This window comes from Equus asinus, chromosome 4, assembly GCF_041296235.1.
Source record: "Equus asinus isolate D_3611 breed Donkey chromosome 4, EquAss-T2T_v2, whole genome shotgun sequence".
NCBI classification, from domain to species: domain Eukaryota; kingdom Metazoa; phylum Chordata; class Mammalia; order Perissodactyla; family Equidae; genus Equus; species Equus asinus.
Genome location: NC_091793.1, coordinates 126,811,592 through 126,955,770, shown reverse-complemented (window position 1 = coordinate 126,955,770; position 144,179 = coordinate 126,811,592). Strand labels below are relative to the sequence as shown.

The following is a 144,179-nucleotide window of genomic DNA, read 5'->3' as shown; positions in this document are numbered from 1 at the left end:
AGATCATACACCATGATCAAGTGGGATTTATACCAGGGATGCAGGGATGGTTCAACACCCACAAATCAATCAACGTGACACACCACATTAACAAGATGAAGAATAAAAAATCACATGACCATCTCAACAGATGCAGAGAAAGCATTTGACAAGATACAGCATCCATTTATGATAAAAGCTCTGAACAAAATGGGTATAGAAGGAAAGCAACTCAACATAATAAAAGCCATATATGACAAACCCACAGCTAATATCATTCCCAATGGAGAGAAACTGAAAGCCATCACCCTAAGAACAGGGACCAGACAAGGATGCCCACTTTCACCACTCTTATTTAACATAGTATTGGAAGCCCTAGCCAGAACAATCAGGCAAGAAAAAGAAATAAAAGGGATCCAGATTGCAAATGAAGAAGTTAAATTGTCACTATTTGCAGATGACATGATTTTGCATATAGAAAACCCTAAAGAATCCACCAAAACACTTTTAGAAATAGTAAATGAACATGGTAAAGTTACAGGATACAAAATAAACATACAAAAATCAGTTGTGTTTCTATACAGTAACAACGAAGTAGCAGAAAAAGAAATTAAGAATACAATCCCATTTACAATTGCAACAAAAAGAATAAAATATCTAGGAGTAAACTTAACCAAAGAGGTGAAATGTCTGTACACTGAAAACTATAAAACATTGTTGAAGGAAATAGAAGAAGACACTAAGAAATGGAAAGATATTCCATGCTCTTGGATTGGAAGAATTAACATAATGTCCATACTTCCTAAAGCAATCTACAGATTCAATACAATCCCTATCAAAGTTCTAACAACATTTTTCACAGAAATAGAAGAAAGAACCCTAAAATTTATATGGAACAACAAATGACCCCGAATAGCCAAAGGAATCCTGAGAAAAAAGAACAAAGCTGGAGGTATCACACTCCCTGATTTCAAAATATACTACAAAGCCATAGTAACCAAAACAGCATGGTATGGCACAAAAAGAGACACACAGATCAATGGAACAGAATCAAGAGCCCAGAAATATACCCACACATCTACGGACAGCTAATTTTCAACAAAGGAGCCAAGAACGTACAGTGGAGAAAGGCAAGTCTCTTCAATAAATGGTGTTGGGAAAACTGGACAACCACATGCACAAAAATCACCTCAAAATGGATTAAAGACTTGAATGTAAGACCTGAAACCATGAAACTTCTAGAAGAAAACATAGGCAGCACTCTCTTTGACATCGGTCTTAGCAGCATATTTTCAAGTACCATGTCTGACCAGGTAAGGGAAACAAAAGAAAAAATAAACAAATGGGACTACATCAAACTAAAAACCTTCTGCACAGCAAAGGAAACCATCAACAAAACGAAAAGACAGCCTAACAATTGGGAGAAGATATTTGCAAACCATATATCTGATAAGGGGTTAATATCCAAAATATATAAAGAACTCATACATCTCAACAACAAAAATACTAACAACCCAATTAAAAAATAGGCAAAAGATCTGAACAGACATTTCTCCAAGGAAGATATGCAGATGGCCAACTGGCACATGAAAAGATGTTCAACACCACTATTGGGGAAATGCAAATCAAAACTACAATGAGATATCATCTCTCTCCTGTCAGCATGGCTATAATTAACAAGACAGGAAACAAGAAGTGTTGGAGAGGATGTGGAGAGAAGGGAACCCTCATACACTGCTGGTGGGAATGCAAACTGGTGCAGCCACTATGGAAAGCAATATGGAGATTCCTCAAAAAATTAAGAATAGAACTACCACAGAATCCTACTATTCCACTGCTGGGCATTTATCCCAAAAACATGAAAATACAAATGTGTAAAGAGACAGGCACCCCTATGTTCATTGCAGCATGATTTACAGTAGCCAAGACTTGGAAGCCCATCAAGGGACGAATGGATGAAGAAGGTGTGACATATATACACAATGGACTACTACTCAGCCATAAAAACGATGAAATCTGGTGATTTGTGACAACATGGATGGACCTTGAGGGTATATTGCTAAGTGAAATAAGTCAGAGGGAGAAAGTCAAATAACATATGATCTCACTCATAAATAGGAGAAAAACAACAACAAACAAACGCGTAGAGACAGAGATTGGATTGGTTGCTACCAGAAGGGAAGGCAGGAGGGAGGAGGGCAAAGCGTGTGATTAGGCACACGTGCGTGGTGATGGATTGTAATTAGTCTTTGGGTGGGAACATGATGTGATCTACACAGAAATCGAAATATAATGATGTACACTTGAAGTTTATATAATGTTATAAACCAATGTTTCCTCAATAAAAAAACCAAAAAATAAAAAACCATAATGATCACTGGAAAGATTATTCTTTTCCCCCTCTAAGCTATTATTGTGCTTTGGCTGCTGAGCAGTGAGATTTGAATATGTCCACCTGTGTGAAGGAGAGAAGGTGAGCAGGTAGATTTGTGGGAGCGAAAGAGAGGGTGGGTAGTGGGCGCCAGGTCACCGCTCGCATGTGTGGGAGGAGGCGCGGCCTGTGAGTCACCAAGGAGCAGGAGGCCAGGTAGGTGTGGGTGATGAGTGGGCAAGGGGAGAAAACAGTACAAAGCCATTTTGCAAATGTGAACGTCTTAAGAAAGTATCCAAAGGACCATACGAAAGAGCATTAGAAAACAATTAGCAATTCTAATTTTAAATAGCAAAGCTTTTGCTGATAATGACATTTTACAGATAGTCGTTTTGAATTTGTAAAATTATGTTTTTCAAAATTATATATGGGTTATTTAGTCTAATAATTGGTGATGAAACTGCCAATGTCATTGACAAAGAATGCTTCCACTTATATGAAGTTTTAAGAGTCATCTCGTAAAAGAGAGTGGCCCAAGCAGAGCAGGGGAACAAGTTGAAGGCTCATGGTTGAGGTGAGCTTAAATTTTCCATTAAAAATAAGCCTTGAAACCTTAGGAAGGAAGGGGGTACTCTTCTTTCCCTGTTTGTTAGTCAAAGGCGTTTATGTTAAGTTTCTTTTGTAAGTATAAATGGGACTTTTAAAAAATCTGAATTAAAGTCTGAAACTGTAGCATAGATTCATATAACGTTAGGTGGAAGAGGGATCATAGAGATCATCTGGATGAGCAACCACATTTACAGGACAAATTAAACAGACTCAGGGAGCTGAAAAGGACCTGGCCAAGGAGAGGGATGAGGAGTCTGTAAAGTTCGATGGATCAACCACTCGGCAAACGTGGATGGGACGCAGGGGCACTGGCCCCGCCCACCGCAGCCTCTCGGAAATAAACGTAAAGTGGGAAACTCAGAGGCAGAAGCTGGGAAGTGTTCATGACTCCATAGAGAGGTGACAGGCAGTGAGGCACCGGACCGGCCCAGCGGATGCGGAATAGAAAGAGCCCCACACTAGTGCTACAGTGTGTATCTTTGGGCAGCTGGGAGGGGACTGGGGACACCTAGTCCACTATGCAGCAGTGTGAGCTTCCTGGCCAGGAAGTGGCCTTCTCAGACAAGAGCTTAGCTGAGGAGTTCATCAGATCCCATTTCTACTCGTCTTAGCCTGTGTTTTCGCTTTGAGCTAACTCAGATCCACTGGGCTAGCTTCTTGCTGAACTTCCCAAAGAGGGGAAGGACTGTCTGGATTCTCTCTCTTCAGTCAGCCCGGTGAATCCAAAATGAAAGATTTCTTCTCTTTCTCTTCTCTTTCACTGAACTCTTTTAATTACCCTTGTAAAACTAGCTTTTCACACAAAAGTTTTCTGTGTTGAGGACATCCAGTCAAGGGCAGGATGAAACAGTTGGGCAGCAGTAACTACATAGTAAAATAAAAGCCAAGATCCTCTATTTTTAAAAGATAAAGTTGGCAGCCTCCAAGACTCTTCCAAGGGCCACTAAATAGCAAATCTATCCACGATACAATTGAGTAACTGAACTCATCATAAGAACAGCTATGTTATTATTTGTAATACTGATATTTTGGTATTTATTTCGAAGAATGTATAAATGCCTGTATTTGATTTTTAAGAAATAGATGTATATGTTGTTATGGGCTTAGCTGTGTTCTCCAGAACTGTGAGAAGATAAATTTCTTTGTTTAAGCCACCCGGTCTGTGGCACTTTGTTATGGCAGCCCTACCAGGCTCATACATGTGGTCTTCCTTAGGGGCTACACTTTGCCTCAAGGTGTTCTCTATCTGAGAGAGGGTTAAGGTCCAAGACAGAGATTACCCTCTCCCACTTCTTAAGTCTTCTCAAGTAGGATGATTAGAGAAGGTCCTGTTTGAAACAGGTTAACCTAGGAGGGAAGCGGCAGGCTGCCAGAGGATGATTAGCACTGAGGGGAGCAGAGAGCATCTGGCTGCAGGGAGAGGGGTGTGCAGGCTCCTGGGAAAATGGTGGTAACGGGTCTGGGAACCTCCCTGCCCAATAATAATATCTCCTATCCCTCCTGGATTTTCATACTTCTGAATGAGTACAACTCTGTTTCATTTGAAATATTAATGTAATGTATAAATTCTCTGGATATCTCTCACATAAATGATTCAGATGTCTGCTTTTTTTAAAATACTAAACTAGTGATATTGTACCAACATAAATACAGTATTTTAGTACTTAAAAATAGCCTGGAAGGGGCCGACCCAGAAGCATAGCGGTTAAGTTCACTCACTCTGCTTCGGTGGCCCAGGGTTCACCAGTTTGGATCCTGGCAAGGACCTACACACCACTTGGCAAGCCATGCCATAGCAGGCATCCCACATATGAAATAGAGGAAGATGGGCACAGATGTTACCTCAGGACCAATCTTCCTCAGCAAAAAGAGGAGGATTGGTGGTGGATGTTAGTTCAGGTCTAATCTTCCTCAAGAAAAAGAAAATAGCCTGGAATATGAAAACTGATATTTGAATTTCTAATTCTACCCAGAAGTCAGCCCATTAAGCTTACAGTTGACAGGATTAAGTCAAAGTGGTTATACCTCCTACTCACCTTGAGGATTAGCTATGTGAATGAGCTGAATTCACAGTAAATCCATGACACTGTTAAACAACCATCTTTTTTTTTGTCAGAAGTTAATAGATGTAAACTCCTTGCCCAGAGCAGGCTCTCAATAAACATTTGTTGAATTAAGGAGAAGATATCCACCTAAAACCAAGATATCACCAACAAATGGCATATCTGTCCAGAAGTTCAAAGATTTAATCCAGATATCCAGTTTGTTTTTTTCTTTCTTTCTTTCTTTCTTTTTTTTTTTGGTGAGGAAGATTGGCCCTAAGCTAACATCTGTGCAAATCTCCCTCTACTTTATATGTGGGATGCCCCCAGAGCATGGCTTGATGAGTGGTATGTAGGTCCACCCCCAGGATCCAAACCTGCGAACCTCAGGCCACTGAAGCAGAGCGCACAAACTTAACCACTACGCCACCTGGCTGGTCCCTCCAGCTTGTTTTTAAAAGAAAGTGTTCCTTAATGATTAGAGCAAATGTCATATTTTCTTTATTTTGGATTATGTATACTTTTATGTATACTTAATTTTCAAAAAGATAAAATGACTAACGTGCAAATAATAAATGAATACATAGAAAGATTTTATTCAAAACATTAAAAATCAGAGAACAGTAAGATGTTAAAACACGTTCAGTGAGCCTGTGAGGAGCTAGGTGTTTATAGGCAGTTGAATAAAAGAAGGGAGAAGTGTGATCCGGCAGTGGCCACTAGCCTCAGCCACTGCTTTCACTGTTTGCCTCTGCCCACTGCTCTCCACCCTCTGGAGCATTCCTCCCCAGCAGCAGGAACTGCCTGACTCCTTCCTGCAGGCTCACACCTAACTCAGTACCCCTTCCAGGCTGGAGAAGCAGAAGCAGTTCCTGCCTGAACACTCTCGGACTCAGCAGTTAAGTCCCCTAGCTTCTCATTTTGCCCTGAACCTTCTGCCCCAGGTCCTGAGTCTGGCCCACACAGTGTACCCACACGGTGAACCCCAGAGTTGGTAGCTGCCTTCATCCCTGTGCCTCAGTTACAGTCTTGAAGAACTGTCACTCCCTTAGGATCCAGCTCCTGCCTCAGTCTCACCATCCTCCATTTTAGGAACTGGTGACTTGCCCCTGAATCCCAGAACAAAGACAATTCTGCAACTCGATGACAGCTCTCCCGCGTGTCAACTACCTCCCTGGAGCAGCCAAACCTCACCTACTCCTGGCCCCTCAGTCAGGGGCCAGGGTACTCCTCTCCACTCATCTCTCAGGACATCCCTGTCGTTTTTTATGACCCTTCCCCCTGACCACTTGCCTAAACCACTCCCCCCTTTTGTTACTATCTCTCAAGATATAACGTCCTCCTAATTGTTGAACCTTATCTTACCAGACCTTCCCCCAGCAGTGGACATGCTGACTACTCCCTCCTTGAAAATTCTCTTCCTTTGGCTTATGTGACACTCTGCTTTCCTGGTTTGCTTCTCAGTTTCTGTTGCAAGTCTTCTGTTTCTGCTCTCCACTTAAATGAGTGTGCTCTTTGGAGTTTCGTCCTTGGCCCTCTTCTCATTTGACTCTTTCCATTCATCTTGGCAATCTTATCCCTATTCCTTTGGCTTCAATTAGGACCTATACAGTTAAGAGTACCAAATCTTTCTCTTCTGCTCGCGTCTCCTTCCTAAGCTCCAACTGACCTACCCAGCTACCTAGTAAATGTCTTGCACATAATTCAAAATTGCTTCCAGGGGCTGGCTCCATGGCTGAGTGGTTAAGTTCACGTGCTCCGCTGTGGTGGCCCAGGGTTTGGATACTGGGCACGGACATGGCACTGCTCGTCAGGCCATGTTGAGGCGGCGTCCCACATCCCACAACTAGAAGGACCTGCAACTAATGATATACAACTATGTATGGGGGGGGGGGGGGGGTTGGGGAGATAAAGCAGAAAAAAAAAAAAGATTGGCAACAGTTGTTAGCTCAGGTGCCAATCTTTAAAAAAAAATTGCTTCCAAATGGCCTTAGTTATTTTTGTTTCTAAACTTTTATTTTTTCATTTTCCTAGTCTCAGTATATAGAATGGACAGTCACTCAAGCCAGAAACCCAAAATCACTTTCATGGGTAATTGGTAACCAATTCCTGTGGATTCTAGCTCTATCCCCACTGCCACTGCTTGCTCTATATCCTAATTCTTTTGACACATCTGCACTTTGAATGGTGTTGCTGTCTCCCTTCCATCAACCACTGCCTCCATACTACCACCAAAATTTAAAAAAAAGAAAATGTGATTTGCAATCCAATTTAGTGGATTGCATTGTTTTTTCTAGATGAAATAGACTAGAATAGAAAATATAAGGGTACATAAAGTTTCATCAAATGTTTGTGTCATATATATACTTACATACTTTCACATATATATACATATGCATATATTTCTATATTATATATATAATCTGTGTATGAATTGCTATGTAAAATGTATTTCTTACTATAGATGATAATCAAAGAAGTTCAAAGCCATTCCTCTAAAACAGAAGATTGATCAGATCGCTTATTTTCTTGAAATGCTTCATTGGCTCCTCAGTGTCTACAGAATAAAGTCCAAATATTTAGCAAAATCTTCAAACTCCCATGATGGAGCTGCAGCCTGCTTCTTTCCCCTTCCTCTTGCTACAGCGCAAAGTCGGGGTTTCTTGCCTGATGCTCATGAAAAGCCAATTATTATGGCATCAGCTTTTGAGAAAAGAAAAGACTTTATTGCAAGATCGATCTGCAAGGAGACAGGAGGCATAAGCTCTCAGATGTCTCCAAGACACAGGATTTGGGGCAAAATTTAAGAGATTAGGGAGAGTGGGCTGGTACGTGGAAACCCTGGCAGGGCAGGTTTTGATTGGAGGGCTTTAAACATTTATGGTAAGGTTTTAATCATTTACGGTAAGGTTCTAATCATTTATGGTAAGGTTTTAATCATTTACGGTAAGGTGTGGAAGGGGCTTTAACACAGGATCTTCCTAGACAACAGACCCTTTGCCTCTGATGAAAGTCCGACTTTCAAGTTCCAGTCACATCCCTGTCCTTTGGTTCCATGGGGGGCAGAATCTTTGGTTCTGGGGTCATTTCAGGTCAAGATTTTCTTCTCTTCATGTGCTCTGGCTATGTGACTTGCAAATTTTTGACTTGCCCCTGAAGAACCTTCCGTTGATAAGATGGGGTCAGTTTGGGTTTGGTTGAAACCCAAGGTTACACTCTTGTGGTTTCAAACTGGGGAACACTTTAGGAGTACATGGTAATATGCTAGGAGGTACTAAGAGGCACTGGAGAAATACTCTAGGTCTCCTTATAACAGCAATTTTACTTGCTGGAAAACACTCTTTTTGCATTCAAATAGCACAGATACATTGCGAAGTAGAATTTAGAAGTGGTATGAATTTTAAGGTAAAATGTTATAACGTAATGGAAGACTCCCTGAAGGTATAGGACAGGGGTCTCCCCTCTGCTGCTCGGAATTCTTGGGAGCAACCATTTGAGAAGTGTTGCCACAAGCACCAGTAATGCTCTGACACTGTCCTTGCACACCTACCATGAATCAAAGCTACTCATGTCCAGCAACACGCAGGTAGAGCAATGCCACGTGGACTTACTCAGTGTGCTGCAGGTCACACAAAGCTCACTGTGAAGCTGATGTTAGCCAGCAGGAAAAGGGAGACCACAGGATCTAGAGTCCGAAAACCTGGGTTCAAATGCCACTCTGACACATAAAGCCTCTAAGGTACTAGACGAGGCTCTTAACCAGACTGTGAGAGAGCTCTGCCTGCAGCACCTGTCACCCCATGGGTCCTCAAGAAATATGTGACTGGCAGAGCTTGCTAGGCAGGTTCCACTTCCTCCCATGTGCTGTGCAGGAATCTCTCCAAAGCTGAGCCCTCTGTGGAAGAATAAGGTGGAAGAGGAAACCCTTTACGCACAGAGGCGGTAAGATTCCTCCCACTAAAATCTTTAAATCAGGTCATTTGAGTCTTCTAAGCTCAATTTCTTTTTCTGAATAGTGGAACTCATAATAGCAATAACTCCCTAAGAGGGTTATTTTGAGGATGAAATGGGATAATAAATGTGAAAACCCTGTGTAAACACATCTCCTCTTTTACAACAATAAGAATTATTATTTTTATAATATTCAACTTCTAACCTGCTTCATATCGAAGTTTTATATAAAGTTTGTTTCCATTAATACTTGGAACACCTCCTTTTTTTAACTGGTTCAAGGACACAGAAATTTTCTCTAAGTGTACCAGAAGTAGACTGAAAAATACACTGCTCTTAGAGGATATTATTGCATTGAGAATACATTCCCTAAACCCTGCTGAAGTTATAAAAAACTTATCAAACCTTAGGAAGTTATTAGCAATTTATTATTTCCAATTCTTGTGAAAATGTGGATTCTTCTTAAAGAAGAGAATACGTTAAAGCTATTTGGCAGGTTCTGAGAGGATGACTATGCCAGCAGTGTAATTTTGGATCCAAATCTCAACATAAAAATACACAGAGCAAAAACAGCAAAATCAAAAATTCATAGACAGTGTTTACATGACACTAGGTGACAAGACTTCCCACAAACGTTAACATACATGTGAGTGAGGACAAATCAGCAAGAGCCACAAGACCTGAAGAGTATCAGCATCTGAGCAGGAAAAGATGAGAGAAGCACAAAGCTTGCCAGACTTTGACAGGCTTCAGAAGGGGAGAAAATCAGAGCAGCACTAACTCTTTACTGGAAAGCATGTGGGTAGGTTGTGCCCCATCCGGCAGGTGGTGAGTGCAAGGGTCTGTTATATAGACTGAAGGGGCGTGAGCAGAATAGGCCCTAGGAACTCTCTCTGGAGACTGACCCACCAGTCCTTCCTTCCAGGAGAGAGTGCCACCTGGAAGAGAAATGCTGAGAGGTGTAGGGGACGAAGACATTTCCTCTACCCACTCTGGGTCCTCCTGGCTGGACAACAAATTAAATTCACATGAGACAGAATAATAGGAGAAAATTAAACAAAGCTTTATAACACGTATACATGGGAGAGACCCAGGACAACTGAGCAACTCACCAATATGGCAGAAGTTCTCATTTTAAATACCATCCTCAGCTAAAGACAAAGGAGGATGTTGGGGTTGGGGGAGTCACTCATGGGAGATTACCAGAAAATCACACTAAACAAGAGTAAGGTTATTATGCAGATTTAAGTCCTTGCCTTCCACATTGATAAAAGTTTCTAGAGATAAGGTCATCCCCCCTTCTTCCTGGTACAGAGAGGGAGACACCTTTACAGATGGAGATTTCCTTTACAAATGTAAATATATCTTAACAAAGGGTAACTTCTACTTTTCAGAGTTTCTCTCATGTCTGCAGCTTTTAAAAGTAACCAGCCCAAAATAATCCTCATGCCAAAGAGACATATCTTGGGGTGGCCAATTCCAGTCCCCCACAGAGGGGAAGCAAAAGGGAGCTGGACCAAGACAGCAGAACAATGCATAGAGGAGGCCCTGAGAGAAGTGGGGGAAGAGAACAGACCGGGAGCTCACATAAGCAAGCTAACCCTTCTTAACACCACATGAAAGCAGCAGAGGAGGGAGCTTGTGACGTTAGAAAAGCTACCCAAAACACATGTCCTACTAAAAGCTCTGGAAGACCATTTTCACATACAAATGAGAAACAGAAGAGTATTGAGGCCAAATCCATTGCAAAGTTACATCTAAAAGAAATAACGAGCAGAATAGCATCCATACACCAGAAAGACATGCTCACAGTACAAATCAAAACTATAAGCTTCTATCTCAAAAGATGCTGAAACATACTAATAAAATGGTACAAGACATGAAATGAAAACAATCAAAATTTTAAAAACTCAGAAAGTTTAAAAAACTCTCCCACTGAGGTGGCAGAACTCAGGAGACAATTGGAAATAAAAGGAAAATCATCTCAGAAGTGACACTAAACTAAGAGCACAAGAGGCAATAGAATAAAACAGATGTGCCAGAAGAGCAATCAAAGATAAAAGGAGGGAGTGTTTTTAAAGAAAAAATAAAGAAAAAGATAAAAATTTGAGAGAATGTGACAAAGACAGTGAAAGAAGATTCCACCACAAATACCTGGACTCCTTGAAGAAGAAATGCAAAACAGGGGACAAAACAGATACTAGAAACTCTAATTAAAGAAAGCTTTCCTTAAATAAAAACAATATGAAACTACATACTGAAAAAGTTCACTATGTGGCTGAGAATATAGACCCAGAATAAGCGACATCAAGACTTGTTTCTACTAAAATGAATGAACTCTAAAGAAAAACAAAATATTCCATTGAGCAGCCAGTCAAAACCAGCAAGTGACTCGTCAGGCATTTTTGTTTGACAGCTATGCTTTAAGTCAGAAGAAAATGGAATAATACATTTAAGAGGCGCAAGGAATAAAATGTGAGCCAAGGACTTTATATCCTGCAACACTTACTTTCAACTACAAAAGGCACATAACATTTATCGATATACAAGAACTCACAGAATATTGTTTTTGTTAGCTCTTCCAGAAAAATCTTGCAGAGGATGAGTTTTTGACTATCAAACTGGTTAGAGAGACATCAATGTAAGGACTGGTGGTATACATTAAAACATAGTTATCTGAAGAACAAATATTAAATGAGGATTAAAAGAGAGCAGAATATGTAAAGACTATATTCTCACATAATGTGGATGTGGCACAACTATAAAAAACAAGGGGAGAGTAGGGACAACCTGGGAAAAAATATTTTAAGCTGTTCTTTGTAATTATATTGGTAGTGGTGACATGTGTATTGTTATTCTTTTTTTTTCAATTTTGTGTGTGTGTGTGTGTAAGAAAGATTGACCCTGAGCTAACATCCATTGTCAATCTTCCTCTTTTTGCTTGAGGAAGATTGTCACTGGGCTAACATCTGTGCCAATCTTCCTCTATTTTATGTGGGATGCCACCACAGCAGGGCCTGACAAGCAGTGCTAGGTCTGCACCTGGGATCTGAACCTGCGAACCCAGGGTCCCCAAAGCAGGGTGTGTGAACTTAACCACTATGCCATCAGGCCAGCCCCGTGTATTATTATTCTGAGCCTGTCGTGTGTATATGTGGAATAACGTAAATGAGTAATTATGAGACATTCTAATTCCAACATCTACTATATCCTTGAGGACCAGAAATCTTATTATGGAGGAAAAGAGACACAGATGTAGCAAAAGTATAAAAAGGCTAAGTAAAAACCCCTGTAGTCCTGAATTTTAATTGGAAATATCAGTGTAATCATCAGGTATTTTATCTGTAACATTATATTTATATGTACCTTATCAATGGATAGATACATTTCCCAGCTTTGCCACTGAAAAAGCCCAGCAACAATAACCAACCCAGCAGCAATAAGCATTAGCACTCAGATAGCAGTCTTGAAATCATAAAAGAAGACAGGACTTTTGGAAAAATGACTGATTCCATGTCCAGGGCAAGACGCATACAAGATGAACCCGGATATCTGATGTCAAATATCAAGGAAGTTGTCAAAAATTACTAGGGTATGTCAAAAGGGCTCAGAAGTCAACCTGAAGAGAATCTTACTGGCCAAAGATAGGACAATTTGAGCTTCAATAAAAAAGAAGTAATAATTGCTATTGGTTGAAACCTTATCAAATATGTTGACATCATGAGTTCATCATAGTATTTTTAAAAACAGAGAATTGGTCACCTTCAGAGGAGAGTAAGGAACCAATTTATTCTCTTGAAAATTTGTAAAAGAGGGAAAGAACCAAGCACTTGTCCTACCCTTTCTATATGAACGGAACCACTGCGTAATCAAATAGTAGATGAGAAGATGTGTCTCCTTATAAAAGTATTCCAACTAAGAAGTGAAAAAGAAACAATGGGATTGGAATAGCACCATTTTGCAACCCCTAGGGAATTAGTAGACATCAATAGTTAGTAACATCACAAAAAGAGAATCAACCAGACATTATTTGCCTCCTCATGAAAGAACACAACATGACTATAGTCTTGCCCAAAGGGATAAGACTCAAGTCCAGGGAAGGCTCCGAATCCAGCTGCCAGTTTGCAGGAAACACCAAGGACAGAGGAATACGCCACACTGCCCATGAGCATGAAAACGGCACATCTCAGACTGTGGGAAACTCCACAAGTCACACGGCCTGGGTTCTTGAACAGATAAATCATAAGGAAGAGAAACAGTGTAAAGGTGAACCTGTAGAATGAGAAAGGTTTAAAAGACATATCCAAAAAAAATTTTAATGCACAAAAAATATAGCATCTATGTATGTGGACTTGGGTCGTATAACTATAAAGAAACACATGGAATAATTATTATGAAAATCAGGATGGAAGGTACTTTGTAGGGGAGGAAGGTGGTTTGAAATTGGGATGAGGTACATGCAGGGCTTCTGGAATAGCTGGAAAATTCCATTCCTTGATTTGGGTGTTGACTACAAGAATTGTTTGCCTTGTAATAACTCATTAGGGTATACATTTATTTTGCACTGTTTTCTAAATCTTTTATTTTATAATAGATATAAGGATAAAAGTAATAAAAACCTATTTAACACAAAAGATAGTTATCACACAAAGGAGGAATTTCAACACGATTCTCTCATGTATATTATTCAAGATTGATAAGGTATTAAAAAGAATCTATATTATTCCCAGTGATTACTATATCAGGAAGAGTAGAAAGAGGCAAAACCAGTAAAAGGCAATAAAGAACCAGGTAAAAAGGTGAAATGGAAGGCAAGAAGAGTAACCTCTTAATCTTAAAACAAATCCAAGAAATGCTAGTGGGTTTAGAGGAGCTGTTTTCTCCACAGTGGGCTTAGGTTTGACATGGAGGAGTAAATCTCTATAAAACCCCCATCACTTGGAAGATCTGGCTCTTTGAAACTCAGAGCCTAAAAATTTCCTTGGCCTATTCTAACCTTGCTTTAGTTACTGCCGAGAGAAGTTAAAAGCCTTAAATACTTAGATGGATTATTCTAAACATTATTGTTAGGCAAGTTATCTTTAAATGAAAAAAAAGGGGTGCCAAGCTCTATGAACATGCATTTCCAGGGACACACCTGCAATGTGGTTAGGACGAATTCTAACCTGCAGAATGCATGCCTGAAAAAAGAGTCCCCTCCCTCCCCCTTTCTTTCTTTTTGCTCCAGGCTCTTCATGGAGCATCCTGCCCATCATTCCAAGTGGCCAACGACCTAGTTAGCTGAACTCCCTCCCATCAGACCGTCCAGATTAGTCACTGCTCAGTCTACTCCACCTCTCCTTTTTTTTCCTGCCTTCTTCTTTTTCTGCCATTCCTACTATCCTCTCCTTACTTTCCCCATTATAAGCCATACGCCTCTGTCTAATTTTTCTTCTCTTTCACTATTAGAATAGAAAATCTTTGCTATTTAGGAAATTGAATGCTTTAGAATAAAGATGTTATGTAAATGTACTAAACAAGATCAATAGAAGGAAAAATACATGCTTGGTATAGAAACAACTCCCATTTTGAGTTAATGTGTACATTGCAAAAAAGAAAACACATTTATCAAAGTTTAGAATAATGAATAAAACATTTATTAAGTCAGCATAAAATTTCAGACTGCCATTTTCAGGCTTTGAAGGCTTTGAGGAGCTGTCAAAAACATCACCACAGTGATTTTTTCCCCCTGTCTGTTGCTATCTAGTTTTTGTCTTCTATGAAACGCCCTCCCACCATGGAGGCTGACAATGCCAGGCGCTCACTCCACCCTATTTAGCAAGAACATGGGCTAATCACTTGCTAATGGGACCCGTGCGGAGTCTGCTGAGAGGGTGAAGGTGAGAGCGTCTAAGAATGGCTTTCCTTCCCTAGTCAAGAGACGGAAGTGGAGTTAGTGCCCCCTGCCTTTGGCCACAGGTATATGGGACTGAGTATCAGCAGCAATGGTGACCTTTTTCAGTTACAAGGAGAAAAGCTTAAGGACAAAGTCCAGCAAGTTGAGAGTGGTGGAGTAGAAGGATGAAAGCAGTCCGAGAACTTGATCGCATGCTTAAGCTGCTGAATTAACCTGCCTTTGGACTTTCATCCATGTGACGTAATAAATGTCTTCATTGTTTAAGACACTTTTAGCTGCAAAGTCTGTTATTTGTAGTTGGAAGCATCCTAACTAAAACGTACTCTGATCAACAGGTAGACTTCTTTACCCTGTCAACAAGGACAGGGCCTATAAATCACAGTAAACAAATGTAACTGAGTGGGGGGAAAATTAACTGAAATGTACTAAATAATAATTGTTCTTTTTCATCTAGTTTTACAGACTTTGCTTATGCAAGCAAAAATATATCTAATTTCAGGCAGATAGACTTTATGGGCAAAATATGATTAACATTAGCAAAAATTAAAAGTATATTAGTTGAATTATTTTATACTTTCCATAAGTTCCATTGAAACATGACTAATCTAGAAATTATGATTTTGTTATAGAAACAGTTTAGAACAGATAGACTCTCTTGTGTCAATTCTCTTTCTAAAATAAAATGCTATTTTTATTATAAAAAGGAATTATAAATTTTTTCCCAAGGGTTGCTTACACCTTCTTTCCACTCCCTTGATCAACAGTAACATCCTGGAAAAATAAGCGAGTCAAAAGACTGTATAACAACTCCATAATACACTTGGGTCTAGTCAGATACAGAATACAGAGATACCAATATTGGAAACAGAGGCTATTGAGATCTGACTTAAAAGGAGAGACAGAGAGAGAACATGCAAGCAGAAGAACAAAATCTGAGACTGTTATATTTATCTCCATCTCCCAGCCCCCACATGCACTTTTAAAAAAATATTTGAGTTCTTTCCAAAAGCACATGAAAGAAAATAGATTGAAGAATTTTCTGGATAGACTGTGACCACTGGGGACATTCTGAAGTATGTAATCAGGAAGTGAAAGCAAGAGGAGAAAATCCCTTTTTTAACTGAATTGAAGGGCTCCTGAATCATACACAAATCTTTTTTGTTGTCAACACAAGACTAATCAAGACAGTTAAAGCATTTAAACTAAAAGGATAGCTGCAGTTTATAGCTTTCCCTGAAAGAAAAAAAGACTTTCAAATATAATTATTTCACTATTAATTGTTCTAATAGAAATTACTCTAGTCGGGGGAAAAAACCCTAGATTGTAGAGAATGGCCGATTAAGTAAAACTCTTCCTAAGAGTGTGTTGGCAGCGAAGAAAATCTTGGCAGAGGTTCTTCAGAACTCAAGGGGAGCGGAGCGGCAGGACTGGACAGTGTCCAGGTAAGAGAGAAAGTAGGGTCCCAGTGCCGGGAAAATGTATTTACAGTGCCATCCTAAGCTTACTCACAGCAATTTAAATCTATTTCTCTTTTGCTCTTTTCTTTGAAAACATAACAAATAACCAGTGACCAGTTTTCTGTATCCCAATTCCTTAAATTAGCTCTTAGAAAGCTGTAACTCTTCAACCTTCTTTTTTTCTGATCAACCAAGTACATCAGTCTATTCCCATAGATACTATTTTCCAGCCATCATCAACTAATCATCAGGCACTTTTGAATTTTTTTTCCCACCACTAATTCAGTATGGTCAAAAGACTGCCTCAGAATCATGAATGTAGATTTCCAGGCCATACACTGGACCTACTGACTAAGAATCTTTGGAAATAGGACTATCCACGTTGAAATTTGAGAACCACTGCTTTGTAGAATTCCACATCTCTCAATTTGAATTGAAAGATTTGAATGGAATTTGACGAATTAATTTTTAGCAAAAGCTTTAGCAATTTAGAAAACATATTATCTATTTCTTAATAAATGATATTTATTTTAATCCTTCTCAATGTCGTTTATTCATACTGAAAAGCTATCTACCTTTTAGTTTTGACACGAATTGTTATTAAAATTACTGAACTGGTGTATGGCAAGTCAATTTCAAAGTATTTCCGAAATGAAATATGCCAAGAAAAACATGATCCGACAGGTCAACTTCTACTTTCATTCTTTTCCTTTATGGAGAAGTCTTGAACAGCCTGGTTTTTTTCTCTTGATACGTCAAATTCTAAAAACGGGAACTTTCAAAAGGAAGAAATGATGACATATAGCCTCTGTAATCTTTATGGCATTGGCAAGTTTCATTGCAGTAACAGACTAAATCCTTCTTTATGAAAGAACCCAATGTAGTAGAACTTTTCCTATTTCCTTCTAATTCACTTAATTAAATGTTCTACCTTTCTAGAAACCAAGTGAAAGCTCCTAAACAATTTCTGACATTAGCTAAATTTTACCTCTGATTCATAATGACTGATTATAACCCTGGGACAGTTACGGAAAATTAATTAGTTATGAAGAGCAAAAACTCTAGAAATAAAAATGCAGAAGCTGAAAACTGAATTGTAATCTTTTTCACATCAAGTGGAAATAGCCAAATAGAATTAAAGAACTCAGGTCACTAAAATACTTTCAAGAAGCTCTTAATTATGCATTATTTTTTTTCAATAAATATGTCATATTATGGCAATAAGAATTACGTAAATGCACACACAATATTTTAGCTGTGATTATAAACTTGCCCCAAATGCTACTTACTGTCAAGTATGAAGCTTGTAAAACTCAAAGTTTAGTCCTAATGCTTTGGGGTCTCTTGGGGTGCATATCAAGAAGGCACATTTTGGGTTCTTCCCCAGGTGGACTGGATGAATCTCTGGTGGCTATGTCCTGGGAATCCGCGTTTTCAATGCTAAACATTTACTTATCACCCACACCGCTAGCATTCTAGCTAGAGTGCCAACTTCTCTGCTATCTATGAGATCCAGATCTCTCAAACTGTAGCGCTTCATTCTGTCCTAGAGACGGACATGGGGCATTTCCCAGCAGTCCACAGTTAAGATCTGTAGGCACAACTGGGCAACTGCTTCAAAAGGCAATGCATTTTGGTCTTTTTTCAATCATCTCTTTTGCTGTAGAAATTTATGGGCTGGTATTAATATCTGGTTACAATTGTCTTACATCACCTGGGCAAGTTTAATAGCGACCTCAACTACAACTTTCTCATCTCACTGACCAACTGATGAGCAAACTTTTTCTCTACTTTTTAATGGAAAGATAGAAAGCAAGTCTGCGTAATATCCCAGGAGGCTTTGGACAGAAGATTCTGCAGGCGTCCCGTTTATAAGGGATTTTGCCTGGTTTGGTGTGTTTAGTCAGTATAGTTCATTTCCTGGAAAGAGGCACACAAATGCTAGTGTACTGGAAGAACAATAGTCTGCAATAATGACAGTTCATTAATCCCACCTGCTTCTCAGGAGAAGGAAGCAACGTTCTATGATGATGTCAAAGGATCTAAGAGTCTTCCTAAATCTGACCACACTCCAGATTCTGTCCTCCTGTATTTCTCCCTCTCATTAGTGTCTTTTTTATTTCCTCATTGCCACTGTCACCACAAAGCTTGGATGTGATGCTCATCTGTTAACACCTTTAACACTCTGGCCTAAGCACTCCAAAACTGTTTATACAGCTGAAACTTGACTTTGAAATAAGACTTCACCAAAGATTAAGTGCAGTGTTTTCTAAACTGTGTATGCGTGGGATGTTAATAGGTTTTATTTGGGAAAAAGAATTTACAGGTTTAAATTTTGGTGAAGTATTGGAGCATAAACATAAACCAAATGTCTCATCCAGAATTCCTCAATACCAAGAAAGATCATTACAGAAACAAGACAGCATCAGTCGGGTAAAAATTAAGCAATCCCTGGGTCTAAACACTGGTTAGGGAAAGTTAAAATAGCTTTATATTAGCTATCTATTGATGCATAATGAATTGCACTAAATCTTAGCAGGAAAAAATAATAAACATTTACTATATTATAGTTTTTCAGGGTCAGGAACGTAGGAAAAGCTTAACTAGGTGGTTCTGGCTCAGAGTTTCTCCAAGCACTGCAATCATCTCAAGATTCTATTGGGGAATATCTGCTCACTCACATGGGTTTCTCCACAGAACTGTTCATAACACAGTAGCTGGTTTCCTCCAGTTCGAGTGATCCCAGAGAGAGTGAGAGAGAGCATCCAAGATGGAAGCCACAGTCTTTTTAGAACCTAATCTTGGAAGTGATATCTCATCACTTCTGCCATATACTATTCCCTAGAAACAAGTCAATATTTCCAGCACACGCTCAAGGAAAGGGGATTACACAAGGGCATGAATTCCAGGAAGGGGGGATCATTGGAGACCATCCTAGAAGCTGCCAACTGCAAATTTTTAAGTATTTAATATGCTATTCATCATTGTGAACAACTAAGGGGGATAATACAGTAAGCTGTATTTTCCAAACTATTTGATCTTGTACTCCTTCCATCTGCTTTCATTCTACCAATTTATCCATGGACCCAATGTTCTAAGGACCTAATGCTCACAGTGTGGTCTGCAGAACCACCAAGGACTTTGTTAGAAATGCAGAAACCTCAGGCCCTACCCTAGACCCACTGAATTACTAGTAATAACCTTGTTCCAGAGTCTACTTTGATATTAATATAGCCACTTGATTTTATTTTGATTGGTGTTTGTGTGGCGTATCTTTTCTCATCTTTTTCTTTTTAACTTATTTATTTTTATACATCAGGTGCATTTCTAGTAGATAGCATATAAATAAGCTTTTGCTTATTTATCCAATCTGATAATGTCTGCCTTTTAATAAGGGTGTTGAGACCATTTATATTTAATGTACTTATTGACAGGATTGGATTTAAATCTACTATCTTTTTAGTTGTTTTCTATTTGTCAATTTTTCTTTCCCATATATTCTTCTCTTCTTTTGGATTATTTCATTGTTCCATTTTATCTCCACTATTGGCTTATTAGTTATACTTCTTCTAAAAGATTTTAGTGATTGCTCTAAGTTTTACAATGTACAACTTTAATTTATCACAATCTAACTTCAAATACTACTTTATCACTTCATATATAGTGAAAGAATCTTACAATAATATACTTCCATTTCTTTCCTCTCATCCTTTGTAGTATTGTTATTTGTCTAAATTCTGCATATAGGTCCCACAGGGCATTGCAACCATTTTTCCTTTAGATGATTATCTTTTAAAGTGATGAAAATAATAAAAACTTTCATTTTTATCATTTCTAGAGCTATTCATTTCTTTGTGTAGATCCAGATTTCTACCTACTATCATACTCCCTCTGCCTGAAGAACTTCTTTTGACATTTCTTGTAGGAAAGTCTGTTTGAAATAAAAAAAAAAGCTTCATTTGCCTTCATTTTTGAAAGGTATTGTAGCTGGGTATAGAATTCTGAATTGACAGTATTTTTCTTCCACTTCTTCAGAGATGTCACTCCATTATCTTCGGCTTACATGGTTTCTGGCAAGAAGTCTGCTGTAAGTTTTATCCCTTTGTTTGCAACATATTTTTCTCTGGCTGCCTTCAAGATTTTCTTTTTGCTTCTGTTTTCATTAATTTTGGAAAATTCTTAATTTTGTATCTTAAAATATTTCCCCTGCCTCATTCTTCCTCTCCCCTCATTCTGGGACTCCATTATGTTTGTTACACCACTGGATATTGTCTCAGCTTTTCAATGGTCTGTCCTTTTTTTTTTGAACTCTTCTCTTTCCTTTTGTTTCAGTTTGGATAATTTTTATAGACCTGTATCAAGTTCACTGGTTCTTTCCTCAGCTATGTTCAGTCTTCTGATAAGTCCATTGAAGGAATTCTTCAGTTGTTTTTTTTAATTGATGTATAATTGACATATAACATTATATTACTTTCAGTTGTACAACATAATGATTTGTTATTGGTATACATTGTGAAATGATCACCAAAATAAGTCTAGTTAACATCCATCACCTTATGTAGTTACAAAAAGAAATTTTTTTCTTGTGATGAGAACTTTTATCTCATAATATGTTTTTAATTTCTAGCATTTCCATTTCACATTTTTAATAGTTTCCATCTCCCTCCTGAAATTCCTGATACGTTCACACACATTGTTTACCTTTTCCACTGGATCATTCAACATATTAATCATAGCCCAACATCTGGGTCATTTCTGAATCTTGTTCTTTTGATTGCTTTAGCTCCTGATAATGGATTCTTTTCCCCTGGTTTTTTGAGTATCTTATAATTTTTGATTGAATGATGGATATCATATATAGAAGAACAGTAAAGACTGAGGTAAATAATATTTATATCCAAAAATGGGCATGCCCCTTCTTCTGTCAGGTCAATAATGTGGGTGATTGACTCAATCTAGTCAGGAGTTGAGCTGAGTTTGGGTTTTTTAGTTGTTGTCATTACCTTTGGCGTACCAGAGGCCTCAAATTCTTCTGCTATTACCTTGTGCTTAGTGTGGGGCCTGGAGTGCTGGAGAGTTTTTCTCAGTGTCCCTCAGCTTTCAGCAATCCTTGCACACTGTGTTACAGAGGAGATCTCTCCCCACACTTTTTCTCCCCCTCAGCAGAGACTAGTATTGCTTGTTACTGGTGCTTATCTTCTGGTGGGGCAAGGGGATTCTCCATACTCCAGGCTAGCCCTGCCTTAGGCAAGTGCTATGTACCTTAGAGCCTTAGAAGTGGGGCTTTCTCGGTATTTCTGTCCCCTTACCCACCGCAGCCAAATCCTGCCTTGCATCTGTGGTGTGTCTTGAGTGAGAGAGGGTTTCCCAGCAGTAGCTCACCTCTACTTTGTGTCAGTTCAGGACAATGAGCCCCAGCGTTTCCTGCTGCTCCCCTAGGGGCAGAGAGTTTGTGCTTCTCTCTCTCCCCCAGAAGCAGTGAGTCTTTGTCACGGCCCTGTTGGTGGTAGTGTTTTCTGCCCCTCCCCCAGTGGCTTAAGGTTTTCCTATGAAAGAAAGATTGAGGGAAGTGAGGTGGGGGTTTCATGATTGTCCACCAGTGACAGAGTTATCACCTTCTAATATTCTCAGTCTCTCTGGAAAAGTATTTATTGCTCTCCAGTAGAGACGAATGTGATGTTTCAATTTAGATTCTTTACAACATATTTATTAAGGATATACTATGTGAATGGCACTTTAAATGTTAATTTAGTACATTGCCCTCTGCTCTGTTATTTCTCTACCAGATACAGCTGCAGGAAAACACATTTGTCATTCAAGAATCTACCTGTTTCTTTTAGCCACTTTCCATAGTGCCATCCAAAACTCAACTAAATCAAAATGAATTTGGTTAGGAAAAAAAGCCGCTGTGCAAGAGGCAAGTGCACACCTCACACTTGGATCAGGGCCTCTGCTGTTTCTCTGGTGACAGTCTGCAGGGTCAGACAAGGTGAGAGCTCAAGTAGTAACAGTTTATTTGTAAAAATCATCCCCCTGAAGAGTCCCTTACAAGGAGATTTCTGAACTTTCTAAAAGCCATATATGGGTACGCATGTGGTGCCAGAAGTTTGAGGGCAGCTGGTTAAACCTTACTTTGAAGCCAGGGAAAGTCTAGCGAGTTCTACTCAGACCTTTGGGGAAAATGAGGCTGTGTTATTTTTAGAGGATGATTTCTGTCACAATTGGGTTCTCTGAGGTACCTCAGCAGAAAACCAGAATTAGAAAAGAAGAAATGACCTTTTGTTCTGGTAAATGTTTAGTATGAAATATTGAATCATATTAATGGGTTTCCAGAGCCTGAGGAGGGTCTGTTTTTTTTTTTTAAAAAAGTACAGTATAATATTATGAAGGCTTTAAGTTCTGTACTAATTATCACTGTTAAGGCCACTCTATTTTTCCAGTTTTATTGAGATACAATTGACTATAACATTATATTAGTTTTACGTGTACAAAATAATGATTTGATATATGTATGTATATATTGCAAAATGATCATCACAATAAGTTAATATCCACCACCTCATAGAGTTACAAAAAATATTTTCTGAGAACTTTTAAAACCTACACTCAGCAACTTTCAAACACACAAAACCGTATTGTTAACCTTAGTTACCATGCTGTACATGACATCCCCAGAATTTATTTATCTCATAACTTGAAGTTTGCACCTTTTGCCCATCTTCACCCATTTTGCCCACCCCCACCCCCTCCCTTTGGCAACCACCAATCCGTTCTCCGTATTTCTTTTTTAATGCAAGCTAATCTTAAGGGATAGTCTGTTACATTGGTGAGGGAACGTTTCAGAGCGTCTTTATACTACAATGTGCTTTGTTTATAAGCTTGGACATACAAGTCAGTGTTATTTAAGCAAGCAAATTGCCAATTTGCTATTGCTGTTACAAACAAAAAGGAAAATGAGAAACAAAGACAAAAAGTAAAATGACTTTTAGTTATAAAAGGGGAGGCTGCTTAAGGGCCTTCCGTTTTCATGGGGTGTCACTGACGGGAACTCTTGAGAACCGAGCCCTGAAACCCCGCAGGCCACGGGTCAGGAAAGTTTTAGGCAAAATTCCCAGCGGAGCGGCCCCCCAAACCCCCCTGAAGCCCCCCCAAGTCCACGCCCCGCGCCTCCCCGACCCGCCGGCGGGGGCTCAACAGCCTCCGGGGGAGGACGAGGCGCCGCGGGCGGAGGCGGAGCGTGGAGCCCGGCCTCTTCCGCCCGGGAGGCGGGGCCTCGGCCTGGCGGGCTGCCTGCCCCGCTCCGCCTCCTCCTCCCTCGCGCTGTTCCGGCCCCTCTCGGCGGCGCCCGCCCTGGGGGTGGGCTGTAGCCGGGCCGCGCGGAGCTGAGCGCGGGCGGGATGCGGCCGCCGCCTGGGCCGTGGTGGCTGCTGCTCTGGCTGCCGCCCTGGGCCGCACGGCCCGCGGCCGCGGGGCGCGGGGAGGAGGCGGCGGCGGCGCTGTCAGGTAACCGCGGGCCCCGGCGGCGGGCGCTCCCCGGCTCCCCGGGCGCCGAGGCCCGGAGGCGGGGGCGCGTCCCTGCCCCGTGCGGCTCGCCCCGCGGGTCGACCTGCCCCGGGGCGTGCCCCCTCCTTCCCGATCCCTCCCGGTCTGTCCCCGGCGCGCGGGCGCGTTAAGACGGTAGGCCCAGAAGCACCCGCCAAGTTCAAAGTCTGGCCCAGTTCCCGCGTTTTACCGGAGAAGCAGCCGAAGCTCGGAGACGTTTTGATTTGTCAAAGGTCACACAGCTAGTCACTGGGACGGCTGGCCCTAGTCACGGGGTCAACACGGGGCTTTTGTGCAGTACATCAATTTATGTGGAAAACCTTATTTCTCTGTCTAGCTGGTCCTTTGGATTTAAGACCAGAGGAGGCAGGCGCTTCGGCTTTAGAATCGGACCAAAATTCCCCTGCCCCTGACTGTGACCTGGAGCAGCTTAGGCTGCTGGCCACGTGCCAGACGGATGGTGCTGGCTCCCAGGCTCACTGATGCTTACCGTGTGCACGGCGTCTGATACATAGGACACAAGACGTGGTGGCTGCTCCGAGTGTCTGCTGAGGGCTCTCCGATCTGGCGTGAAGGGGAAGCGAAGGGGTCTAACTCTAGAACTGCTACTCATTTGCTATGGGCTTAGCATTTCTATTTCGTTTTTTCCCCATAAAATCCTTTAAAAGATTTCCTGGAGTCACTGTCTGCCAACTTCCCTTCATCTCACTGGCCACCTCTGGTTGCAAGGGAGGCAGCCAAGTGTGGTATTTTAGCTGGGCACAGTAGCCCCCGACCCCCTCCCAATAAAATCAGGGTTCTTTGTCTAAGGATGAAGGCAATTAGCAGATCCTGCCAGAGCTGCGACTCAGGGCAATCTCGCAGTGAGTTACACCTTGGGGAACGGCTCTACCCGAGTCTTCATTGAACAGACATTGGTTGAGTGTGTGCTACGTGCTAGGCAGTATATTGAAAAGTACAGTTAAAAGTGCTTTAACTGCATTATCTTATTTAATACCCATAGTAGTCCTATGGGAGTAGGTACCATTTATGTACCCATTTTACAGATGAGGAAACGAAGGCTTCGTAGTGACAAATTTACTGGTGAAAAAATAGATCACAGATCTATCTAAGAAGGGAGGTTTCTGAGCATGGCAGCGGCCAGAAAATTGTAAGTAGCCCTGGACCAACACCCAGAACCTTGAGTTCTTGTTCACCCATTACATCCAGTCACCCACTTGTAGAATTACCTTGGTCCAGGCATGTAATCTTTGTGGACCATGGTTTTCTTATTAGTAAAATGAAGATGTTCTATTGCTGAATGGTTTCCAAGGTTTTCCTCACCTTTTTCTTTGCCTCAGTGAACTCAGTGTTTTTCAAGATTTTGTGTTCCTACATTTTGTGTTAACTTTTCTATTTTGTTAATCAGAGAGACGGAAATGCTTATCAGAGCTTCCGTTCTGCCTGAGACTGGCAGGATGCCCACTGAGTTGATAAAATCCTAGCCCACAGCTAAGAAAAATGGCATCATCTGTGGTCTTATGGCGACACTTGCCATTCCAGGTAGACTTTACACGTGGACAATGAAGCATCCTACGTCCTCTGGTGTGCTAATGATGCCACACTGGAAACTCTGGACTAGACTAGATCTAAGAACCATCACTGCTCTAAAGCCTGCGGTTTTATGAGGAACTCTGAAATCAAACAGCTGGTATTTCCTTTCATAAAATAGGACCCATCTATAATGTGAGAAGGTTAGATTAGATGATGCTTCCTGTTCTAAAATTCAGTCTCGAACATACACACCCTTCCTTGGAATGGAGAACATCCAGACGGAGGCCAGCTTTCTGTCACCCTATTTGGAGGAAAGTCAGAGGCAGTTGACAGAGGAGGGGCAGGTAGTTGTCTGGCTGAGAAACTTCAAGCCAAGAGTCACTCGTAGATTGCAGCCAGTGGGTGAGGTCCCTGGCAACTGGGATGTAGTTGTGATCAAGTTTGGGCCACTGCATTGAATTCCCAGGCTGGAACAATAGCAACAGGCCGTGTGAAACCACAGCTTTCAGATTCATCTACGGAGAAGAAAAATCAGTACCTGAAATTAAAATCTGATCCAAATGTGCATTAGCACATGCTAATTTCAGTTTCATTCTCTATGTACTTCTTGGGGAAACGAAAATCAAGATTTTATTCAAGTCAGGTTAAAAAAAACTAGGGTCAATAGAGAAGTTACCTTTGTAACTCCGGTGCTGCATGCTGACTCCTTTGAAAATGTGAATTTATATAATAATATCAAAATCCAGAAAATAATACCCAGAAAAGATCTTCTGTTTGAACTCTGAAGAGTTAAGGTTTGTTGGTTTTATTTTTGTTTTTCCTATTCTTCTCCCTCCCATTATCTCAAAAGAAAGTAGTTATAGGCCAAATGGAGAAAATGGCAGTCTAATAAGTGATTTTATTATTCTGTTATAGTTTCAACCGAAGATATTTTTTCCCCATGTGAGGGCCATTGAAGGTTAAATTTTCAGAAGGAGCATTGCTGAAACATTTTTATGTTGCAGGTTGTTTAAGATCTGAGGAGTGTTTGTGCTTTTTTTTTTTTTAGCATATTCTGTACATAGGTTTAAGTACTACCTGCCCTTGTCTGAGGTTTTGACTGCATATTTTTACCTTATTTGTAACTAAACTCTTTTAACTTAAATATATATACTTATACAGTTAGGAAAACTAATAAATGGCAGCAGTACAACAAAGGAGTAACTTTAAATTTAATTTATTAGTTAAAGCAGGTGATATGCAGCTATCCCCTTTTTTTATGTGAGATATGTAGTCCTAAAATTGGATTAATTGAATATTTATAAATTGAGTGGTATTTAAAATGAACTAAGGGCTCTCATTGGTTAAGCTGACCCTGACTTGAGTCCTTTGGTAGTGTAAATAACTGTGCTTTGTCCTGGCCGCTTGGGCACAACTGAACGGAAAGGTGCTCTTCTCCAGAGGTCAGGTTTGCTGAAAGAGTAAGGGGAGCCTGCTGAGGACTGCAGGGAGTCAGGAAGGCGACAGGCATCTCATGGCTTAGAGACGCAGCCTTGCTGGGGTAGCCATGGTATGGGTGGCATTCAGGGTTGGTCCTGCAGGTATTGATAAGTGCTTGGGAGATCAGACATAGCTGGGACAGCCTGCACTTCCAGATCTTTCTTCTGATCTGAATCGGGTTTGAGGAAGTGACTAGCTAGGTTGTGGGGCACCCTCCAGGCTGGAGAAGTGTTCCAGCCTCTGGGGAAGCAGTAGCCCTCCCGAGGCAGGGATTATTCTCTTCTGACCAAGTGAACAATTATTATTACATCTTAGCGAATCCCTAGAAAGTCCCTTTTGTTTTCTGGACTGCGTTGTAAGGGGATTTTGTTGACGTGATATATTTGGATTTGCCTACATCTACCAACAGGAAGTTCCATCCTAACAGAATGAATCAGCAAAGACTAAGGCCACAAAAATAAATGACACCTGCAGACAGGCAGGCAGCCTCGCAGCCTTCCGTGTCAGGGCTTGAGCAGGCGAAAGAGTTCAGATGAGCAGTCAGGCTGGTGACATTTTGTTTCCCACCCTCCGATGGAGGTAGAGGAAGTAGAAGCTGAGCAGTGAAATGTGTCTAGAAGAAATTTGCTGAAGGGAGGAGAGGCCTAGGGAAGACACAACCTGTATGAACAATCTCGGATTTAAAGATCTGGTTCTCTTTAGGAAGGCAGTGGGCCAGCTGCGATAACAATCTTGATTGTTACAAGTCACCGGCTTGCAGCTAGTCCAACTAGCCCATGGCTTAAGGTTCCCATGAACTCACTTGGAGCTAGGCTTGTGGCTTCTTGTGGCTGTGAATTTCTAGTTCCTTAGATATTGAGGGATTCTTGTGTGGGTTGATTGAAATGTATTCACCTCAGGAGAGAGGTGATAACAATTAGGGCAGCTAGAGGACACTATGCAATGCCACCACCTTGTCTATAATTTCTCTTGTATTGTGTAAATTTGACATGACTTCACCTCAAAAGCCAGAGGCCACTCTGGAGAATTCCAGGGGAGACACTGCAACATGCTTTTAGTAGTGTGTCTGTAGGTATCAATAGTCAGGGCAACCTCCCTCCATCTGTACTTTCCTTAATCTGGTTGAAGACTGAGGTGAAATTCAGAGCAAGTTCTTGTCTTCTAACTGGGAGGTCCTTCACTGATGTACCTTCTATGAGTAAAACAAAAACAAGCTTATTGCCACCTCTTGCTTCTCCCTGCTCTCCTCTGTCTGGTAAGGAGAAGGAAGAGGGTCCCTAGCCTGGGGATATTAAGGGTTATAGCTCTCACCCTCTAGGAGAGGGTCCACTGATGACCAAGTAGATAAGGGGAAGTGTAGCGTGTGGGTTCTGTAGGTGGGGTTCCAGTGGACCCGGCTGGACATGGTGTCCTGTTACATCAGGTTGCTTCAAGGGGAGGGCCAGAGTGCACTTCCTTTTGTGGTGCTGACTGGCACTGGCCAGGCTCTTACAAAGACTGGCCAGGTTTTTACTGGCTTGGCTACACATGTCCAAATAACCCACTATTCCTCTCAAATTACAACATACCCACAAAAGATAAATATTTAAATGCTGGGGATACAGTAATGAACATGCAGTGTCCCTACCTTCATAGAGAAGGACAGAGTATAAACTAATAAATACATATGTAAGTGAAGAAAAAGCAGAGTAAGAATAAAGCAGGTGAAAGGGGTTGGAGTGGGCCATCTTAGACAGTGGGGTCAGAGGCCTTCCTGAGGAGGTGACATTTGAGCAAACAAGTTATCGGAAGGAGCAAGCTCTGCCGAGATCTGGGGAAAGCGGGTTTGCAGGTCTAGGAAAGAGCAAGTAGGAAAACTTGAGGCATCTTGAGGTCAGGAGGGTTGGGGTGGCTGGAGCAGCTGAGCAGGAGGGAAAGCAGCAGAGAGAAGGGTAGAGGGAGCAGGTCCTGGGGAGGAGGGTAGATTTTATTATTGGTGCGGTGAGCAGTCATTGGAGGGTTTTGAGCAGGTAAATGATGTGCTCTGATTGATGTTTTTAAAAGATCTGTGTCCTGATTAGAGAATAGGTTGTGGGGGGAACCATAGAGGCGATTCTGGAAGCAGGGAGACCAACTGGAAGGCCATTGCAGTAATCCAAGTGCAAGAAGACTGGCTTGGACAACAGAGAGGCATTTACTCCTAAATTCAAACTATTGCACTCTACTTAAATTGTATCATCTTGCTCTTAAGATTTTCGGATATCAAATGGTTTAGGAGACAGTCTTAGAACCAAATGGGAAAATCTTCATTTGAAGGTAGCATTTGTTTGCAAAGCTCGGGCCCCACAAAGAGGATACTCCCTCAGACCACTAACCAGAGGGTAGTTCACTGTTCTTATGGGAATCAATTCAGCCCTTGAAGAAGTGGAGCCCAGCACGAGAGGGAATGCAGGGACAGCCCTGGAGACACCCACAAGAAAAGCCCCTAGCACTGGGTGTGCCTGTGGTAGGAGGAGGAGTAACCCCGCAGAAACAGCTGGCTTGGAGTTGAGCTTCTTATGACGGTCTGGGACTGCTGGCTCTGTGGACCTTCGACCTCACGCTTCTCACCTGCCCCACCAGGATGCACTGCCTTTCCAGAGATAGGGAGGAATTCCTTTCTTTTTGAGGAACCCCACTATAAACCCCACTCAACTCTAGTACCCAGTTCAGCCCCTGTTCCTGCTCAGAGAGCCCACAGGAGGCTATGCGGAGGCAGAGCATGGGATTCCAGAAGGCCAGTCCAGAGCACTTCTAATCCCACCTGTGCTGCTCACTAGCTTTGGGCTTTTCATGTGTTTCAGTGTGTTCTTATTGCAGTTGCTCAGGCTCTTGCAGGTTTTACACTGCCTTCTTTGGCATCATCTTTCTACAGTTAACTGCCAGCCCTTGATGTCCTGGGAGCGTCCTCTCCCTTGTGCAGCCCTTGGCCAGGAGTCATTTACCCAAGTCTGTCTTAATGCTGAGGATGTTTTAGTCAGGACGGGGACCTATCTGGGCTTATTCGGTGTTATTCTCCAAATGAATGTGATCATTGACTAGTTATTACTCGTTACTCAGTCCTTCCCCAACTTTAGTGTAGCAGGCTGTTCTAGCTTCGTTTCAGGTTTTTCTGGAAGACAGCTGACCATACTTTCCTTAGAGGAGCCAGGGGCAGGGCGTAAGGCCCATTTCCCTGTGTGTCCATAAGGTTCCCTGATCCTGTTTCCTGTTGACAGATGTGATGACACCCTATCCTGGATCCAGAAAGAATTATGAGTTTCTTCTCACTTCATTTTAAATTCAAATACAGTGGCAGCCACAGAATAAAATGAACCCCATTACTTTATCCTTTTCTTGTGGCATTTACCACATTTGCCCTCTGTAATACAGCACTTGTCCCTCTATGTTATATTGTATTATGTTGTATTATATATTATATATTATTTACATATTACATATAACACAGACATATTTATACACTCATGTATGTATCTACCTCTGTCTCCAGCCAAATTTCTCCTGTGCAGCAGACCTGTCTATCTTCTCTTAGTCCCACCAACCAAAACTCACTGTGCCCGAAATCAAACTCATCCACCCTCTGCCTGCACAAGCTTATTTCGGCTCCGATGTTCCCTATCTGGGTGAGGGGCCTCACCATCTCTCCAGTCGCTGGAAAATTCCTGTCGTCTTCTTGCTTTCCCTCATCTAATGTTGATTCCGCTCCTAAGTGCTCTTTAAGCTGCTCTCTCTCCCTCCTGCGTGGTTCCTTTCTTGCTTAGATTACTTCAGGAGCCTCCTTCGTGGTTCTGCTTTCAGTCTTCTCTAAGATTTCACGTTCCTCATAGAAACCTCTGCATTCCTGTCACTTCCGTATTGACCTGGTTATTCTCTTTGTTCCTCCAGACCCATTCTCTGCCCTTCCCTCCCCTGCTCAGGGCCTAGAAGCTGACGTCTGTGGATTGCGTCTCCTGGGCTTCTTTGCCCTCTGGCCTCCCAGTGGCTTTGGCCAATGAGAGGCACTGGCAGGAGGGCAGGAGGAGAGGCTGAGGTGCCCATACCCTCACCCCACCATTCCACTGAAGTTTTAGTAGTGATTCCGTGAGACTTCTGTCCTCGGGGCTCCAGGAACACTGAGTCGCCTTTGCCGTTCCAGGCCTAGGGGTGTTAAAGGCTGCCTGCTGTTGGTGCCTGGGAACTTCACGGTGCCTTACTGTTAATGCCTTAACCCTGCCCACGTCCTCACTGAACGCTTCAGTTCAACCCTTTGGAGTGTCTGCAGTTTGCTGCGGAGACTTTGATACTCACCTAAAACCCCTGAGTGCTCTGCTTTCAGCACGAGGTCCATGCTCCTCAGTGTACTAGCGGCCCCTGCTCACCTCTCTGGGTGCAGGTGTTGGAAATCTTCCTGTATTCCCATACTCTGTCCTCAGGAATGGCTGAACCACTTCCACGGTTTCCCTCATCTCCGTGGTTTTACACACACTTGGTACCCCACCCCGACTTCTGTGCCATTGCCTCCGACTTATCCTTCAGGGCTTCGCTCATGTTTCCTCTTCGCCAGGAAGCTGCCGTGAGTTCTTGCCCTCTCTTCAAGATTGGAGTGCCTATTCCCTCTGCTCTTATAGTGCCCTCCGTATGTCATCAGAGGATTGACACTGAACTGTGATTTTTTTTTTTTTTTTTTTTTTTTAAAGATTTTATTTTTTCCTTTTTCTCCCCAAAGCCCCCCGGTACATAGTTGTGTATTCTTCGTTGTGGGTTCCTCTAGTTGTGGCATATGGGACGCTGCCTCAGCGTGGTCTGACGAGCAGTGCCATGTTCGCGCCCAGGATTCGAACCGACGAAACACTGGGCCGCCTGCAGCAGAGCGCGCGAACTTAACCACTCGGCCACGGGGCCAGCCCCCCTGAACTGTGATTTTTTTATCTTGTCTCCTGCTGGTTGGAAAGACTGAAGGACTATAATTAGTTTGTGGGAGAATTTATGGGTCAGAAAATGTAAAAATGGTTACCATTATCCCTGTGAAGAAAAAAGAAAAAAAGATCCTGGGCAATTAAATGTTTAGGAAATGTATTCCCTTTTCCATCTCTCAGCTCCAAGGTGTAAAACTCTGAAAGAAATGGATTTAATTAAAACTTCTGAACCAGACTGTTACTGCTACAATCAAAATTCCCAAATGGAATGGAAATACATATGGTCAACCGTGCAGGTAAGAGCCTACTTCTACATCATGTCTTAGGAACAGGGAATTCAAATGTACTATTTCAAGAGTAAAGAGTAGCTTTTGTGTGACGGAGAGCTGTGTATGAAAGCTCGCTTGGGGAATACGCACAGTGGCTGAAGGAGAGGCGTGTGTGGGAGGGGACATTAACTCTCCATACTTCCAATCAGCTCTTCAAACCACTCCAAATAGATATAGTGTATAAGTGCGTACAATGTGCTTGCTTTTTAGACACAGCTCAAGACAACACCCTCTTGCCTGCTTCCCAAAATAACTGCTACCCCAAGCACCTCTATATAGAAATTCTGAAGTTACCTCTGATCCCAGGTGTAGCCAAGATAGTAGTTACTCTCAATAGCCTAGTACTTTCCTTCATTCAACATTTAACAAATATTTATTGATTACCTACTAAGTGCCGAGAACTATTCAAGGCTCTTAGGGTACAGCAGTGAACAAAACAGAACCGTGCTTGTGTGATGTTTATACTCCCAGTGGTGGTGGGTAGGATGGGGTAAGCCATAAATGTAAGAGAAGAAAATTATGAAACCAGTAAGTGCTATGAAAAAAGAAAATGTGGAGTAAGATAAGAAGGGAGAGATGGGGGACAAGTTATAATATTGAAAAGAGTGGTCAGGGTAGTTCTCATTGAGAAAGTGACATTTGAGGAAGATTTCAGTGAAGTTAGTGAGTTACCAAGAGAGTACGTGGGAAGGAGTGTTTAGGCTGAGGGAATAGCCAGGGCAGCATGGCAGGAGGCACATGATGTTGATTTGTACCGTTACTGATAGTTTACACCACTTGGATCACTTGGTTAAGGTGGTATCTGTCAATTTACAAAATTTTGCCACTGTAAAATGACTATTTTCCCCTCTGTAATAAATGAGTATTTTGAGGAAATAATTGAAACTATTCCTTATCAAACTTTTCACCCCCTAGTTTTATCATCCATTGATGATGCTTGTCTGAATCAAGTATCATCATGATGTTTATCAAATGGTGGTTTTCTGACTGTGTTATTCCTTCTACATTCATTGGCATTCTTCTATAGGGAAGACATTTTCCTCCTCCAATTTATCTTTATTCACATAGTCTCATGGATTGCCAGTTCATTCAGTAGACACTTGTCCTATCATTTGAGCACTTCTTTACCTTCTGGCAAACAAGATGTTCCAGGCTTATCTTGTAATTTCTTAGACACAGCTGTGGAATAATACATTTTTCCAAGGAGCATTTAGTGTTAGTTGTGTTTATTACTACTGGTATATCATTGTCATACGTGTATATACACACTTATACACCTGCACACATATCTATTTCTCTCTATCTGTTGAAAACCATGAGTTCTGATATCTCCAGTACCACTGGGTTCATCCTAATCTCCCTCCTTTCCATGTTTGTAACTTCCTTCTCTGATAGGGAGAATCTTGGTTCCCATTATCCTCAATATATTGATTTATTTGCCTAATTCTAGAAAACACTGAAAGTAATTTCAGAATTACTAAGCAATACTATTGTAAAAAATAAACCTAGTAACAGGAGTTCAATATATGTTTACAGTATGTTTTATCTTTAGTTTGAGTGTATGTAGTCTAAAAACTGTGCTCAAAAGTTACTTGGGTTAATTCATTCCCACCCACCCCCCCTTCCGTGTTGTTATATTATTCATTTGAAATCTATTTGTTTTTATTCATTTCTGTTTCAGGATTTTCCCCCATCCTGGTTGATTTTATTATCATTATTTTTTAGTATGTACAATATTAATGTGGCTGAAAAGTCAAAACTCTACACAAAAGTATTTTCAAAGAAGTGTCACTCCCCCTCATTCCTCTACTCATTCCTACCCAACCCTTGTAGGTAGTCAGTCTTATTAGTTTTGGGTATATCCTTCCTGTGTTTCTTTTTGCAAAAGTAAGCTGTGATGCATATTTATAGATGGTGCTTAAAACCTTGTGACTAAGGAGTAAATTTAGATGGAGAAGAGAAGAGGACCAACGACTGAGCCTGGGTCAGTCTTGTAGTAAGAGGTCAGGGAGAAGGAAGGGGCGGGCAGAAGAGAGAAGAAGTAGCAAGTGAGGAAGGAGATGTCCAGGGAGCCCCGGGAAGAAAGTCTAACGAGGAGGAGGGAATAATTGGCAGTGCCAAGTGCTGTTGACGGATCCAATAGGATGACTGAGAAGGAATTTGCTCTTTGAATTAGCAACATGGAGGCCACTGGAGACCTTGTCAAGGGCAGCCTGTTGGGAATGGAAGCCTGATTGAAATGGGTTAAAGGGAGAATGGGAGGAGAGGAACTGGAGACTGCAGATATTGGCAACTTTTAAAAATAATTTTATTGCAATGGGAAGCAAGGAAATGGGGTCATAGCTGGAGGGGAAAGTGGAGTTAATAGAAGGCTTTTTGGGTTTTTTTTAGTGGGAAAAATATCAACATGTTCGTATGCTGATAGGAATAGCGTAGGAGAAAGGGAAGAAGTTACTGGGGCGATGTCCTTGAGTAGGCACAGGGGGATCAGATCCAGTGCACAAGTGAGGGGCTTGCTTTTAGAATGGAGCATGTCAGTCTCTGTGGCAGAAGGTTCCTCCCCACAGGCAGGAAGCAGAGCATATGCCAGCAGATGCTGACAGGTGGGTGAATACAACGATAGGAGCTGGTCGACATTCCCTTCCGATTTCTTCCATTTTCAGTGACGTAAGAAGATCATCAGCAAGGAGTGAGGAGTGAGGAGGGAGGAAGTGTTGGGTGTTGAGGAAAGAGAAGTTGTGAAATCGTTGTTGAAGAAAAACTAGATAGGAATGTGTGGTATGATTGCCTGCAGCTTCAGGTCCCTCTTCAGGTCTCCAGTCATGGGTTTGAAGTGAGAGCACTGTGTGTTTCTCCGGCGCATTTGGTGGTGCAAATGCAAGATTGGAATAGGTGGAGGGTTGGATTTTGCTGGTGGGTGTGACAAAGCAAGAGGGGTGCACAGGAGTCAAGGGATCATGCAAGAGAGTGATTTATGATTGATCATGGAATTTAGCTGGATAAGAAGGGGCTAAGGATATATCCCCTGTGAGGAGCAGGGGAAAGATGGGAAAGATGCTTGATCCGTGGTGGGGTCAAAGGCCTGCTGGGGTCAGGGTGCCAGAAGGGGCACGCTGGAAACATAGGAGGTAGTGGTCAGCCAGTGGGACACGTGAAACGCAGCCTGTAAAGGGGCTGCAGTTTGGTACTGACAAGATCCAGGGTGTGGCCATGGGAGGGATTAGCTGAGGTGGGTGGAGGACAAGGGCATACAGAGAGAGAGTTCAGGGAACCGAGAGGCCAGGGTGTTGGAAGGAGTTTGCTGTGTATGTTGAATCCCTGGAAGTGTGACAGGAAGTAGTATTGAGTGAGCAACAGTTAGCTAGGTGCTAAAGTCCAAGAGAGATGAGGGGTAGATAGACAGATGGACACATAGAGGGTGATATCACCTGCTGCCTGAGATTCAGAGGTGGTGCTCTCACTCCCCTTTCCAGGCTTGCCCTACTGGGACAAAGAAGAAGCAGAAAGGGACAAAGGCAGCAGAGAGTTGTCATACAATGATCACTGGGTTGTCACCATCTGCTTGGCACTATAGCTAGTGCTTTGTTGTGAGACTTGAATAGGACCTGAGGTTCTGGTCCTCCCTCAGGTGGCATGATGAGAGAAGCCGGAATTATGTATGCTCTGCTGATCCAGAAGAAGGAAGCGCTTTTTCTCAATTGCAGTAGAAAGTGGTAGAGATATAAACCCTCTTCTCATTATGTTCATAATCAAATAGTTTGCCACCTATTACTTTCTATCTCATTCTTGTTATATGTCCCTTGGCCACAATAACTTGCCAGAAGAGGGAGTTAGCCACAACTTGGGAAGAAACATCCACTTTCAAAAGTGTGGTCCAGCCTGTGTTTGAAATAAACACACATCTGTTGGTCCGCTCCTGGGCTCAGAACCTTATCACGTACATATGAGTGTTCTTTTCTCAGCCCATCTTGGGCTCCCTGTACTCCTCTGCTCATGATTTTAAGAAGCTTCTAAGAAGTTTTAACTGCTGTGTTTGTGAGGTTTTTTGTTCTTGTTTTGTAGATGAAAATTACCAGTTCAGGCCTGCTCAGTATTGTATACATCACAGAAAGACATAGTTGCCAGTATCCAGAAACCATTCTAGCTTTTATCAAATGTGTGATTCATAACTTTTGGACACCAACGGAGACTAACGAAATAACCCTCATCATCAATCCATATGGGAAGACCGTGTGCTTCTCTGTGAAGCCTGCCAGGAAGACGTTTGTCTATACAATAAGTGTGACTCGAAACAGTAAGTCTGTTTTTGTTATACTTCACTTTCTGGATTCAGTTTTTCTGGAGTGACGTTTCAATAAGTGGACTTTTCTCTTCTTTCACTAACACTGCATTGACACAAAATCTTCGTGTGTTTGTGTCTTTTTACTCCAGCTGTGGATTTCAAACTCTTCCTTGTGTTCTTGGCAGGCGTTTTCCTCTTCTTTTATGCAAAGACCTTGAGTAGGTAAGTATTCATTTTTACTTTCTTAACTTTGTTAATGAAAAAGAGTAAAGGACCCTATGCTAAATATTTCCACACTAGTTTGTAGATCTTGATTTACGTTTTGCAGACAATAGGTCTGAAGATACTGCTTGAAAGGCCTTTAAAACCAAGAACAGTTATTTGTATAGCGTGATATGTATATATCACACAGGGCTTTCACATACATTATTTTGTATTACATATTAATATGGTATACATTATTTTATTTGATCCTCTTAACAACTGTGTGAGCTCTGTATTATCGTTCTCATTTTATAGATGAGAAAACCAACATCCATAATCACATGACGTTCTTGCCAGGGCTGAGATTTACACTCATGGTTTCTGATGCCAGATGCCTGCTCTATTACATTTGAGCTGCCTCCAAGATTTCTGGTTCTGATATAGAAGGCTGAATTTAATAAATGTCTGATTCTCAGATAAACATATTTTCCTGGTATTTTGTTTATTATAACTTCTTGTGAAAAAAGAATCTCTGGGGGGCCGGCCCCGTGGCTGGGTGGTTAAGTGCGCACACTCTGCTTCGGTGGCCCCGGGTTTTGCCAGTTCGGATCCTGGGCGCAGACATGGCACTGCTCACAAGGCCATGTTGAGGTGGCGTCCCACATGCCACAACTAGAAGGACTCACAACTAGAATATACAACTATGTACTGGGGGGATTTGGGGAGAAAAAGCAGAAAAAAAAAAAAGAAGATTGGCAACAGTTGTTAGCTCAGGTGCCAATCTTTAAAAAAAAAAAAAACTCTATCCAATAATATTTTACTTTTTAGCTTGCTGTTCTTAACGTTGTTCATTTTCTTTGTAGTGTAATCAAGTGTTTTTAACATCATCCATGGTCTTTATAAACCGGATATTGCTTACATAGCCTGTGGAGTAGAGCCTGGACCCAGAGGAGCTGGGCTGCAAGCCTGAATCCTCCAGTTAGCAGATGTGGAAGATTGGGGAAGGAAAGTCGTTAACTTCTTGGTGCCTTAGTTTCCTCCCCTGTAGAATTTAGGCACGGATAGCTGTTTCACAGGGCTGTTGTGAATGCACAGAAAGCTGTCAGACAAGTGCTTGCTACATGATAGTGCTCAATAATTATTGTTGGATCAGATTCTGAGCATAGACTATAACTCAGACATTTTGTTTTGAGTTAGCGGCAAGCTATTTACCATAAATTTCAAGTACAGATTTCATTTTTAACAGTTTAGGATGTAATTAAAGCCACCATCTGAGTTTTTCTTCCTAGTATTCTTTATGGCTACTGTTGTCAAGTTAAACATGTTTTTAATACCGAAAGTGTGATTTGGCATTTAAATGGCTTTTATCTGCTTGTCTTGACAGAAGCCCTATTTTCTATTACTCTTCTGGGACCGTGCTAGGAGTTTTAATGACATTAGTCTTTGTCCTCCTTCTGGTGAAAAGGTTCATTCCTAAGGTAGGCATACTATGTACAAATGAATAAAAAATGGAAACCGTGATCTCATAGACATGAAACACTGATCAAAATTAAGTCACATTGATTAGGACAGTTCCTAATTCAAACCATATTTCTACATTCTAGAAACTGGTTTTAAAATACATCTTTTTCTGGAGATTCCATTTTTATTTGTTACTATACACAGGCTTAACTAATTCTTAAGTTTTGGCAATACTTTTTCTGAGACCTTTTTATTAATTCTAGGTAATATGTTTTTCTTATGAGTGACAGGGGCTGATTCTGTGCTGAGTGGAAATTTATCTTGGCAGAGCTGAGGAATATCGTGATGCTGAAGCGTCGGGGCCTTGAATGACAGCATTGCTACATCTGGGGATTTCCTCATTATTCTTAGTTCCCCAGCACACCTTCAGTAAAAGGATGCCCTGCACTTAGTTGAGAATAAGTAAATACTAGCTCATGATGATAATGTTGCAGTTGCTCTGATTAAAGCTTGCAACACCAGCAATACTTTGAGATAAATTTCTTGTTTAGAACAGTGCTGCTCCAGCTTTAATGTACATGCCAGTTACCTGGGGATGCTGTTGAAATGCAGATTCTGAGTCAGGAGTCTGCAGTGGGGCCTGACAGTCTGCATCCCAGGTGATGCTGATGCTGCTGGTTCGTGGACCACACCTTTAACAAGACTCCAGAGAGTATCTTGAATTGACTTCAGTGCAGTTTATGTAGAAGTTTCTAATACAAATGGTTTATTTGTTTATTTCTATTTTTATGAGAGTGAATGAACCAAAAACTGTGTCATTTATTTTCTTCCACACACAGTATAGCACGTTTTGGGCTCTAATGGTTGGTTGTTGGTTTGCTTCAGTTTATGTTGTGTGCCAACTGATGGAAGATCTGAAGTGGCTGTGGTATGAAAACAGAATATATATATTAGGTAGGTAAATGTTTAAGAATACAGTCTATTATTGGTAAAGCTGAAAAGTACAACTGGAGACCTTCTTTTGACATACATTTCTCTCCAGCATCTACATTTTCATTTTAAACTAAGGAGAAGTGCTGTTAAAAGTAATATTTTATTTTCTTCCCATAGTTGGTGATTTCAGTTCATTAGATTTCATTTTAGACTATTTCCCTATGATGTCTTTCTTAGTTTTCTGTACTAATCATCAAAAGAGCAAAAAAGTATTTGTCTCTCTTCACTGCATATGCTTTTGAATTGTGGTTAAGCTGTCACCACATCTAATCTGTAATGAAAAACTTTCTCTAAAATATGGCTCTTCATTTCTTTATGTATTCAGTATGAAAAGTAAGAAATCCAAAATATAAATGACTAATGAAAACTTGACTTTTCAGAAGCAGGATATTAAGAAACTGCTTGTTCTTCTTGTTTCATATTACCAAAAACAAAAAACAACTATTTAAAATTGTTTGTTTTAATTGGGAAATAATGAAGAATGGAAGAATCTAGTTTCTCCTAAACCCTTAGCACCATATTTCTCACATAAGTCCACCTACCCAAAAGAAAAACAATCAATTTTTGTTTTACTTGAAGATTTTAGTTTTTAGCTCATTTTTCTTTTTATGCTAAAGTATTTTAAAGTATATTACAGATATCATCGTATGTTGCCTTAAATACTTTACTAAGCTTTTCTAAAGAACGAGCGTTCTCCTCTATAGTTAAATAACTATTAAATATACAAAAATTAATAATTACATAAAATCATCTATTACCTAGGCCATCTATTACGCAGACCATGTTCAGAATGTCCTTGATAGTTGTTTTGTATAAGCTAGGATGTGGTCGAGAACCACAGCTTGCATCTATTATATCCAGTAAGTCTCTTTTAATCCATAACAATTCCTTTTTTATCACAGTGATATGCTGGAGAGACCAACCTAGTTGTCCTGTCACTTTCTGGATTTCTGTGATTACTCCTTTGTGGTATAATTTAACTAGTTTCTCTCTCCTCTGTATCTCCTAAACTGGAAATTAGACAGGAGGCTGCTTAGATACAAATGAAACGCTTTTGGTGGAACACATAAGAGATGTGTGGGTCGCATTGCATCACGACAGGGGACACAGAATATCTCATCGTCCCTCCATTACTGATGCTGACACTGAGCGCTGGATTAGGAGGGTCAGCCTGATCTCTCTGCTGTACAATTACATTTTCCTTTGGTGACTAGAAAGTGAAAATACAAAATAAGGTTTGTAGCTGACGGTGATATATGCTGAGGCTTTTTCCTGAGCAAAGCAACCATGATGACATTTGCCCATCTAGGACTCTGGGCTGAAAAACAGACACACTTATACATCATCATAATTTATTATATACATGCTTCATTATTAGAGAAGTCAGCCTCGTATCTCACATGGAAGTAATAACTAGCTCGACGTGCGTTTTTCAACCTGACTTCATTGGAAAACGAAAACAAAAATGAAGATTTCTTGATATGTTCTTAGCTCTAAGTCAAGGCTCTGCCAGCATTTGCACATAACTTTTCAAGTTCAGATTTATATTGTTTTGCATTCTTCTGCTTACAGGCTATGTCTTGATGGTTGGATTTCTCAGTTTTGCTGTTTGTTACAAACGTGGGCCCCTTGCTGACGAGAGGAGCATAAATCTTCTGACGTGGACTCTGCAGCTCCTTTCCCTGCTTCTCATCTATTGTGGGGTCACCGTGCCTCACTTCTCCTACGTGGTCATCACCCTCCTCCTGTGCTCCAGGGGTCTGCACTGCCCACTGAAAGCTTTCTGTTATATGAGGCGGTGCGTATCTTTTATTTTCCTTGTGAATGTGACACTTTGAGTTCTGGTTTTATTTATCATTTTGGGGGATATTTTGGACACATCATATTTAATCTCATAATTAACCACGTTTCATCTAGAGATTTCCCTCGGAGAGAGGGGGAGGCTAGAGAACTTACACATCTGATCCTATCTCCATTTCTGGTCCTCATTCGTCTTTCAGAGGTGCACTGCCAGCTCCTAGGTAATTACAGCTCACTCAGAATTCAGTAAAATCAGAGGCACAATTGCTTGGGCTCTGGGTTGCCCACAATTTCTACTTTTATTCTGCATTTCCTCTTATTATCAGGGCCCACAGCTGCCTTAGGGGTACCTGTTGTACTTATGAAATGAGTGAGGGAACAGAAATGAATCATAAATGATTGAAAGGTATTATTTATATTTAGGATTTTCTTTCCTCTTAGATTTTAACTTAAGGCTCAAGCCCTTCGAAAATACAGAAAGAAAGATGAGGTAACCTCTCTTGTCACAGCTTTATGATGTCTCCTCAGTCATTGAGTCCAAGCACCTGTTTTTGTGTCAGGTGCACAGATGAAGGAGAGGGTCCCTCCCCTTAAGTGTACTTGTTGAGTCATAGGCACACATTTCTATATCTTTGAAATGTTAAAATAGGCCTGCCCAGGGACTTTGGCATATAGAGAAAGTTCAGGAGAGGTTCTGGAGGAGCTATTACTGGACTGAATCTTAATAAATCAAAACAGTCAGATGAATAAATGTGGGAAGGACTTTCCTGACAAGGAGAAAGCCCAGTTTGGTACCATCATGAGGCAGTGAGCGAGGCGGGCATTGTCCAGGTTGTGGAGGCCTTGTAGGCCATGCTAAGGAGTCTAGTGTGATCGTGTACATGGTACAGGCAGGGAACCATTGTGCATTTTCACCAGCCCTCTCTGACTCCTGCCTAGACAAGTGTTATAAATCCAAATGCTTGGGGCCCCAGCAGGTACTGAGTGAGTCATGCCGAACAGGGGCGAGGCAGTGGGTCAATCATGAGGACTGTGGGAAATTCTACATTGGAGCCTCATTGAACAGGGTGCAATTACCGCTCAGCGTGAGCTGATTGTTGCCAGGTGAGAATATGGGCCCTGCCTTGCCAGATCTGTTGGTTTTCTAGAAAATCTGGGAATGAGGATTAGAATGTGAATTCTCATTATTTTTAAATGTTGACAAATAGTCTGAAAATAAAAATACATTCAACAAGCAAAAATCAGAGCAGAGACCATGAACCTCATTGGGTGGCAGGATGTGGGCCCTCTGGCTTCTGGCATGGAGGAGGATGGTATAAGGGGAGGCCCTGGGGCAGGAGACCAGTTATCAGACATTGTAGTGATCCAGGCAAGAGCGGATGAGGGCCTGGAGGAGGACAGTGACACCAAGACTGAAAGAGGGAGTTAATATTTACGAGGTAAACGTGGCTCTGAGGAGGGAGAGTCTGTGGTTACTGGTAGTTTATGGGTCTGGTGACTGCCTGTGTGGCAGATGTCACAGGGTTAAAAATGCACCAGTGACAGGACAGGGCCCCTATGCAGAGGACGTTGGCAAGGCTGAAAGGCCCCAGCACCAGGTCGGAGGGCTGGTGCTGGCTGGTTCTCTTTGCCCCGTCTCAGAGGCATACAGTGACTGGGATTCCCCACGGTCCCTCTGCCAGGAGGAGGCTGGCCACTCCACGTCCTCCAGGCCTCTGCTCCTTTGCCAGGTTTGTGGGTGGGGGCAGGCAGGACAGAATTCCTTTCTCTTTCCCTTTAAACATCCAGCCGCCCTGCCAAGAGCAAAGTGTATTCTGTCACCTGCATGATGGTTCTTTTATGTACTTGCTGTGCATTCTGCTAACATGAATGTAATAATCAAAATGTATTATAACTTCCTCAACTTTTCATTTTGCTGGTGAATAATTATGTGAATAACTAGGAGGTAAAACAGGAACATATGGGTTAAATAATAAGCCAGAGAAATAGTACCTTGATTTGTGAAGTACTTTCTAGTTTTGCAAACAGCTGTTTGAACATATTTTAATAATATATGCTAGCTACTCTTTTGATTCTCCTTATTGCACACATACTGTAGGCTACTCACTGAACTAAGCACTTTGCTCACAGTACCTCGTTTAATCCGTCCAGTGACCTCGTGAGGTAGATGTCGCTGCTTTCATTTGTTCATACAAGCAAAGTGAGGCTCAGAACTGCTCAGGAATTGCCCCGGTTGACACAGTGGGTAAGCCTCAAAGGCAGGACTGTGCCCGTCTTCTGTTCGGAGGCCAGGGTTCTCCTCTAGGGAGACGAGGCTGGGCATCCAGAAAAGGGGAAGGAGAGAATGTCAGCGGTTCCCTAATCCAGCTCATCAAACACCAGACAATCTTCAAACGAGAAAAGATTTTTCAGGTCCCAAACCTCAAGAAAACATATGTTTAAAAAACCTCCTGGTAACTCTGATGTTCACTCAAACTTGGGAATCTCTGGTTAAATTAAATTTAAAACCACACAATAACATTTTTAAAAACTCTGATAAATATATCATACATGTTTTAAAACCCTATCATCATTACTATTTTTACGAGATTTTCCCTTTGGGATTTCCCTGGTTGGGAAAAAATAGTGCAATCACAAGCCCCTCAGCATGTAACAAAGGAAGAATCGTTAGCAATTATTGTACAAACACAACCTTGTACAATCTTGACTCCCTTTCCCTGGGATTAGTCAGCATCACCACCACTAGGGGGAGGCGATGTCCCACAAATCTGTGCTTTTCCGTCTAGAGAGGAGGTGGCGAGTGAGCCTACTGGGTCTCCAAAAAAGGACATCTCAAAGGCCAGCTTCTGTTAGTGCCCGAGAAAGTCAGCAGGCCAGGCATAAAGAAAGCAGACTTGTAACTGTCTGACTGTGTTTAGAAATCACCAAGGAAGAAAAATACAGTTAACATCTCTATCAGAAACTGATTCTCAGATGCCTTAGGACGTTATTCAGGATGGTCCAGGAAGGGGGAAATGTCCCAGCAGGCTCGACCTGCATGTTGTGTGTACCTCAGTGACGGTAACGGCAGTAAAAAGTATCTAGTATGATATAAAGGAAGTTAAAGATTACTGTCTAAGAAATGTATTTTTACAAATCTCAAGGGTTGACTTGACCAATCACATATGACCAGGAACCTAGCAACCAAATGCCACATGTTTTAGGAAAATGAAGAACTGGTTCACATCAGAAAAGCTGGTGGTTAAGCATCTTACTGAAGACGAATACAGGGAACAAGCCGAAGCTGAAACAACCAGTGCTCTGGAGGAGCTGCGCCAAGCCTGCCGCAGGCCTGACTTCCCATCGTGGCTGGCCGTCTCCAGACTCCAGGCTCCTAAAAAGTAAGCGCTGCTCAGCTGCTTGGACCACAACCTGGGTTAGAATTATGTAAAAATAATGTGATGGTTTGGTACAGATATTGCTGACTAGAAGCAGACTACTTCCCTAGATAACAGATGGTGTAGGAGCTGCCAGAGGTTCCTGTTGTTCTTGAGTGCTCCGACTTGCCCAGAATAAATATTGAGCTGCTGCGTTTTATAGGGCCGGCCATAAAGGTAACTTCCATATGGGAAGGAGAAAGGTGGAATGGGATGTGTCACCTGCTTCTCATTCTGCTAGTGTGGAAAATAACTTTCAAAGTTTACTAAGAAAGATCTCTCTGCCCCGACATCCTTCCCTTCTTTATAGCTTTATCCCAAGAACAATGCCTTCCAACTAAATATTGAAGGTGAAAAGTATTGACACCAACATAATGAATGCATAATAAATCTAAGAAGAGCGAGAGAAGAGAAGGCATTAGAAAGCAGGAGTAGGTATGTTTGGCAGTCCGCAGTGCTTAGGGGTTCGCCTGCTTCTCTGCCCTTCCCCTGAGTGTCTCCAGAGGGGTCGCATAAGCCTTTCCCGTCTTCACTCCCAGGGTGTAAATACCGTCCTCTGTTGACGCAAAGTCAAATTTAATTAAAGGGATAAGTAGCAAGGGAACATGTTATCTTCCAAATAAACCCTTCTGTGATAACATTAACTTTATTGAAAACAAGAAAAAACTTATTAGGTTTGCAGACTTTGTTCTTGGAGGAAGCCACTTGTCACCTGAAGAGATCAGTCTTCATGAAGAACAGTACGGCCTTGGGGGTGCCTTCTTGGAAGAGCAGCTCTTTAACTTGAGGACTGACAGTCTCCCTGCGCACTGACTTCATTCCGGACAAGGAAGTGGGTAAAGGGCAGGGATCCTGTTGGTGGGCAGAACCGTTCTAGGGGACAGTGGCAAAAGCATTTGCTAGGGAGAAAAATCAAGTCATTCTGGAAAGGAAAACTGAAACTATACAATACTGAAGATAACTTATCATTCTTGGCCAGTTCTGCTACTTACTGTACCACGGGTGGCTGCCAAGATTCGTGAGAGTCATCACCACTTTCCTTGAATGCAGACTATCATTAGGAAAAAGGGAATCATGTTGTTCTTCAGGGGGCCAGTTAGCATGAATAGGTGCCTTGGCAACACCAGGGCATTAAATATTCTCTTAATCCCTAGAACCTATGTCAAAAGACTGCATTGCTCTTCCCACGTGTTATCAGTATAGGTGCTGGAAGAGACCTGAGCTGTGCTGGACCAGTGTTTTCCAAAGTACAGTCCACAGGATGCTATTGAGTGTTACTCAGTGAAGGGATTCTGAGGTCAACTAAGATTGATACAAAGTTAAACAAATGTACTGCAGGACTTCTCAGAGCCTTTAATAATGCCAGCGTGCATTGTGAATCTACTAAAGAGAAATTGTGTGCAGCAGTTTCCAACTTAATTCGACCACAGAACCCTTTTTCATGACATTAATATTCCTTGGAACATGTTTGGAAAATGCTAATGATGGAGGAATTGAGGTTTGGGGCGGTTACATAACTTGTCCATGACCACAAAGCTATTGAGAGGCAGCACTGCGACCAGAATTCCAGTCCCATTGTTTCCTATGACTCAGGTAGAAGAAGAGACCTTTTGAGGTGACCCGAGGGGCCATCTCCCTACAGCCTTGCGTCTCACAGTATTGGTGACTTTATTTTTTTACTAATGGCCAACTAGCTATTTGATAACTGTGATAAAGAGGAACATTTCCTGAGATTGTATTTTAAAGTTTTGATAAGACTTTTATAGACAAATATAAGGATTAGAAATTAGAATTACTTTCTATATATTTTTGTACATTTAAATTAAGGGCACTCTTGGGACATTTTGAGTTGACTGGTCCATTTAAAAAAATCGTCTAGGGGGCCAGCTTCATGGCTAAGTGGTTAAGCTTGCGTGCTCCACTTCAGCAGCCCAGGGTTTCTCCAGTTCGAATCCTAGGTGCACCTAGTACCACTCATCAAGCCGTGCTGAGGGGGCGCCCCACACAGCAGAGCCAGAAGGACCTATAACTAGAATATACAACTATGTACTGGGGGGCTTGGGGAGAAGAAGATAAAAAAAAAAAAGATTGGCAATAGATACTAGCTCAGGGCCAATCTTAAAAAAAAAAAATTGTCTAGTTATATGTTTGTAACAATTTCCTACGAAACAGATTTGTGATCTTTCTTACAGAGAACACTCCAGTGAAGTGAGGGACTAACCTGAGGAAAGGAGGCCAAAACATATGTCTGAGATAAGATCTGACATGGCAAAGCTCCCTCAGGGCTAAGATGTTGCTAAGTTGATTCTCTTTAAGAATCTAACTCCGGCCTTATTGGTGGGATCCTAAAGAATAGAGGCGTAAAGAATGAGGAATCTCCTTTTACTAGAAGAAGGGTTGTGGAGCACGGACATATAGATAATGTGGGCACTGCTTTCCTGAGCCAAATTTGGTAGAGTTTTTCTAAATTGTTGAAAAAGAGTGTGGCTACCCATTTGGAACTTTCTAGATTGACTTTCAAATGCTATTTTCTCTTTGAAGCAGAGTGTCAGTGTTGTACAGGTCTCTGTTTTTGCCAGACACCTTTTACTATTAGGAGCTTTGCTATTTTTGTGAAACACACTAAATTCAATCTGTGCTTTCACAGACACTTTGCTTTAAAAGAATCAAAGAAGGTGTCTTCCATTCAGATAGGTGATGATGATGTTGACTGTTTTAAAAGTGTAAACAGTTCTAGCATCATTTTGGTTATCGTTTAATCTGATTGTTTTTTATAATATTATATTTATTGATGATATATTATAAATGTATCAGATGCCTGTGCTCACCAAGTTCACCTCCAAGAGGCAGTCTGTGAACCACAGCATGTGTGTGTGGATAACACACGAACAGTCTGCTCAGTCCCAGGGGACCTTCCAGCCGGGACAGCCACTGGGCTTCACCTGAGCCAGGGTGAAACGATGCTGATGACAGGAGGAAGCAGCTCCTAGTGGGCCAACAAGCTAGGTGCAACCATCACAATAAAAACTACTAAGGAGAGAGAAAAAGAGCAACAGTCTTCCAGGATATTGTTTTTCATTTTATTTTTAGAGGAAATCATGAATTTGTCAGTTTCTGTTATATGAGTACTGTGAGAAGCTAAACAATTAAAAGCATTATTTGTGATATGGTTGGTGTGTTTCTGTTGTGTTCATTTGACTTGGGGTTTATTATAGCACTGATTACAGTTCTGATCCCCATCAAGCAATATACAGATAACTCCCCTAAGAGATCTGTTTTCTCTCTTCCTTCCTCCCTTTCTTTCTCTCTCTCTCCCCCTCCTCCCTTTCTTTATGTAAAGGCATTTAAATGGTTTAAATGACCTTTCAGTAAAATGTCTCTGCCCTTCACAGGTGGTTGGAAGTTGGATTTGTGCTTCACACTGCCATAGGTGTGCCATTATGGAGCATAACAGGACCCTTTGTTGTGGTATTGCTTACCCTGTGTGCCTCACAAAAGCTGACTGTTGTTAGCAAGTTGGACTATTTGACACCAAAATGTGTGGGTGACATGAGGCGTAGGTGGCCATGCTTAAACAATTGTATCATTCAAATGCTATTTTTAAAAGGTTTTAAAACACATTTTACGTATCACAAAAAATGCTTTGTGAATTAGTTGTATAGTTTGCCAATAATACTTAGGGCTGAGTTATTGGGGGGGGTGTCCATCTGACATTTAGGACAATATTTGAATTTATGACTTTTTTTTAAATCTAGAAATTTAAGAAGTTTTAGATTTTAACAGGTTTGGAATGGATGATAGGTTACATCAATAAGCGTGGATGAATTAAGACCTCTGAAATTATGTCAAGAAAAGATTTTATATTGTATATGATTATTCCCCAGAGTTAGAGAAGTACAGTTTTTTAAATCAGCTTTTTTTGTCCAACTGAAAGATCTTTTGCATAGGTAACATAATGGATGTGGCATTTTGAAGAAGCCTGCAGTAAGACAAGAGTATTTTTAGGTGACCCCAGGAGCAAGCTGCCTTCCGAGAGACCCCACTGAGTGGCATGACATTGATGAGTTAACCATGTGGTGTGACTCTTGGCCTTATTCAGAATCTGATTTTGGTCACTGCACTGTACATCTGTGAACCATTGTCTATGCCACACATCGCCTCAAGGCACCTGTGATTGGCATTTGCACAAGATCAGAAGATGTCCTCATCTCGAGTGATTTAGCCATGGGGCCATTTCCTTGACTAACTTTTTTTTTTTTAAGATGGCAATAAGGGGAGTAGAAAGAACGAGGGTCCTGGAAGCAGATACACTGGGGCTCAAATCCTGATTCTATCACTTGAGCCATATATGTCCTCCAGCAACCTTCTCTGAGTCTTTCCCCAGCTATAAAATCGAAATACTACTAAAACATACTAGGGTGTTGGGAGATTCAAAGGAAGAGGCATAGAAAGTGCCTCTACAGCACCCGATTGTTTCCAGTAATGCTGGTACTCCTCCTCTTTCTCTTCTTGATCACTGCCTTTTTGGAAAATGGGCCAAATCTAAAAAGCAAACAGATCCCCTAAATTACTAAAACAACAAATGAAAGCAGCTATCCCACTGAATGCATTTCCAAGATTTATCCTGGTAAATATGCAATCATCCCAAATCTCTGGTGACCTATTAAGGCAGCACACTCAGGGACCACAGCAAAAGTACACAAAGTTTTCTTAAAAAGACACTAGACTCCTAAGCCAGAGAAAGACCAAAGATTTTAACATATCTGAATAAAGAACATGCCTACTAGAAGGGCGTGCGGAGGTTGGTCAACAACAAGATTAGAAAACAGCAGTCACAGAGGAAAAGTTGGCAGGCCGCATAAAGGAAGGGGTGGTCTTTGCCAGCAGACTGGGTATCATCACATCAGCAAGGCCGGCCCTCCTGGGGGATGTTTGCGTGAGACTTTTTGGCCTGATTACTTTAACACGAGAATTATATAGCCAGCTCCCTTTGTGCTTTCCGTCCACTGAGCAGCATGCTATTACAATCTGACCCCTCGCAGATCTGTCTTCTGAGTGGATCTGCTGGCCAGTGCTTTACCCCTTGACGGCTCTGTCACAGCCAGCCCTCACCTTCTCAGTGTAAAAATTTTTGTATGTTTGTTTAGTCTCGTATTTTCAGAATAACGTAACTTTAGGGTCGGTCTAGCCCTTCATGCTGAAGATGAGGAAAAGGCCCAGAGATGTCCCACAGGTGAGCTCTTCCTCTGTACCTGCACTGTCCAGTCTGGGCACCATGAGCCACATGTGGCTATTTCAATAAAACGAGAATCCTAATTCCTCAGATGCGCTAGCCACACTGCCTGTACTTAAGAGCTGCCTGTGGCTTATGGCCACCATACCAGAGAGTGCCACTGTACAATGCCATTGCCTCGGGACGCCGAGCAGTGGGGGTGTCTGCCTGCCCTTCATGATTCCCGTGGCACTGGTCCTCAGCATCCCGGCCAACCTCGGAGTTTTCTCTGCGGGGCTGCCAAACAATCCAGGTCACCTCCAGAGTGTAAGGAGCCTGGCCTTACAACTAACAAAGCATCAGGAGTTTGTAGGTGCTGGATTTCTAGGTATTTGGGGATATCTAGAAATCCAAATGGAAATACAACCACATGCATATGTGTATCGGGTACACAGGGTAAGGGTTCAGGCCAGGGCTGCTTTCTGGCTTGTTCTACCACAACAGAAGCAAGGAGGCTTCCCCACCTCCTGGGGTGCAGTAAGGTGCTGGGTGGACCTGGGCTTTGGCATCAGGCAGGTTTGCGCTTGAATCCTGGCTTTGTTTCCTTGGTCCCATAATGTAAGCTCTGTTAGCTCTAGAATCCTATTTAAAATAGGTGAACCGGCCCTGGTGGTCTAGTGGTTAAGAGTCGGTGCTCTCACTGCCGCGGCATGGGTTCGTTTCTGGTCTTGGAACCACACCACCTGTCTGTCAGTTGTCATACTGTGGCAGCAGCTCACATAAAACTAGGATACATGGCCACGGACTGAAGCTTTAAGAAAAATAAAACAGGGACAGTGACATGTACCACACTGGGTTGTAAGGACAAAATGATAATCTCATCAGCATACAAGTACCCAGGAACTATGGATGTGGTTCCCTTTTCTGGGATTCACTGCTAATTCCAGGTTGGCTTCAAGAGATACTGCTTAAGGAATGGTCCCAGCCCCACCAGCAGCCCCCATCCCAGCCAGAGGAGGAACTGAAAATCAGAGGGCAGCGCTTAGCCAACTATCCGCTTCATGTGGCCCACGGTAGGACTAAGAAGCCAGGAAAGCGGCGTTGTTCTTCCTATGAATTCCTTAGGCTTTTCCTGTGGTTTACTGGCTGGTGGAGATAGATAATCATCTATTATTCTACTTAAGGCTTTGAGTAGTGGTTTAATAATGAGCAACGAGCCTCTGTGGATCCACACAAGCTGTGCACTCTGGAGGAACTCACTTTTTCTACAGTCACAGGGGAAAGAGTATGAAGTCAGTCACTAAGGCAGTGATTACCAGCCTGGCTTTTCACCGTGGGTCTTTCCAGGAATTACAAGCAGGGTTATAAAATTCTCAAATCAAAATTTAATTTGAATTGACTTTAATATTTTATAAATGGCATATGGCACTTTGAGGACAGGAAGAAAAAGTCACAAAGTCCACGAAACCAAGAAGCTGCCCACTTTAAAAGGCTGGAAATTACTGCATTATTGAAACAGATCTCACGGTAGATATTTCCTAACAAAGGCCTGTTGAACTTGGTCTCATTCATTACAGAGTGAAGGACTTTTATTTGTTTGGTCACATCTTTATCATTTAAGAAATATTTAAAAATGGTATTTATTTTTATTTCAACATGTCAACTGTGCATTTCCAAAACAGCAGGCTTTTCAAAGGAATAAATCAGAGCTGTAAACACAAGATACAGTGTAAGTTTTTGACTTTCTACAGTCAGTTTCACAAATCCACATACTGTACATTCATAGATGAGGTTCAGCCCGTCACCCATTTCTTTATTTCTATAATTACATAAGCATAATAAATACATCTGATTTTAAAGGTCACTTAAAATGAGTCATGATAAGTTACAGTACAGTACGTTTCAGTTCAAGTGCAAAAATAACTATTTGCGTAATTCTATTTCTTCCTGTTATTTTATTTTTAAGCTGTGTTTTGTGGTGAAGCCAAACGTCCAAGTGCAGAACTTCTTCTCCCAGATGCACTTTTGGGCAGAAGTGTGGTGTCATGGAGAAGCCCTCACTTTACAACTGATCCTGTCTAGGCAGGGTCAGAGGGTAAGGTGGGTTGCTCATTTTTAGCTCTGTTCTTCTCTTTCCTCTCGCCTTTGCTCATCCACAGCTGTTGTGCGTGCTGTCCTTGACCTCATTCAGCTAAAGCGGTGTTCCCTTTTCCAAGCCCTCCCCAAGGCTTCCTACCAACCTCAGCTTTCATTTTTAGCAGCCAGCTTTGTGTGGTTCACCCCACCATTATTCTGACTGGAGCTGTAATATTTACAGTGGCACACCCTATCTGAGCTGTCCAGTGTCTGACCGTGTCTTCAGGGGAAAGGATATACTGAGATCTGTTTCTTTACTCATTGGAAAGTATAGTTCCTTCTTATTCCTGTCCTTTCCATTCCTGGTTTCTTAATTCCCACCTTTTCCCCTCACCAAAAACAAAACAAAAACTGACCCATTATGTAATTTTAAAAAATCGTATCCCCACCCCAGGCACTTAAATCTTATACTGTTGTTTGTAAATAGTACTGCTTAATTAAGGAAACCCTTAGGAACTCATTGATTTTTTTGAATGTTTTAATCCATCAGCTAATTGGAGCCCAAATCACTATAAAATTGTAAATAGTGATAGAGGCTATTTACAGTATCAATATATTTAGTACACCCTTCTCTATCAAGCCACAGGATACTGAGTTGGTTGGTTGATTTGAAATATTCTCTCCTCTGGTCTTAAAGCCCATTTAAAACAAAAGGCATTTTAAAGCTCAGCTTAGCTTGCAGTAGTCAATGACAGCTTTTGCTGCCCAAAGAATTGACTATTTTCATTCTATACCATCCACATAGAAAAATATACTTGCTGGAGATATGCCAAGTTTCTGATGAAATATTTTCCTTTTTTTTAAACAAAAGCATATATGCTACTAACTTTTATCTGGTTAATTTTTAAACCTGTTTTATAATTTTTTAAATGGCTCTCTTCAAGAGAAACAAAATTATAGATGTATTCTGTTTCTTGTCAGTTTGCATTAAGAACCAAATAACTAGAATAAAGCATCAGAAGAGGGAAATTACATCAGCATTCACCGTGAAGCACTTCTTCCCCTCCACCTACTTAGTGTAACTGCTGGTTTCAAGTCTTACTGCCCTGGCAGAGAAGTCCTGCAGTCCTTACCCTAACCAACCAAAGAATCCATGCCCAACTCCAGCTCCCTCTGAGTCCAGCGGGTCACAGAAGTTTACCTTGTTTCTGCCAACATGTACTGTAGCTCCTGTGTGTGTGTGTTTCCATGTTAATGAGTTCAGGTATTTAGAAGCGTATGTGGTGCTATGCTCCTCAAGGCGAGGCGTGTCCTAGGTTCGGGCACCTCTCCCTCTGTCCTGGCAGAGAAGCCCAGTTCCATGCAGGGTGTGAGATGAGCAAGACCCCTCAGTGTCCTCCTGCGGCAGGCTGAGCCTGCTGGTCTTCCCTCTCCTCTGGGCGCTGGTCCACGCTAGGGTGAGCGGGGTTGCTCTGCGTCTGAGATGCTGCTGCTTGAAGGGATGGCTGGTTTCTAGATGGGTCAGAGTGAGTCTCACATGGGACAGGCTGGGCTCCAGCTGGAGAATTTTCCCGATTCTCACTGGTCCCCTGGAAGGATAAAACAGGAGATGCCCCACGGTCAGTGCTAGCAAATAAACCCAACTCTTTTATATGCTTTCAAGTAAGATACAGAAAACATGGGGCAATCATTCCTGAAGTGACCATTTCAGGGAACAAGGAAGAGAGGAGTAAGGATAGAAAATCTTACCTTTCATCTCTTTTCCTATGTGCAACTGCCAAAGCCGCATGAAAAACACAAACACTATAAGCAGACGTATCTTGTGGATAAAGGAACATTACTACCAAAATGCCTGTTACTACCAGGAAAACAATTTACATTCACAAATATTTACAGAGCTCCCACCAGCCATGTGGCAAGTCACTGGGCAAGCAGCACAAAACTGAGAGTCGAGCCACTTGCTGAGGCCATAGGATTCAAGAGCTAGAAAGCACCTTGTCCAACAGCAGTAAGGAAGGCATCCTCAGCCTCAGAGATAGGGCCGGGAGAAGAATGTCCTGATGTGTATTCGGGACTCAAAGTATACACTAAAAGTTAAATAAGACAGAACATCCATGTAAAAAAGGGAACATACACAAGCACTTCCGTAACCAACCGTAAGGCCTTGAGTGCACACTCACTCCAGCACACCCCCCAGCATGTCTTGTCAAATGCCACCTGGCCACATTCCAGGCCACATTCCTGATTTTTACCAATCAGTAAATGTATTGTTGTTTTTTTAATGAATCTTCCTCTGAATTAGCACCTATCACTTCAAATAGCTGAGCATAAAAAAAATGTTTTTATTTCTGTAACTGATCCTAAAATGTAAAAAAAAATCTTAGTATAATGACTTCTTCATAAGAATAACTAAGGCATACCAACCAGTTTTGATTAATCTTATATCAGAAAGAAAATTCAATGCTACTTAAGCCTGATAGGCCTCTGTGAAAATGAGGATGAGTACCCAAAGTCACGAAAACACTGCTCCTCAAGCAGACGACCTCCTTTCTCCCGCTTCACGTCCTTTATACACTCCTCCCACACCAATATGCTCCTTCCTGATGAGCAGAGGAGTCCTGTGAGTTTATATCCTGATAAATAAACAGGATCATGCATGGACTGGGATGCATTATGGTTACCACTGAAGAATCAGATTTGGTTTAAACGATAGAAATATTATACATTAGTCTACAAAGTCATGATAAATTTAATTAAGGTAGTTCAAATTTTCTAAAACGGACATTACCCAAATTACTCTTTAAGTCTTTCCCTTTATTTTTTTTTTTAATGTGTCCTCTGAAGCTACTCTAGCTACAGAGCTGACATGACTCATCAAGTAAAAGGGAATGATACTATAAACACAGGGAAGTGGGCTCGTTACTTTGGCCAAATCGTTCATAGAAGTCACACACTCATTTTCCAAAGGCAGTGTACACAGCTGTAGTTACAATTACCTACAGTGTTTTATCAACATGATTTGACTTTACTCAGGAGAGACCACACCTCTAGGGACAAGAAAATTCACATTTGTCATTTTTCAGGTGAAGCCATCAGCAAAACCACGCTTCCACTGAGTTAGGTGTCCTGTCAAACCTGTACAGTGGCTCAGGGTATTAATCAATACATTAACTCGTGAGATGGTTATTGAAGTCCTAATATACAAAATGTCCCCACTAGGATTTTAGAATTACAGAGATTCATATATACGGTCCCCCAAGGCAAGAACCACACTTATCCTCACTGCAACTAGAATCCATCAACATGGAAACTTTAAAGAAATATACAAAATCAGAATGGACTTATTTGTTTTTTCTTTCAAGAAGTACCGTCTTCTCTGTGAAGCGTTCCTGAACTCCGTAGGTGGAGTTTCCCCTCTGGGACCTGGTATACACCTCTCTAACACACTTGTTCCAGAATACTGAACTTATTTGTCTGCACGTCTATTTCCCCCGCCAGACCCTCCATGAATCTTGTTGAATGAATAAGGGAATAACTAACACAACCGAGTCCACTTACAGTAGCCAGCAGAGGAACCTTACCTGTAAAGGCTGTATCTCAGAAGCCCGGTTGTCTCTTGTTAGCTGCATCATCTCTTTAATTTGGTAAAGAGCGTAGACAAAGGTCACCCAGGGAGAGGAGCTGACCCCCCAGGCTGGCTTGTTCACATCCTCCTGTTCTTCCTGGTGCTTGGTTTTCTTGGGCGGAAGTCTGGGCTCAATGCGTGGCATGACATCTTCCGTCTGTTGCTGTACCAAGTCGATGGTTGCTATGGGAACGGGACTTGATGGAACAGGAATCCTTTCTGCCAACATTGTCTTGTCTGGAGAGAAAGTCATGTTAAATTATTTTTTACAGCTTTCTACATATTTAAACAAACATAAAAATAAATAAATAAGTGGACAATCCCATAAGCCCATTCGAGTGTGCTTGGCAAGGTTAACACATCGCTATGTATCAGGGCTTCTTTACTTGGTACAAGTACTGAGCAAATGAACGTGATGCTTATCTTCCAGGGTCTCCTTATAGGGCCTAATGGACATTAACTTACATTTATTTATGAAATGTGGTGTTCATTTAATTTAGATATAACATCTCTGGGGCATGGGTGATAGGGAATGTTTCCTTAAACCCAATTGCAGGATTGAGATCTTAAAGATAAGCATCGAAACAGGACAAGCCCCATGATAACTGTTTTTACTGGCCTTTTACTGAAGACATGGACCAAGGCTGTGTGAGAGAGATGATCCAGTTAGGGTTATACAACAACAAGAGTGAGAAAAAAATCAGTATTCGTCTTTCTTTTTTTTGTGTGTGTGGAAGACTGTCCCTGAGCTAACATCTGTTGCCAATCTTCTTTTATTTTTTTCCCTCAAAGCCCCAGTACATAGTTGTATATCCTAGTCATAAGTCATTCTACTTCTTCTATGTGGGATGCCACCACAGCATGGCTTGATGAGCAGTGTGTAGGTCCGTGCCAGGGACCCAAACCTGCGAACCCCAGGCTGCCAAAGCAGCGCACACGAACCTAACTACTATGCCACTGGGCCAGCCACTTGTCTTTCTTTCTGTGTAACTCATTGCCATTAAAATCTGTCTCTGGGGTTTTGGAACAAGCTAGTTTTTCTCTTAACACAAGAACTTTGGGTATTTAAGGCGAATGCTCTCAAAGGACAAGACACCAAAGAAGATGAACCTCTTCTAAGACTCAAGAGCTGAATAAGAATGTTTCCTTTCTACTGGTTGGCTGTCTTCATAAAAAAAGTTGATTCAAAAAAAAAGTTGAAAACTTGTTCTCATCTACACATTATATTTGATATAACCTTCTTTCTATATAACAGTTTTAATGAAGGCCATGCCTTGTTGAGGGAAAACTTCAAACTGAAGCTTTAGACACTTTTTTCAATGAAGGTAAAAGCACAGAGATTATTACCACTCCCTATTCCTTGTAGTAAAATTTCTGTATAGCCTTATATGTATTTGACTTAAATTTTAAATCACTTTGGAATACAAGAGAAGTTTAAAAGCAATACTTCCCCAGTCCCTTGCATCATAAAACAAAACAAAAACAAAAAAACCCCAAGCTACTTAAAATGAGCTGTATTTTATCCAACACAGTAAGTGGCCTCTCTCCAGCAATGGTACAGATGAGTTCATCAATACACCACCAAGAAAATCGGGCCAAGCGGGTCTGTCATACCCTCTGTTACCAACTCTGGGTTTCTGAGGGGTATGTGGAGAACTCCCTGTGGCTTCGACCTTTAGAATCATTAAGGAATAATGGACATATTTACCTTCTTCCTCCTCTGGCACCGCCAGCCACTGGATCAGGGCAAAGAGCAGGAGGATCACCAGGCAGGCCATGCCAATTCCCCGGAAGGTTGCAGCGGCCCCTACGAAAACAGAGTGCTCGACAGAGCAATTCCAGCAAATGCAGATCGGCCTCATCCAAAAACTGTCAATGTTCCAAAGTTTAGGACAAAGGCACCAGAGCTTGGGGTAAACTACAGAATGGTGAATGACCATTAGCTTCCTACAGTGGAAGAAACACACGGCTGGGTGGGTGTCTGGAAACCCAGGTGCTGGTATCGGATCTGTCATTGGTCAAGTTTTAAAACTGCATTTATAAAGGACTGTCTCCGAGTGTCTTTCACTGAAAAATTCATTGGTATTCTCTTCTTCATAAAGACCTTTTACCTAATGATTAGACAACCCTATTGATCTGTAGTTGGAACAGCAGAGCTCAAATAGTGCTATAAATTCAGACATCCCGGGGCCCACCTTTCATAGCTGACTGCGCAGTCAAGATCCCTGAGCAGAATAATCTCATCTCCACCCCAGCCCCAGTATTTCCAATAAGGGAGATCGGACAGGGCAGATGGACTACGTTATCACAGATGTAGTGACATTACCAAAGCCAGCACATAGTTAGATTTTTCTGATTCAAAATCTCCTGATGGAATAACAATGATGAGTTTTCTTTCCTCTAGCATTATTATCACCAGGTTTAAGGCTTTTTACTTCAAACCCAAAGCACCTGTGTATATTCACTGGCTCGGCTCCTTTGAGGCATCTGTGTAGCATCTCATTAAGCTGTCGGTCAGAGAAGTGTGCAGGGCTACAGGCTGGCTCTAATCATCTTAACAACCAAAGCACAATGCTCAATAATAATGACTACCATGAAAGCTACAAAGAGAATGTCAACACTGGAGTTCAGCTTCTGGCCATCTTTAGTAATACTTTGAGTGTCTATTGAGGTGTTGCTGAAAAATCATACATTTTCATCAGTGAAGAAAGTAAAAAAGAGAAAGCCATTCTTACCAAAATAATTGACTAACACGCCTCCGATCATGGCCCCACAGCCTCTCCCCAAACCCAGGTGAAGGCCTTGCAGGATGCCCTGTGCTGACGTCCTCAGCTCAGGGGGAACCGCGGCGCTGAGGTAAGAAATGCATGCTGCCCAGATGGCGGCGTGCGTCACTCCTGGAGAGGAAAAACAGAAGACTGTCTGGTCAGCACGCCTTACGGTACTCTTTTTGGAAATGTGACTTACTTATTTAAAAGTATATGTAAGAAAGATCTGTATGTTATTCATTTATTTGAGGTAAAATATACATAAAATTTACCATTTGAACCATTTTTAAATGTTTGGTTTAGTGGCATTAAGTACATTCACATTGTCGTGCAGCCGTCACCACCATCCAGCTCCAGGATTTTTATCATCCCAAAGCGAAACTCCCTCTAGGCCTTGGGAGCCACCACTCTACCTTCTGCCTCTATGAGTTTGACTAGCTGGGTACTTCATATACATGGAATCATACAGTATTTGTCCTTTTGTGTCTGGTTCATTTCACTTAGCATAATATCTGCAAAGTTCATCCATGTTGTAGCAAGTGTGAGAATTTCCTTCCTTTTTAAGGCTAATATTCCATTGTATGCAGATAAAACATTTTGTCTATCCATTCATCTGATGGACATTTGGGGTGTTTCCACCTTTTGGCTATTGTGAATGCTGCTGCTATGAACACTGGTGTGCAGGACCTATTTGAGTCCCTGCTGTCAATTCTTTTGGGTATATACCCAGAAATGGAATTGCTGGCTCGTATGGTAATAACATGCTTAACACTTAGGACCTGCCTGTTTTCCACAGTAGCTGCACCATTTTACGTTCCCACCAGAAATGCACAAGAGATCCAATTTCCCCACATCCTCACCAGCACTTATTTTCTGTGTTTTTTTTATGATAGCAATCCTAATGAGTATGAAGTGGCATCTCATGGTGGGTTTGATTTGCATCCCCTAATGGCTAGTGATGTTAAGCATCTTTTTATGTGTTTATTGACCATTTGGTTATCTTCTCTGGGAGAAATGTCTATTTAAGTCCTTTACTCATTTTTGAATTGGGTTTGGTTTTTTTGCTATTGAGTTGTAGGAGTTCTTTACATATTGTAGGTATTAATCTCTTTGTTGTTAATGCCGTCGAGTAGATTCCAACTCCCAGCGACCCCGTGGAGAGCAGAGCAGGACCCTGCCTGGTCTTTTTGCGCCATCCTCTCACCTTCTGGTGCTCCATCAGACAATGCTCTCCTGCTATTGATAACGTTTTTATGGCCAATTTTTTGGGGGGAAGTGGTGGCCATGTCCTTCTTCCCAGTCTGAGTTTGGAAGCTCTGCTGAAACCTGTCCACCATGGGTGACCCTTGTGGTATTTGAAATACCAGTAGCGTAGCTTTCAGCATCACAGCAACACCCAGCTGCCACAATATGACAACCCACAGACAGGTGGTGTGGGTCCCTGACCAGAAAGCAAAACCAGGCCACAGCAGTAAAAGCACTGGATCTTAACCACTAGACCACCAGGGCTAGCATTAATCCCTTATTAGGCACCTATTTTGACATTAAGATTATTACCAATTTTTTTTCCATTAGAATTAGCACAATGATTAATTCTTTTGAAGATACAGCTTTTTTACATATCTAAGATTATTTACATTGGCTATAATTCTCCAAGTGGGGTTAATAATTCAAAAGCTATAACAATTTTTATGCATTTTAATACATATTAGTTCCAATTTGTTTTCCAAAAGAGTGTAGACATCATTTACAAGGCTTCATTACCAGTTTCGTTACACTTTCACCATTTGCTGGGGGAGGCGGAGGATGAAGATAACAGGTGGAAAACTTTGGCGATTATTTTAATGTGTAACAACTGTGTATTGTCTGCATTTAAATCTTTATTAGAGCACTGCTTTAAATGTAATAAAAATATATTGTCACAACAGGTTTTATAGCTAGAAGGGATTAAGAAATCATCTGGTTCTGCCTAGATTAAGTCATGGGCTTGCTCCCTGAAAAAATAATCTCATTTGCAGATAATATCATCAGAAACTCTTAAGTTATGTTTTGGAAAATTAAACTAAAAGATTAATATTCATTTAAGATATAACCTGACATCAGTCTGCTTCTAGCCGAAACAGAGTAACAGGGACTGGATTTACCCTCCTTCCTGAAACAACTAAAAACTGGACAAAATACATGAAACAATAGTTCCCAAGATGCTGGACACAGCAACAAGGACAGTGGTCCCTGAGAGATGGGAAAGAAATGAGTAGCCCCAGCTGCCTGCCTGGTCAGAGTGTGACAGCTGCAGAGCACAGCGGGGACACACTGGGCTGAGGAGATGGCGCCGACAGGATGAGGAGACCCAGGGCAGAGCACCAGAGCAGAGAGAGCTGCATGGAGAGAAGGCTGCAGAGGGCCCCCTCCGGGATTCAGCGGAGCAATGGTCCGCAAAAGCACGTGGCGAAGGTACCCAACGCCAGGGAAAGAACCACCCAAAACATTACGGACAACAGTACTCAGAACCCAGACAGGGCCAGGAACAGGACCACTTTCAGCGGCCAGACTGGAAAAGCTCAAGATTCCTGGGACTGGTGGAGTGCTGGAAAGGCTCTGGTGTTGGTATTATGAGAGAGTCAGCCCTGGTCTAAGCGCTGCCCTGGTCCCACCTAAGTAGCCTTTAAAAGCAAGACCCAGAAGGAGCATACTATTTTCAAGTAATTTAGCTGTGTGCCAGAACAAAGCTGACGAACACTTATAGGAATACAAAAATATCCAGCCCCCAACAAGGTAAAATTCACAGTGTCTGGCATACAAGCGAATTAGCAGGGATGGTCTTAAGTAGATCCATAAAGGAATAAACACTATTTTTACTGGGTACCTTAGATTAGATGCCCTATAGTTAACAGAGAAACATCAAAATATTTTTTCTTAGGCTTATATATATTCCAGTAATCATTTCAACTAGGTTATTTTTTAACTAGATAGATGGATTAGATGATTAGAGGTAGTATGCACACAATTAATTTCCATGGAAGTCAAATACAGTATTTGCTTTATCTGGCTAAACAATTACAGTACCTCAGATAATGTCAGCTTACTCAGAACTGAATAACGCCTGGATAGAGTCTTAATTAAATTTTGACACAGTAGTGCACCATGGAAATATTTTTAAATATTTTCATTAATATTATTAAAGATGCTGCTAACTCTCTTTCTTTTCAGATATGTACAGTTTTTCATTAACACCACTGAGGAAAAAACTCAAAAATATTCCAATAAATAAAATGAATTTACTCAAAATTAATTAGATTCAACAGTAACATCCAACATAGGTTTTGGAAATCATTTCTTAAAGATGAATCAAAGAGGTGAAACCAAATCAAATGGTTGTAAATTAACTTTAATGGTGATGCCAAATCTATTGTTATGTCTAAGTCTGAGCAATCAATCGCAGGATTTACAAGTAGACAAAGATGGGCCTACGTATTTATGTGACCAAAACATTAACAAATATATTTGTCCTATAATTCTAGATCAAATATAATTCTAACAGTTATTCTCTTAAGTGTGAAGGCCCCGGGGACACAAAATCTTCCAGTAATAGAGTTTCTTTCTTTCTTTTTCTTTTTTCCCAAAATTCTAAGGGTTTTCTAAAACTTTGAGTCTTCTGAGATAATTAAAGCATTTTCCAGCAGGATGGCTTAAATCAGGATGCTTTTAAACCACTAGAATTTGTTGGATGGTATTAAGCGGCAGTTGTAAAAGTTCCCTATAGTTAGATTTCTAGACTTTCCTTATTGCTTTTTGGGACTGACTAGATAATTGGCAACTACATTCTTTAGAACAACTCAGCACATTAACTGAAAGAAAAAATAGTAAATGACACAGTAAAAAATTTTTCTCCAGGACTAAAGACAGGAGAATGAAAGCCACTCTACCTATATGCTCCAACATTTTCCAGGGCAGAAACGGAGAGAAGCCTGCAGAGGTCTGCAGAGGGCCCCCTCAGGGATTCAGCAGAGCGCTGAGCCGCAAAAGCGTGTGGAGAAGGTACCCGACACCAGGGAAAGAACCACCCAAAACATTACGGACCACAGTACTCAGAACCCAGTTTCTCTGAAATACCTTATTTCAAAATATGTAAATAGAAGAATCCATACCACTTCCTAGAAAAGAAACCAGCAAAACTAAACAAGCCACAAGAGGGGACTGGGCTGGTAACATCACCTTTGTGTACAAAAGACAGTGGTGGATTTGTGGTTCTTCTTCTTAAACTTGAATGTGCAACCTTCTAATAATCCTATTAATAATCTGAAACTCTTGCCAATGGTTTTACTACAATTGTGTTGTGGTCTACTAATGTTAAAATATTAAAAAAGCAATCTTGGGGCCAGCCCAGTGGTGTAATGGTTAAGTTCACAAGCTCCGCTTCAGTGGCCTGGGATTCATGGGTCCAGATCCCAGGCATGGACCTATACCACTCATCAAGCCATGCTGTGGTGGCATCCCACATACAAAAATAGAGGAAGATTGGCACAGATGTTAACTCAAGGCCACTCTTCCTCAAGCAAAAAGAGGAAGATTGGCAACAGATGTTAGCTCAGTGCCAATCTTCCTCACCGAAAAAAAAAAAAGCAATCTAAAAATGCTCCACCATTTTCCACATTTTAGGACAATTGTGCTACCTAAAACAACTTTCCCATAAAATTTAGGGGGTGACAGATATCATAAACTCGGGAAATAAAATGCTTCTACTTTTTTTACTCTTTATTAGAGAACTGTGAAAACGTAGTAGATAATTATTCTCTGTGATGAAATATATAAGCAAATTTATTCAGTGGCATGGTAAATATGCTTACACTAGAGCTACAATCTTTTAAACTTTTTAGTATGAGATAACTAAGTCCGTGGATCAAACAGTAAGAATAAAAAGAGGTTACTCCCCTAACTGATAATAGTAACTGAAAATACAGGCATACACATCGACTCTCCTTGCAACATGCATTAATCCTTCCTGGGCTACTTGTCACAAAACTACTCATATTTGTGAGCGGTAAGTGACTAGCAACTCAGATACAAGGTGCTTAATAAATATGTTAACTGGCAAGGAACGACTCTCAGAGACCACAGAGGTCGCACAAACTTAGCTTCTCAGTCCTTCCTTTCCTTTAGTGGGGTCCCTCAGGATCATCTTCAAGGCCTCACCGAAACACAGGTGTTTTCACACTACCTACTGCTAAGACCTCAGCGGTTTAAGAATACACCACATTTGAATAACCTAGAATCACTCGAAATATTTGTGATTAACATTCCATTTTTTCCATTATTAGTATTATTACAGCCGCTTACTCCACCAGGAATTGTGCTAAATGTTTTACAGAGATTATCTCATTTATTCCTCCCAGTAATAGGTACCATTTCTTTCTTCATTTTTCAAAAAGGAAACTAAGGCACAGAGAAACTAAAGCATCTTGTCCAAAGTCACAGGATCCGAACCCAAGGTGTCTAAGTTCAGAAATTTAGTGCTTAAATAATACACTACACATTCTCCTAATAACTATTAAAAGTATTTTACAGTAAATGTAACCATCTACTTTGAGAGGTTTTGTTGATAATATCAAACATGCCCAACGATCTACCAATTTTAAAAAAATCTATATTCTTACTACCTTCTTCCCCTCCGTCCCCAAAGATCTCACATTGTAAATATTAGCAAGTTATTCATATGCCCCAAATAACTCTTTATCTTAAAACATTCAACACGAGACTCTGATTCTGCAAAATGCATTTCACGATTGTTCAGTCTTGGCCCACAAGAACGCTTAGTGCAATAAATCGCACGTACGAGCAAGAGAAAAATCTTTTCTTCCCCAATAGACAGCTGCTCTTTGTAAAATGCTGCCTGGCTTGGGGAAATCACCTCATAATGGCTGAGGGGTGAGAAGTGACAATCAGAGTATTGGGGAAATAGGATTTTTTGTTTTGTTTTTCTTGCTTCGGCCACTGACTTGTGCTCACTGAACAAAACATAAGTACTCCCCCAACACTGGCACACTGAATTGATTGTAACACATCTTTTCGGTTGATGGACAAAAGCATACATTTCAGTTAGTTCAGTGTACCTGTAAATGCTGGGATAAAAAAAGCTTCTGAAAGATCAACCTGGTGAAAATCAGTTAAGAGACTATTCTTCCTAAGAAAAGGCCTCTGTTGGGCAGGCAATAAAAGAAGGCGTCTGGATTGGTTAAGGTAATGTTAGCTGTTGCGACACTAAACCTTGGAGTCTTGGTTTCACAGATTAGATGTTTTCTTTTCTTGCTCATATAAAGTCCAGTGGGCATGGGACAGGAAGAGGAGCAGCTCTGCTCCACATAGTCATTCAGGGACCCAGGCTGCACAGACTCTGCCGTCTTCAACACCTGTCACCCTGGGTACCAAGATCCAGCTGGCAGAGGAAGGAGGAGAGAATGGCACAGGGAAATTTTAAGGGTTGGGTTTAGAAGTGACTCACATCATTTCTGCTCACATTCCACTGGGCAGAATCAGTCATATGGTCATACCTAACTACAAGGCAGGCTGGGAGACAAAGTCTAGCTGTGTGTCCATGAAGAAAAGGAAACAGCAGGTGAACAGCAAGCCAGTATTTCTGCCAAAGTCAGGGCCACCAACAGCAAGTAATCTTCCAGAAACAGCAGAGGACCCTACAAAGAGCAACGGACCTAGCAGCAGCTGAATGAACCTTCTGTGTGTCACATGAAAGAAACTCTATATAAGTTTCGACTTATGTACTAACTTATATAACTAAAGTAACAACAACTATTGTTAAAGACCAACGCTCCTGCATCCACCAATGTATGGCACCACAAGAATCTCCTTTACGCCTTCATCTATCAGTACTTACGGAGCACCGAGACCATGCGCCAGTACCCTGCTCTGCTTTGAGAATATGATGACATACAAAACGTGTCCTTAACCACCATGGCGCTTACAGTGTGACAGGTGAAAGGCGCAGGATTTACCTGAAGGAGCAGACTGAGCTCCCTGAGGAGAATCAGCGTACCCGCACCTAGCCCAGGGCTTGACACACACGCGCAGCTGAGCACGAGAAAGCTGAACTGAAACTAAGTAGGCAGTGGTCTGCATGTTGGGATACAAGGGAGCAGCACTTGGGGATAAAAGGTGCCCTGGGTAAGGTTGGAGAGAACTTCAAATCCAATGTGTGAATAGAAATAGAGGAAATAAGCTTCTTTAAGCTGCACCTTGCAAAGTAAAAAAGACACACAAGTTACTTTAAACAAAGGACTGTAACTGATACAATAACATTTTGGGGGCCCTCGTGAATTTCATATGCAGGCATCATGCCTTCGGCGTACCTTAAAGCAGGCTTTAGGACACTGCCACCCAAAATTTTTAATGTTTAATGTCAAGACTCAGCGACACCGTACACTCCATGCTCAGTGTCCCCCATATGAAGCCACACGTTAGAACAGCTTTTATATCAAAGCCAGGAAAAGTTTCACTTCCCCAAAGATAGGTTAAGAACAGTGTGCACTGCCTAGTCTTAATGGCCAGGCTTTCATGCATAATTGAAATTTAACCTCTTAGAGTAGAATCTTCTAAATCATATTCCCCCTGGTCCTGATTTTTATTTATTTATAATTTTTTATTTTACTTTTATTATTTTTAAATTACTTAACATTTATTTAAGGCTATGTGCAGGCAAATACTTCACTAAATACGTTGCATGGGTTAGTTTAATACTCCTAGCAGCCTATTCTACAGCGCGAGTCTGAGACTTTGAGAGGTTACTCATCTTGTCCAAAGACGCAGAGCTTTTAGGCTGGGGAGCTGGAATACAAGACAGTCTAACTCAAGCCTAAGCATTTTATGGTTTCCAGAGCATTGCCTATTTTGGTAAGCTGCCTCAAATAATTTATAGAATGAGGTGAGAGCATAAGTAAGTAAATGATTAAAATACACTGATGTTTCTACAGATGTGTAATGGATGGCGAGATGGTATCCTAGGAAAAAAGCTATAATACTGAAGGTTCAGCTTTCAAATTTAGTTTTCAAATGTTCTTTATATAAGTTTTTGAGCTAGAACTTCCTATATTATTCAAGAGCTTCAAAAATTAGAAAATATCGACTATGGTACATTTTGCAGGAGTCTGTAAAACCCATCAGACAACAAGCATGTATAGTACATCTTCCTGTGTACATGTCTCTTTGGAGAATTCAAAAAGTATAAGGCATGGTCTTTGCATTTAAGAGTTAAAACTAAGTCAGGAAGTAAAACTTAATTGGGTAGGAATTAAGTGCTAAACTTGTAACATAGTCCATAAATTGGAGAACAATGCAGAAAAGGAAGAGCTAAGTGTGGGATGCGATTGCCAGAAAAGGATTCTTGGAGCAGAAGACATTTAAAATGATTTCTAAATGGTCAAAATAATGTCTATTTTGAAGGAAAGATTTTATAAGAACTTTTAGTAACTGTAAAGTGACAAAGAATAAAATTGCTCTATTACAATTTATAAGACTAATCTGATTAAAAATTAATTTTAACAGTAACACCAATGACTTTCACATGTCAACTTATCGATTGAAATGGTGAACTCAGAGCATTTGTCTATCTTACGTATTTGCGTGGCAAGCTACTTACATTTGAAGGGTTAAGCCAGACAGAAAATTTCCAATACAGATAATAACAGATTGGAATCATGTCTAGAATTTCCACTGTCAGATAAGGGCTGCACAGTAATCCTTTCATGATTTTTCCATGCTCTTCCAGAACATAAGAGGAAGGAAAACATAGTTCTTACTAGCTGAACAGGCATACTAGGTAAGAGAGCAAAGCTTCATAAATGTCAGCTCAAGCCCTCCTAGTGGTGATATTAAAAAACCATCTTTCATCAAAATCTTAACCTGGCTCCCGCTGATCCAGCATCCTGCAGAGATGGACCCTGACACAGACCTCATTTTCATCCCTCAGTGCTTGAGCCATTAATTCAAGTGCCTCAGAAGGACCTCTTCAGTTACAGCAGCCCCAGGCTGGCCTTACTCTCCTCAAACACATTTCAATAGCAGGAATAATTTTGATCACATTCATCCCAAAGTCTTGCAAGGATTCATGACCAATACCCACACAGGAAGGAACGTAACAAATTTGGGCTTGATTTTTATCACATGCGTATACTGCTGATCAAAATCATGAATGCTTTAATGCTTCTTGGACAAAACCAAAGAAGAAAATTCCTATGGGTTTTTAAAATGAGATCTTGAGAAATAAATTTGAACTATCCCGCGTCTGTCACTCCACCCAGTAATGTTTTCAGGCACTTTTAGACTCACTGTCTCTTTTTCAAATAAAATGTAGGCTCCTCGTGGGCAGGAAGTCTGTCTTCTGCTTCCTTACATGGTGCCAGCAGTTACCTACAGAACAACATGTTTGCTGCAAAGGGAGGCTGAACTGCAAAAAGGATAAGGCTGAAAGAAAATATCGGCTACTAAATGTGAAAAAGATTATGGGAAAGAAACATCCTCAAAATTCCCAACAGCGTCCAACAGTCTTAGTTTGATCCCCACATAGATACCTGCATGGCCTCCTTCCTGGGGGCCTCAAGAGGATGAAATTTGCTTCATCCCCATCCCTTCTGCTAATTCTTACCAACATGACATGAGGAGATGAATGCTGAGACAACGATCAAGAGCTCCAAGGATGAAAGATAACAAGGAGTCTTCCTCCCTTAGTTACACGCAACTTCAAGGAGGAAGAGATGGGCAGCCAGAGATATGGAATAAGCACAATCCCTTGTCTCCTCCACTTCAGTTGCCCACTAAGGTGGTACTAGTTCTCATGGAGTTTGGGGATAAGGCAAGAGGTGATAGGATGAAGAGACAGACCTCAACTCTTATTTTTTTTTTAGGAAGATTACCCCAGAGCTGACATCCACTGCCAATCCTCTTTTTTTTTTTTTCTTTTTTTGCTGAGGAAGATTGGCCCTGAGCTAACATCCATGCCCATCTTCCTCTACTTTATATGTGGGACGCCTGTCACAGCATGGCTTGATAAGCCGTGCATAGGTCCACACCTAGGATCTGAACTGGTGAACCCTGGGCCACTGCAGCAGAGCATGTGAACTTAACCACTGCGCCATCAGGCTGGCCCCTCAACTCTATTTTTTAAGAGGATCCTCTTGTGTAGCACTGGTTGGGAATCAAAGAATGAAAGTGCTGACTCTTCAGCGTCAAGATCATCAATGATGACAGCCAACATCCCACTCCCCAACCCTCCCTCTCTTAAGTCTAGGTCTTTAGTAATCATCAGGCAGCAATCCTAGTCAAGGAATTAAGGGGCATCTATCCTGACAGTGGGCTTGTCCTGGAGTTAAATCATTCAGTGTTTCGTCATCATTATTTCTTGTCTTTACTGCATTCTGAGTAGGGCTGCTTTAAGCACAGGGACTTTAAAGTCATTTGGACAACACTTGTGAAGGTGGAAGAATCCAGACTGGCAAAACAAACCTTTTCAGTCAGAAGTGTATTCCTGTGACGCAGGTCTTATTCCGCATGGGTGATCCGCTATTTTCCACAGGGTGGGCATGGGTCATACAAACGCAAGCATTTTGTTATTGTTGTGCAGCCAAAACACTAGCACTTACTTCTGCCAGGAAATGAAACCGTCTCCTCCAGTTTTAGACACAAAGAGCTCTGTGGAAGCGGTCAGAGAGCCCTTGGTTAGACAAGGAGACTCTATGTGTTTACAGCTGCCCCTTTTTACTCGCTTCACATCAGTAAGTAGGTTTCTACTGGTATCACAGAACAAAATGAATCACACGGGTATAAACCGTAGCCTGCCGCAGAAGCAGAATTCCTGTTTAGTTCAGAACATGGCCAACTCCCTCAACCCTGGGATGACTGCCCTGAGGCGTGCGTAAGTATTATAAAAATATGTCCTGGGTGGGCAGCTTGGGATGATAAAGCCACGGCATACCACTGAGGTTCCCTGAAGATGCCCTTCTTCTTTCCAGATCTGAGCTCTGGCACACGGCTCTTCTCTATGCCAAAACGCCCGCTCTCTTTAGGCCACCTGGTGGATTCCCATTCACCCTTCAAAATCCAGCTCACACGTGATTTCTTTGGGGAATCTTTCAATAATATCTTCATCCTCCCACTCCTGCTTCCCAAAGCTAATCATTCCTTTCACGGAGCTCCTTCTCTGTTCCCTGGCACATTTTTCTAATTCCATCTCACACACTGTGTAGCAATTATGTGTTGACACATCTGGCTTCCAGAACAGATGGTGAGACCTTGGGGCCTAAGTTAATACATTGTTTTTTTTATTACATTCCTAGTACCCAGCATGCTGCCTGACTTTTAGTAGCTATTGATAGATCTTTGATAAATTAACAGGAAAAAAGAGTTTTTCGATTCACAACAGCATTTGTTTTTTCCTCTCCTATAAATTTCTTCTGTTATTCCTTTAACCATTTCATTAAAAAGCTTCTCTCTTTTGTTATCTCTTCTTGAGTCACTTATGCAAACTGTCCTTTTCCATCTAATTCATATTAAATTAAAAGGAGAGAAAGGTGTATGCATATATAATTACAATATACTTTCTTCTCTGAAGGCACGCCAGTTTTTTTAATCGAGTCTGCACACTCTGGCCTACCAGTAAATAACACAGTTAAGTCAGGTGAGACTAGGATAGGAAATGGAGGTGGGACGTTCTAAGAACTGTGTTGCATATTGCACAATTCTTTCCTGTAGTTCACATTTACTGCTTTGTTATTCTTAAACGACACAATGCTGAGATACAGGCCCCACCTTAAGACTCTTCCAGAGTTCTAATTATTACAAACAATAATTTCTTGTTTTAAGACCGAATTTCCAATTTCTATATATTTATAAATAAATCTCCTTTCATGAATTACACCATTGCATCAGACCTGAGAAAAGCACCTTTAAAGTGTGTATATATTTGAATTTTATCATTTTAATGTGAATATAAATTATATCTCCTTTCAATTAGGATAGATTTTTTTTTCATTGCCACAATGGAATTTGATGAATGAGCTTGCATTTGGTACATTTTGTTTAAATGTATAATTGTGAGTCTTTCATCTTAGATATCATGATAAGAAATTAATTATATTGATTATGCTGTATTTGCATCCTCAGGGTTAGGGAAACTGATAATTGCAACCTATAAAGCTAATGAAATTGTATATAATCACAGACTGTTTAGTATATTTAATGATTTAGGAGCCTAGGCTGCCCCAGAAGACCTCAACTTCAATGATCTTGTCCCAAACCTTTACTTTAATCAAACTGCCATCCACAAAACGGTTAAACAAGTTGCTAAGAGGGGTTTACCAGATATAGTCTGGATTATATGAGCTAACCTGGGAGTGAGCTTTGAATAGAAATCCATGTTTTCACTGCTGGTGAGAATGTAAACTGGTGCAGCCACTATGGAAAACAGTATGGAAATTCCTCAAAAAACTAAAAATTGAAATACCTTATGACCCAGCTACTGGGTGTCTACCCAAACAACTTGAAATCAACAATCCAAGGTAACATATGTACCCCTATGTTCATTGCAGCACTATACACATAACATGGAAACAATCCATGTGCCCATCGACTGATGATTGGATAAAGAAGATGTGATATATATATACATATATATATATATATATATATATATATATATATATATATATACACACACAATGGAATACTACTCAGACATAAAAAAAGACAAAATCATCCCACTTGCAACAACATGGATGGACCTGGAGGGTATTATGCTAAGCAAAATAAGCCAGACTGAGAAAGACAAACACCATATGATTTCACTCATATGCGGAATATAAACAACATATGGACAAAGAAAACAGTTCAGTGGTTACCTGGGGAAGGGGGATGGGGGTTGGCACAGGCAGTGAAGGGGAGCACTGGTGTGGTAACAGACAAAAATAATGTACAACTGAAATTTCACAATGATATAAACTATTATGGATCTCATAAAAAAAAAAAGAAAGAAAGAAATCCATGTTTTCATTGCTTTTAAGAAACATGGACGAGTCTCCTAGAAATTTTTTCAAAGTTATATGTTGAAGGGGAAACAGTCCAGTAAAGAACTGGAGAAAGAGAAGAACTCAGGTCAGGGTATTTGAGCAAACATTTTAAAGGTTCAGGGTAAAACAATAGCCTGACTATAAAGCTTTAGGTATAAATCACTAGATGTGATAAAAGTAACAGAAGAAATAAAATATGACAACCTTTTTTCAATAAGTATAGTTAACCTACCAAAACGAAAACATCAAAATCTTTAAAAGAGAAATCCTCTTATATTTAAAACCACCTTTGGATGTGTATGCCTCACAACTGTACGTAAGAATTCATTCCAGAGTGCCTCTTTGTTTAATCACAAGGGTGTGGGTCAAATCCAGCTTTGTTTAGCTCAACAAACACAGAACCGCACTCAGAGTAATTGAAGAACCAGCCCCATGATGTCACCTCTTCCTTAACAACCACTTCAAAACCATATAAAACAGTAAGTCCGCCCTTCCTTGGTAGCATCAGATGCTAAAGGCCACTGAACTTTACACACCCACAGCTCAGTCAGGTAGAGAAGTACTTCTAACTCCAGCTGTTAACATACCTTGAAGAACTTCCATGGGGAGGACAGTCCAGGCATTTTCCAGGTAGGAGATATAAATATAGCGAGCCGTATTGCAGGCCAGGCCAATGTACAGAACCCTAAAAAAAGCAACAACGAAAAATAAGTTGAAGCCCCAGGATGAGATACAAAACATGCAAATACTACCTAGTTTTTCCCATGCCCAAACCATGCATCATCCAGCACAGTGTTCCAAATGTAGGAGAGGGGAAGCTAAAGGACAATTAAATTTAACCATGAACTCTTAGGAATAAGAAGATTGCTTCGAACATATCTGCCCTCAGCCTTTTCAAAACGCTTGTTAATATAAAAGCGAACATCATCCTTCCTGAAACTTAATTAGTAGCAGAGACGATGCTTTTTTAAGATAGTCTGGGCACACTGCCATCTGTAATGACATTGCTGGCTTCCTTCCAGGTGGCTGTAGGGTAAATATGCCTGGGATTGTAGCCACTTCCCTATGCTGGAGGAAGGATAGGATAAAAATGAGAACATGTGAATATGAATGTGGCCTCACTTGCAATACCCAAGACACCAAGCATTTTACAAGGAGCCTCTCAAGGTCGTCGAATACTATCATCCAATGATGAATGATAAACTATTCAGAAATCAAATGCATTTTTCCTATCAGTTCAATTAATACATGTTCGTTTTTTTTAAATCCTTGATATCACATGCTTATAAAACTGATAAATATATATCCACGTCTCACAATCACTATCATCAAAATTATAAGTAAAAAACAGACTAAACAAAGGCCTAAAGTGGTACATCCAAGCATAAGGTTACCATCTCTCTCTTTCTGAACTGGACGGGCTGATTTGGAAATGAATTGTGGCTGCCCCTCTGTACAAAACACAACCTGATGGCAGGGGTTTTTCTTTCTCGGTTGTTTTCCATTTTCTGTTAATTTTCCTAACCTTAATGCTTTTCTTGTTTTCTAAATTCAAGTGGAGGAAAACTAGAAAGTAAAAGAAATAAACCAATATAGGAAACCAGTGGTATCTTCCTAATCTTGTTCAACTATATTTTTATATTAAAATCATTCCTATAAACACTGTTCCCTTTTTCCAATATTGGATCAAGAAAAGGAAATGCTTTGAGGCATCCGGCTGGCATTAACCACAATATGGAATCGAAGGATGGGGGAAAGGGTGACGGGGTGGGGATGGAATAGGAAATGGATAGTAGAAGGGATTCAGGAGATCCCCACCATTGAAGAGGTCCGGGTTATCATATTCTGTGGACAGCATGTTCTTTGTACTTGTATGTTTTGAGGAAAAAAGCGGATGTTTCAATCCTGTTTGATAAAAAAATCTGTTGAACAAACTCGCTACAGATGGATCAACCAGGGTCCCTCTGCTAGGGGGAAAAAAAAAAGCCCACAGGAAATTTAAAATTCAAAATACACTACACAAACACACAAGTTACACAAACCTGTCTCCTTTTAAAGTTCTAAACCAGCTCTCTTGATGACCTTGACTTAACCTAACTCAGGGGTCAGCAAACATTTCCTATAAAGGGTTTTACGGTAAATAGTTTAGGCTTTGTACGTCTCTTGCAACTACTTAACTCTGCTGTTGTAACATGAAAGCAACTATGGACAAAATGTAAATGAATGAGCATGGATGGCTATGTTCCAATAAAATCTGAATTATGAACACAAATTTAAATTTTATATAATTTTCATGTATCACAAAATATTATTCTTCTTGGGATTTTTTCAACCACTTAAACTGTAGAAACCACTCAGTTCATAGGCCATACAAACACAGGCAGCAGGCCAGATCTTCCCCGTGGGCCACAGCTTGCCAACCCCTGGCCTAGCTCATTAGTTCTTTTTCTTTTTTTCTCCCCAAAGCCCCAGTACATCATTGTATATTCTAGTTGTAGGTCATTCTAGTTCTTCTAGGTGAGCTGCCGCCACAGCATGGCTGACAGACAAGTGGTGTGGTTCTGTGCCCAGGAAGCAAACCCGGGCAGCCAAAGTGAAGCACGCTCAACTTTAACCACTAGGCCATTAGAGCTGGCTCGCTCATTAGTTCTTATTCACTTTGGCTGTACATGAGATTTACTGGGGTGATTGTTAAAAACTACAGATGTCAAGCCCACAGCCCTCTTAATAAAGATCTGTAGGGTTGAAACCCAGGTACTGTGCTTTTGAAGACTTCCCAAGTTATTCAGATACTAAGCCAGGGTGAAGACCCACCGGTCTAGCTCGTTCTAAGCAGCTCGCAGTAATACTTTCCCATAATCCCAACATAAAAAAAAAATTCATAATACACCTCCCTTGTGTTCATATTGTCTATCCTGAACCTTTCTTTTCAGCCCACTTCTGAATCAGGGTTACCATGACAACCGTTATTCAATCCAGGCCATAGTCCAAAAGTCTGGCCTAAAGTAACCCAGAGTCAATTGGCCCAGTTTAACAGGTAGATTGGGCTATGCCTTCAAACATCTACCAATGTGGAATTCAGTCAGTGGAGTTCAAACTTTCCGGGACCCTTAAGTCTTGGATTGCCACCAATAAGTCCAGTGGCTATGAGCTTGACATAGCCTTCACTTCTTTCCCACATTCCTCATCTCACCACTGATAGTCCTTCAAGACCACACAGGTGCCTTAAAGGAGAAAAACTAAAATAAAAAGTATAAGGGCAAGTTACCTCATCTCTCTGAGCCTCCATTTTCTTATATATCAAGTAGGGATAATAGTATCTACTCTGTAGGCTTGTTGTGATCATTAAAATACTGTAAAGTTGCCCAGAATAAGCACTCGATAACTAGTAGCCTTGTTATTATTTTAAAAAAAGTATCCCAGTACCCTTTTGTTTATCCCAGAATCCCCAAAGAGAGAGAAGTACAAACACTCCTTCCTCAGCAACCATTCTGGGGAAGCCAGTGGCTTCAAGAAGTCAGCGAGGCTTAAATCAGGAGCAGAAAGGAAGGCGGCATTTCGATCTATGAAAAGGGAAACTAAACACATATTTATTGAATAGTCACTGAAAAGTAGTTCAGCACCCTGAAAGCCTGACAATTTCTTTAACATCTGAATGGGACATTTAAAGCGCCCTTCATTTACTGTTATGGGCTGAATTACGTCCTCCCTAAAACTCATATGTTGGAGTCCTAAATTCTAACCCGCTAGTACCTCTGTGTGACTGTATTTGGAGAGACGCCTTTAAAGAGGTGATTAAGGTGAAATGAGGTCATATGGGTGGGTCCTAATCCAATATGGCTGGTGTTCTGATACGAAGAGGAGATTAGGACAGACCAGCACAGAGGGCAGACCAGGTGAAGACACTGGCAGACGACAAGCCCAGGAGAGAGGTCCTCAGAAGAAATAAACCCTGCCAACACCCTGATCTCGGACTTTTAGCTTCCAGACTTGTGAGGAAAGAAATTTCTGGTTCTTTAAGCCATCCAGTCTGTGGTGCTTTGTTATGGCAGCCCCAGCAAATGAATACATGCACAGTCAGGAAACTAAGGATATGCTAACAGAAAGGAATGTATGCTATGTTTTATTACATCATCTTCTGGACAATAGAATTCTTTAGATGCTGAATATAGAGCACACATTTGGGATCCTACAATGTCCCTGGGCACCATGAGGTCTGAAAATACAGAAGAATAGTCTGGAAAATGCCTCTCAGCGAGATACAGATAGAGATATCGAATACCTACAATGAAAAAGCTCAGAAACGACTCGATGCTTTCCTATTTCACAATGGGAAGTCAGTAAGTACGAAAGTAGGCAAGAAATAAAGGCAATTTTAGAGCAAGCAGTGTTAAGTGAACTTAATCTATACAGAGGAACACAACTGGTAAAGAGCAAATGATTTCACAGAAAACAATGCACCATGGAAACCCCAATCACTCATCAAACACCTTGATTCTGTATTTGAGCAAAATATAAAAGCAGGAGAAAAAGTGCTTATGAGATTTCAGCTTCTTATTCAACCACAATTCACAGTATTGGCAGGGTAAGTTGGTTGGTGATTATCTCATAATGAAACTGGTACTTTTTTTTTCAGACAGACAGTATTCAAGATATAGATACAATTAATTGGGAGTCATTTGCAATTCCTACCAGAGTGTAGGTTAGTCATGATGCCCTACCATCTATAACATGGTTAAATGCCCCCTGGAACATGAACCCACAAGGAACATGAATTTCACTCAATAAACATTTATTGAGACCCCACTAGGTACCCTATACTATGCTGGACTCAAGGGGAATAAGAGTGAAGAGAAATCCTCTTTGCCTTCAAGGAACTTACAGTGTAGTGGGGAGACATATAAACAAGTAAGTTAAATAAAATACTCTAAGAGGTATGCATAAAGAGCTACGGGAGCACAAAGGAGAGGCCTTTAGCTACCCTTGGGGGCCCTGGGACACCTGGGTTAGAAAGAACTGGACAAAGAAGGCCAGAAGAACATCACAGGCAGAGGGGACAATGGGAACAAAGGCTAACCATAACAGCTCAAGCGTTTGCAGACAGAGAGGCTGCCTGAAAGATCTAAGGATCAAAGGCTACAGATTTATAAAAAGATGAGTGAACTTTTCCAGTCCAGATCCAATCCGGAAATTATTCTTTATTCCAAAGACAATACAGCATATGAGCAGCAAAAAGAGCCCTGAGCAGGATTATCCTGCAGCGCTCAGATCTGAGAGACAAAGGCCCAGCAGCACGCAGAGAACCCAGCCTCAGCCCAAGGAACGGGCAGCAAGCATTTTGCAGAGCCTCTACTGAAGAAATATGAAAGTTCCTCAAAAAGGAAGAAACACTGGATAAAAACAAAATACCCTGGACAAAGACTGTTGTTCAGAAGTGGAGTATCAGCAGAGAGAGACTGAAAATGCTCTGTAATCTGTGTTACAGCCCTCATATAAGGATGCACATGTTCCCATGTGTACAGGGGCTGCCCAAGGGCACAGTGGGAGATGAGAGACCAGCAATAAACCAAGATTCAGAAAGCATCATTTCCAACAGGTTACAGAACACTTGGACAATTTCCTCAGCTACACCTGGCTAGAGTTTCTACCAGTTCCTAAGGAGAGAGAATTGGTCGCTAATACCAGATACTTGGAGCACAGTCTAGTCCGCCTCACATACGAATCAGCTTAGGTTTTCTGGATGGTAAACAGCATATGGCCTCACCCTTAAGTTGGGTTCCATTATTCCCAATCATCCTTTTCCAGTCTATATAAACTTGTCAGTAAAAAACTCCATCAGATATTGTTACAGATGTCCTTCTAGACCAGGCAGACATCAGCTGCTAATTACAGTCAAGATTCTGGAGCTGAATGTAAGCTTTCAGTGTAAGCAGTGCCTTCCTCCCCAAGAATAAAGCTTATTTCCAACATAATCACCAGTTCATACTGTTGACCTTAGGAAGATGATGTTGCCTATAGTCGGTTAAGAAAGTAGGAAAAAATATATCCAAACTCTCTAGAAAATAATTAAAATATAAGGTTTAGGCCTTGAAAGAGTTAAATTTTAGTCTGGAAAATTTCTGTTTTCTCCTCCCAACCAACCTCCATGATGTAATGTGACTGTGGGTGAGTCCTGCCAGGATTTCTCTGCCCCTCTAGCACAACAGGGTTTTACTGTAACTGTCTGGAATCTCTTGTCCTCCCTCCCTTTCTTGTCATAGAGAACATGGCATTTCCCGCCATCCTGTGCCGCACTCCCAGGGCTGGCTGGTTAGAAAGGATCATAGGTGGCATTCCTCGGAATTCCTACCCCAAGCAAGTGGCCCAAGCTACCATAATGGTAGGCTCTTCTAATGCCACAATGGTAGCAAAAGCAGCCAGACAGAGGAGAGGAGTCTGGCCACAGAGTCAGCAACCTGAGCAACACGTGGTAGGAGCTGCCACACCTCACGCTCAGACCAAATGCTTAGCTAGAAGTGGCAGAGCTGATGACATACCACTCCCTTTTTCCAAGACACACTCCTGGCACTGGTACCTCTGACGGTGACAGTCCTATCCTGAAAGGGTTCATCTCTTCCAAGAAACCTCCCCACATGTCTCCAGGTATAATTGATGCTATCTCCCCCAGTTCCTCTGTTACTCTCTTGGTTTTCATTAGAGTTCTTGTCACAGTCTGCAGCTGTTGCACACAGAAGATTGTGACTTCCAGGGAGGCAAAGACTGTGTCTGCTTCATCTTTGTAGTCAGAAAGAGCCTGCCTTGCTCAAGGGCTCGATGAAGCTATAATAATGTAATTTAATATAATCTTACAGAAACTGATAAACCATGAGGGCAAAAAGAAGCGCTCATGAAAAGAACTCAATGAAAACTTTCTCAATGGATCACTATTATTTTGGATGGCACAGTTCTTTATTGCAGGGGACTTACCCATTCATTTTGGGATGTTTAGGACCCCTAACCCTTAGGCACTAAATGCTAGTCTCTGAAACAACTAAAAATGTCCCTATACACATTTCTAAACACTTCCTGTTGGGAAGCCCTAGATGAGTCTCTTAAAACAATGGCTTCCTGGTCACTGTTATAAAATATTGTGTGTGTGTGTGTGTGTGTGTGTCCATATTCAAGTTATATTAGCACATAAACAAATCTAGAAGAAGACAGATACCAAACCATAACCGATGGTTATCTTGGAGATTTGTGATTACAGGCTCCTCACTGTCTAAGGAGTGTTTTTCTGTAGATTTTGAGTTTATATAGTGAGTTATGTACTTTTTGATAATCATATAACAATAAAGATTCAAAAGGTGGGGGAAAAACCTGTCACACTAGGCGTGGGAAAGACAACCATAAAAAATTTGGATTAAAACCTAAAAGAATTCTGCTCTCACATTGTTTTCACAGTATCTTTAAATTCGTGTTCCACACTAAAGAAATCAAAACCGATGGAAATCATAGATTACAGGTGTGGTTTAACCCCAATCAGCAGAATTGTTTTCAAAGAAAAGATCTGGCCTTAGATCAAAAGATCAGCAAACGTTTTATATTTTTTCATGTTTTATAATGTTTAAGTTGTATGTTATGTTTTATCATTAATCTACCAACCACTAACTACTTTATGCTGTCACCTAAAGCAAGCTACAAGTCACTGCAGAACAGCGAGCACTGTATCCTAATATTCATGTCAGAAAAGGAGAGCCACATATACTCGGATGTGCTCAGTGTGAACAGAACATCTCTGGAAGGATCCACTAGAACCTCGTATCACTGATGGTCTCTAGGGAGGGGAGGTGGGGGACTGTCCCAGGGGTGGGAGAGAGACTCCACAGCATATCTTTTAGTACTCTCTGAATTTTTTCCCACGTGTATATCTACTTTCTCAAGGAATGAATAGAGATCAGTCACTGTGTTTCATGCAGCTATAAATCGGCACAATGAATGATGTATGACACTTGACCCATGGTTCTCCAACCTGAAGAGATCATTATCTGGGTTTCTGTTTTGCTTAAAAACAGTATGAAATCCTAGCTATGTTAATATTCACCATATTTCCTATCTGGTGAATCTGTTGTGAGATTGGGAGCAAGTATGTCGTATAGTTATATACATAGTTAAGAAAGGTACATGAGGGGCCAGCCCGGTGGCACAGTGTTTAAGTGCACATGTTCTGCTTCGGCGGCCCAGGGTTCGCCGGTTCAGATCCTGGGTGCGGACAGAGCACTGCTTGGCAAGCCATGCTGTGGTAGGAGTACCACATATAAGGCAGAGGAAGATGGGCACAGATGTCAGCTCAGGGTCAGTCTTCCTCAGCAAAAAGAAGAGGGTTGGCAGCAGTTAGCTCAGGGCTAATCTTCCTCAAAAAAAAAAAAGAAGAAAGAAAGGTACATGAAATTGTGCAGCACTGCCAAAGTCATATTCCTTCCAGACAAAGAAAATGGCAGTCTGTAGAGACAGACTTAAGAAAAGTGCTCATGGGCCAGCCTTGGTGGCCTTGTGGTTAAGTTTGGCATGCTCTGCTTCAGCAGCCCACGTTCGGTTCCTGGGCACAGACCTACACCACTCATCTGCCAGTGGCCATGCTGTGGTGGCAGCACATGTACAAAAAGAGGAAGATTGGCAACAGAGGTTAGCTCAGGGAAAATCTTCCTCAGCAAAAAAGAAAGAAAGAAAGAAAGAAAAGTGCTCATTTACTTCAAGAGCCACCTGGATCCCCAGAAGGTACATGTAACACAATGAGAACCTTTGAATCAAAATTGCTGACAGAAACAAGATAATGTTATGAATCATCTTTCCTTGTAGCCTATCTAGTGTGTTCTACCTAGTTCTCTGTCCTCCAGCCACATGAATGCCAAATGTACCGACTGGGCCACGGTCCCCACCCATCCCTAATTGTGTCCCAATGTCCTACTCCCCCTCAGATCTCACTCAGCTCCTTTCTATGTGATCACAGCATCACGGGCCCCTCCTCATAACTCTTATTAATCTCAGTTGTAACCACGCATGAACACCCTGACCGTGTGCTCCATGCAGAGTGAGGACTGTTTCATATTACGTTGCCTCAGCTTTATCTCCAGTGCTTGACTTGAACAGACACTCAATAAATATTCATGGACTAGAGGGAAAATATGAATACTTCAAATAGAACATCATTCAACAAATATTCATTAATTTTTTTTTTTTTTGAGGAAGATTAGCCCTGAGCTAACATCTGCTCCCAATCCTCCTCTTTTTGCTGAGGAAGACTGGCCCTGAGCTAACATCTATGCCTATCTTCCTCTACTTTATATGTGGGACGCCTGCCACAGCATGGCTTGCCAAGTGGTGCCGAGTCCACACCCAGGATCCAAACTGGTGAACCCCGGGCCACCGAAGCAGAACGTGCACACTTAACCGCTACACCACTAGGCCCACCCCCAACAAATATTTATTGAATACACTTTGTGCTAAGTGCCAGGGAGACAGTGGTGAACAAGGTGTAAATATAAACTATTCACATTTTATACTTGTAACTATATGTGCGTATGTATACATATGTGTGTGTACACATATATTTATTAAGGTACCTGAATAAGTGATGGTATGTGAAAGAATGCACTGAGACTTATGAAAGAGGCCTAGAACTAAGATGATAAAAAAACGGATGTCCATATTTGGAACCATTTTTGCTTTTTTTTTTTTTTGAGGAAGATTAGCTCTGAGCTAACATCTGCTGCAAATCCTCCTATTTTTGCTGAGGAAGACTGGCCCTGAGCTAACATCCATTGCTTGATTACTATTAATAGGTTACAGTTGAAGATAAATATTAAGTCATGTACGTGGACAAGCAATAGTTCATTGAATAGCTGACTACACTTTGCTTCCTTGGGGCATCCTGAAGCACCATGCAAGGGATCCGCAACACATGTGCACAAACAGATAACAGGGTTCTTGGGTGCCCACAGGCCTATCTCACCGGAAGGGTAAGGTTAGCATACAAACCACAAAGCTCAAAGGATCAGTGGTACTTCTATACTAAGCACAGCATAGCCAAGGGGATCACTAATGGAGACCCGAGAAGCCACCAAGCTTCTATCACCAAGCAGGTGTAGCCAGCCACTGACTCATGCTTGTAGAACAGAGTATAAGAACCACACTGTAGGTCAGAAGAGTGAATGCGGGGAAGAGAACATTCATTTAGTTGTGTATGCTCAGTGAAGCTACCAATACTTCCTTCCATTTTTTCTGCTAGAAAAAGAAAACGTAAAAGTAGAGTCTGAATCTCTGCTAGTCTTAAGTCATTCTTTATTTTGCTGCCTTCAAATCTTTCCTCTCCAAATGGCTGATAAGCTAAGAGCAGTTATGGTAACCATCAGCCGGGTCACTGTGCTGGTTCCTGGCCATGTTTACACTTCTCCATATTTCTTTTAGTTTATCTGTCTACTTTTTCTTAGATTGTGTATAACTCCAGGTAGAAAAATAAAGATGTTTAAAATAAAATAGAACCTTGATTAATGGAATGCAACCACTTGGAAGACACAATACGCTATTTGTTGACAGTTTCCCTCTAGGTAAGAGTCAAATGACCAAACACACACACACACACACACCGACTTTGTTTAAAAATTTACCATGAGATGGCCTGAGATATATATAAAGTACAAATTCTTTAATTTCCAGACAAGAATCACTGACATTTGTCTTAGCAATCAATTTGAAAAAGGCCTTAAGAGTTTTAGTTGACCCTAAACTACATTTGAGGGAACTAAACAAGTTTATCAAAATTCAGGCTGAGGGAATATCATGACCAAATCAAAAGGAGATAATAATCCTACTGTTCTTGACTTTGGCCAGGCCACAGCAGGAAGTAGGAGCAATTAGGGGATCACTGACCAAAGAAGAAAGGAGCCAGAATAAGGAGGGGAAAGATAAAACGGGAGAGTCTGGGATGAGATGTTCTGGGAACGTCCCTGAGGGAATTGGAGAAGCAAGCCTGGAGGAGAGACATTCAAATACGTCAAGGGCTTTTCTCCTTAAGAGGGAGTGGGCTCTGTTAGCCCAAAGTCAGACCTGCCGGCAGTCAGGACAATAGATATTGTTGTTTTAGTTGCTAAGCAGAAACTAAGGGAATACAGCATTCTCTCTTTTCAGCTGGACTCGATCCTGGGAACCGATGTGCCTGGACTGCCTGGGACCTCCAGGGCAGGCCTGGGAATGAAGCCTACCCAACAGGAGACAGAGCTAGTAGACGGACAGAGCCAGGTTCTGATCACATCATTTGAGACCTACACCTAAGCTACACCTAAGACCATTTGCTAGATTTTTCAGTTGGACAATACATCCCCTGTTTCGCTTAAGCCACTTTGGGTAAGGTTTTCTGCCACCTCAAGTGAGAGAGTCCTAAGTGACACAAGATCTTAGCTACCTTGTGAGGTAGCAAGTTCCACATCCCGAGAAGTGTCCAAACAAAGGCTAAGTAAGCGTCAGCCAAGGATTAGGGGCAGGGAACCTAAAGTGGGATGAAGCCAGGCCTACGACTGTAGTAGTGTGCTAGGGCTACTGTTACACTACCACACCCTGGGGGGCTTAAACAACAGAATTTACTGTCTTACAATCCTGAGGCTGGAAGTCTGAGACCAGGTGTCAGCAGGAGCAGTTTCTTCCGAGGCCTCTCTCCTTGGCTTACAGGTGACCACCTTCTCCCCGTGTCTTTGCATCGTCTTCCCTGTGTGTGTCTGTGTCCCAACCTCCTCTTCTCACAAGGACACCAGTTCCATCGGATTAGGGCCCACCCCAGTGACCTCATTTTAACTTAACCACCTCTTTAAAGACCCTGTCTCCAAAGGCAGTCACATTCTGAGGTACCGGGGCTTAGGACTTCAGCATTTAATTCAACCCACAAAAATGACCTCCAAGGTTACTTACCACTCCAACATAAAGCAAAATTTAGTAAAGAATGCCAGTGTTTTCCTTGAGAGCCATTTACTCCGCAGACCAGAAATAGAACATCTGACACTAGTGGCGGCTTCCCTGGGCCTCTGAAGTCAGAGTGAGGCTATACTCTTAGAGGAGGATTGTTAGCACTTTGCACAACCCAATCCAACTATATTTACTCATTTATGTTATCTAGCGGACTGTTATTTACTTTTCCAGTGGTTCACATAAGATGAAAAGCTTTGGCAAACAGTGCTAATTAACACGTTTTCACAATGAGCAACACAGTGGGGCATCCGCAGCACCCTGGCAGAAGTGGTGGCATCCACGGCACAGGGACACTGGGAGAGGGCTTTTCTCAAGAATGGTTGTAACTGGGGCCGGCCCCATGGCTGGGTGGTTAAGTTTCTGTGCTCCGCTTTGGCAGCCCAGGATTTCGCTGGTTCGGATCCTGGGCGCAGACCTGGCACTGTTTGTCAGGCCATGCTGAGGCGGCGTCCCACATAGCAGAACTACACGGACCTCCAACTAGAATATACAACTATGTACTGGGGGTCTTTGGGGAGAAGAAGGAAAAAAAAAGAAGATTGGCAACAAATGTTAGCTCAGATGCCAATCTTTAAAAAAAATAAATGAATAAAATAAAAAAAAATAAGAATGGTCATAACTGTCTTAGTTATACTACAGGGGTTTTGGAAAGATCAAATAAGCATGTAAAGAAAAACTGCAAAACATTGTCCAAATGTGTAAGCTACCATTAAATAAAATGCAAATATTTCAGCAAGAGCAGCTAAGCCTTTTACAAATTCTGTCCAAGCCAGTACATGGAGAAATGCCTCAAGTTTAGGGTTCTAACTTCCATTCAAGTCAACTGGCTTCGAAGGAAGAAAATTCTCTATACAGATCCCAGTGACCGCCATCATAAATCACATCCCCTATCACTGGCTAGACAGTCTGTTGTCACAGCATGGCCTGCATGAGTTTGCATGAGTGGCTTTGGGCACATTTGTGCACATTTCTAACCAATCAGCAGAAACCATTCAAAGTGTGAATCCTTGGAGGAGCAGCCAGGAAGGGGTGAGGTGTGATGTGTGGTTTTTCACATACAAACACAACCCAAGTTGAAGTTGGATCATTAAAGTGAGAACTGAAAGAAGGCACAGCATCAAGTCCAACCCACTTATTTTACAGAGACAAGGAAACAGAAGTTCAGAGAGGTAAAGTGGGGCCATAATTGGTTGGTCAGTGGAAGGTCAAGGCCCCTGCCCCCTTGCCCCACAGTGCTCTTTCAAGGGTGATAATAGTGTGCTGTGGGCCTACTCCCAGGTCCCTACATGAAGTCAAACCAAGACAAGGGCTTGAAGAACCGCCCCCGGATGGGACCAGCGGAGGCAGGGACTGGCTGCGTTAGCATAGTTACCCTTCTAGCAACAACTGTGAATTCGGATTAAGGACGCGGGATGTATGTTTGAGTTGGCTTTGGAAGACGCTTAACATTTTAAACTTTGATGAATCATTAGGAAGAATGAGGTAAGAGGAAAACAGAAAAGCAAATGCCACTTGACAGCCACCCAATATCCTGGATCACAAATGAAAAGTTTACCAAGAAGCAAAATTTTGTGTGATGAGATGAAATGGGGCCAAAAGCGCTCTTCTGCTGAGGTAGCCCCAGAAATGTCAAGTGTCAACACTGGGGCAGGACGCACAGTGAGCCAGGATTTCTGCCCCGGACCCTGTAGGCTGGACCTGGGCTACACTAAGCAGGCAGACTTTGAAATCAAATAATCAGGAGTTGAATGTATGGCTAGGGCAGGGTAAGGAGCAGAAAGTAGGGAGGGGCACCACAAAAACACACGCACACACGCATGCATGCACACACACACAGAGCTAGCAAGATTGTGAGGAGAGAGCAAAGACAAGGGCTGTCCAGGAGTCCATCCTAGATAGGTGTGACCACAGGCACAGGCTGTGTTCATCAACGCTGCAGGTCTCCAGAGCAGCCTGGGAAGTCTCTGAGACGGGCTCGCTCTACCAGGGAGTTGAAAGGAGGCTTGATCTCTTCTATTCCTGGATCTCTGCGGTGGCTCCACAGAACTCACTGTCAAGAGTCTTAACTACTCCAGCAACGCTGGTTGTGGGGTCATCTTCCTCTCTTTCTCTCTTTCTGGAACCTTCACTAGTTTTCAGACTTAATTCAATGTGATCCTAAATCACAATGCTAAACATCTTTCCTGAAGTGAAAATTAAGTTATGGATTTTTCAAGTAAGGAAAAAAATAGTGCAAATACAGTTACAATAAACTCTTGACCGAAACTTGTCAACTAGTAAACTTTTATGACTAGAAATTCTGCCCTATTTTAATAACTCTGCAACTGAATAACAGATTTTGTTCAGACGATTCCTGTTCTTTTTGTGACATTAAGGAAGAAAACAAACGTCAGCTGTCTTGAGACCTCTGCTTGCTGCAGGTCCCTCGCCATGCCCATCCCCCCATACTAACATTTCTATAACGTCCCCCAATTGTTTAGCATTTTTACCCACTTAGTATCTCATTTACTCCCGCCAATAATCATCTCAAATAGGAAAGGCAAGAGTTATCATTAATTCTGTTTTACAGTTGAAGAAATCAAGGCCCCGAAAGGTTAACTAAGTTGCCAGGTCATACAGCTAAACAAACTTTGAGGGAAATTTAAAAGGTGTTCTTTTTCACACACACACACACACAAATTAATGACCACTCTAACTTAACAATTTTGTTTCACAAAGATTTGCTATATCTGCATTTGAATCATATTAGATTTCTAACAAAATCTCATTAACAGAACTAAGAATAACTTAATTAATAGTAATGAAAGAGTAATAGTAATTAATAATAACTTGATTAAGAGTAACGAAACAGCAATGATACTAGTCTTCACCTACTTTAATGAAGATCAACATTACTGTCTTATATACTGAAAACAGCATGGGATTTATTAGCTAGAGGCCCTGGGTTGGGTCCCCACTCCACCACTAAGGAGGAAATCTGTTCCTCCCTAGGCTTGCATGGTGGATCCGCCCAACCAGCCAATGTCCATGCTACCAGGAATGCGCACACATGCAGAAAAATAAGTTTGCCACTGCTGGACTCACTCCTACACACCTCCGCACTCACTCATCCCAATGTTAGGCCACAGGTCCCAGCTCTAGTGTCCTCTGGCTCCCAGAATCTTTGGACATCCTAGCCCTCCACAGGCTCTCCTTGCTCTATCTGTTTAGACACATGTCTTAGGTCAGGCTGCCATAATAAAATACCACAGACTGGGTGGCTTAAACCACAGAAATTTATTTTCCCACAGTTCTGGAGGCGGGAAGTCTGAGATGAGGGTGCCAGTGCTGTTGGGTTCTGGTAATGATGGTCTTCCTGGCTTGCAGAGGGCAGTCACTGTGTCCTCACGTGGCTGAGAGAGGAGCCAGAGGAAGCTCTCCAGGGTCTCTTTTTATAATGGCACTAATCCCACCATGAAGGCCCCACCCGCATGACTTCATCTAACCTTAACTACCTCCCAAAGGCCCCGTATCCAAGTACCATCATACTGGGGGTTAGAGCTTCAACATATGCATTTGGGGGGACACACAATTTAGTCCAGAGCAACACGCTTCTCTAACCTTAATACCCACACTCTCGAACACAATTAGGAACCCCGGCTGCAGGTTCTCAGGTGCTCCACCCGAGACCCCCAGAGAGTCAACATGGTCTTTCCATCAAAGGAGAATATCCGGCTCTCATCAAGCCACTATAAAATATAATAAAACTTAACTATTTTGCAAGGTGTTGTATCAACAAAAATATTTACAAAAACTGTACAAACTGTAAAGCCTTCAATAATATTATTCCCATTTACTTTTACTGATGATCTTGAAATTAGATGGAAACAATGATTTTCTGACTAAGCCTAATTAGCAAACTGAGCATAAAATTGTTCTCTGTAAAAGATACACGAAGACTCTGTGGAATTAAAGTATATTCCAGCTGTGAGTAGTAGCATTCCTGAGATAAGGAAATAAAAACAATCCTACACTCAGGCACGTGTGTTAAAAAAAATAAAAATAACTGATTTGTTTGCTGGTCTAGTCTTCGTTGGTTTTCTTTCTCAGTTTACATTGCACTTACCAGATGAGACCCAGACACAGAAGATCTCACCTAAGCCACTAGGCTATTTGGGGCATCAGATTCCCCCCAGTGCTGCGTTTCTCCAGCCACACAGAAGTGCAGGGGCCACCATTCCTAAGGGTGAACGGAGGCTCCCTCTAGGCTGAAGGCCTTGAGTTATGAGTGAAGAATATCAAGGGGACATTAGCAGTATATTCATCAAGACTTCATGTTGGAGCTGAAGGACAAAATTTTCATCCACATCTTAGAAGTACTGAACGGTCCTGCTCTATGGCACCGCTTCCAGAAGGAACACTGATAGCAACACGTTGCTTGTTTGAGGTCAACGATTTCCCAAAATGGATTTACTAGATGAAGGGAAGGGAGGAGAGTAGGGGAGGAAGACGGTTACAGATAACTTCAAATCATGGGATGGAGCTAGCTAGATTTCCACCAAGTTCCATACTGCGGTATCCTCTTCCCCTACCTGGAACCGATACCACGCCCTGGACTCCCTTCCTTGGTGAGTGGCATTGCCACGCATCTGGTATCCTGTTCACAAAATAACTCTTCTCCCTGACTCTGGCTACACTAGGTCCTGCTCAGAAGAACTCTCAATTTTATTTGCTTTACTCTATTCCAGCTCCCAATGCCTTAGGCGCCTAAATTAACACTTTCGTAGCACCCAACAGTTTCTTTCTGTTGTATTGTCTTCTACTCCCTACGAGAACATGAACTCTGTGCAAGAGGGACCTTGTCCGTCTTGTTCAACACTGTATCCCTAAAACAGAACCTGGTCATTGACTAAAGGCTTCTTTAAGAAACATTGAATGAACACAATATTTAATTGTGAATTAACTCCTTCTATGTGATACACGGTCACCATTAGCAACATTCATTTTTGCCACTTATATTCAGTGTGCGTTAGTTTAATCACATTACTCTCATCCTAACACTGCTTGAGTATTGCTGGTCTGGAGGACTGAGAGTAACAGGAATAATTTGGGAGAGGGAGGCATTTTAGAGGAATGGAGATCTTACCAGGAAGACACAGGGGGGTCTTGTGACAGCTGAAAAAATTGTACCAGACACTGGTCACTCAGAGCAGAAAGGAGGAAGACTAAGACATGAGACTGGGCTGCATAGACAAAATACTCCCCAGTCTGACTCTGTGCCTACGAACCTATAAGGGGGCTGAGAACACGGGTTCTGGAGTCTGAGTAGCTTGGATTTGAATCCTGCCTCTGCTATTTACAAGCTGTCTCACCCCGTGCAACTTATTTAACCACTCTGAACTTCCCCTCTCTAAAATGGACACGCCAATGCCTAACTCTAAGGTGTTAAAAGGATTAAGGAAGGGCTTGGAGGTAAAGCATTTAGCACAGTGCCTTTGTAACCACTTTTATGTAATAAGCGCTCAAATGGTATTATAACAACTATTATTATTTTTACAATATTATCCTGTAATTACATTTTTTGTTAAGGTTGGAGATTTTTTTAATTTTCATTTTTTGTTTATCCTCTAGACTCTATGGCTATTCTGAAATTTTGAAGTTGCTAAAAAAAACCCAAAACCTTCATCCAGATTGGTGGCAGGCACCACATCAACAAAGGAAGTGCACGAATCGCCAGCTTTATGGCTCAAGAAAAAAGAACTCATAATTTCTCTGAAACTCAGAGAATGAACTAAAATGGCACCTTTCTAAAGTGGGGCAAGGTAAATGACGATAAATTCTCCACCCATGTAATTGTTTTAAAAAACATAAAAGCAGAAGTCTGTTGGTGTCACCCTTTGCTCAAACTCACCGATGGCTTCCCACTTCTCTTAGAGTAACATCCTCTCTATTAGCGTGGTCCTCCAGGCCCCGTGGGATCCCTGCCCGCCTCGCTGGCTTCCTGTTATTCCTCACCCTCTAGCCCGGCCACTTACACTTGTGGTTTCCTCTGTCCCTCAAGTCATCACTGGGTGGCTTCTTGTCAGAACTCTGCTCCAATGTCACTTCTTCAGAGAAAGCCTCCCAGCCTACCTAAGCTAAAATGGTCACCTCTCCTCAGTCACTCTGGGACCCGTCATCCTGCATTATTTTTGCCATATAGCACTTGTCATTATCAGAAATAAAATCACCTGTTTACTGCCTATTGTCTACCCCAATAGAATGTTAGTCCCATGAGGACTGACCTTTCTCTATCTTATTATGCACTCCATATACCCCCAGGGCCTAGAAAAGTGCCTGCTGCCTAGTGTGTGCCTAATAAATACTTGTTGAAGCAGTGAATTAATCATAGTAATAATACCACCTACTGTTTGTAGTTGAGCAATTATTATGTGCTCTATATTATCTCATTTAATCTTAATAAAATAACAATGCTAGGAAGTTAGGTACAGATATTCTCCGCATTTTACAAATGATGAACGTGAGGCTTAACAAAGATAAACTGCTGACTTACCCAAGGTCAGACACATTTAAATGTGGGATCTGAACCCAGGTCAACAGCACAAGCGTGCACACACACACACACACACAGACACACACACACAAGTACTCTCTATAGGTAAACTGGCCGAAAGAAGAATAAAAGGAAACAGGATAGCCACCAGGCTACCTTCCACTTCTACCAGGACTTGGGAAGATGACTGGGTCAAGGCTAGACCAATCTGCGCCCTTCTCTTTCTCATTCTCCTAAAGGGAATGAAATGCCTGGCCAGCATCCCACAGTTATAACCAAGGACCATGGCCAACACTCCATCACTGAGGATTCCTCACCATTGTCAAGAGTCAACCATAACACACAGTAGCATGGTTCAAAGATATGGTACTCAGACAAACGCAACCTAACATTGATTCTTTCTGATAATGTCTGAGCTTCAATCTACACGTTAGCTTTTTAAAGGAAAGAAAAAATTAGCAAGTTAATGTTTGTCTGCTTACAGATTACTATTCAAAGACACTGTTTTCAGTAGAGAAAAGGCAAAGAAAAGATGCTTAATACTTCAGAAATAAGAATGGAATGGTATTCCTCCTTCCAGCTGGAAAGGTTTTAAAGACAAGCTTCTAAGAAAATTTCTTTTCTTATCCACTCTTCAAAGTATCCCACAAAATTATATAATTGCAGTCTACTAAATATTTCCATGGATAAACAGAAATATAATTAGCCAGATTACTTACATTTTCGACTTGTACCAGAAAAGGCAGTAAATTGACACCATATGACTCAAGATAATTAAACAGCTGATATAAACACTCATACTTGCTTGAACTCACTGCCAGTAATAAACTTTATGATCTTTGGGACGTCACTTGGCTTTTTGGTACCTTGATTTCTTTTTTTTTAAGATTGGCCCTGAGCTAACATCTGTTGCCAATCTTCCTCTTTGTTTTCCCTCCTCAAAGTCCCAGTACATAGTTGTATATCCTGGTTGTAGGTCATTCTAGTTCTTCTACATGGAATGCTGCCACTGCATGGCCTGATGAGCCATGTATAGGTCCACGCCCAGGATCCAAACCCACGAAGCCCAGGCCACCAAAGTGGAACACACACACTTCACCACTCGGCCACAGGGCCAGCCCTCGATTTCTTTTTATATATAAAGAAGTATTATATTTACTACCCAAATCAGGGTTGTTTGGTACAGTTTGATATTAAGTCATAATGAGATACTATGAATTTGCACCTGATTTCATTTTTTAAAGACAGGGAAATAAGACCTGAGGCCACAACAATTATATAAAGTAGACTTTTAATCATTTATATTTATGCCACTTAGGGAAAAATATATGGATACATATATCAGGGGCACAAAACCTCAATGTTTACCTGATATATTTGGATACAATGTCTCTTTAAAATATACACAGCTACACACACACACATATATATACGGTTCTACAGGAGGATAATTATATTGCTCCACTATAAGTGGACTTAAGCTTCAAGCTATCTCCCAAGAGAAAATACAAAAAGAAAAACTGTACAGAATATGTACATCTATCACCAAAAATGGAAATTCTGAATATTTTGCCATATTTCCTTAAAGAAATAAAAGATTACAGGTAAAGCAGAGGTTCTCCTTGTCCTCTTTGCTCCCCATCTCAGTCCCCTTCTCTTTATATCTTGTCCAGAAAGATAGGGCTAATATGAGTTTGGAATGAATTCTTCCTCTTCAAATTTAAATATCTTTCTACACATATAGGTGTATCCATAAAAACATGTATAACTTTTTAAATGTTTTTTGCTTTTTTCCCATTCAACATCAGATTTTTGAGAGCTTTCCATGCTAACATATTGACCTAGTCCATTCCTTTTTAACTTGTGCATAATATTCCATTTTATGACTATACCATACTAAACGTAGCCATACCCTACTTGATGAATATTTAAACTGTTCCTCTTTTTCACTGTGAGAAAGCTGCAGTAAGCAAGATTCTTGTACATGTCTTTCTGAATATGTGTAAGAGTTTTTCCAGAAGGGTATATACCTTAAAACGCAACTTTCAGGCCATAGGAAATGTCCAACGTGAGCATTACCATGGACTGCTGATTTGGTCTCCACACTGGCTGTCTAGGTAATAAATTTGTAAGAGCTGTTTTTACTCTAGTCTGGTGCACACGTCCACGACCACCACCTGAGCCGATGAATTGGTGAGGGGGTTGCCTGCAACCACAAAAGCTACAGTTCATAGGGAGTTAGTACTGCTCTCTTTAAGTCAGTGAGTGCCCTGGTCAACCCAGCCACCGAAGGTGGAAGAGAAAACAAACAAAATATGACACCAACAACTGAAATCCCTGGAATTCACGTACACTACCTTGCAACAACGGCCTTTTGTTCCCAACTATGAATAACGCAATTATCAGTAATGCTGTTACTAACAAGTCAGCCTGGTAGCTATGACACAATATGGTAATATATTTCTTTGCAAAGATGTTCTTTTCAAGGGACTATGAAAACCAAATTACTTCCTTTCAACTCTTGGTCATAAATTCTACTTTTTAGACTCTACAGTTTACAGTTTAATAATAAGAATCTATACTTGAAATAGCTCTAAGAGGCTTTTCCTTTAAAAATTACTATCAACATCTTTGAAGGCAAAATGGGAAAGGAATAGAAAAATAGAAATCTACCCACGTATAACAATAATAGCTACAATTACAATCATTCTGTATGACAGCTATTACAGACATGGTAGCTTATAGTCACCAAGCCCTAAAACGTGGCACTAACGAGGACACAATCAGCCCTGTGTATCTAGAGGTTCCACATCTGGAGATTCAACCAACGGTGGACGGAAAGGCCTATGATGGTTACATCTGTACTGAACATGTACAGACTTCTTTTTCTTGTCGTTATTCCCTAAACAATACAGTATAACTACTTACATAGCATTCACATTGTATTAGGTATTATAAGTAATCCAGAGATGACAAAGTATACAGGAGCATGTGCATAGGTTATATGCAAATACTATGCCATTTTATATAAGGGACTCGAGCATCCGCGGATTTTGGTACCTGCAGGAGTCCCGGGTCCGGTCCCCTGCAGATACCAGGGATGATTGTATTAACAATGTATAGCCACCATAAATTAGGGGAGAAAACCTCAATTTGACCAAGATGTTTTTGAGGAGGAATACTAGTTATTTTGAAAAACACAAATATCTTAACTTTGCAGCTTTATTGATCTGTACACTTCTGATAACGTACTAAGTCACTGTATTTTTATCAGATTCAATGGGTCTTGTAGTTATGAGCAACATAATATATCATAAGATTGATAAAGTAATAATTTAGTAAAATCAACTGAACTTCTAAATATGCCAGTCACTGTTCTAAGCAATTGCTGTATTTTATCTCATTTAGTCTTCATTAGAAAAACTAAGAGGTGGGGCCGGCCCCATGGCTGAGTGGTTAAGTTCTCGTGCTCCGTGCCAGCAGCCCAGGATTTCGCAGGTTCGGATCTCGGGCGCAGACATGGCACCGCTCATCAGGCCATGCTGAGGCGGCGTCCCACAGGACACAATCAGAAGCACTCAAAACTAGAATATACAACCATGTACTAGGGGGCTTTGGGGAGAAGAAGGGAAAAAAAAGAAGAAGATTGGCAACAGCTGTTAGCTCAGGTGCCAATCTTTAAGAAAAACACCCAAAAGAAACTAAGAGGTAGGTACTAATAGTATTCTATTTACAGATGGCAAAACTGAGAAACAAAAAAATCACAGAACTTGTCCAAGGCCCCACAGTCCCAAATGGCAGAGCCAGGCTCTGAACCAGGCAGTCTGACTCCGAGCCCGCACGTGTAACCCTTCACGAATAAGGACAGGGAGAACCCTTCCCCCAGAGAGAGCAGCTATTTCCTTTCTCCACCTTTCTCTCTTTCCCTCTCTGTTCCTCATATGCCCTCTCCCTTGCTTACATCTAGCTCCACTTATAAATGCTCACGGAGGCTGCCTGGCTCAGGTGATGGCATTTAAGGGGTGCTCAGAAAGTCATTTCCTCCCGAAGAGAGGTGTGGATCAGGTTACAGTAAATACCATACACACAACTCCCCACAACACAAAACATTCTTAGACATGAGGATACTCTCTTTAAGCAATAAAACACAGACCAACACTTTAATGAGAGCAGAAACTTGGAGTAAAATCTTGGAGACAACCATAATTGATTTTCTCAGCCCATTCCTCTCCTTCAACCACAAGATTTCCTTGTTGATCTTATCCGTGTTCACGGTTTTATCTGTCCCAAACCTATATCCCCAATCCTAAACTTGGGGATACAGCTTAAGCTTCAGGTTTGTAATCGTTAACCGTCTGCTGGACATCCCCATCTAGATGTTCAAACTAAATGAACCCCACACTGAATTCAGAACTCCCAGGTCTGTATCTCCTTCCTGAATTTCCTACTGGATTTAGTGGAACCACCATACCAAAGCTGGAAACGTGGGGTCTCCACCCTACTTCCAACATCCAAACCATTCTGTCAACTTTACCTCCCAAATCCATTCCTTCCCCCAAATACTGTTGCTACTGCTGTTAATTCAGGGCTGTGTCACCTCTCCCTTGGACTATTTTAAGAACCTTCTCAGTGGGCTCCATGCTTCAAAGCTACCCACCACATTGCAAAAAAAAATCTGCGCCCCTCTCCTGCTTTGAACCTTGCAATGGTTCCCTAGAGCTTCCAGGAGAAAACTCGGGCTGCTCATCCCAGCATCCACCTGGCCTGCAGTCTCCCCTCTTTTCCAACCCACATCCTTTTAGTGCTCATCCCTGCACCCTATTAATTTGGGATTCTCTAGGCCTAAATATCGGTTTTATTAAATTGAATAGGCAGCATTTTGATTTTTAAATAACACAGAGTGATACTTGCTCCTTTAGAGCATATATAACATAATTTCAAATTTACTATGAAAATTGTCTTTAAAAACATTTTTTTGTTGTGGTAAAAGTCATTTTTAAAGGAGAAATAATCCTTACTTAAGAAATGAGAAAGGAGCCAGCCTGATAGCCTGGCAGTTAAAGCTCAGCGCTGACAGCTTCAGCCGCCCAGTTTCGCTTCCTGGTCGCGGAAGCACAGCACCCGTCTGTCAGTTGCCACGCGCTGGCGGCCCACATAGAAGAACTAGAACGACTTACAACTAGACTAGACAACCAGGCACTGGCGCTTTGGGGAGAAGGAAAAAAAAAAGAGGAAGACTGGCAATAGATGCTAGCTCAGGGTGAATCTTAAAAAAAAAAAAAAAAGAAAAGAAATGAGAAGGGAAAAAGTTGTTTAAGGTCTACCATCTTTCTGTATTTTAATCAAGACTTGTGATGGAAGATGGGTGATGGAAGAGCTGAGAAGCCGGAGCATGCTGAGAGAACTGCAGGCAGCCTCTACAAGGTCCAGGTTAGAAGGATGAAGGGAGAAGGCCATGTCACCAGAGCTCTGGGTCACCCCCAGCGGGTGGAGCCACAGTGAGATACAGCAGCTATCAGGGATGCTGGCTTACAGGGCACAGAGGTCTCCAGAGTTGAGGAGACAGGGCTGAGTCTGGGGAGCAGGGCGGAGGACTGGAGCAGAGAGAGCCACAAAGAGAGAAAGCTGCAGAGGGGTCCCCTGGAGTCTTCAGCTGAGTACTGATCAGCACATGCCTTATGAGGAAATCCAGGGAAAGAACCACCCGAAAGGGTTAGAGAGAACAATCTCCAAAGCTCACATAAGATGCTGCACGAGCTAAAAAGAGAGAAAGAAAGGCCCTGGAAATTTTTCCCTTCCTCCCTCCCTCTAATCCTCCACCTGTGCCGCTCATCAGCTCGGTGGTTATCAACCTTGGCTGCACATAGGAATCAACTGGGCAACTTTACAAAGTACAAATGTCTGGGCACACCCCTGGAGAGCATGATGTAATCGGTCTGGGTGCAGCCTGAGCATTAGGTGAGTTTTAAAAGCTCTCCTGGTGAGTCTAATGGTTGAGAACCACCGCAGGAGAGACCAGGTCCTGAGGGAAGCAGCCCGCAGAAATCGACGCCCTGCCACACAGGGTGAGGAGAGGGTCTGAGAGCCAGTAGATCTGGGATCAGCAACTACGGCGCAGAGGTGGGTGGAATAAGGGAGAGGATGAGAAGAAGAAGAAGAAAAGAAAAAAACATAAATGCGATCTTCTCTAAATCCTTCAGTGACCAGCTCAAATTTGGCTGCCCCCGTGAAGCCTTCCTTGATTACCCCAGCAGCAGTTGCCTCCCTCTTATAATGCTGATTGCTACTCCTCCAGTGATATTTCTCACGCACTACCTCCCATGTGTGCTCAGCTGGGAGCCCAGCGTCTTGCTCTCTCTTCTAGGTCTTCCTGCTGTGCCCTTTCCCAAACTGACTGGCTTGTTCATTTGGATACTTAGCTGCTATTAAGTAGTAATTAATGGCTAATAATGGTTAATATATTACCCCTTCCAGCTAACATTTGCATGGCAAAACTGACCTTGAGTGTGAGAATTTCAGGCAAGTCAGAATTGACTGAGTAGATTTTTGTGTGTCCCTTAAAACATAAATAAATTTAAATCAAATAACATACGTGATGGCCTAATATTGGATAGCAAAGATTTACAAATTTACAGATAATTAATTGCAATGTGTTTTTGTCACAATCCTCCTAATGGCTGTTGAAACATTCAGCAAGGTGAATGTGCCCTTAAGATAAATTCATACTTCTAGTCAAAGAAGTCTAGGGGGCCAGTCTCGTGGCTGAGTGGTTAATGTTCCACGAGTTGTGCTTGGGCGGCTGGGTTCACAGGTTCGGATCCCAGGCGTGGACCTACTCGACTCATCAGCCATGCTATGGAGCCATCCCACGGAGCCATCCCACATACAAAATAGAGGAAGACTGGCATGGATGTTAGCTCAGGGTGAATCTTCCTTACCAAAAAAATAGAAGTCTAGTTAACATCTTTACATAAATTAGCCTAGAAATATATCTGCTGTAAATTCCAAAGTCTTGAGATTTCAAATAAAAAGAAATTTACTTTTTTAGTAGAGATATTAAGCATTATTCTATTGGCCTGAGAAAGCCACTTTCCTGAGAAGGATAAAAATCTAAGGTCAAAATTAGAAATCATTTACTCTGTGCTTGTGTGGGTATAGGTGTGTGTGTGTTGTGTGTTTAGAGTGATAGAACAGATAGATCAGGTTATTCCCTGAAAAACTGGGCCCAAACTGTAGAACTGTTAAAATGCTAAGTGATTCAAAATTGGACATGCTATTTTAAAAACCTGTTTTCTGGTATGAATTTTTCTTCATTGTGAATCTATATAAAGAATTTGTGGGAAAAATCCACGTTTGATTACATTAAGATATTTCTAATTTTTATGGTAGTGTTGACTCCTAAAAATAAACTCCCGATAAGACAGTCACAAAATATTGAAAAAACATACACGCATACACAAGAGCCAGAGACAGATCCCTCCTTGCGATCTGACAAGGAAAACACGAAGACAATGAAGTCATAGGAAGATCATTCTCTTCATCGACTGTTTAACAGATGATATTCTTCCAATGAAAAGTCTACACTGTCATCGCCACACCTGCAAACCCCCAAACCTCAACCACCACCACCTGCCTGGGCTCCCAAAATTTTCATCAAAAGAAACACAGCCCTGCTACCTCAATATGTGGGCAATAATCTCACTACAGCTATCAGAACCTTTTAAAAGTAGTTAAAATAATATATTTTAATGAACAGAATTAAAATCTAAAAGAGGTGAATGACCACAAATTGATGAAATCCAATAGGCTCTTGGGAGCAACAATGTGACCACAGAGCTGCCTTCTTCATTATATCATTAAATAAGAAAAGGAAGGTGAGTTTTGTACATAAAACCAGAAAATTAAGGTTAACTGAGCTTTAGGTTTTTAAGTAACGAGTAACTAATAATACTCAGGGAAGAAAAACAAGTATAAGCTCATGTAATTACCAAAACTAGTAGTAAACCTGCGGGGATTTTACCATGAAAATATATACCTCAGACAAAAGGCAGAGACAGAAAGGAAACTTCCTTTCTTAGCATGTGAGAAGAACCTACCAATTTCTTTGAAAATAGAACCTATACGCATACCCTGTACTGAGTCAACATTCAATTAATGCTACTGAGGGATTAAATAACGAATTCTAGGAACTCCAGTCACTGGTAAGACCTAACTTGTTCCCTTCTGGGAATAAATGGCTGTGATTCTAACAGCTGAGGTGAGATCCCACTCACACAGCCAAACTGAAGAGAAGCGTCTAATTCATCACGGTTGCTCTACACAGCTCAGAGAATGTAAACATGACCTGGACAAGGTTAAAGGACATTCCATGTCCTTACTATTACAGGACTCTCTTCAGACTTGTCCCCATGAACGTGCCCTGGGGACTGTGTGGGTCTGGGAACCATCCGCACAGTGCCCGACTTTGTTTAGTGACAACAAAGGGGTCAAAGATTTGAAAAAGAGAAAGAACAGGACAAGCCTCCCAAAGCAAAACCAAAACAAGCAAGAAAAAATATTCACAATTGTTTGGGAAAAAGAATAACGCTAGGATGAAACTTTAAATTAGAGAATATTTTCTTCAGTTAGTAAAAGGGAAATTAAAGAAAGATCAATGTTTCTCAAATCTTGTCAGTGTCTCATTCTGTTTTTTAGTTTCTCATAGAAACAGCAGATTTAAAGATTACCACAAACACACAAACACACACAGTTGCTTTCTTTTAGTTACGGCAACTTCATATTTTAATGACAATGACCTCAATAAAACACATACGCACACAATTTTAATGACAGGCATGCCATACTTTCCTATGACGTAAGAATGCTTAAGTCTGGCTGGTCTACATTCCAGAGCCAATGACAAAACAGAAAGACTTATAAAGAGCAAGATACTGTTCAATGATGTTCAGACAAATATTAATGGTCAAAAACATCACACAACATGAAACACTAGGCATTTACAGATTTTTTTCGACTAAAAAGATTACACGGGAAATTTCAAGTAGAAGGAAAATTTTTAAATGTCCCATGTCTTCATGGCAGATAAAAATGCAGAGACTCATGTAATAATCAGGAAAAAAGTTATATAAGGATCTCTTCCACGTACTATCATGAATTAGGGATTATGGTGGGTCACATCTAAGCTTCATTAAACATAACGGATATCTTCATATACCATGTATTCAAGCTCTTTCTGTGACAGTTAGTGGCTGAGAATAACTGAAGGCTGAAAAAACTTAATCCTCTTTATCCACTTAAGCCTTCCTTCATAAATGCCTGGGACAGGTAGACCCTTCAAGGTCCAGAGAATAATACAGCTCCCTAAACTGGTGCTCCTATACCTGAAAATATTTACTGTAAGAGTCTCTTCTTAGTACACAAAGAGGAAGCAGCATATTTTGTTGGTTTCTTTTAGATAATCCAACTAGGTTCACTACTTCCTTCCTTTTGTTTCTATTTTAAAGAGAAAGAGCAACAGAAAGCCCATGCCCACCCCAATCCCACCCCAACATAAATTATAACACCCATAATGTCCTCAAAGGAGCTATAAACTAGGAAAAGATAAGGTTCAACTGCTGAGGGGCAGCAATAGTAAGCACATTCTTACCTGATATGGCCGATCAATTCAATAAGCTTGTGACTAAAAAAATAAGCTGTCAGCTCAGACACATGACTCAGGACTGAACAGACCCCAAAGAGCGTTGTAGTTCCATTCAGGTCTTCCAAGTGCCAGTAGAGAAAGGTGAACACGAAGCCGTATCCAAAACCCATAAACCAAGCCACGAACAACACCGAGCCATACTGCACACTGCAGAGCAGTCTGATTAAGTCCCAAAAGTTGAAGGCCTGCGAGTGACTCATGGTGGTTGGGGTCTCCTCAGAGGACTCTGTGGAGTTGTTCCTCTCCACCTGAGGGATCTCCACCTCTTTCCCTTTATTTTCATTGTTTTTGAAGTGGTTGTAGCGGAACCGGAACTGAGTAGCAACAATCAGGGCCATGGTCATGAGGACTCCAAAGACAATGAAGACGATCTGGTAGTTTCGGTACTCGGGGGGTTTACACCCCTTTCCATCGATGAGCACTTCCATGTGGGTGTAGTCAATCCCGATGCCCACGGACAGCATTGCCAGGCCCCAGCCCAGGGAGCCCCACATGCGCTGCAATCCATAGCGGTCTCTGTGTTTTCCCAGATACTGGAGTGTTACCGTGTCCACAATTGTGACAGAAGAGGCACTGAAAAATTCTCCTATTATGACAACCATCAAGATCACCAAGAATATAGCTTCGACTTCTTGTTGATCATAAACAAGAGTGACTTGGTCAGAAGGTAAAGATTTGGTGGTAGTGACAACAGTAGTGGTTATCTCCCTGGTTACACTTCCTGGGTGGGCAGGGGTTGCCGTGCTTGGGTTGGAGGTCAAGCCCATAACGTGGTCAGTAATTTCATCTGTTGGAGGCTGCAGAGTGGGTGCACTAGTCTTGTTTGCAGCTGTTGAAAAGATGACAGTTTCCGTGATATTGGGCTCTGCCTCTAACATCATTGGCCAACTGGAAGAAGGCAGGTTCCTTTTCTCACGCATTCTTGGTGACGTGGTAATGGAAGAGAGAAGGGAAGCATTCGTTGGCAGGACAGTTAACAGATGACTTGCGTTGGTGGGGCGAGCAGTGGGGGGAATCTTTGGTACACATCTCAAGGTAGCAGGTTTGACAAATCCGATGCCCAGGTTGAATAAAACCCAACACAAAAGAGAAAAGAGGAGAACAATTTTGCCTTTTTTAAAGCGATCTGCAATGACACCCCAAAAGGGGGCACTGCAGAATTCAATGAAGTATCGAATACCTACTAACAGTCCACTCTGGCTTGGTGACATGCCCAGCTGTTTATAGTACACAGGCAAAAGTGGGTAAAGAGAGCCATATGCAGAGTAAAAGAAAAAATAAAAGACCTTGGAAATCAGAAGATCGTTGTTTATTTTAACACAATGCTTCTCCATCCAGTCTATTTCCTCCTCAGGAACAGCAGCCGTTTCTGTGGAGGAGGGTGTTTCATTTGACGGGGCTTCTGGATCCCTGGAAATACCATTAAAGGGATCAGCAAGCACATATTTTCTCTTCTGTTCCTCTTCATCATCTGTTAAGATGGCAACTTTATCATCTGTCGCCATGGCTTACCACCACCATCAAAAAGTTTATGACCTTCCAGATTTTGACTGGTGATCTGTAAAGTAAAATTTAAAAGACACCTTAGTATGAAAATGGTAACATTTAAACATAGAGCTTCATCTCGCAGGAAACGGAGGAGTTCCAAACCATAGCAAAAATAATAATCGTGAGAGAGAAGTTTCACCATTTATCACTTGCAGCCACACAATACGGATAAACAAAAATTCCTTTCAAAAAATCAAATACTCTTTGTGGCCAATGACTGACTAATTATATTTTCTAACAACAGGTTTATAGCTCAGGTTCTTCAATCTTTTCATTGATTCCTAGAGAAAATGTATAAATGATAGGGATTATGTCTAAACCAAATATAAAGAATTGAAAATAAATAGTATTTATAGTTTCTAGGTTTTCCTTTTCAAACAAATCCACTGCACTATGAAGTCTACAATTTTTAGAAAATATTGGTAGCTGAAACCATTCAGTCTCTAGACAAAAACAGAAATAAGCTCTTAACCACGACCACAGTATAGTGAGAGAGCAGGAGCCAATTGCACACTTGCAACTGGAGTTGGTCACTCAGCCATGACAAAGATACCCTGGTAAGGAAGTAGTCTTTATGCTTATATTGCATACATTTCTCCAGATATGCTTTTACGGATTGCAGTTTAAGAAAATGTCAGAAAAAAATAGCAGATAGCATTTGCTGAGCACTTACTGATAGCATTTGCTGAGCGTCAGGCAACATTCATAGATTTTTATATGTATTAATTCATATTAATCACAATATCCCTACTATCTTCTCAATTTCACAGATGAGAAAAATGAGATGTGGTGAGCTTAAATAACTCATAAGTGGCAGAGTGAGGATTTGAACCCTGATATTATGGCTTCAGGACGCATGTTCTAATACACCACACTTAACTGCCAAATCTTGCATTATACATAATAAAATACTATTAAACCTTTTTATGAGACAGGGTATTTCAGATAACAGATAAGGAATATATCAATGGTATAAATTTACAGGAACTGTGCCACATTCTACCAGAATTTCCCTTTCTTTTATTCTACAAATGATCAAAGAATCAAAAGGTCTTACTTGCATCAAGATTTGTCAAGTTGCAATGAATGGATTCTGATGTAGGAAGTGTATTCACTAAACACTTATTAATTCCTTTCACCTTCTATACCAGAGAGACATAGCTTCACTTGCCACCCCATGGAACAGATCTTGCTCTCTCTTTTCCCAAAATGAATAACTTTCTGAAAATCGTCCAGAATCACACTTATAAACATTTTTAAATCTCTACATAACTCCTAGGCAGACAATAAAAACACAACTTAATGAGGCCTCTGTAATCAGTCAATTCATCTTTTACCCCCCAAAAGCCAGGTGTCTACATAGCTATAAGCTTTCAAATGTTCACGTGGATTTTTTAGATTTAAAAAGAATTTTTTACTTGAGGTAAAAATCCATATAACACAAAATTAACCATTTAAAGTAAACAACTCTGGAATTTAGAACATTCCCAACGTTGTGCAACCACCACCTCTATCTAGTTCCCAAATCGAGTTTTTCTTAATGGTGAAAAGAAAAACCTTTTTTCTCCACAAAACTTGGAGGAAAAGCAAAATCCAATCTTTTGCTGCCCAGCTGAAAGATTTTCCTCAATGTTCTATACTTATTTTTCTTTCATCATTAGTGCCATCACCAACCAGGTCAGCAGCTCCAATTCCATTTCATTTCCTGAAAAGGACAATAATTCTCCTTTGGACTTATTTTCTAAATTAATCTCCATTTCTGAGCTCAAATCTGAAAGAATTACTTGTCGTTTTTAAAATGTATAAATCTATATTACACTTCTAGGTGAAGATGGCAGACTGAGTGCATCTGGTTTTACTCCATCCCTAAACCCACTAAGATGACCACACACACTTACTTTTTTAAAGTCACAATCCAAGCTAGGAAAATTAAAGAGCACCTAATAGCAACAAAATAAAATTCTGGAAGCCAGAATGTAGTTAGATAATTGGTAATTAACTTAGGAGATCTGAGAAAACTGAAACCTGGGTTGACAGTGGGGAAAGCCAAGAGCTAACACAATTTATTACTCAGAACCCCTCAAAGGCTCATGGGTCGGCCATATTAGGTTTATCTGCAAGTAAGAGAGTGTGTGTGTGTGTGCGTGTGTGTGTGTGTGTGTGCGTGTGTGTGTGTGTTTGTGTAACTGAGCCGGAGTGTGTCAACATACAGTTGATTAAAAGTCTGAACCTCAACTCAAAATGCCCAAGCAATCCCCTTCTCCACTCCACATAGCTAGCCAAACAACTAGAGGTTCTCTCCTCTGGAGAGGATAAACAGAGGTTCCGCAGTCATGGAGCACTAGGCAGAACTGAGAGGAGGGGTACCATACTGAAAACAGGGGCAGTAAGTGAACATACGCATCCTGGATTCTGAGCCCTGGCCCTGCCCCCAGCCTCCATCCCACTTCCCTCACTAGGTTCCCAGAGGCTGGGAAGGCTTTCACCCTCCAGGCAGGAAACTAGAAGGTTCTTCTCTGGAGAATCTGATTAGTCCAAGAGGAATGACCTCCAGATCCTGATAGTGAAACCTCCTAAACTAAACAACCCAGTGGAATCACTCTCCACAGGAGTGCAGCGTCAGCAACCTCTGCAGCCCAACGTGAGCAGTCACCAAGAATTGGAAGACATTGAGGAAAGTCTCTTACACCAAAGATAGCCTCCAAACAGAAAAAAAAAATCACTATGGAAAAAACAGAAGCTTTGGGAGGAGGCAAACACTTCTTAAATATATCAACTAATAACTTCAGAAACAGGAAAAAAATGCAACTGTGAAACAAAAATAGAATAATATATATTTTTAAAGAAGGAGGAGGGGGGAACAAAAGGAATGCTTGAATCAAAAAGAGCTATGGAAATTTTTTATGGAAAACAAGAGCAATAAATGAAAAATTAAGAGATGATGTAAAAGAAAAATTTGAGGCAACTTCTTAGAAAAAAGAAGAAAAAGAACAATAATAAATAGATACCACTACCTTACATCAAACACAAAAATCAATTCCAGATGGACTGTGTATCTAAAAGTAAAAGACAAAACAACTTTTAGAAGAAAACATACAAAAATACCTTGAAGATCTTAGGATAGAAAAAGATTTATTAAATAGGACATAAAAAGTGCTAAGCAGAGGCCAGCCTGGTGGTGTAGCAGTTAAGTTTGCACCCTCCAGTTCAGCGGCCCAGGGTCCCCCGGGTCAGGTCCTGGGCGCGGACCTGCACACTGTTTATCAAGCCATGCTGTGACAGGAGTCCCACATATAAAGTAGAGGAAGATGGGCATGGATGCTAGCTCATGGCCAATCTTCCTCAACAAAAAGAGGAGGATTTGGTGGCATATGTTAGCTCAGAGCTAATCTTCCTCAAAAAAAAAAAAAAAGTGCTAAGCATTAAGGAAGAAAAAATAAATTGGACTATATTAAAATGAAGAACTTCTGTTCACAAAAAGACAACATTAAAGATTAAAATGGCAAGCCAAAGAGTAGGAGAAGGTATTCTGGTAAGGGTGAATGTTATATATATCCGACAAAAGAACGTATCCAGATATATAAAGAATTCTTCTTAAAAATCCATAGGAAAGTGTCAGGTAGCCCAATAGGAAAAATGAGCAAAAGACTTGAACAGGCACTTCACAAAAGAGCTTAAGCAAATAGTGAATAAATATACAAAAAGATGCTCAACTTGATTAAAGCGGGCAGTGAAAGCAAATTAAAACCAGAATGCAAAAATGCATTCTGCATTTGGGAATCCCCAAAATGGCTAAAAATAAATAAAACATAATACCAAGTGTTAGTGAGGATGTGGAGCAACTGGAACTCTCATAGACTGCTGGTGGGAGTGTAAATTCATACATTACTTTGATAACTATTTGGGAACAGCTATTAAACCTGAGTGTATACCCTATTAAAACTACTAGATATGTATTAAATAGTAATATATTTGCCAAAAGACATCTACAAAAAGGTTCACAGAAGAATTCTAATAGCCCAAAACTGGGACCAACCTGTCTATAGCAGAATACACAAACTGTTATATGCATACAATAAAATACTATACAGCAGTAAAATGAACAAATTAAAACTACATGCAATGACAAAGATGAATCTCACAAACACAATAAGGACTGAGTGAAACATGAAGCAGAAATGTATATACTATATGATTCCACTTACATAAAATTCAAAAGCAGGCAAAACTAATTTATGGTATGAAAAGTCAGGGTAGACTTCTGCTTCCGAGAAGATGAAGTAGACATACTTTTCCCTACTGCTCCTACTAAGTACAACTAAAAATCTTGGACATTACATATAAAATAAACACTGAAGACTCTGAAAGGGAGACAGAAGAAGGCAGCCCGGTTAGGGACCTTGGTACCCAAAGAACAACATGAGGATGAGTGAGCTGAAGAACTCAGAAATACAAGTGAGTGCAGAACCAAAAAAGAAAAAAAAAGGCCTCTTTAGCCATAGGACCAGCAAAGGGGCAGCCTACAAAAATAGAAAACTTTAGATAATAACTGCTGTACTCCAGTCAAATACCACAGAAAAAAAATTTGTGGCCCCACTTCCACCCCTGCCAGCAAAGGCCAAATGGAGAGCCTAGACTTCCACCCTCACCAGGCTACAGCAGGCACCCCAACTCCTCAGCCGAGGTGCTGTCAGGGAAGGCGAAGCAGGGGACTTGGACCTTCATCACTGTGAGGCAGTAATGAGGCCATATCGCCACAACAGTGTCAGTGGAGGCCACATGGGGAGCCTGGACTGCCAAACCCACCTGTCAGTAACAAGGTACCCCACCCTTTCCCCATTGGGGCGGTGTCAGAGGAGGGCAAGGGACAGTCAGGAGTTTTAGCACCACCCAGCAATAACAAGGTCACTCCCCCTGTCCTCACTGAGGTTTCAGTAGAGGCCACGTGAGGAGCAGTAATGAGGCACTCTTACCCCTCCTAGACAGGGAGGTATCAGAGGATGCCTAATGGTGCGCCAGAATATCCATCTTTACTTCACAGTAACAAGGAGCCCTTCACCCTCAGGTATCAACAGGGCCTGAGTGCAGAACCTGGACTTCTACCTCCATCTGGCAGTAATGAGGTAGCATCTCCCATTCCCTTACCAGAGTAGGGTCAGAAAAGTCCAGCTAAAATAGAAGGTCCAGTGTCTCATAACATAATACCCAAATGTCCAGGTTTCACTTAAAAATAATGCATCATACCAAGAACCAGGAAGACCTCATACTGAATGGAGAAAGACAGATGCCAACACTGAAATAAGACTGTGAGAATAACCTAACAATGATTTTTAAACAGCCATCAAAAAATACTTCAACAAGCAATTACAAACATCCTTGAAACAAATGAAAAAAATAGAAAGGTGAAGTACAGAAACAGAAAGACTCAGCAAAGAAATATACAAAGAAAAACAAAATGGAAATTTTAGAACTGGAAAAATACAATAATCAAAATATAAAAAAAACTCAATGGATGAACTCAACAGTAGAATGGAGGAGAGATAGGGAAGAATTAGTGAAAGATAGAATAACAGAAATTATACAATCTGAACAACAAAGACAAAATAGATTGAAAAAAACATTAACAGAGCCTCAAGGACCTGTGGGACTACAACAAAAGACTGGCCATTCATGCCAACAGAGTCCTGGGAGAAGAGGAGAAAAAGGGCAGGGCTGAAGTACTCAAAAAAAATAAAAGCTGAAAACTTCACAAATTGGCAAAAGACATAAAGCTACAGATTCAAGAAGCTGAATGAACTCCAAACAAGAGAAATCCATGCCAAGACATATCACAGTCAAACTTTGAAAACCAAAGACAAAGAAAAAAATCAAAGAAAGCAGTGAGACAGGAATCATAACAGAAGAAAAAATCAAATTACAGCAGATTTCTCATCAGAAACCATGGACAGCAGAAGGAAGTGGCACAATATTTTTTAAGTGCTGAAAGAAAAGAATTCTCAACCCAGAATCCTATATCGAGAAAAAACACAGTCCAAAAGCCAGAAAATACAGACCAATATCCCTTATAGAAACACAAAACCCCTTAGCAAAATATTAGGAAAAAAATTCAGTGATATATAAAAAGAATCGTACACTATGACCTAATAGAATCTATTCCAAGGATGCAAGTCTGGTGCAATATTTGAAAATCAATTGATGTAATCCACCATATTAAGAAGCTAAAGAAAAAAAATCATGATCTTATCAATTGATGTAGAAAAAGCATTTGACAAAATTAAATATTCATTAATGAAAAGTCTCATAAAAATAGGAATAGAGGGAAACTTCCTCAACTTGATGAAGATCACCTATAAAAACCTACAGATAACATTACACTTAATGGTGAGGGACTGAACACTTTTTCTCTAAGATAAGGAACAAGGTAGGACTGTCTTCTCACACCACTCTTATGCAACATACTGCTGAAGTTCTAGCCAGAGCAATAACGAAAGAAAAGGAAACAAAAGGCATACAGATGAAGGAAGATGTAAACTCTCCTGCTGTTGACACGACTGTCTATGTAGGAAATCTCGAGAAATCTCCCAAATCTTCTAGAACCAATAAATGACTTTAGCAAATTCACAAGATACGAGATAAACATACAGAAAATCAATTGTGTTTCTATATACTAGCAATGAACACGTGGACACTAAAATTAAAAATATAATACCACTTATAATTTCTGAAAAGAAAAGAAAGGAAATATTTAGGTATAAACTAACAAAACCTGTGCAGGATGCTGATGAAAGAAATCAAAGATCTAAGTAAGCGGAGAGACATACCATGTTCATGGACTGGAATGCTCAACACAGTAAAGTTTTCAATTCTCCTCAAATTTATATACAAGATTAATGCAATCCCTATCAAAATCTCAGCAAGATTTTTTTTGCAGATGTAGACAAGAGTATTCTAAAACTTACATTAAAAGAGAACCAAAATAGCTAAAGCAATTTTTTAAAAGATTTTTTCTATAGCTACACAGTAATAAGATTGTGTGGTACTGGCAGAAGGATAGACAATAGATCAATGAACAGAACAGAGAACTCAGGAATAAATCCACATAAAAATGCCCAAATGATTTTTGACAAAGGTGTGAAAACAATTTAATACAGAAAAGGCAACATTTTCAACAAATGGTACTAGAGCAATTAGACATCAATTTGCAAAAAATGAACATCAACCTAAGTCTTATACCTTATAGGAATATTAACTCAAAATGGATCATAGAGTTAAATGTAAAATGCCATGCTGTGGAGGCATCCCACATAGAAAATAGAGGAAGACTGGCACAGATGTTAGCTCAGGGTTAATCTTTCTCACCAAAAAAAAAAAAAAAAAAGGAATACAAGCTTTTCATTTAAAAATATACTGCTGAACATCAAAGTAATAGTCTTAAAAGCAAAAGAAAGTAGCTGCCTCTGGGAGAGGAAATGAGGAGGGATGGCATAGAATGTTTTTTCGGTTTTTGTTCTTTTTTTAAAACAAGGTTTATAAACTTGTTCATTTTTTTAAAACTTTGTAGATGCATAACTCTGATTTAAAAAATAAAAATCAAAACTAAAAAAGAAATAGGCAGGCATATGAGCTTTGTCTTCGTAAAAGACAATTAAAAGCAGCTACTAGTATCCTTCTATCACAGACTAAAAATAGTTTTCGGAATTGTACAGAATGAATTCTGACTGCATGAATTCTAATCAGGTGGCCTTTAATTACTTAACCTTCATAAATCAACAGCTGAGTCTTTATCAAGTAGGTCAGAGAAAGACACAAAGTCCTCTTAAAAAAGCATAAGTCCCTGAATTGTCCAAGTGATGATGAAGAACTGATGCCCAAATGCTAACTCAAAGACGCAAAATATCTTCCATTAGGATGTTGATTTAAACCTTGATGAGTGACTTTCTCCCAAGCCATTCTTTCTTCTGCATCTTACTCAAATGATTTTTGATTATCATAAGGTTACACAAAGGTTCTCAAGTTACATGAGTCTCAAAGTAGCAAAAAATGCAAAGTAGTTAAGGAAATGTTCCTGTAATATAACATTCAGTACCTTTTATATGAGTGTCACATTCAGTAACTTTTCTATGAATTTCAAATCTAAAAATACAAACAAAACTTTTAGTTCTAATTCAGGACATTAATATTTAGACAACATTTTCAGGTCATATTTAGATTTTGATGAAAAGGAACTGAAATAATCACATTGCAAACATAGCAAAAAAAATAAAGTGTAACTATAGTCATCTGTGTGATCACAAGATCAGGGACAATAAAACACAAATGAACCGAAATAAACTCAATATTTTAATAAAATTAAACTATGTCCCAAAGTAGGTCATGCTTTGAATGCCTTAGATACATTTAATTTGCCATAAGATTGATAGAGCAAGAATAAAGAGCAGTAAAACTATTTACATGCTGGATGAAGTACTTAATCTGAGTAGTTCACCAACGTGAACCTATTAAGCTAATATTTTGTTTTAAACATCTGAGTTTTAGAGACTTTTTTAAAGGAAAATTTAAAAAAAGAGAGAAGATGGCATTTCAAAGAATACACAGAAATAAATTTGTATACTTCTCTGGGAAATCTTTATTACAGGTTTTCAGTCAATGTTAACTGGATAAGGACTTCGTTTCTTTTTAGAAGTTTTCTCACCTAGCACTATTTAATGATAGTAATCAACACCATTAGTGTGAAAATACCACAAAGCCCTTTAAAACCTGGAAAGGCATTCTAGCAGTACCCACACTGAGTCATTCAAATAGCAGGTATTTCTGAATTACTGATGCGAGGCGGTAACATCATCCTTGTTAAAATTGATAGCTTTCTTCATTAAGTATTTAAATTAAAACTGCTCAAACATATACCAAGTTATCCACAAATATATGAGGATGGAAATGGATTCAACTTTTGAAGGAAAAAACCCTTAAAACTGAATATATTATTTGGAATAATAATTACCAAAGGTCAGATTTACAACCACTATAACATAGCATCGACATAACTATCAGTGATGGAGAAGAAACAATCCTGGATAACACGGAAAGGACACTCCTGCTGCCGCCATTGCCATCATAACTCGATATTGCCCAGGGACCAGCACGGAAGCTGCCAAGTGGGGAAATCCATTTCTTCAACCTCAGCACTAGGTCTATGCTGTCAACTGTTACTGGCCATTCTCCATGCCTGTGAGCAATGGGAGTCCCAGAGCAGGACTCTAACTACTGCTGCAGTTTATTACCAGCATAGACACAGAGAAACAACTCTAAAGGAGCCTTAGAGTCCTGGTATTCACAGGCTACACTCTTGAACATTCTGTTCAACCCTCAGAATTTTCCAGGAAGAGCTTTCCTCAGAGGCACAGCGTTCAGTGTCAAATCTAACAGATCTTTTTTCAATAAGGATCACTTTAGCATCTGGTAGACATTTAGCCAATGTCATGAAAAAGACATAGGTATAAGGTAGGTTTTATAACAGCTACACAAGCTACAAGGGCATTAAGGTGCACAACGGTGAACGACTATTTTAGAATCTTCCTCTTCCTTTTGGAGCATTTGGAAATGGCTCCTTTATGGCTAAACCAAACTGTGAAAGAGTCAAAACTTGTTCTAGTCCTGTCAGCCCAGTTTGATTCTCCAGTGTCCAGTCTGAGCCCTCCAGGCACTCAGCGCTGCCCAAAAGCTCCCCACAGCTGCTACTGACAGCATTCCACTTGGACTGAAACTCCTCCCAGACCCCGGAACCTACCATCCTTGTCATTCTTGGTGGACCTGTCCCAGGCTCACAGCAAAATGTGTCTGCTAGGTGACAGACAAATTGATCCACATAATGGTTAATGCGGCCCCTGTGGTTGCTCATCTTGACAACATATTTGTATTTCAGTAAGGGCTCTGTGGGCTCTATTATAATCACTATTATTACTAACAACAACACAACACTTAAGTAACACTTGCTATGGGTTTAACATGTATTAACTCATTTAATCTTCACCACAGTTATGTGGGTTGAGAATGACTACTTTCTCCACTTTATAAACGAGGAAACTGAAGCACAGAGAAGGTAAATAATTAGCCCAAGGTCACATAGCGAGTAAGTAGCAGACCTGGGATTCAAATCCAGGCAGCCTATGCTCTTAGCAGATACTGGGTCTTGATGCATTATGCAGCTACTAGACAGGGATGTCAAAAACTTAGTCTTGGGCCTCAAAGACTTGCTTTATAGTTGAAAAGATGAGCCCAAAACCCAAGGAAGATCTAAATGACAAGTCGGAAGAATAATAGAAGAGAATCCACATAGCACCGTATAATTAACAAAAAACGTTACAGACAATGGGGTGCTTCCGAAGTTCAGAGCAGAGAGCCCAAACTTCAGATAGGGGTTGTCAAGAGAATGAGGGACTTAACTCGAACCTTAAAAGATGTGGAGGATTTGCCTTAGGCAAAGAGGAATGGGAAAACTATTCTAGGATGTCACGATGGTAGAAAAGAAAAGACAGCAGGAGATCCTGAAAAGGTTAATACTGGGGTTGAAGGGCATATGAGGCTAGCAGACAGCATCAGATTAGAGAGGGCCTTTAATATGAAGCTGAAGGATGATAGGAGAGAACATAAAATACTACATTAGAGAGTTATATTGAAAATAAAGACTTTTTTTTTAATCCAACAAATATAAACTTGGCACCCACCGTCGGATGGGATGCGTGCTAGCTGATCAATAATTCAAATGGTGAAGAAGATGCAGGCCCTTCTATCAAGTCCAGTGGCGAGAAAAAGACCGGGAAAACACAGCCACAACATACTGTGCTCAGGGTTAAAACAGGAAAAAGCCGGGGTGACATAGGAATCTCTGGGTGGGACCTTAGGAGAGTTTTAAAGGATGAATAAGAGTAACCACAGGAGGAGCAAGCGAGGGCCAGATCAGGAAGGGCCTTCTACACACTACTGACTAGGGGATGAGTGTGGAATCCTAGCCCTGTCAGTGCGTAACTGTGGCTTTGAGAAAGCTACTGACTTCTCTAAGTCTTAGTCGCTTCATCTGCAAAATGAGGAACATAGCGATACTTTTCTGTTAGTGTAGCTGTGAGGATGAAAAAGCATAATACATGTTAAACTCTTAGCACAGTGCCTGATATATAATAAGAACCTGTAGGTATGATTTATTTTGAGCACAATGGCGAGCCACTGAAGAGAATGAAACAGGATTATACAATGGCCACATCTGTATTTTACAAAGATCAATATGGCTTCAGTGCTGGAAATAGACTGACAGGGTTTTGCCACTGCAACCCCTACTAAACATTTCCTAACATTTGACCTTTTATTTTAGGGTACTAGTCTTAACACAAATTATAAGTACAAATATCCTGTGATGGAATCATTTTAGACAGTACTTTATGAATCGTATCTAATGCAATCTTTCATAACACCTGGAAATAGACTAACCTTGTAGTATTTTCCTGACTCCACCCTCTACTTCTAGAGATTGCTCTCACTCCTCAGCTTCTGTAGGATTTATGGGTAATTTTATTGCTCTTTTTATAGATATTTCCTGTCTGCCCAACTAGGTTATAAACTCCCTGACGGAGGAATCTAGTACTTAGCATATTGCCTTTTACTCCTCTAAGCTCTTAATGAATACTGATTATTTTTGACAAGCACCTGATGGCAATATACATATAAGATTTTACTGAAGTTTAATGTGACAGAGATTAATTTTAGGAAATGTAGAGAGAAGTTCCAGTTGCTCTCCTGGCTTTGACAAATCAGTGCCTCTTTGAGCCTCCCTTTCCTCATTGTAAAATGGGGATAAAAACACAAACCCAAGTCAACTAACTCACAAAGGGGTGATTTATGTATGCTTAAATGAAATGTACGGAAAAGCATTTTTCTAACTCAAAAGTAACATATGAACATTTCTTGGTGGTGGTAGTTATGATCTTATTCTAGGGCATAATATTTCATTAAAATGCTGGGCCTTATTATGCAATTATTCCAAAAGCCTTCTTCCTAAGTGAATGTTCTAGAATTATTTTGCACCACCTCCAAACTAGGCTAGCATTTTATAAATTAATGTTCATGAATTTATGTTCACATCCATCTCCACATCCACAGCCTAATTTGGGGGGAGTACACTGGTTTCCTAGAGAAGACATTGTTGGATTATGGACTAGAATGATAATTAAGTATCTCCAGACAGAAATAACTATTCACTGAAAATACAGTCCTCTGTACTACCAGGGGAAAGGTGGGGTGGGGGGTGGACACAAAGGGTGAAGTGGTGCACCTACAACACGAATGACAAACATTAATGTACAACTGAAATTTCACAAGATTGTAACCTATCATTAACTCAATAAAAAAAAGATGATCAAAAAAAATATATATATAGTCCCCTGTAGGAACATTTTAATTATATTTGTAACATAACAAATGTGAAAGAAAGGAGCTGAAATCCTAACATATATTCCTTCAAACTGCTAAGAGGGTAAAAGGAACAAATTATTTTTACCTCTTAAGGGTGTGTGGGGGAAATAGCCTTTAACCCTAAATGTGGCTTTAGTAATAAAAACCAAGTGGATTTTCACTTTCACTTTCACTTTGTGGAAGACATAATTAAATATCAATAAAAAATTTTGTAACTTAGGTCCTTAGACCTTATCAACCATCACGGAAGCAGACTCCCATTCATTTCTTTTTAGACTTTTGATTAAATACTGTGCCAACAGCTTATAGTATAAATTTGAAGCAGGCCCTAGAATCTCATTTCCTTCTACCTCTCGAACTTCCTGTCTGAAAACAAGCCCAGTGTGAGGAACAAGTAACAGTTCATATTACAGAATGAAAAAAATATTTTTTAAAAGATATTCATATCTTTTGAGTTTCTCCAAAAACAAAAAATCCAATAAACGTTCAAAACGGGAAGTGAAATTAATCGAATATGCTGCTGCTGATACTCCGCAGTTATTTGTCCAGAAAGAAGACAATGCAGGGATTTAAGGGGGTCCCAGAACCTTTGCAGAAGTAGAACCAATGCACAGTCATCTCTCCCTAAACAAAGATCAGTAGCCAGACACAGCAATGAAATCGATTGTTTAGGATAACCAAACTAACGGACAGGCTTGGTTTCCAATATTCACTGCACTTCAAGTGCTGAAGCGTAGAAACCATTTCCCGATTGAAATAATATTTCAGATAGTGGTAGCACCCAGATTACTGAACCAAGAGTACTAAAAGTACCTAAGCGTAACAGAGCGCATAACTTTTAAATTAGGGGAATTCTGGAAGCCACCAACACATCTCCCAGGACAGGCCCACCCAGAGCTTGCCTACTCACTCCCCTCCAGCCATAAGCCCCAGCAGTGGGCATGGAATCACAGGTTGCTTGCTTCCTCCAGGGCAATGGTTCCAACCTGTGGGAGCCACAGAGTCACTGCCAGTGATCTTTGAAGGCACTAAATAAATGTGTCACACACAATGTGTTTCAAATGTGTATTGTTGCTACCACCAGACATATATTTCTCTAATAAATGCTAATGCAATTCTTATTAGCTTTCTATCATTATGCATTTTCTCAGATAGGGGACCCTACAAGCACAACTATTTTCATGTGGGAGCCTGGGAAATCTATCAATACTGAAAAGGTGTCTTCAAACTCCTTCTAGGTAACAGAACAGGTACAGGGTTAGACAGGAGAGAAAGAGGGGAGGATGGCACCTGGTCAGCACCAAGCTGCAGTGAAACTGGGAGCCACAGCAAGTCAACACTTCCCATTTGAGAACTGTCTGTATTATCAAATTATTTACTATTTTAACGAACATAAATGCAATCTTTGTTTCTTTGCCAAGAATGCAACATGGAAAATCTCAGACTTCTCTTTTCAAAGCATAAAACAAAAGATTTTTAAAAGGTTGATATTGAACACAGTTATTCGCTTAAGGTTTAAAAAAAGATTTTCCTCAATAAATCAATGCCGCCTATACCTTAGAAGCAATTTATACAGAATATATATTAGCAAAAAATTAAAAGACAAATTACAATTCTATTAAAATGTTTTTTGGTTTATTTTTAAACCTGGTTATATGAATCCCTGTTTTATACACACAGATGCATAAAATTTTTTTTCAAATCTTTTCAGAAAAGGACTGACTCAGGTAAACACAATTAGTATAGGAATATGGGTCTAAGATCTAAAAATCCTAGGAACACAGAAAAAGCAGACTGTGGAAAAATAAGAATTATAATGAGAAACAAAAACACAACTCCAGGTATTAGTAATATAACATAACAGTGGGCTCTGGTACAGGTATTATATATATAAAATAATGCTATATTTACAATGAATGCTTGATAAATGCTTATTTAATAAAAGATGTGTTATTAATCGGCTATTCTGACACTATTAGACACTGAGGAAGCTAAGAGAGTTAAAGAAAGAATAATCTATCCATAAGACAGGAATTTTAAACAGAAATTCATAAGTGCTTCTTTTTCAGACATAACTTTTATGTGTACAATTTAGATCAAAACATAGACTTCAAGGTTTAAAATACATTTTTCTATAGACAGGTAGCTACTATCAATGATTTTTGCTTATATGCCCTAAATACACTATAGTCTAAAATAATTTCTATCCTAAGCACATTCCAATCTATGTAATCTAAAACTGTTTTGTTCCTTATGCTGTTCAGACTGATAAACTGAGAGTTACCACGTACTATCCATTTCTTTCAGAAAAAGATTCATTACCCAGCTCACTAAAGAAAAAAGATACTTACTATACGAGCCATACCAATACTTTTGAAAATAAAAATACTCAATGGTGGTAAACATGAAAATTGACAGGCACTCATTCACTGAGAGTAGAAGTATAACCTTTCTAGAAGGCAAAGATTCAAGTGTAACTATGTTTCTTTTAGTAGTTTTCATAATAATCAAAACTGAAAGAAAGTAAGTAATCAGTGGAGTTGAATAAATTACAGTATAGCCATATGAGACAAAAATAGAACCTTATATCCACAGGATGGAAAAATAGAACTTAATTAATGAAACAATAAAACAATTAAATAGAATGTATGGAATACGGGGAAATGCTCGCGACCTATGCACCACATTAAGTGAAAAAAAGCAGGACACAAATCTCTACATACTGCAAGAGTTTATATCTGTGAATCTATGTACTTCATACTAAACATATGTCAGAAAAAGACTTGAAGAAAATAACATCAAAATGTTACTAGGGGTTATCTCTGAGAAGTAAAATCAAGAGTTACCTTAATTTTTTTTTCTTATATTTCACTGGCTTTTTCTTCAGTGAGCATTTATCACTTTTAAAGTACATATGAAAAAGGCATTATTTTAAATACAAGGCATTTGAGCGACAGTCAGGACCCATGATCTTGGAGTTCCTGAAAGGTCCTAGGAGTTGCTAAATAGAAGTCTGCTTTTCCTGGTTCCCAGGAGCAGCAATGAAAGGGCCTGTGATCAGGGCTCTGAGACACTCTCAAAAGATACTACACCTTCAAAATGCAGGGAGCCTCATTATATAGGAAATAAAATTAAAATGTGTGTCATTTTTATCCTTTTGAAAGGATAACAATAAAGCCTTTTATTCAAACTTCCTCATAAAGGTGAATTTGGGTTCTGAAATTATTTTGAAATAGAATTAAGAGTGCACTCCACAATAGCTACAGAAGCTTGACTGTGCCGGACCAGATCAGAGCGTTTCTTTAAAGTCACAGATGCTGTGCACGTCACTCCATAGGGTTCTGTTTCACATGTTTGGTGTGGGGGCTTTGGGCTTGGCTCTGTGGAGAGAGGCCTTGTTTACCTTGGGCTCCAATGTCTTCTACCTTAACCTTGTCCCGAACAGTGCCCACAGCAGTTATAAGAGCAGAACTGGCCACATGGCTCCTAAGGACTCCCTCCTCCCCTGTCCCAGGGCTCGGAGCTCCTCTGGAGTCCTGGGCCCTGCTGGCCACATCTTCACTCCTCACCCTGTACTGCAGCGGGGCCCCCGCTGAGGCGCTGATGAAAGTGGAGGGCTCCCGCTGTGCATGGAGGGCCCCCTACATGACCACCTGGGCAGCTAACCACCAGCCCAGGCTCCTCACTCACTTTCCCTTGGCACAGTTAACCCACAAATCAGGCTTGTTGAGACAACACCAGTTCCTCTCTCTAGTTCTCCTTTTATCCTCCGCAAAGCCACAGCAGAGCTCCCTCCAGCCACTACTGACTCACGATGTCCCGTCTCCTCCTCTTCCCTATCCCACTCTTAATTTCAGATCAAAACACTTCCTCAGAGTCATTCAAAATTGCACTTTCCTGTTTTCTACTTGCAGAATGTTCCCTGAGTTGGTCTCCCCTTCTCAAACACATGCCAGAACAAATGTCAAGAAAGGTGTCTTGGCCCTCCTTTGGTCAGTCCTCTTTCATACCTGTGGAATATGGTTTACCCAAGAGCCCAGATTTCTTCCCATCTTTGCCCCATTCTCTCCCATTCCTAAAATGCAGGAGGACCACCAGGTCACAAGGGAATACGGAGCTCTCATTGACACTTCCAAACCTGAACATCCCTTCAACACAATCATCAACACATCTACAGCTCAGCCACATTTACATTACACTGGACCAAGGCACATGGAGGCAGCTTTTTCTTTTTTCTTTTCTTTTTCTTTTTTTGGTGAGGAAGACTGGCCCTGAGCTAATACCTGTTGGCAATCCTCCTCTTTTTGCTCGAGGAAGAGTGGCCCTGAGCTAACATCTGTGCACATCTTCCTCTATTTTCCAGGTGGGACACATCACAGCATGGCTTGATGAGTGGTGAGGATCCATGCCCATGATCTGGGCCGCTGAAGCTGAACTTAACCAATACGCAACCCAGCCAGCCCAGAGGCAACTTTTAATCCATACAACACTCACGGTACTTTCTGCTAGTGCTGAGGTAGGGGTGTACTCGTGTGCTACTTAGAGTCACAAACTAGCAACCAGAGTTCTAATATCTACAGCAGACATATATTAACACATAGGCTCAAGGTTTAGGTGTTTCACATTTTTTTTATTTGCTGTGGTTTGGTTTGGCTTGGTTTTGGGCTCTGCACCAATAAATCATTGTCTTAGCAAATGACTCTGATGGTTTCCGAAAGCTGCCTGACCAACTAACTTAATTTAGACACTGCCACTTTACAAAAAAGTAAATTAGTATCTTCTAAATACAGACAACGAAAAACAGCTACAAAGCAAATGTCACTGAAATCCAACAATAAGGCTAAGTACTAGATAACCCGTCATTCAGGATTTAAGTCAACGAGTCAGCTGACACAGGCCCAGCTCACCTTCCAAAAGGCTAGTAAAGTATAGTAAATGGCCACAGACAGCTAATGTTGGATAAACAACCACACAGGAATTATACCTAAATGGAATGTTCCTGATGGAGACATTAAGATGTTTTCATTGCCCCTCACAGAATTTGCTTTAGATATATACGTTTGCTGTGCCCTGGGAAATGCCACATTTGTTTTGCTTTGAGTAAGAAGTTTTACCTAAACTGGCTTTGTGCTAGGGTAGGATTTTGCACTTGATTTCTGGATTTAAAGAGAAACCATTGAGCAACAGAGCTTCCTAAATCAAAAGACTGAGATTTCCCTTTCCCAAGACAGAATTAGAACCTGAAATGAAATGTTGGATGACACCTAAAATTGTCAGAATATCTCTTCTGCAAAATAATTTTCCAATTACCTTTTTCTCAGGATTGCCTATTGCATTTATAATGAGCCAACCTTATTCAGATTTCCTTCAAGTACAAAACACAAGAAGCATGTGTTTTCTTGATTCTGAATGTATTTGGCTCCGGATTTCTAAGTCTGAGCAGAGAAATGTATTAATTTTTAAGGGTTCTAAGCAATGCCTTTTTTAATATTACATAAAACTAAGCAGAATTGTGGGATTGTATATAATAAATATATATACGCATCAGACTAAATTAACTTAATGATAACTTGCTCCTCCTGAAATTATGTCACTAAAGATAATTGCACCTAAAGTCACGCAGAATGCCATAATCTCATGAAATGACACAGCAAGTCAATTTATTTCTCCTACTCCTACCTTCTATGTAAAGAACAGTCATGCTTCCAAAGACAGCCACGACCAGCAAGACCAGGAAGAAATTCTTATCGCCCTAGCCTGGCAGATAAATTGGGGTGCGCACCAAAGCATTCTTATTGACGAGGAAAATTGGGGGTGCTGTAGAACACGTTAGAGATACTTTTAGAAAAGGTAAAAATCAGTCATCTAAGACTCTCCATCCTTTGCTCCCATACCTGGAATTCCCAGAATATCACCTTCCTCTTTGATCTCTTGAGTCTCCTTTCACTTCCCTAATGTTAGACAGTTTAGGCACTTTCAGTTTTTTTCCTATTTTAGATTTTTATTAAGTGAATCAATTCTATTCTTTTTGTTTCCATTTTTAGTTTATATAATAAAAGAACAAATGCTTGTTGCAAAAATTTTTTTTAAAAAGCCAAAACGTACTTTATAAATAAAAAGTAAAAGCGCCCTCTTCTCTGCACCCCCTCCCACTTCCTTCAGGCAGCCTCTGGCAACAGTTGAGGGACAATGAGGTACAGCGATGCCTGTATGCAGGTTTAAGTGTATGCATACAAATCTCTTCTACAATTTCCTTTTTTCACTTACTAGATCTTGATTTTTCCCACGACAATATACCAAAGCAGCTAACAGACACGTTTACAGTTACTGCATTTCTTCCTTTCGCTAGAATAAGATGGTTAAATCGAGATTTACCGAATATCAAAAGAAGTAAAAGGCTAATACTAAACATATCTTTGGTTATATTAGTTTTTACACTTACCTTCAATCTAAAAATGGAGAGAACAAATGGGTAAATATATATGCGTTAATATACACGCACTACAAATATACAGATTATCCCACGTAGAAAATATTAACAAACATATGTACGCCGAAGCAACATTAATTTTCAAAGTTCAGAAGCACCACCCTGCGTAGGTGGTGAGGCTGAACAGGGAGGCACACCATGTGGAAATTTCCTAGGCTCTGGAGCCAGAGACACGGGGTCAAATCTAACTCCACCTCTCACTGATTATGTGGTTTGTAGAAGTTCCTTAACCCTTCCGAGCTTCCTTTCCACCATCCACAAGACGGGGGAAAAGACTTACCTTACAGCAATTTAGAAATTACATGTTTAAGATGGTGCTTACACATAGTAAGTGTTTACAAAGTGCCTTATTACTGTTAAAATTCCAGAAACTATATACAACAGACTTAGCGATCCAATACCTCAGACCACCAGCTACCTGCAAAGGTGCTGTTTTGCTTATCTTTGTGTTTCAGTTCGCCTTCACGTTTTTATATTTACCTTATTTCTACAGACACGGAAAGTGCCTCCGAAACAAATTACAGTAAACACTCTTAGCTGCTTTAATGCATTCCCGAAATATGATCCTCTCTCCTCCCACTCCCCCAGTGTTTTGCTCTGGGCACATTAGCAATCTCCCAGACTCCTCCTAAGCAATCTTAAATTTCACTTACAACTTGTGATGAACACAAGCCACCTGATTATCACTAAGTAACTGAAAATATCTTCCACGTCTGCTGATGACAGCAACTTAAAGCATCAAAAGCTGACCTCCCTATCCTCTCCTTTTACTTAACAAGGCCATCAATGATGCATACACCTTTAGCTGGCTGGTGGCCATGTCTTGGGGAAGCGATGCTCTGCAGACACCAGGCAGCTACCAAACACAGACCCGCTTTTATCACATGTTGTTGGTCAACTGTATGTCCACCCACCCTTTATGCTCATTTATATTGAAGAGCTTAGATTTCCACAAAATCCTAAACTTCTAGAACAATTAGGGGTAAGGCTGGCCACTGTACTAGCCAGTCGTCTCTTTTTACATGTGAGAAAGCTGAGACAGAGGAAGATGTGACATGCCCAAGGACATAGAACTATTTAGACACCAGTTGGGCTTAGAACCTCAACTCTTTAAGGTTCCTTCCTACTATTAATAGGCAAGATTTTATCTGTCCAGGAGCTCTGTATGGTATTTATTAAATATTTTTAGATGAAAGGAAATGTTTGTGGTTGCAAATGTGTGTGGGAGAAGCAAAATGCACCATATGCCGGCCTTAAGGCTAATGAATCCACCTGTCTGTCGACGTGGGGATGGAATAAATCACCGGGAAAGTTGCTTTTGGAATTTTTCACCAACCTGCTTGAATTTACGGGGGGCTGTGTAGGGAAGAAATAGGACCCAGAAGGACTAGCAACCGGCATCACCACCTCAAAAGGGCTCTAGGGACGTGTTAGACCAAATGGAAGTCAACAAGCACGAGGAGGGGCAATTTTTCCCAGGATGGCAGCAGGCAGAGGGAAGAGGTATTTTTTCCGTATTTATTCACCTGGGGAGGCAGACGCTGTCAATTTCTTCCTCTTGCCACACAAGTGGCCACGACCTTGTCACTGGGGCTGTCTGGCGGTTCTCGCCACCCCCTTTCTCCCGAGGACGTTTATGGCCAGGGCGCGCGCGGGGCTGGGCCGAGAAGGGCCGGACCTCGGGGCGCAGCCCTCACCCCACGCCCGGCGCTGCGGGCTCCGGGCCAGGGCTCCCCTGGGCAGCGCCTTTGTTTTCCCGACTCCAGTTACGTTTGCGGAAGTGCTGCCCGCGCCCGGCGAGCCCGGGGTGCCGGCTGCAGCTCGCCCGGCACCCCCTAAAGATGACAGCTGACCCGGAGGCCGAGCGGAGGGGGCAGCGGCGGGCGAGCAGTGCTGGGAGCGGAGACACCCCTCCCCCGCCCTCCCCGGGGCCCCTCCTCTGAAGCCCCCTCCCGACAGCAGGTGTGCGCGCCCCAGGGGGCTCCCTGCCCCGAGGCCCCGCGCGGCCCCCGCGGGGGAGGCCAGGGTGGGGCTCCCGGCCGCCCCCGCCGGGCCGACTCACCTGCTGCGGGCGGCGGCGGCGCTCAGAGGCGCGGGGCGCGCGGAGCCCTCTCCCGCGGGCGCGGGGCGGAGGCTGCCGGCGCCAGGGCGGCGGCTGTCGGGGCGGCGCGCACCATCTCGTCCTGGGGGCTGCGGCGGGTGGGGCGGGATGCGGCGGAGGGATGCGGGCCGAGCGCAGCCGGCAGCGCGACCTTGTCTCCGCTGCCGCCTCCTCCGGCCCGCGCCTCTGCCGCTCTCCGGCTGGCCCGGGTCAGGTCTGGGCGCCGAGGACCCGCCGCCAGGTGCAGCGCTCCGCCTCCTGCGGCGCGGCGGATGCGTCGGCAGCCGCTCCTCCCGGCCTCCCGCCAGCCCTGGCGGCCCCTGGGGACCGGGCGCCCAGCCCCGCTCCGGAGGCGCGCTGAAGAGGGGAAGCGACCGCGAGGCTCTATCCCCGCACCCTCCGACCCCCACCCTGGCTCGAACCCCCCACCCCCATCCCCCTACACCCTCATTCCCCGACACCCCTTCAGGCAAATGATGCAGGCCTAGCTCCGGGGGGAGGGGGCGGGGAGTAGATGGCCGCCTGGTTGAGAATAGTAATAGTAATAATAATAATAGCCATCTTTTATGGAACGCTCATCAAGTGCAGGTACAACGCTAATGCTATTGATGCGTTCTCTCAGTGTCTCTAGTCCCCGGCCTTGGCAAACTGTCCTCACTTGACCCGGGAGAGAGGAACGGGGCGGGGGACCCGAGGCAAACAGCCGGGGTCTCAGGACTCACCAGGGAAGGATTCACCGAGGCTAAAGCACCCTTTTAAATTGGGAAGGTGCTACCGAGTTATCTGGCGCCTTGCTAAAGAGGTAACCATGTTTGTCGCACTAAGAACGTAATTGAAGTTGTATTTCTGGTTAGACACGCAGAGAGGGTGGGGAGAGTGGAGTGGGTTGTAAAAGATATCATTCCTACAGTAAGTATTTTTGGGTGCCTGCAATGGGCTCTGGGGGCGCCAGATCTGTTCTCAGGGAGCTTGTGGTCTTGTTCTGGCAATAACAATAATAATAATGGCAGCCGATATTTATGAACATTTCTTATATCTGAAGCACTGAGTACCATTTAAGCCTTATCATAATCCTACAGGTATAGGTAAATGATTCCCATTTTACAACTGAGAAAACCGAGGCTGAACTTTAATGTGACCTATGCAAAATTACTAAATAGTAGAAGAGAGAGAAGTCGTCTTTTATCTCCAGGGCTTAAGCTCTTAACCAGAAATCATATGGATGAGAATTTTATGGGCCCTGAAGCTTGAGCATTTGCAGTCCCTCTTTAGGAAAAATCAAACAAAATTATAAAGACAAGGTTGCTATGCCCCAGCCCAGCCCACAGCCCCCCTCACCACCCATCGGGGCCCTAGGAACCGTCCCTGAAGCTTAAGCTGCCTTTTCCTCCTGATAAACCCACTTGCAACACTGATGCATAAAAGCAAACCAGTTAAAGGCAGTGAGTGCTAAGGTTTAAAATGAAAGAAGTTAAGGTGGTTGTTGGACTCAACAACACGGAAGACTGAATTGGGTCTCACGTGGCCTCGAGCAGCTTCCTGTTGAATTGTTTGGGACTGAACAGCTCACAAAGTACCCAGCTGATAGCTGTCACGATAGAAATACCAATCTTCTTATCTGTCCAGCTATTAAAAGGAGCAACCTTTTCAGAAAGAAAAGGAAGAAGGTCTACCATGGTTCAGGTTCTCTCCTACATGTGAAAGGAGAGGAAAGAGAGCACGAACAACTTTAGAGAAAAGAGGGTAGATCTCGACTACAGCTGCTCCAAGGCGGCCCCATGTTGAAAAGTGAAGCCAGATCATCCTGGAGATTAAAGCTGGTGTTTCTGTTTCAAACAGGACGGGGTAGCCTCAAGGGTCGGCACAGCAGAAAATGTTTTAATTGGCCTTATTAGGGCAGGAATTTTTTCCTGGAAGCCCCTTCCCTTTTCAGTAGAACTAAAGAGAAGCTGCAAACCCACATAAAGAAAGAGCGATCTGCCACTACTCCCACGTCTCCCGACCCGCTGCGAGGTAACTAGTGGGTGTGGCGTGGGAAATTAGCTTCCAAGTATACTGCCAGGCACGCTATCCCAGGAGCCATTGCACTGAAAGGCTCAAAGACAAAATGAAGATGTTGAAATCACGTGGCTGTTTGAATCGATTTAAAATGCAGAGTAAGAATCCTGGGGGAAAGAGAGAGGGTAACCTAACACACTTAGGATAAGGTACATGCAGGTGAGTATATTTTGTGAAATATGGGTAGAACCTGTACATCCCTCTCCCTCCCCCACCTTCTCCCCCTCCCCTGCCTCCTTCCCTCCCTCTCCTTTGTATTCTCCACTTGGGTTTTGTTCTAGGCCTTTCTTTCCTCTGTCTTTTCTGTGATTGCTCTCACCCACTCCCTTGGCTTCAATCACAGAATATTTGAGGATGCCTCTGAATCTTTCTCTCTGGGGTTTCTCTCCTAAGTACCAGATCCATACAGCCAATTGTCCAGTAGGCTGTTTCACAGGCACCCCAGCCTCACTAAGTCCCACATCAACGCTTCATTATCTTCTGCCCCTCCCCTACTCACTCTTAACTTCCAGATTCCCAAACCGCCCATGATCTACCCAGTTGTACGAGGCCCTATATTCCATGCTCCCTTCACCCTTACCCTCCTACCCAGTATATTCACTTCCTATTGCTACTATAACAAGTTACATCAAATTTAGCAGAGTAAAACAACACAAATTTATGATCTTACAATTCTGAAAGTCAGAAGTCCAAAATGGGTTTTCCTGGGATAAAATCGAGATGTCTGCAGCGCTGCATTCCGTCTTTATAGCTCATCGCTCTAACCTCTACTCCAGTCCTCACATTGCCTTTTCTGTCTCTGACCCTCCTGCCTCCCTCTTGACAAGAGATTTCCGCATATTGAGGTGTATGGGGTAACTATTTGGGTTCAAAACTGATTTGCGTTGAACTAAAGAAGCCTGACTTATGGCCTGTCAGACATACATTGTACATCTGCTTTAGCCATTAAAGAATGCACTCTCTTAAGATAAGAATGCATACTTCCCCTCCTATGCCCCGCCTGTAAAGACCGTGTTTGTCCTTTTCCCCACATCAGGGGCATGTTGCCCTGCTAATTTGCAACTGAATACCTCTTTGAAACTTTGATGAATATGTATTCTGGGCGTGTTTAATGTATGTTCTTTGTTCTAAAAAGTTATAAAACTACTGAAAACCATGCTTCTCCGGAACACTTTCTTCCTTTTTGAAAAAGGCCTTCCTGGGTTATAATCCTCACTTTGACTCAAGTAGAAGTCACCTTATCTCTCTTATCGACAGAATGGTTATTGGCTGTTTTGCCTCAACACTCTTATAAGGACCCTTGTGATTACACTGGGCTCACCTTGATAATCCGGGATAATCTCCTATCAAGAGCCTTAATTTTTGTAAAGTCCCTTTTGCCATGTAAAGTAACATATTCACAGGTTCCTGGGGTTATGGACATCTCTAGGAGGCAATGACTTGCCTGCCACACCCAGTCAAATGCCAAGTGTCTACTTTTCAAAATATCTCTGGAATTTGTCCTCTTCTCTCTATCCCTGTGCTGTGCCAGTCGTTGCGGCTCTCCTCCTCTGCCCCATAACAACCATTTCTCTGGCCTCTCTGCCTCAGTGTGTTCTCTCATCCAATCGGTTTTCCAAATTGCAACCAAAGTAATCTTTAAAAATGTCTGTCCATGTCACTTCTCTGCAGTCCTACAGGGTTGCACAACACCACGGGGCCTCCTGGTTGTGCCACCAGCAGACCTTACTCCTCTACTTAAAACTCATCCAAGGCCCTCTTTACTGTAACGAAGAGATTCAAAAGTCCAATAGTTAAGTAGGATTCAAATTTTTTTCTCATATAACAGTCCACAGGTAGGCAGTCCATTAACAGTCCACAGAGAGGGTGGCCCACCATCCACACAACACACGGATTCCATGTCTGGTCCAGGGTGATGGCCTCGGGTCCCACCATTCCCAGCACATGAGATGGCGAGAGTATATGCCCAATTACTCAAAGAGAAGCCCTAGTGTTTGCACACATCACATCCATTCATATCCCCTTGTCTAAAATGGTTACATGTCCACATCTGCATGCAAGGGAGGGAAACAGTCTTTAGCTGATCGCTTGTATGCCACTCTATTACTACACAAGAAAGGGTGAGTGGATTTGGGGAGTCAATTAGCAGACTTCCACAGAAAGGAAAACAAGGTGCCATGCAAGAGAAGAATGGAGGAATATAATTTAGATTGGAGGATAGGGAAGACCTCTGAGGAAGTAACAGTAAACTGAAACCTGAGGCATAAGAAAGAGATGGCCAGAAAAAGACTTCTGGAAAGACCTTTCCCCACAGAAGGAGCAGCCTTGAGGCAGCAAAGAGCTAACCTTTGGTGACTGGGGCAGAATGAGTGGTGAGCTAAGGAGAAATGTCAAGAGAAGAGCTTGGAGAAGTGGGCAGGAGCCAGGTCAGACAGAAACCTGTGCATCATGTTAAGCATTTTGCATTTTAGCTTACATTCAATGTGATCCATTGAAGGACATTTAAGAGATCTGATTTGTACCTTTAAAAAATCACAATGGCTGCTGTGTGGAGATTGGCATGGTGAGGGCAGAAGTGGAAATGAGGCTCAGTTAGACAGTGACCATCAGCTCAGTTAGACAGTGAGGAGAGAGATTAACAGTGTCTTGTACCAGAGTGGTAGCAGTGGTGATGGAGAGAAATGGATGGATTTGAGAGAGAGTTTTTGGAAGTGTATCAGCACACTTGGTGATACATTGGGTGTGGGAGGCAAGGGAAAGGAGGTGTTAAGAATGACTCACAAGTTTCTGGCTCAAGCAAGTGGTTGGATTGTGGTAACCTTTACTGAGAGGGAGAAGACTGTGGGAGGCAGGTCGGAGGGAAGAAAGGAAGAGTTCACATTTTGGCACAATAAGCTTGAGATGCCTGTGAGACTTGCAGGTGGAGCTGTGAAGTAGGCAATTAAATATCTGAGTCTGAAGCTCAGAAGAGAGGGCTGGACTTAGCAATCATCAACACTGAGGTACTATTTACAATCATGGGGGTGAAGGGGATCACCCAGAGAGAGACTATACTGAGAGAGCCTTGAGAAGGGCCAATATTTACTGGTTGGTAAAGAAGGAGGAACTAGGAAGGACCAGCCATAGAAGTAGGAGGAAACTCAGGAGGGTGTTGTCACTGAAGCCTACAGAAGAGTTTTTTCAAGCAGGAGTGAGTAGATAACACTCCACCCCTCCTTTAGATCCCAAATAAAACGTTATGTCCTCCACAGATGAGGCTTGTTGCCCTTCAATGGCTTCATGTACCATGTGCCTTCTGTCATGGCACTTATCAAATACTATGGTAATGACTTGTTTGTGTTCCATGCTGGACTGTGAGCTACTTAAAGGCAATAATACACACCTAGGCTATATGATACTAATCTTATGGGACCACCGTCATATATGTGGTCTGTCATTGACAGAAACGTCATCATGTGGTGCATGACGGTGTTTGTATCACTTTGTGTTATTTGTATTAGTTAGCATTATATAGCACATATAGTGGTTTAAACAAGATAAAAGTATATTTCTTATACTTATACTTATTTCTTATTCTTATACTGGACTTAAAAGATGTCTTAAAATGTAAATAGGAAGAAGGAAGTCTAACTTAGAAATCTTTTATTCTGATATCTTTCTGCTTAATTTTCTTGAGTTTTCCAAGTGGATGATCATAGCATCCTACAAATAATGATTCTGTGGTCTCTTTTCCAATATTTATATCTACTTTTGAAAATGTTATTACATTCACCAAACAATTATACATTCACAGTGATTGATAGTTGTCCCTTTGTCTTATTACTTTCTTTTCTGTGGGTGCCTCTCTTGTTTACTACTGTGTATGAGGCTAGCTATTGCTTTGAGATAGATGATTCTTTATTATGTTGATAAAGTATCCTCCTATATGATATTGAACCTCTTAATCTCAAATTCATATGCCTGATGCACAGTAAGCCAATCACTGAGACATAGGTGCTTGGAGATGGAGAAAGCTTTATTCAAATTGGCCAAAATGAGAAGGCAGGAGGATACGATCCCTCAAATCTGCCTTAACAAGAGAAGAAAGCAGGGGTTTTTATAGATCTAAGGGGCTTGGCAGGAGGAGTTTCAGAGAAACAAAGGCGGTAATCCATGTTTCTTTCACTCCATATAAGCCCTTGGGCAATCTGACTTGTAAGGTCAATGGCGGCTAGAGCCTGGTTTTCTGGTGATCCTAACTTCCTTGAAGTCATTCTTTTTCTTCTGTGAAACAAGAAATCCTTGTTTCATAAATCCTTGTGACCCTTGAATGACCCTACAGTTTAAACAAGAAAACAGGAATTGACAAGATTAACTTTTTTTCATCTATGTCTATGTTGGGAACAGCGTTGAAAGGTAACCATGTTCTTATTGAGTATTTACAGTAACCCTCAGGTACCTGGCTTCATATATATGATTTAATAACAGTTTTTAAAAATTAATAACAGGTGTTAATATAATTTCCTTCATGTGTTTTCTAAGATGTTTTCTTGTCCATTCCTAATCCAGTACCACATCATATGTTGTCATTGTCTTCTAATTATGGTCATCTTAAATGACAATAAATCTACTATAGTGGAACAGAGAGTTAAGCCTTGGATATATAAGGAAGTATAAAATCAAGTGCTTTCCATTAAGAGGCTTGTAATTTACTAGCAGGAAACATGGCTATAAATAGATTGATTGTAATAGAAAGTAGCATATGCTATGCACGGTACACAGATTAACTTTTCAAAAATATCACTTTCATCATGTTCCTCCCCTCTAAGGAAAAATTCATTACATCCTCATGGCCTAATACATAAAGTTCCAAATCTTTATCACCTTCAGTCAAACACTAAGTCTTGCCAATTTTATCTCCTCTGTATTTCTCTAATTTGCTCTTCTTACCCATCCCTACACACACTACTCTAAGGTCCTAATGCAACAGTCTCCATAATGGCTTCCCTGTTTCCAGCCTTGCAAATCTGTCCAGCACAAACCAAAGCACTTAATATGGATCTCAGTTACATGATTTTTAATAATACACTTATTTTTTAACTTTTAAAACTTTTTATTAGAGTATGACATACGTATTGAAAAGTGCACAAATCTTAAGGGTAAAAGTCAAGGAGTTATAATAAAAATAATAAAAACTCTGTGTAATCATCACCAATGGCAAGAAATTGAACATTACCAGTACCCTAAATGTCCATTTGTGACCCTTATAAATTATTTCCCCAAAGGTAACTCATTTTGACTTCTTACCCCATAAATTGGTTTTGCCTGTTTTGGGACTTTCCATAAATGCAATCAAAGAGTAGGTACTCTTTTATATTTGATTTCTTTTATTCAAAATTACATTCCTGTGTGTAGTTATTTCTATACCAATATACAAATATACCACACTATTTTTTTTCATTCTCCTGTTGATAGACATTTGGATTATTTACATTCTTTGGCAATTACAAATAATGCTGCTATGAACATTCTTGTACTGCCTTTTGGTGCACATATTTATGAGTTTCTATCATATAAACCTAAGAGTGTAATTGCTAAATCATAAGATATGCAGGTTTTCACCTTTATTAGCTAATACCAAATAGTTTCCCAAGGTGGTTGTAAGAATTTATACTCCTAATGGCAGTTTTTCTGGTTTTATATCCTTGCCCTCACTTGGTATTATCAGACTTCTTTTTTTTAAGTCTTTTATTTTGAAATAATTTTATACTTACAGAGAAGTTGCAAAGTTAGAACAGAGAGCTCTCACACCCCTCACCCAGCTTCCTGCGATATTAACATCCTACATAACTGTAGTTCAGTGATGAAAATGAAGAAATTGACATTGCTGTCAATACTCTAACTAAACCCTAATACAGGTCCTATTGGATCTCACCAGTGTTTCCACCAGTGCGCTTTTTCTGTTCCAGGATCTAATCCATGATTCCGTATAACATTTATGTTTCTTTAATCTCCTCCAATCTGTGACAGCTCCTGGGCCGTTTTTGGCTTTCACAACCTTGATGCTTTTAAAGGATACTGGTCAGGTAGTTTGTAGAATGACCCTCAATTTAGTTTTACTGATACTTTCTCATGGTTAGATTGAAGCCATATATTTTGGGGAATAATGTCACTGAGGTCATGGGCCCTTCTCAGACCATATCAGAGAGCACACACATCATATATCCCATTACCTGCAATGTTAATCTTGATCCCCTGAGAAAAGTGGTGTCTACAAGGTTTCTCCACTCTGCGGTCGCTATCTTCCCCTTTATAATAAACAATATTTGGGAAAAGACACATTGATACTGTGCAAATGCTCCATTTCCCCTCAAACCTTTATTCATTCAGTTTAGCATTCATTGGTTGTTGTTGCTGGCATCTGTTGTTACTGTGATGTTTTCATCAAGATTTTCCATTTTCCTTATTATTGCTACATTTGACTTAAAATTCAATATTATCATTATTTAGTTTCTTTGTCAAATTGTTCAATATTTTGCCATTAGATATTCTTTCAGGTTGACTTCTCTGTCTTTTTTAAGAGTGGAATTTGAGTATAATTTATTAATTTCAGCAGAATTCTAAATATATAAACAGGATAATTTTGCCATGAATTTTGCCAAAATATCTTCTAAAATCAGTCCTCATATTAGTTGCTTCATAAACTCATTTTTTAAAATTGTAAAAAATGCATAACAAAATTTACCATTTTAACCATTTTTAATTGTACGGTTCTGTAGCATTAAGTGCATTCACATTGTTGTGACACCATTCCCACTATTCATCTCTAGAACTATTTCATCTTCCCAAACTGAAACTATGTACACGTTAAACAATGACTCCCATCTTCCCCTCCCCTCAGCCCCTGGAAACCAACATTCTACTTTCCGTATGAATTTGACTACTCTAGGTACGTCATATAAGTAGAGTCATATGGGGTTTGTCTTGTGTCTGTCTTAGTTCACTTAGCATGATGTCCTCAAGGTTCATCCATGTTGTAGCATTTGTCAGAATTTCTTTCCTTTTTTAAGGCTGAATGATATTCCAGTGTATGTATATAGTACATTTTTGTACATTTTGTATCTTTTTGATATGCCTATTTATTTATTTATTTAGGAGCTTTGGTATCACAAGATGCTCTGAGCTCATCTTATATATTCTCTGCCCCAACATTAGAAACAACTCCTTCTCCAAGGAGCTCTGGTTGTTTTAATGGGAAGATGGTATTTAGAAACCAACTGATTGCACTCATCGTGACTGGGATATCACCACTTCCAGCCCCTAACGGTGGACAGAGTAGGAAATGTGTGTATGTATACTAATCCATTTATACATACATAATTATATTTATTTCTGTACCTAACTGTATGTATAATTTAAAACAAAACAAAACATGAGTACATACTGATACCTTCAACTCCAGTCTAGCATCATAGGATTCATTCTAGCTTTCTTCCTTTGCTTATTTATAATTCTTCTCTACCAGTGAGAAGCCTGGCTTGCATTATCTACAATGTATTTACTTATTTGTTCAAACCCAGTATACATGTCAAGTAGTTTCCGAATTCCTCACTAATATCCCTATGAGAAATAAATTTACCAACTAGAGTACAGTGTTTTGGAATTTTCTTTTAGCCTAACAATATCCAGTCAAAACACTGTTTTCCAAAGCTACTTAGGTCAGCTCCTTTCTAACCCAACCCTTCAATGTGGTCACTCATGTGTAATGCAGTAAGATTAATTTGTAATGCAATTAGTCATTTGCCAAAATTCTGCATTTCATCTTAATTCTCTCTCCCACATCCTGTCTGATTATTTTTTATTTGCATACAATAAAATTCACTGATTTTTATGTATTTTCCTGTGAGTTTAAAAAATACATGAAGTCATGTATCTATGAGCACAGTCACACAAAGTACAGTTCTATCACCTTAAAAATTCCCTTGTGCTGTGCCCCTTTGTAGTTAACACCCCAACTCCTGGCAACCACTTATCAGTTATCTGTGCCTATAGTTTGCCTTTTCCAGAATGTCATCTAAATGGAATCATATAAATTGTAGCCTCTTAGGTCTGACTTCTTTCACTTAGCAATATTTGTTTAAGATCCACTGATATTGTTGTAGGAAACAGTAGTTCATTTCTTATTATTGCTGAGTAGTATTCCATTATATAGGCATAGCAGAATTTTTTATCCATTCACTGATTGAAGGAGATCTGGTTGTTTCCAGTTATTGGTTATTATTAATAAAGCTTCTATAAACATTTATATACAGGTTTTGTGTGAACAAAAGTTTTCAATTCACTTGAGCAAATACCTAAGAGTGAGATTGCTGGGCACATGGTAAACGCATGTTTCATTTTATAAGAAACAGCCAAACTGTTTTCAGTGTGGCTGTTTGCATTCCCACCAGCAAATATATGGCAGCACTGTGCTAGCACTTGTTATTTACAGTGCTTTTTTTTGTTTTGTTTTGTTTTGTGTGAGGAAGATTTGCCCTGAGCTAACGTCTCTGCCAATCTTTCTCTATTTCTTATGTGGGCCACCTCCACAACATGGATGAGTAGAGTAGGTCTGTGCCCAGGATCTGACCCTGTGAACCTGACCACTGAGCAGGAGCGAGGGAACTTTACCACTTGGCCACAGGCTGGCCTCTATTTACAGTGTTTTGATTTTAGCCCTTCTAATAGGTGTGCAGTGGTGTGTCATTGTGGTTTTCATTTGCTTTTCCTTAATGACTAAAAATATTGATCATCTTTGCATATGCTTATCTGACATGTATCTCTTCTTTAGTAAATTGTTAAGATCTTTTTCCCATTTTTATTGTATTGTTTATATTCCTTTTTTTTTGTAAGATTGGCACCTGAGCTAACAACAGTTGCCAATCTTTTACTTTTTCTGCTTTTTCTCCCCAAATCCCCCCAGTACATAGTTGTATATTTTAGTTGTGGGTCCTTCTAGTTGTGGCATGTGGGATGTCACCTCAGCATGGCCTGATGAGTAGTGCCATATCCACGCCCAGGATCCAAACTGGCGAAACGCTGGGCCACCAAAGCAGAGTGTGCAAACTTTACCACTCGGCCATGGGGCCAACCCAGATTGTTTATGTTCTTATTGGTGAGTTTTGAGGGTTCCTTATATGTGCTGGGTGCAAGTGCTCCACCAGATATGCGATTTGCAAATGTTACCCCAAATCCATGGTTTGTCTTTTCATTCTCTTAATAGTGCCTTTTGCAGGGCAAAGTTGTTTAATTTTGATGAACTCCAACTTATCAACTTTTTTTATTTTGTGAGTTAAACTTTTTGTGTCATATCTAAAAGATCTTTGCCAAATAAGTAAAATTAAAGGCTGGTTCTTTGAAAAAGATCAATAAAATTGATAAACTTCTAGCCAGACTGAGCAGGAAATAAAGAGAGAAGATACAAATTACCAATATAAAAAAAAATGAGAGAAAGAATATCACTACCAATTCTATTAAAAGGATAATAAGAAAATATTATGAACAATTTTATACTAGTTTGTCAAGTGAAATGAAATGTACAAATTCCTTCAAAGATATAAGCTATCAAAACTACTTCAACAAGAAATAGATAACATGAATAGGCATATATCTATAAAAGAAATTGAATTTGTAGTTCAATACTTTTCCACGAAGAAAACTCTAGGCTTAGATGGCTTCATCAGTAAGTTCTGCCAAACATTTAGCTAAGCAATAACACCACTTCTATACAAACCCTTCCAGAAACTGAAGAGGAGGGAACTCTCCCAATTCAATATATAAGGCCAGCATTACCCTGATCTCTAAACCAGACAAAGATATTATAAGGAAAGAAAACAAAGGCCAATATCTCAACATAGATGCAAAAATTCTTCATGAAATTTTAGCAAGTTGAATCCAGCAATATAGTAAAAACCACAATACGCCATGACCCACTGGGGTTTATTCCAGGGATGCAAGGTTGGTTTTACTTAAAATTCAATCAATGTGATTTACCATGCTGGCAGAATAAAAGAAAACATTTGATCATCTCAATAGCTGCAGAACAAACATTTGACAAAATCCAATGTCTATTCAGTATTGTATTAGAGGTTCTATTTGGTGTGATAAGCAAGGAAAATAAATAAAAAGCATCCATATGGGAAAGAGAAAGAAGGAAAACTGTCTTTATTCACAGATAGCATGTTTTTCTATGTGGAAAACCCTAAAAAATCTATAATAAAAGCTGCTAAGACTAGTAGAACTAATAAGTGACAGTATCAAGTTAGCAGGATACAAAAATTAATTTATAAATCAATTGTATTTCCCTGTACAAGCAGTGAATAAGTAACTTAAGTTTATAAGACATTACCATTTACATGACATCAAAAATATAAAATACTTGTATTTTTGACCTGTTAAAAACTTTTAGTTGAAAAAACTTTTTAGTGTTAAAAACTACAAAACATTGCTGAGAGAAATTAAAACCTAAGTAAATAGAAGTAATCTACCATAATACTGGATTAGAAGGCTCAACATTATTAAGATGTCACTTCTCCCCTAGTCTATAGATTAAATGCAATACCAGTCAAAATCTCAGCAAGCTTTTTGGCGGAATTGACGCACCGATTCTAAAATTTACATAGAAATGCAAAGGATCTAGTATGCAGAACAACTTTGAAAAAGAACAAAGTTGGAGGATGTCCACTAGCCAATTTCAAAACTTATTATAAACCTACAGTACAGTAGTCCCCCCTTAACCACTGAGATTTCATTGCAAGACCCCCAGGGGATGCCTGAAACTATGGATAGTACCGAACCCTATTTATACTATGTTTTTTCCTATACATACTTATGATAAAGTTTAATTTATAAATTAGGCACAGTAAGAGATTAACAACAATAATTAATAATAAAATAGAACAATTATAAAAATATGCTGTAATAAAAGTTACCGTAGATCTTAGCAGCCTCAGCATAGGATGTTTTTTCTTTGCTTATCGGGTTGAGAACTTGCACCTTTTCACCTAAAGGAAGCACTTTATAGCTTCTCTTTAGCATACCTGAATCGCCAGCCTCACTACCTTTGCACTTTGGGACCATTACTAAATAAAATAAGGATTACTTGAACACAAGCACTGAGATACCCGACACTCGATCTGATGACTGAGAGGGCTACTAAGTGACTAACAGGCGGGTAGCGTACACAGCGTAGATATGCTGGACAAAGTGATGATTCACATCCTGGCCAGAATGGAGTGGGATGGCTTGAGAATTTATACGTTCCTTATCTTGACTGTGGTGATGCTTATGGGAGTGGTTTATAAAAACTTATCAAAATGCACACTTTAAATATGTGCAGTTTATTGTACGTTAATTATAACTCAGCAAAACTAGGGAGGCGGGGAGGCTGTGGCTCATGTTCTGTGTCAGTGAGTAAGTCATCCCTTCCCTCCCGGCCACTACTGACTGGACCACATCTTATTTTATAAGCCAAATGCAACTCTGCAGTTCTGGACTGCAAGGAAGTCAGTGCCTCAGAGTAGTCTTGATTTAAAACTCCGCTCAGCAGGAGTGCCCCATTTTGGATGCTGGCAAAGGACCAAGATATTGTACAGCAAATTAGGAAATTTCCTTTCCTTGCTATATAAAGTTGCTGTTTATTTTTGTAATAAACTCTCATTACTAAGAATAATCTGTCCATGTTAAAGAGACGAAAAGTACGCCTACTTCCACTCATCCTCCACACGCTTCCTGAAGCATTCTTCCAGAACTTCTAGCCAATGCAATGAGAAAATAAAAGATGGGTTAAGTTTGAAAGGAAGAAACAAGTCATATTATTTGTACTGTTTGATTGTATACCTAGAACATTTAGGAGAATCAAACCGAAGATTTATTAGAATTAATAATGGGCTTATGTAATATGGCAATTTGCAAAATTAATATACAGAATTCAGTATTTCTCAAATATCATTTAAAAAACAAACACTATAGGGGCCAGCCCGGTGGTGCAGCAGTTAAGTTCGCACGTTCAGCTTCGGCGGCCTGGGGTTCGCCGGTTCAGATCACGGGTGCAGACATAGCACTGCTTGGCAAGCCATGCTGTGGTAGGCGTCCCACATATAAAATGGAGGAAGATGGACACAGATGTTAGCTCAGGGCCAGTCTTCCTCAGCAAAAAGAGGAGGATTGGTAGCAGATGTTAGCTTGAGGCTAATCTTCCTCAAAAAAAATTAAAAAACAAACACTATAAGATGGGGGGGAAATGACATCATTCGGAGTAACAAGAAAATCTTCATTATTTTGGTCAGTTCCTCTGAACATTTTCTAGTTCTTCAGTATCCTTCTCAAAGTGTTACCCTGGGAATCAAGTGAAATGTATTTATGATCATTATGCCTTTCTAGAGAAGCTATCACAGTCATGTCCAAAGTGGCATCATTTCCTCTTCATTCAGTGTAATGCCTTGGTTTCTATTTCATCAGCAATCAGTTGAAAATAATGTTCTTCATGCCACAAGTGTTGGCATGATCCATCTTAACGTTTAGTTGTCTGGGAATTTACTAATGAGTTAATTTACTCAAAATGACCCTTTTTCATACTGGATATTTTTCTACGTGATAATAAACTCATATAATTCAGGAGAGCCTTGTAGGTAAACCATATGTTTGTAATTGTGGATTTAAATTTAAAAAAACAACAAGGAGATATTTGTGTCCTTACAGACTTGTACAAATAGAATTTAAAACTTTTGCTGTATGGCATTTTAAAATATATCTCAAAATAAAAGTATGAAACAATTAAGATGTTTTTGATTAAAGTCAAATAGTGTTTATTATCAAAAACATCTCGACTGTTCACTGTGGGACCCTGAGTCCTCAGGGGGCTGAGTTCCCTCACTGCATGCAGATTATTGAAACTTTCTAGGTGTGAGAGCCTCTTATATAAAATGAATGAACTGGGAATTCATTATCTTTAAGGTCTCTAGCTAAACATTTTTGTAATTCTCCATAATCTGTGTGTCAAGTGTTTTTATCTTCTGGCTTTTAAAATATTATACAGTAAGCAATGTTTCCCTTTAAAGCAAAAAGCCCTGTGGGGTAAACATAAGTTTTTGTGTTACTATTGTTGAAAATTTGATTGTAATATCACTATTCTTCTATGTATCCTATGTTAAAAATATTATGACATGGCACACAAAGAATGTAAAAGGAACCATAATTCTATCTATCTTCACTTAACTATATTGAAATTTGACTCTCTACTAAATTTATATTGCTAAAATAAAATTTACATCCTTAAAGACCCAAGTCATCATTTTCATCATTAATAATAAATAAGTAACAAAATATAAATAATTGAGCAATTATTTAGTTAATATTTATTAGGCATTCAAAGTCCTGGTACATTCCTTATTGAAATAAAATGATAAAGAGCACAGAAAGACCAGGTCATGATATTAAGGAGCTTGCAGTCTTAGCAGAGAAATAAATATATTTAAAGCATTTTTCAGGAATTTAGGTTATTTGAGGAAAAGTACATGCCTATATTCAAGCTATCCTCCTTAAAATATTTTTCCATGATACAGTGTGCAGTACTCCTATGGAGATAACTAGATATAGGAAACCAGCTCCAGTGTCTTAACATTCACATAAAATATTTTGGGGCATATTCATTGATTCAACCAATATTTACCAAGTGCCTACTTTGTGACTCACACTAGGCACTGGGAACATAGCCTCATATAAAAAAGGTCCTAGTCTCATCAAGCCTACGTTCTAGAGGGTATGTATTACTTGTAGCTCAAATGTTACTTTTTTGTTAAGAAATGTTGTATCAACTTTATTTCACTGTTTTCTCTAGTTATAAAAGTAATTCTTGTATATTGGAAACAAACTATAATGACACAGAAAATGAAGATTCTTTTGTATCCCTTGGTGTAGTTACCATGAACAGTTTGGTGTGTATACTTACAGACTTTTAAAAATATTTTTTAAATTTGCAAACTGGATCAATCTTTTATGATTTTTTTTTACTTAGCAATACAGTATATTATTACGGTGTACTATAAGTATGTTTTCATATCAATGCATCTAACACTTACTTTTAATTGTTTGCATGATATACCATTAAACATATATATATATCACATTTATCTTAACCAATCTTCTATTGATGATCATTGAGGTTATTTCTAGTTTTTCCACTATGATTAGTCTTTTGTTTAAGAAATCTTTGCTTAGCCCTAGATATTTTCAAATTCACGTTGTGGGACCCAGAGACAGAGAGAGCTCCAGCTTGCAGCCGTCTCACTAGAGTGGGGAGACAGAAATGGGAGTTTTAAGACTTTGGGCAGCCAGTATCTGAGAGCCTAAGATCTCAGGGAAAAGAAGAATATAGAGCAGTGAGCCTAGCGCTCTGCATGCAATTTCCCTTCAAGACTTTTCCAGTTCCTAAGTCGTTCCAGTTCCAGCTCAGGGTAAAAGGCTGAGAAACATAGCAAAAAGCAGCTAGGTGCTAAGAGTCTCAAAATCTAAGGAGAGATTTTGACAGTCTCATTTGTTTTTCTTTCCTTATTTCTTTTGTATGTCGGGGGAGAGGGGGAATGGGCAGGAAGAAGCTCTTGAATGCCAAGCTGAAGCCTAGGAGCTAGTAGAAAGTCACCAGAGGGTTTTAAGGGAAATAAGGGCCTGACCGAGAATCAGTTATACAATGCTGGCATTAGAAGGGCTCCTTGTGAGTGTCCTGCCAATGAAGAGACTGCAGCACAGGGAGTTGTGCCCCACCCGCAGTCACACATCACCCATAGCAGCAGAGCTAAGACTACAACCCCTAGTCTAAATTGTCTTAAACTACCACAGGTGTCTCAATGCCTTGTTGGCAATATGTGTACAAGGCTGTTCAGAGGCAAGGAGAGGTCTGGCCAAAAGTGGTGACTTGCAAGTTTGAAGGATGAAAGGATATTGGAGGCCAGGAAATGGGGAGAGAGCAGGGAGAAAGAGCTCAAGGATGAAGAAAAGGACCCAAGAGTCTTCTCTCAGAGAAAGATGTGGAAGAGGTGACCTAGAATCAGAAAATTAGAATGCTGGAGGAGTCTAATGAAGGAGGGAGGGGGCAGGATGGGAAAGGTGACAACTTTCGGAACTACTGAGTTTCATGGACTGGCAAGACATATGGGTCTGGAGTTGAAAAGATAGATTATGGCTTTTCCCTATTCCATTCCATGCCTTTATTTATTCCCTCCTCTTTTCTGTCTTTATAAATTTGGGAATTGCATATGTAGTTGAAGTTGCAGAAATGAATGAGATCTTTAAATGGAAAAGCGCATAAAGAAAAGAATTTTTAAAAGCTTGGTATATTAGGAGGCCAACACCATGGCCAAGTGGTTAAGTTCACACACTCCACTTCAGCAGCCCAGGGTTTCACCAATTCAGATCCTGGTGCAGATCTCATCAAGCCATGCTGAGGTGGCATCCCACAAAGCAGAGCCAGAAGGACCTGCCACTAGAATATACAACTATGTATTGGGGGTCTTTGACAAGAAGAAGAAGAAGAAGAAAGAAGATTGGCAACAGATGTTAGCTCAGGTGCCAATCTTTAAAAAAAAAAAAAAACATGATATATTAGAATTTTACAATTAAAAAAAACCCCAGGGGCCAGCCCAGTGGCATAGTGGTTAAGTTTGCATGCTCCACTTCGGCAGCCTAGGGTTCAGAGGTTTGGATCCCAGGTGCAGACCTATACACTACTCATCAAGCCATGCTGTGGCAGTGTCTCACATACAAAATAGAGGAGTATTGGCACAGATGTTAGCTTAGGGCCAATCTTCCTCACCAAACCAAACCAAACAAAAAAACCCGATATAGATAACATGACTCATCATGAAAACTAGATGTCACAGCTAGAATCACAGAAAAAGGGTCATCTAGATTTTACTTGAACCTGTGTCATGCCTGTGGGACTAACGGTAGTTAGAATGCAGTTTATTCCATGGCTAGACATCTCAAATCCTCTGAAAACTTCTTTATTGAGTTCAAACTTGCTTCTCTATAATTTTTGCTCAATGGTTCCATAATATAAATACTCAAACTTTTATTTACTTTCCAGGATAAAGTGCTACAATTCAAGGAACACAGTAGGCCTCACTAATTACTTACAATTGGCCAACTAATCATCAGTGTATAATTAGATCTGTAAAAAAGCAGCAGAATACTTAAACAACCTGATCTACATTTTTCACATATTAGATTTGAAAGATTGATGCTATCTAGCATTTTCAAGGATGTAGGAAAACATCTCATCCTCTGTTGATGAGATATCAATTGGTAAACAGCTTTTCTGGAGGAATCTTTGTCAATAGATACCCAAATTTAAAATGTCCATTTTTGATCTAGCAATTCCACTTCTAGGAATTTATCTTAATGATATAATTAAAGATGTGTCCAAATATATACATTCGTCAAGTGTATTCATTGGCTTATTTTTTTATTGTGTTTTAATTGAAATATACATATGGTAAAATATACAAGTCTTAAGTGTATAGCTCAATGAATTTTTACAAAATAAACACTCCTGCTTATCTGCCATCAAGATATAGAACATTACTGGCAACCCAGAAAGCTCTCTCTTACCCTTTTCCAGTAATTACTTTTCCAAACATACTTACTACTCTGACTTTGAAGATTAGGTTCCCAGGGAAGCAGACTCTGAGATTACAGTGCAGCTGGGACCAATACTTCTGGGAGGGAAGAGAAGAGGAGGGAAGGGGTGGAAAGAAGCATGATTGGGCAGAGGTAGAAGTTAGGCTGAATTGCAGTCTCAACAAAGTCTTCAACTAACTCTACAGGGAACTATGAAGCTGGGATGGCCCTTCACACTTATCCCAAACTGGGGTGAGGGCCTTTATACCCAGCCCCTGTGTTGTGGATAAAATCTTGGGCCGGGTAGCTCTCTTCAGCTGAGGAACATTCTGAGACCTTCATTCCTGAATGGGGATCTTGACAGTGCATTCCATTAGTTTTGCCTGGTTTTGAACATCATGTAAATGGTATCACATAGTATATACTCTTTTGTGTGTAGCTTCTTTCATTCAACATTATGTATGTGAGATTAATCCATATTGTTTCATTCTACTTCAGCATACCATAATATATTTAAACATTCTCCTGCAGTTGAGCATTTGCTTAGTTTTCAGGTGTTGGCTATTATGAATAGTGTTGTTACTGAGCCCAAACACAGTGGGGCCAATAAAGAAAAAAAATGGAAACACCAGGCTTGTGGCAAGGAAAGAGGTTTACTATCAAAAGGCAGCCAGACATGGAAATGGGAGTTAGAACTCAGATCCAGCTTCTCAAAGGGAAAAAGGTAGGGGCTTTTATCTGGGGTTTCAGGTAGGGGAGGGAGAGCCTGTGCTGGGGTTTCAGGGGTGGAAGGGAGCATGTGGCCATGCTGGTTGGTGCCTTCCCTCCAGCCTGAGTTGGGCCTTGAAGACTGAATTTCCTTTCCCTTGAGTCCAGACTTTTCTGATTAGTTTTCATCTTCAGCCTGCATTTGGCCTTGTGAGGCTGAATTTTGATGTCTGGACCTTGACTTCCTGGGAAAGACAGCTCACTCATATACTAAGGAGGGACAGAAAGACCTGGTTGGTTCTAAACAACAGTTGATTATGCTGAATATGCACAGCCGCAGTTAGCAAAGCTTATCTCAAAGTTTTTTGCTTTAGGGAAGATTTTTTAACTTCTTCATGCTCAGTTTCAATCCCCACCTCTTATGATCATTCCTCAATCTTAGGGAATGGGGGTGAAGACTGCTCTAGCTACTTCCTGCTGTGAAAGGGTGAAGATCAGGATCAGAGGAATGAAACTGTTTTACCTTTATTTTAAAATATTTTTGGGTACCAGGTGTGGAGAGCAAGATATGCTTTCATGACTAATATTTTAGTATTCCATTCAATGACTTTGGAACAACACTTAAGTTCACGTTTTATAATTACATAGATGACAATACAGATTAGCAAAATAGACAGCCTAAATTTTAGTATCCTCTCCATAATGGACTTCAATCCTTGAGGAATCCAGGAGAGGATGCCTGTAAACCAGTCAAGGTTAATACCTAGAACTTCAGGTGAAATCCAATGTAGCCAAGTAGCCTGCTGTCTAATAGCCCAACAAGTAAGGTAAGAGCCTGGGAGTCATTTATTACTTATCTTTAGGAGACTGTCTTCTGAACAACTTGTCCTCTGTCATGGGTTCATTTGACCATTCAGAGAAGTTAGTGTCTAGAGTACTAAGCCAGCCAACATTTGAGAGATCCCAGTTGTGATGTACTTCTACGGCATGGTTCTTGTTCTTTGTGGCATTTTTCATATGGTCCCATCCAGCATGGATGAAGTCCAGGATTTCAATACAACCCGGTCTCCATGACAAAGATGGTACAGAGAAACAATTGACAGTGTCTAGTTCCTTAGTTTGAGTTCCCTTCAGGTCTTTTGGATCATCTCTGAAACAGAAAGGGTCTTCCAAAATTAGGCCTATATTGCATAAGCAAGTAATCATGTATTTAATAAGAAGCATTTTTAGAGAAATAAAAAGAAAAACAAGGTTAATGGTTGGAGCAAATTATAAACCAATTTCTGAGCCCAGGGGATGGTCAGTCAAGAAGATCTCTAGATGTCAGGGTTGAAGGATCCCCTGCAGTTTAAAATGTCTCTGATGATGTCATCAGACATTCAGGTTAACCCTTTGAGTGACTTCCACTGCAACAGGCATGAAGATTATCCAAATGTAGGCTATCATGGTACTCTCTCTTGGGTTTATATCAAGATGTCCAGCTTCAGTTTGCAGGACTTCAGGAAAAAGGGTGGTTTTAGTTCCCAATGATTCCAAATGAAAAGGAAAGAAAAAATTGAAAATGTTAATTTGGAGATCTGTATCAGCTATTTGAGGAAACTCAAAGAATTCAGGATCCAGTCCAATTTACATATGGAAAATGAAAACCTTGAAGGTAATTAACAGGACCAAAATCTAACATCCACAAATGTGTATTACAGTTTCTATTGAAACATAATTTTTCTCTCTAAACTTACCCTCATTTTTACCAAAGTTAGCCAAATTAAGACTTATTGGTTTGCAAAGTAAGTCTTTAATAAACTTGCCCAACTATTTACATAAGTACAGCAAGAATAGCAATTAATCATATGGGCTCTTTTAAATCTGCTTTGCTGGAACTTTTTAGAAGGAATCTCAGATTGAATTTTAAAGACCTCTCAAGGCCAGGAAAATCAAGTCAAGAACTTGTCAGCAGACTATGCCTGCGATACCTACAGATTTGGGTGAATTCCTCTCTTCTCTTGAGGTTCCCCAAAATATCCCAAGGTTCTTGCACATACCAGGGAAGTGACTGGTAAGGTTTCTGGGAACCCTGTAAGCAAGGTACCAGGCCAATATTTTTAAGTAGCTTTATTCCATAAAGTATAATCTTTGCTTCTCAAAGCTGTATGGTCATATCTGAGTTTATGTATATTTCCTCAAATATGACATTCCAGTCAAAGCCTTGATACTATAACCAGTTTCAGATTGTGTCCTGCTGTAAGAAGAACAGATTCTTATTGAACTTAGGTAATAACTATATTGCCATGAAGATAAGAATACTTACTCATCAAGAGCTTTTAAATTCTGGATGGATCAGACAGGGAAAAAAAGATAAATGCTTCGATTTTGCTTACAAATTGCTATAACTCATAGTTGGTTTAAGAGAAAAGAGAAAAAGTTTCCTTGAATCTGGAAATACAAAATATTAAAATATCAGCAATATTTAAAACAAAAAGTCATAAAAATTATAATCACCCTCATCAATTTATTCAGTCCCATGGTATCAACTTTTGATCTTCTGTTAGCAGTTTCATGAGGCCATTGTTTTCTCTGTTACAGTTCTGTAATTTCTTACCCAGCTCAGTTTTAACATCTGAAAGTTTATCAGAAACCTGTACTTTAGAGCATGTGTCAAAGTTCTTTTGATGAATCTCTCTGAAGATGAAACATTTTCAAAAACATCAGAGTAAAATAGCAACTGTCAGAAAATCATAAACCATTTAAAAATGGCAATTGACAAAGACATAGCTATTTCTGTAACATACAACACTTTAAGATAACAACTAGAATTATGACTGACAACAAGGACAGCTCATAATTTTTGGAATGTTATATAATTAAGAAAGACATTAATAACATTTACTCACACAATATAACCTAGGAAGGGTTATTATCATGTATTTGATTATGCTTCCCATGTAATTTGACATA

At 40.8% G+C, this 144,179-nt stretch overlaps 2 protein-coding genes across 9 annotated transcripts; one reads left to right on the top strand and one right to left on the bottom strand.

Annotated features, from left to right (window-relative positions):
• The first annotated feature begins 23,607 nt into the window (after window positions 1–23,607).
• Window positions 23,608–47,422, top strand: NEMP2 (nuclear envelope integral membrane protein 2). 3 transcript variants are annotated; one of them, XM_044768554.2, is made up of 10 exons: window positions 23,608–23,808; window positions 31,953–32,068; window positions 36,164–36,395; window positions 36,533–36,605; window positions 37,972–38,065; window positions 38,888–39,002; window positions 40,614–40,839; window positions 44,045–44,221; window positions 44,932–45,089; window positions 47,072–47,422. In XM_044768554.2, the coding sequence occupies exons 1-9, from the start codon at window positions 23,703–23,705 to the stop codon at window positions 45,068–45,070; spliced, it is 1,278 nt and encodes a 425-aa protein (XP_044624489.1). In that variant the 5' UTR covers window positions 23,608–23,702; the 3' UTR covers window positions 45,071–45,089; window positions 47,072–47,422. The 3 variants fall into 3 exon arrangements, with proteins under 3 accessions (XP_044624489.1, XP_044624488.1, XP_044624492.1); XM_044768553.2 differs by having other exon boundaries at window positions 44,932–47,422; XM_044768557.2 differs by lacking the exon at window positions 23,608–23,808 and adding an exon at window positions 26,013–26,174 and having other exon boundaries at window positions 44,932–47,422.
• Window positions 47,423–51,103: 3,681 nt separating this feature from the next.
• Window positions 51,104–122,661, bottom strand: MFSD6 (major facilitator superfamily domain containing 6). Of its 6 annotated transcripts, none has more exons than XM_070508253.1 (8): window positions 121,791–122,062; window positions 99,178–100,789; window positions 71,593–71,690; window positions 57,906–58,067; window positions 56,879–56,977; window positions 55,127–55,407; window positions 53,295–53,319; window positions 51,104–53,134 (listed from the first exon to the last, which is right to left on the bottom strand). In XM_070508253.1, the coding sequence occupies exons 2-8, from the start codon at window positions 100,734–100,736 to the stop codon at window positions 53,124–53,126; spliced, it is 2,235 nt and encodes a 744-aa protein (XP_070364354.1). In that variant the 5' UTR covers window positions 100,737–100,789; window positions 121,791–122,062; the 3' UTR covers window positions 51,104–53,123. The 6 variants fall into 6 exon arrangements, with proteins under 6 accessions (XP_070364354.1, XP_044624487.1, XP_014693045.3 ...); XM_044768552.2 differs by lacking the exon at window positions 121,791–122,062 and adding an exon at window positions 119,681–119,888; XM_014837559.3 differs by lacking the exons at window positions 53,295–53,319; window positions 121,791–122,062 and adding an exon at window positions 122,552–122,661.
• Window positions 122,662–144,179: the final 21,518 nt, after the last annotated feature.

Excerpts from the sequence above, each read along its gene's own strand:
- NEMP2 (XM_044768554.2), top strand. The coding sequence starts at position 23,703 with ATGCGGCCGCCGCCTGGGCCGTGGTGGCTGCTGCTCTGGCTGCCGCCC. Across the intron at positions 39,003-40,613 it reads AAACAGAATATATATATTAG|GCTATGTCTTGATGGTTGGA; the intron begins GTAGGTAAATGT and ends TTCTGCTTACAG. Across the intron at positions 44,222-44,931 it reads AGACTCCAGGCTCCTAAAAA|GTTTGCAGACTTTGTTCTTG; the intron begins GTAAGCGCTGCT and ends AAAACTTATTAG.
- MFSD6 (XM_014837559.3), bottom strand. The coding sequence starts at position 100,736 with ATGGCGACAGATGATAAAGTTGCCATCTTAACAGATGATGAAGAGGAA. Across the intron at positions 71,691-99,177 it reads GAATTGATCGGCCATATCAG|GGTTCTGTACATTGGCCTGG; the intron begins GTAAGAATGTGC and ends TGCTTTTTTTAG. Across the intron at positions 58,068-71,592 it reads CCCCATGGAAGTTCTTCAAG|GAGTGACGCACGCCGCCATC; the intron begins GTATGTTAACAG and ends TTTCCTCTCCAG.